Raw genomic sequence first — 144,179 nt, 5'->3', positions numbered from 1 at the left:
AGCATGGAGGAGGAGGTGTGATGGTGTGGGGGTGCTTTGCTGGTGACACTGTTGGGGATTTATTCAAAATTGAAGGCATACTGAACCAGCATGGCTACCATAGCCTCCTGCAGCGACATGCCATCCCATCTGGTTTGCATTGAGTTGGACCATCATTTATTTTTCAACAGGACAATGACCCCAAACACACCTCTAGGCTGTGTAAGAGCTGTTTGACCAAGAAGGAGAGTGATGGAGTGCTGCGCCAGATGACCTGGCCTCCACAGTCACCGGACCTGAACCCAATCGAGATGGTTTGGGGTGAGCTGGACCGCAGAGTGAAGGCAAAATGGCCAACAAGTGCTAAGCATCTCAAGGAACTCCTTCAAGACTGTTGGAAAACCATTTCAGGTGACTACCTCTTGAAGCTCATCAAGAGAATGCCAAGAGTGTGCAAAGCAGCTATCGGAGCAAAGGGTGGCTACTTTGAAGAAACTAGAATATAAGACTTGTTTTCGGTTATTTCACACTTTTTTGTTAAGTACATAATTCAACATGTGTTCATTCATAGTCTTGATGCCTTCAGTGAGAATCTACAATGTAAATAGTCATGAAAATAAAGGAAACGCATTGTATGAGAAGGTGTGTCCAAACCTTTGGCCTGTACTGTATATCAAAACGACCATACAAATTTCAAAGCATCATCTACATACCTCTTTTTATTTACAGTATATGCTTTGTTTTTCCCCACACTAAACAAACAATATTTCACCTTCACAAATCTTATACAGTTAGGTCTGGAAATATTTGGACACTAACATGTCTTCTTCTGTCACATCATCAATAAACACTAAAAACCCAGTGCCATTGGAAGCAATGCATGCCCATGCCATCATACTAACTCAGATGATGTGGTTTCAAACTTTCCAAGCTATTTCCATACTATTTTCTTCCCATCATTCTGGTACAGGTTTATCTTAGTTTAATCTGTCCAAAGAATGCTGTTCCAGAACAGAGCAGGCTTTTTAAGATGTTTTTATGTCTTATCTGGCATTTCTATTCTTGAGGCTTACGAATGGTTTGCACCTTGTGGTGAACCTCTGTATTTGCTCTCTTAAAGTCTTCTCATTGTGGTAGATTTGGATAATGATATGCCAACATCCTGGAGAGTGTTCTCAACTTGGTTGGATGTTGTGAAGGGGTTTTTCTTTACCATGGAAAGGATCCTACGATCATATACGATAATCTACGATGGTCTGTTTCACTTGCATTGAGAGCTCCTTTGACTGCACGTTGTGGATTCCCAGCAACAGCTTCCAAATGTGAATGCCACACCTGGAATCAACTCCAGATCTTTCACCTGCTTAATTGATGAATTAATAATGAAGGAATAGCCCACACATGTCCATGAAACAGCATTTGAGTCAATTGTCTAATTACTTTTGAAAAAGGGAAGGCTACATATTAAAGAGCTGTAATTCCTAAACCCTTCCTCCAGTTGGAATGTGAATACCCCCAAATTAAAGCTGAGAGACTGCACTTTAAGCCCATGTTCATTATTTAATTGTAACTCCAATATAATTTGGTTTACAGCCAAAATAACAAATCTTGTATCTGTGTCCAATTATTTCTGGACCTGGGTCTCCCAGTATAATGAAACACAGTACAAAACAAATACCATTGTGCGGGACAACTTCTTGTTATTTCACATTCTTAACCGTAATTAAGGAAAAAGGGTGCACCATTATTCAAATACAATTTCCACTGCAGTTTACAGTAATAGCATTGGTTCAAATGTTACTTTGTCAAAATTGTGCTATGTTGAAATGTGCTCTAAGACTATGTAAAAAATATCTAATTAGTTAAAATACAAATGTGTTTACATTGTAGTGCAATGAGTGCACTACTACCAGGTTAGCTAGTGCAATGAACTTGACCCCCAATGTAAAAAGCTATATTTCCTTTCTTTTAGCCAAGGAACAGCGAGTACAAATGTGTCTGTCTGCCTCTCTAATGTTTAAATTATTTACATAGTGGTCCCTGTGGAATAAGAACCATATAATTATGACAGGCAGCTTTTTTGAAATTGAAATAATCATGCATCAAAATGCTGTTTATGGATATACATACATTACCATACACTATCATATACTACCAGATAACATCTCAGGCTGTGTTCTCAAGGTCTGTGCTGACAAACTGGCTGATGTCTTTGCTGATATCTTCAACTTACTGCTACATTAGCTTCAAAAAGTCCATCATTGTTCCTGTGCCAAAAAGGTCCTCTGCATGAATGACTACCGCCCTGTAGCACTCACACCAATCATCATGAAGTGCTTTGAGCGGCTAGTTAAAAGACATATCACAGACTCCATGCCTGTAACACTTGACCCGCTACAGTTTGCCTACAGACAAAACAGATCCACAGAGGATGCCATCGCTCTGACCATCCACTCTGCATTCTCTCATCTGGACAAAAGGAACACATATGTGAGAATGCTGTTCATTGACTATAGCTCAGCCTTCCACACCATTGTGCCCTACAAGCTGGCGGTTAAGCTCAGGGATCTGGTTCTCAACCCCACTATGTGCAGATGGATCCTGAACTTCCGGAGGGGCAGACCCCAGGGGGTGCGGATGGGCAACGCCACCTCCTCCACACTGACTCTCAGTATGGGTTCCCCCCAGGGCTGTGTGCTGAGCGCGCTCCTGTACTCTCTCTTCACCCACGACTACCTGACAACTCACGTCTCCAACACCATCGTTAAGTTTGCTGACGACACCACCATCATAGCCCTGAGCTCTGACAACGATGAGTCAGCCTATAGAGACGAAGTAAGGTCACTGACTTCGTGGTGTCAGGATAACAACCTCCAGCTCAATATCAGCAAAGCGAAGGAGATGACTGTTGTTCACAGAAAGCAGCGGTGGGGAGACCACACCCCCATACACATCAATGGGTCTACAGTTGAGAAAGTTCACAACATCAGGTTCCTCAGGGTCAACTTCAGTGATTAATTGACCTGGTCTCATCACTCTAACATCGTAGTGAAGGAGGCCAGGAAATGGCTCTTCTTCCTATGCCGATTAAGGAGATTTGGCATGGATTCCAGGATACTCACAAACTCCAACAGATGCACTATTGAGAGTTTCCTGACTGGCTGTGTCATTGTCTGGTATGGCAGCTGCACCACCCTCGACCGCAAAGCACTTCAGAGGATAGTGTTTTTACTGATTGACTGTATCTTATTTTTTTAAATTATAATTACTGTTACTTTTTAACTTTTAACTGCACCGTTGGGAGTAGGAAAACCAAACATTTCATTGCCGTAACTTGTTATGGCAAATGACAAATAAACCTTTTGAACTATGAACTTGAAAGCTTTTGGGTTACTTAAAAACGTTCTTGTTTTTGATAGAAAAAAATACTTTAACCCTTAATGTTCCCATAAGTCACTCTGGATAAGAGAAACTGCTAACTGAAAACAAAATATAAATAGGCAGTGGAACACGGGGGAAATACCAAAATAAACCTGGTAGGACATTTGTCCAGACTAAAATATATTTTATAAAAATGTTTGCAAAACTGTGAATATAAACCTGGAAAAAAACATTACCATTTCAATAAAATAATCCAAAAGCCAAGTCAAAAGCTGACAATTTTTGCCAGACCACATAAGCGGAGCCAGCCAATAAGAAAGAATGTCTCTTACTGAGTGACTGAGTGAGGGAGTGAGTGATTGATTGACTACCCCTTGTTAAATAGCATAGTGGTTAAAGACTCAGACTCCCACGCAGTGGTGTTCGAGCCTTGCCGCAGTCAAAGCAAATTATGCATTAGGAATTGTTCAGGTTACACAAAAGCTTTGTTGGCCACAACCTTCAGAAGCTACATAATAGTAAGCCTAAAATAAAATAGTTTACAGTTATTTTCCAACTATTTCTGGTGGATTTTTGAAGTACGCATCCCGTTCCATTTGGGATGGAAGTAAACATAATAAGAAACATTAGTCAGTTTAACATAATGCTCAATGTTGTCTAGCAAAATGACCTAATGTCGGGATGCTATACCAACACTTGGCCTACGTATTGCTTGTTGGCGTAGTGATTAAAGACACAGCCTCAGAATCCAGCAAGGGCAACAACATTTATCCTTTCTAATCGCAGGCCGGTCATACTATTTTAGGTGTCCCAGTTCCTGATGATGCTGCCACCACAATGCTTCACAGTAGGAAAGATGTTCTTTGGGTGATGTGTTGTGTTTGGGTTGCAACAGACGAAAAGCTTTGCATTTAGTCGAAAAAGTTATATTTTATATTTGTCATATTTGCTATAGGGTTTAATTTGGCTGTGCAGTGGCAATGAATACTCTGTAGATACCTGCAACTCATCACCAGTGAGATAAATAAAGTATCACTTTATCTATCCTAATTATGTAGAATTCTCCAGAAGGCTGGCTGCTTTTGGAAGTGGTCAAGGAGATCAAATCCCAATCTAAATGTGTTGACAAGACCAGGATAAGAGATGCGTTCAGAATCAGGTATAAAGAGTAGGCTTGCAGACAGCTGGATCCTGATAATTTGTTATGAATTTATGTATGACTTTTTAGAACTAAATTCATATCGTCTCTGATTGTTTTATGAAATATTATAATAATAGAAGTTGTTTGCACATTTATGGAATCCATTATTACACTACATTCAAGAATTATATATCTCAAAAGAGTGTGATCATAATATACAATGCACCAGACAATTATGTTTTCAATCTTTAGAAACAAGGTTGTAGAATCAATTCCATTTAAATTCAAGTAAGGAAGTACAGTGACACTTACATTTCCACTCCAATTTCCGTGAATTTGTTGAAATAAGGAACATTTCGAATTGATATTTGGTAGATATTCTGATTTCCTGGGATATAAATGGAATAGATCCCCAACCTGATGGAAACTCTCTAATTCAAAAAACTGAAATTTGAATGCATCCGATCCCAACCCTGGACGAAACTTTTCAGTTCAAAAGACTATAAACCAAAAACTGTGAACGTGTCCCTATTGAAAGTACTACTCCAGAAATATGCACATTTTGGGTCTTGGAAACCGCCCAGAAGAGTAAATGCATTTTCACTTTAGTATGGTATGATTATGGTATCATTTTACTAAGTATTAGCAACTTCACTAAAAGTGGCCAAAAAACAAATGTTCTGAAATATGTAATTCACTGAATAAAAAAAGAATTTAGACCACAATAGGGAATAGGTTTGATGTAAATATACCCCAGAGTATAAGGCAGTATTAAACATTTGTAAATGCAGTCTTTGTTAGAAATGATAAAAGACAAAAGTTTTTTAAGAAGAGAAAATACTGACCTAATCTTGGGATATGTGCTCATAAACCTATAAAACCAGTGATCAGCAGGTGGAGAATAGTTTGTTATCCATCATTATCAGAAGACCATCCGGGTTGGCTCAAAGCTCACAACTAACTGGTTGTGTCTAAATAAAATGGAAAACAGCTTGAATGCAACAAAAAGCAGATGACATAGAGTAGCTACTTTGAAAGGTGCTGTTATTTGCATTACCTACATCTCCCTGTGTCACTAGGACTAATCAACATGGGGCCTCAGCCCTTTAACTTTCCATCCACATTTGGCTAACAAATCCAGCTTTCTCCTTCAAAGAGGTCAAACTACGTAAAGGGAAATGTTGTTTGGATGTCATTCCTATTAATTAAATTGAGTAATGACTGGTAAAGCATTGAGTGGTCCAATGTGTTTGTTTGGTTTATTTAAAATATCTACAAGCTAGGCAATTCAAAACACATATAGGCCTCTCTTTTCTCCTGATGAGACTTGATGGTATTTGAGCTACAATTCCTTAATTAAGATTGAAATGCTACATAACGAACATCAGCATGACAATATTATAATAAAAAAAAACATTTTGTCAAATGTCAACTTGTGTTCCTGTAACACTGGGATAAATCTTTGACAAGCACTCACTGTGCAAACACAATCACCATAGAAAATGCAAACTGTTACCTGCCACAAAAAATGAACAGAAATGAACCACATTGAACAATATCTTTTAGAACTCAGACTTAATTTTAAAGCCAAAATTAAATTAGCATCATAATATCATAACCTGGTTAACTGTATAAACTCGGAGTTTTACCCAGTCATCATCACTCAATTCAGGACAATCTATATATGTCTATTTACTCAAGAAAAGCTGCCAACAAGTAAAATATTTTATCCCTTGTGGGGTCATCTAATTTGAAAATGAGAAACTTACATCAGGGTTATACTACATATGTTTGTGAAAATGGCAGACCACGCTTTGCTTAAGACACCTGGAGGTTTTGCCAAAATATAGCTTGTGACATGGGAAGCTTAAAAAATAAATAACATTTGTTGTGTAGCATGTATTGAAACCCTTTTTCATCAAACTTTTGGCCGGATATGGGATGTCAGAGGTTTTAATAGTATTGTGACAGTGTGCATAATTGCCATCGGCAAGCAATGTGATATTTGTTTATGAATTCTATTGAAACAACAAAAAAACAAAAGAAAAACACTATAATATTTCTAGACAGGCTGGCTGGCTACTAAACACATTTAAACTCAATGCACCAGTAATTCAGGAGGATAATAAAGGGAACCATGTTCAGCTCTGTAAAGATCTCAAATCTCTTTATCAGGAATCTGTGGCAATGAGCAATGTCAGTCAGCAAATAGAGCAGAGCTGGTGAATTTGCATCGCCATGGTGCTTCCCAGCCAAAGGTATTATCCCTTTTGTTTCAGCAACAGTATTTGTGGCTTGTTATTAAGGAAGTTACGACTGGCACTGCAGGGATACAGCCCATAATACATCTAGTGGTTACTTTAGTAAGAATGTACTCGGTCAAAAAATCAAGGGAGAAATATTTTTTATTATTGAAAAACACCAGAGCAGAGTTGTCTAGATCTTACTTGTTCCATCGATCTATCTCAGCTATAATTCTAGTCACAACCCATTTTATAGACACAGCTTCCCAGAATTCCACACCACACTAACCTGACTTCCTGTGACGACTGCCTCTCCCCCCACTGCAGCAGGCAGGCTCCAGCGGACGACATCACAGGTCTTCTAACACCACTGCCCATCTCATTCATTCATTTCACCTGTTGTCTTGTTTAGCGCACCTGGTCCTCATTCTAATCATTCCCCCCAGTATATATATGTTCCCTCTGCTTCCCCTGTCTGGGTGTTATTGTCTCGCCTGCTAAGAGCATTGTTAAGCTACACCATTATTCTAACAATTAAAATACAGTTAACAAGTACGACTTCGTCTTCCTGCTCGAGCCTGACACTTCCTTTGAACGTATCATCTAAACACATTTAAATTATTACAAAGCGTACATTCATAATAATCTCAAAGTATTCAAATGTAATCCAACTATCAAGTGTATAAATCTTTTTTTAGGGAAATAAGGTCAAATATGTCAAGGTTAAAAAATCCCTTGCCAGGGGACTAGGGTAGTCCGTCTTAGCTCAGTAACAATGGTATGTTGCATTGGTTTATATGACTCGGGTCAATGTGATTAATATGCTGAAATATCCTTTTGTATCTAAAGAATGCTCCCTTCTGTCCTTGACCACCTGGTTGTCCACCTGGTTATACAGCTGATCAGGATTCTCCCTAAACACTCGGGACACAAATGCACTGATCGGCTGGTCATCTGAACAGGTAAACATCTTGCCCTAAAAAGATCATGTACACATATTATCTTCAGCTGGCAGAGCCAAAAGAGAATCCTTCCTTCCTACATTCCAAAATACATTTTATTGATTGATATTTATTGGTTAGATGGTTGAACCAAGACTTTTGTAATGGAGGTGAGTCAGGTGCAATGAGATTTTTTATTTATTTTTTATCTTTAGTAAAAGCCTCCACAACAGATAAACAAAAAAATATACATTTCATTTACACAACATAGGAAAATGCTATAGCAGCCATATAACATATTTAATAGATTTGGATATTGCTTTAGATATTGAATAACATGTGATGACCTTCAATAACATTCATCATTTAAAGTGCTATGTCTTGTTCGAGACAATCATGCAGAGCAGTTTCTAGACTCTGTTCTAAGCACCAAAATGAGAGAAGTAACTCAGACAACAACTATAGAATTGACAACATTAATCATTAATTAAGTAAATTTAACTTAACATAAATACTTTTTGTACTGAAAGCCAGATCAAAGGCTACTCTTCTTCTTCAGCAAAATAATACATTCTATTACCTTTGCCAAATCCGGAGTCATTTTAAAAGTAAAAAATTATAAAATGTTCATAAAATATTCTAAATGAGAATAACTTGGTTCTATACATGAGTTGTCTCTAGAAGGTCGGTTGCATTGAGTTAGGTATTGATGAAAGACTCAGTTACAGCATTGCTGCTGGAAGAATTTGCAGCTTCCGAAACATTGTAGGCATCTGACAAAGCAAGAAAGGTCAAATAGTTGGTTTAATCAGGGATGCGACTGTATATCACATGGCTAGATGAACATTCAACAAAACAAACAAAAACCTGGAACAATTTTGAAATGAGAAGAAACCTTATTCCTAATTACATAACAGATCTTGAGCTTACTCCTTCGTATTCTTCTTCGGAGAAGGTCCAATGCACTAGTGGATGACGATGATGTCGCTGCATCAGCACTAGTACTCTACAGTGGGGGAAAAACACATACATGTATATATACTTACTGAACAATAATAATAAGCTAAAACACTAGTAGTATTTTCAGAGAGAATTGAGACTGTAAGGAAGGCTAAAACCAGCCCAATAACCTCATTGTTGAACTTGAAACACACACAATGAACAACACTCAATGAATGTAGTATGTGTAAGTAGCATGAAACGTTAGAAGAAAAACGTAAAAATATGTTCTTACCCTTGTACGGTCAGAGCTTGAGGAAATGGAGGAAAATGTTGTTGCTAAAGCTGCTCGGATCTAAAACCCCAGGACAGTTATTTAAAAAACAACACACTTGCATACAAAGAGGATGTACCATTATTTTTGCCTTTTCAAACACATACCTTGCCATCCAAAAGTGTCCCAAACACCAAAATAAAGAAACCCTTTGAATAAATGAATAAAGATTCATATTTACTCAATGTTGCCTAAAATGATAAAAACTACACTAATATGTGTAAATGTTAACATCAAGGGCCAGTATCCACAAAACGTCTTCAAATGCAAAATGTGTCTAAAGTGCTAAGAACAGAGGTATTTTACCATTTAGCAGTATAACATTTTAAAAAATACAACCAGGATGGATGTTCCAGTAACTGATTCCTATGAAATTAACTCCCTAGGCTTTGTGGATACCATTACCCATGACCCATGAGATTTCAATTATATACAAAAAAAGGTTTCAGTGTAAGAAACTGATGTAGAAAATACATCTTTACATATATGCAGTTACCTGTAGTGAATTGAACAGGGCAAACACAATTTGGATTCCCTCATTTGTTGGATTAAACATGGTTCCTACTCCCAGTCCCCAGGTAAGGCCAAACAAGGGAGTGAGAATAGCCAGACACCTGGCGATGATCACTGCAGCATTTCGGTCATTTTGCTGTGAGGTGTCTCCCACACCTCTCCTCAGCATTTTATACAGAACCACAATCAGGATCAGAAAGTTGATGAACACTATAGCCAGTGCCGGTATTACAAAAGCAAGAAGGGCCTTTGTCTTGTCCCAGTTGAGCCAACAGGCTTTATTTCCATTTATATAACCACCACTTCCAGCTGTGGATGCTATGGTAACAACAGCTATGATTAACGGTGCACCGTAGCCCACAGAAAAGCCAATAGCAAGCATGGTGGATTTTGACATGTGTGAAAAAACCAGGATGGTCCGGTAGAAAAGAAGAAGTCCTGAAATCAGCATCCAGAAGAACAGAGCCAGGTAAAAGAAGTGAATGAAAAATGTTGCTGCAGTACACGCTGGTACATCTGTAGTGGTTTCATTTGGGTTTTGGAAATCGGCTTTTATTAGCGACGCACCAATGATAAACCAAATGTCGGCAATCAGGAGAGACACGGCGATGTTCACTATGGAGACGTGACGCATATAGGCGGTGTTGTTTCTGGTCATGGCCTTCCAAACACAAGCCTCAATGATGAGGCACACGACTAAGCTACCCATCGATATGCCAACACCAATATAAGTGATTAAATCCAAGGCGTATGCAATAGATTCTGGAATGGACGTTGACATCAAAATGGAGAAGGAGGTGAGGTGGTTACAAAAACATGAAACCTTGCCATTCATATCAGACTTAAATGAACAACCTTCATTATCCCACGCTCCACGGTTGTCAAAAAAACTGAAATTCCAGAAAACACATTGGGGATTGACTGTGAGGTTTTGTTCCAGCTTACTGAATGTCAATGAGACACTGTCAGTCCTTCCAGTGAACTTCACCAGCACTACCTTTCCATTGATGGTGGTGTCGTTCAAACTGTCATTTCTGGCATTCCTGGGAGGTAACACATTTTGGAGCGTGGAGAAGGTCATAGTGGTGATTATGTTGCCAGTGGAATTAGCTGTAATATTCATTTGCACACTTGAGTTCAAGAATGCGTTGAATGATGTGTTAACCAAGGTTATATTTAATTGGATAGTCTTTGTTGTCAAATTAAAGGACTCTGCTGGAAGAACTGACGCAAAGGTTTCCAAGGCGCCCAGTAAACTAGAGCTTGTATTTTGAGTAGTGTTGTCATTTAAATTTTTCCAAGCTCCTGATGCATCATCAGAAACTAAGATATCCACTGTTTGTAGAATGTTCTGGGGATTCAAGTACAAATAGTTATTAGTTTCAAACTTAATGTCAAAGGAGAATTTTACTTTTTTACTTTATGTTGGATTGATGCTCAATCTGAAAGAATGTGTATATGAGGCAGCTTTCTTTATTACAAACTTCAGGTAATATTACTTTAGCCACTGCTAGCTGAGAAATAATGAAAGTGTGAGAACATAACCTGAAGATGACTGGAACTTTATAAATAGAGTATAGATTTTTTGCTACAGTTACCTGAAGTTTTATGTTTAAAGAAAACATAACCATGGATTTCAGTTTAGAATCTAACATTAAAAATGAAGGTACTTTCTATATTCTAATGTCATAGCTTGTTTTCGGTTTAAAAAACACACATTTGTGATTATTTTACCACTATCTACTAACTTAAGTGTATATAACGTTCTATTAAATGTTCTAATATACCTGTACATTTATTTTAGTTTTCTGTTTATCAATTTAAATGATCTCTGTGGTTTGTCGGTGCTTGTCAGATTTCAACATACCTTTATGCTAGCTGCGCTGATATTCTTTGAAATTTCTGCAATGTTACTTAGAATGTTTACAATGCTGGCAATATTTATAGGTGATGAAGTGATGTTACTTTGTAGACTGCTTGAGGTGTCACTTAGAGCAGCAACAAATCCTGCAACTTGTGATGCAGGCAAATTCTGCAGAGGAAGAATATGATTAGACAAACAGGACACGTCAGAGTGAAGCTGTAAATTACATTTGGAGAATCAAATAAAAATATTGCTTTTAAAATTCTTAAAGGTCCAATACCTTGTGTTTGAATAATGTGATGTAAAAGTACACATTTCTGTGTGTTCTTTGTTAAACCACACTGTCTGTCATATCTGAGATGAAGGCCACTATAACTTGGTGTAAGCAGGTAATTCAAAAGGGTTCACAAACTTTCTTTTGCAGCTGTATATAATCATAGCTTGGCCCTCCCCACATTGATGGTAAAGGTACATTTTTCATTGTGCTTTGATGGAATGGGCCCTTCTCATTCCTTGTTCCGGTATTCAGGGAACCAGTGTTAGAGATTTTAATCATTATTTCCCTTTCAGTCGATGACTTTGGTATTACACATATGGGGTTATATAAACCGACCAGCCAGAACATTGAAGAGGCACATGGAAGACTACTCAAGGGGAACTGACTGGCACTGACAAGTGCTCCCTATAGGACGATGCGGAATATACAGGGTACCTAACCACCCCTGCTCCAGCCAACAGCACGCTGTGTGCCAGAATGGGAAATATGATAGGAAGGTAATAAAACACTCAACCCTTTGAAGTCCCAGGATATCATCACAACCTTAGTGGAGTTGCCAGACACCCTGTTCAGCAGTCCTTGCTTTTGCTGTCATTAGCCAAGGAGATCCAACAAAATATCAGCTTCCTAGATTATGGCATACATCTGTTAGTGTGTTTGTGGCTGAGTATTAGTAATGGGTTGATTGCGAACAAACGGCTCGTTTTGAACAACTCTTTTTGAAGAACGAATAGCACTGGTGAAAGGAGAAATTAATTTGACTCCTTAATTTCCTACATTTTCAAGCTCAAATAAGTTAAAAACATATTGACAAGATATTGTAAATGCACACTGCAGAATCAAGAAAAAGAGTTGTTTTACCAGTAGGGTAATGTAAAAGTGATGTCAGTTCTGCCGATGTGGAAGCCTTGTCCGTTCACAATGTCGGGCCTCACTACCTCTGATGGGTCCCACAATCAATAATCACCCCCTGATCAAAACATATTACCACACCCATGCTTATTTCATTACTTTGAGGTTATTTCAACCATTTTATACAAACCCAAATACGCCAGACAGAAGAGCTGGCTCACCAAAAAGACTAAGAATGCCCATCTCTACTGCATATGAGCCATTTTCTGTGACACGAGTTGTTTAAAATTAATATAAAGACTGGTCTACAGAAAATAAGCTCCCTGTCATGGTGCGGTGAGCAGCAGTGCCACCGTGCCATATATTCTCAAGTTCCCATATCACACGAACACATCCCGGACTGTCACATGTCTCCAATCTTTCACAGCAGGTCCCAATTGACATCATTTGTATGTGTTTAAATGTTTCCCCTCTGCTCCCCACATTGTGGATCATTGTTGCGGTTATGCCTGTTCGTGTGTCGGTGAGTGTTGTTGATGTAGTGTTTGAATGTTAGCTGTTAAGCCGCGTTGTCGCGCACTTTTGTTTTCATTCAGTAGATTAGTTATCGTTTTCCGTTTGTGTTTGGTTTGTTTGTTGTTTATTAAAACCTACGAGTGCGATATATGCCTGCGCCTGGTTCCTTGCCAACACTACACCACAAGAACATCGTTACACTCCCTCTCATTTCTTGCTACTAATCACTACTCACAGCATCCAGGGTGACGTTGCACGTGTTCCATGCTACCAGAAATCACCCAAATGGCCCTGATCAATAGTTTATATACCCTTGAAGGTTTGGCCTTGTTACAGACACACAAGATGACACACACACAGGTGAAAATGTCAATTAAAGGTGAATATCCCACATCTGTAGCTTTTTAAATTGCAATTAGTGTCTGTGTATAAAAAGTCAATGAGTTTGTTAGCTCTCACATGAATGCACTAAGCAGGCTAGATACTGAGCCATGGGGAGCAGAAAATAACTGTCAAAAGACCTGTGTAACAAGGTAATGGAACTTTATAAAGATGGAAAAGGATATAAAAAGAGATCCAAATCAGTACTGTTCAATCACTTATTAAGAAATGGAAAATTCTGAAGATCTCTTGATGCCAAGCCAAGGTCAGGTAGACCAAAAAAGATTTCAGCCAAAACTGCCAGAAGAATTTTTAGGGATACAAAGAAAAACCCACAAGTAACCTCAGGAGAAATACAGGCTGCTCTGGAAAAAGACGGTGTGGTGTTTCAAGGAGCACAATACGATGATACTTGAACAAAAATGAGCTGCATGATCGAGTTCCCCGAAAGAAGCCTGCTCTGCGTCAGTGCCACAAAATATCGCCTCACAGCTTCTGACCTTAAAATCATCAAGCCACAATGGGGAGATCACAAACGTGCGGTTCATGCAACACGACCAAAGACTTTCCATGACCTGGAGGCATTTTGCCAAGACGAATGGAGAGTTATACCACCTGCAAGAATTCGGGGCCTCATAGACAACTATTACAAAAGACTGCACAATATCATTGATGCTAAAGGGGGCAATATACAGTTTTATGAACTAAGGATATGCAGATGTTTGAACAGGGGTCAGTTCATTTTTTTCTTTGTTGCCAAGTTTTGTTTTATGATTGTGCCGTTCTGTTATGACCTACAGTTGAATGTGAATTCCATAAGAAATAAAAGACCTATGTTTTGCCTGCTCACTTGTGTTTTCGTTACAAATGGTACATATATAACCAATTCTCCAACAGAAAATATGAAAATTCGCTCTATTTAAGATGTTCTGCTGGCATACATACAGTGGTGAGAACAAGTATTTGATACACTGCCGATTTTGCAGGTTTTCCCACTTACAAAGCATGTAGAACACACGTTTTTATCATAGGTACTCTTCAACTGTGAGTGACGGAATCTAAAACAAAAAATCCAGAAAATTACATTGTATGATTTTTTTGTAATTATTTTGATACATCAGAAAAGCAGAACTTAATATTAGGTACAGAAACCTTTGTTTGCAATTACAGAGATCATATGTTTCCTGTAGTTCTTGACCAGGTTTGCACACACTGCAGCAGGGATTTTGGCCCACTACTCCAAACAGACCTTCTCCATATCCTTCAGGTTTCGGGGCTGTTGCTGGGCAATACGGACTTTAAGCTCCCTCCAAAGATTTTCTATTGGGTTCAGGTCTGGAGACTGGCTAGGCCACTCCAGGACCTTGAGATGCTTCTTACGGAGCCACTCCTTAGTTGCCCTAGCTGTGTGTTTCGGGTCGTTGTCATGCTGCAAGACCCAGCCACGACCCATCTTCAATGCACTTACTGAGGGAAGGAGGTTGTTGGCCAAGATCTTGCGATACATGGCCCCATCCATCCTCCCCTCAATACGGTGCAGTCGTCACATTTGCAGAAAAGCATCCCCAAAGAAAGATGTTTCCACCTCCATGCTTCACGGTTGGGATGGTGTTCTTGGGGTTGTACTCATCCTTCTTCTTCCTCCAAACACGGCAAGTGGAGTTTAGACCAAAAAGCTCTAATTTTGCCTATTGTCCTGCAGCCCATCCCAGCCTTGTGCAGGTCTACAATTTTCTACAATTCTATAATTATCCCTGATGTCCTTACAAAGCTCTTTGGGCTTGGCCATTGTGGAGAGGTTGGAGTCTGTTTGATTGAGTGTGTGGACAGTTGTCTTTTATACAGGTAACAAGTTCAAACAGGTGCAGTTAATACAGATAATGAGTGGAGAACAGAGGGGCTTCTTAAAGAAAAACTAACAGGTCTGTGAGAGCCGGAATTCTTACTAGTTGGTAGGTGATCAAATTCTTATTTAAAAATCATTTAATGTGATTTTCTGGATTTTTGTTTTGTGTACCTATGATAAAAAGTAGGAAAACCTGCAAAATCGGCTGTGTATCAAATACTTGTTCTCCCCACTGTATATGTTATACTGAAGTGACCAACTGAAATGGAACTGATTATCTCCACCATTAATCTCCAATGGAGAGGACAATGGAGGGCCAGATTTACTTTAAATTAATAATTTGATTCTTGTAATTCACCTTGTTAAAATCTTATGATTTTGGTCAGATTGATACATACACCAAAAGAATATCCAAGGTGTACATAGTTAGGTCAACACATGCTAGGGTCTACTAATTATAATATAACAATAATATTAAAAAAGAAAATATTACCACAGAATTTGTCAGTAGGTTGTTGATTTGAGGCAAGACACCTTTGAAAGAGATGAAAACATTCATGGTCAACAGTTTTTCACAGTGAAATCCAAAAGGATTTGGATAGTGACATATTCTTAGTTATTTTGGCAATCAAAGCACCCTGTACCATGCATTATGCTTAACATTTGGTTTTATGTTCTTAATATGGAATGCAGTGTTTGGTGTTTGCCAGACATTATGGGACCCATGTTGGACAAACACTTATACTTTTGACTTTTATGTTCAAGGTTTATGGATGTAAATACAATTTTAAAAACATTGTGCTGGAGTACTTTGTCAAAACAACCAAACCTGAGTCACTGTCCAAATATCTATGGACTGCATTTTATCTAGTTGACAGTGACATTCATTTATTATATTTGACTGACATGATGAGTTGCACCCTACAAGGGCATATAGATGCCTCCCACATTTTTCATAAACTGGATTCTGATTAAGGTGAACTGTATGAAACGACACCCATTTATATTTTATGTTCCATACATACACTTTTCAGATTCATGGGTTAAAAGTGGCCCTTACTTGACAGTAGGCTACCTGCACACATCCACTGCAGAAATAATTTAGATAAAAACAGTGCGCTGTGCACTCATGCAACATGCCTTTTCCCAGATTCCAAACCTTACTGTTTTTAGACAGTAACTCATTCGTTTTATTAAGTTGTTTTGCCATGCTTACTGGAGAAATCCATACAGCAGGATTGATATCCAATTATGTAGCCACCAGTATAAAACAACAAAATGTGGAAAAAAGTGAAGGCGTCTGAATATTTTCCCACATCATTCTGTATATAATCATTTATTGATTGTATATAAATATTTTAAACACATACCAACTGGTGGTTTTGGAGTTGTTGTTGGGGTTGTTGTTGTTGCCGTTGTTGTCATTGGGGTTGTTGTTGTTGGTGGAGTGGTTGATGTGTCTGTTGGCATTGATTCAACAGTTAGTAATTATACAAAAAATATATTTCTCTTGGTCATTATGACCGGCAATAATATTATTTAATAAGTGTATTCACAGACTCACCATTAGAAACAACAACAAAAGAGTTGAGAATAACTTGATAAGCAGCTGGAAGTGATGTTGCAAGTCCATTATTGGCGTTATTAATTTCAGTTTGGTTTGCACCTGTGGTCAGAACTGAAAAGCCGACTATAACACTTCCGGGTCTGTTAACAAGAAACAGAGAGAATACAAATATATGCATGTTGAATAGACATTACTTGAATAACAACAGTGGATCAGAAAACCTACCTAAAACCTGTCAGTGCTGCTGAAATAAACCCTGGAAGGTTACTCTGATACTGTGCCTGGATCTGTGTGAGACAATGATACTGACAATGTTATAATCTGATGCTGATACATCTAATACATATTTAGTTATTTAATGCATTATATCAACAGTAGATGGAGTCATATACTTACAACTGGTTGAATATCGTTTTTATACTTTAAATATTTGGAACTACTTTCATTCATTAAGTCAGCTGTGAAAATATCATTCAGTTTGAAGGATATGGTTAACAACGTAATTTCTGTAACAAAAAAGGAGAAAGAAAAACATGTTTGAATATAATGGATATGTTGCTATCTATACATGATATACTATTATTCATTGGAAATAGTTTTACACATACTAAGCGGTATTGCAGGTGTAGTTGTTGTTGTAGTTGTAGTCGTTGTTGTTGTTGTTGTTGTTGTTGCCGTTGTTGTCATTGGGGTTGTTGTTGTTGGTGGAGTGGTTGATGTGTCTGTTGGCATTGATTCAACAGTTAGTAATTATACATAAAATATATTTCTCTTGGTCATTATGACCGGCAATAATATTATTTAATACGTGCATTCACAGACTCACCATTAGAAACAACAACAAAAGAGTTGGGAATAACTTGATAAGCAGCTGGAAGTGATGTTGCAAGTCCATTATTGGCGTTATTAATTTCAGTTTGGTTTGCACCTGTGGTCAGAACTGAAAAGCCGACTATAACACTTCCGGGTCTGTTAACAAGAAACAGAGAGAATACAAATATATGCATGTTGAATAGACATTACTTGAATAACAACAGTGGATCAGAAAACCTACCCAAAACCTGTCAGTGCTGCTGAAATAAACCCTGGAAGGTTACTCTGATACTGTGCCTGGATCTGTGTGAGACAATGATACTGACAATGTTATAATCTGATGCTGATACATCTAATACATATTTAGTTATTTAATGCATTATATCAACAGTAGATGGAGTCATATACTTACAACTGGTTGAATATCGTTTTTATACTTTAAATATTTGGAACTACTTTCATTCATTAAGTCAGCTGTGAAAATATCATTCAGTTTGAAGGATATGGTTAACAACGTAATTTCTGTAACAAAAAAGGAGAAAGAAAAACATGTTTGAATATAATGGATATGTTGCTATCTATACATGATATACTATTATTCATTGGAAATAGTTTTACACATACTAAGCGGTATTGCAGGTGTAGTTGTTGTTGTAGTTGTAGTCGTTGTTGTAGTTGTTGCTGGGGTTGTTGTTGTTGTCGTTTTTGCTGGGATTGTTGTTGTTGGTGGAGTGGTTGATGTGTCTGTTGGTATTGATTCAACAGTTAGTAATTATACATAAAATATATTTCTCTTGGTCATTATGACCGGCAATAATATTATTTAATACGTGCATTCACAGACTTACCACTAGAAACAACAACAAAAGAGTTGGGAATAACACGATAAGCAGCTGGAAGTGATGTTGCAAGTCCATTATTGGCGTTATTAATGTCAGTTTGGTTTGCACCTGTGGTCAGAACTGAAAGGCTGACTACAACACTTCCGGGTCTGTTAACAAGAAACAGAGAGAATACAAATATATGCATGTTGAATGGACATTACTTGAATAACAACAGTGGATCAGAAAACCTACCCAAAACCTGTCAGTGCTGCTGAAATAAACCCTGGAAGGTTACTCTGATACTGTGCCTGGATCTGTGTGAGACAATGATACTGACAATGTTGTAATCTGATGCTGATACATCTAATACATATTTAGTTATTTAATGCATTATATCAACAGTAGATGGAGTCATATACTTACAACTGGTTGAATATCGTTTTTGTACTTTATATATTTGGAACTACTTTCATTCATTAAGTCAGCTGTGAAATTATCATTCAGTTTGAAGGATATGGTTAACAACGTAATTTCTGTAACAAAAAAGAAGAATGAAAAACATGTTTGAATATAATGGATATGTTGCTATCTATACATGATACACTATTATTCATTGGAAATAGTTTTACACATACTAAGCGGTATTGCAGTTGTAGTTGTAGTTGTTGTTGTAGTTGTTGCAGGTGTAGTTTGTGCTGGTGTTGGATCAGTAGTTGGGTAGAAACATCAATAAAGATGGTGATAATACATAATGTTAATGAAATGACATACTAAATGGAAAAGCTTTAATATGTAGGCAATAATATTCCACAACATAAAGAAACGAAATATTAAAATGCACTCAGAATGTAGAATGTAGAGATGAATTTGTCCTATTGTGTAAAATGTGCGGGTCAGTTATTGAATCCTGCTCTGCTTTGGGTTCAGGAGGAAATCCTTTGAGTGGTTGCCGTGTCACAGGAACCTGATTCCCAGGTCAAGTGCCCAAACCCTGCACCCTCTGCCCCATGATTGGAATGTATGGGTCTCGCTCAAGCGCCAATCTTTCAGAAAAAAAGCCTGCCTCTGAATGTCATTAGGACTCTTCTGGTGGCTAGAGCTTCCTCTAGGAGGGTGTTGTACACATACAGATAACAATAATCTTTGATTGGTACTGTAAGTACATAACTGTATCTGTTATTTATTATTGTTTATATGAATGAAATAGCGGGTAGAGGCAGGATACGCGTCTTTGTATTTTGTTTACTTTCCAAAACCTGGTTTAACACAGTTTGCAATATTTTGTCATTTTGTAACTAATGACTATTACTGGTTCCTGCGATCATTACATTTGTTGGTACAAGTGGAGAGAAGGCCAGTGAAAGGATGAGAGAGGAAAATAGGTATAGAAGTTACACCAAGTGCATTCACATCAATAAAACAAGGACTTCAGAAAGTATATTTTTTCCATTTATCTACAAAGAATGCCCTATAATGACAAAGCAAGTATTTAGAAATCTGTGCTAATTTACAGAAATATCTCACGTACAGAAGGTTTCAGACAATTTATTCCAGACTTTGTACAATAGGAGTGCTTTTGGCAACAGTTCAATCATTGTCATTCTTTCTGTAATGTTCTTGGTGTGATTAGTGTGTTAGATGTGGTCCTTGAGCAACTGATGGGAAATCAAGGCGTTATGAAGTTTTGAGGATTTCATCAAATCGGTCTGTAAAACTATTAATTCTCTCCAGGCTTTTGAACTTAGTGCACAGTGGTGACACCTGCTGGTTAGGAATAAATAATACACTATTGTTGAATTGTTTGTGGTCACATAGAAATGTCCTTGTTTTCCATGAAAACATACACTACCATTCAAAGGTTTGGGGTCACATAGAAATGTCCTTTCTTTTGCATGAAAAGCTGTTTTTCTGTCCATCAAAATAACATCAAATTAATCAGAAATATGGAGTAGAATATGTTAGTGTTATAAAGGACAATTGTAGCTGGTTTCAATGGAATATCAGCACAGGCTGGCAGAGGACTTCTCTCAACAACCATCACTCCTGTATTTCAATAGCACTTTGTGTTAGCTAATCCAAGTATATTATTTTAAAAGACATAATTATCATTAGAATGCCCTTTTGAAAAAATGTTAGTACCTTGGATAAATGTTGTGCTGATTAAAGAAGAAATAAAACTAGTCTTCTTTAGCCTAGTTCAGTATCTTCCATATTAGCATTTGTGTGTTCATTTGCAGACTCAAAATGACTTGAAACAAGAACTTTCTCCTGAAAGTCTTCTTTCTATAGTTTTTCTGAGGAATTAAGTCATTCCATGCAAGATATTGCCAAGAAACCAAAGATCTCGTAAAACAATGTGTAGGACTCCTGTCAACGAACAGCGCAAACTGGCTCTAATCAGAATAGAAAGAGGAGTGGAAGGTCCGTGTGCACAACTGAGCAAGAGGACAAATACATTGAAGTGTCAAGGTTGAGAAACAGACGCCTCACACGTCCTCAACTGGCATCTTCATTAAATAGTACCCAAACAGTACCTGCAAAACACCAGCCTCCATGTCAACAGTGAAAATGTGACTGCTGGCTTTCTAAGCAAAGTGCCTCCTCTGCCCAGTGTTTGTGTTATTTTGTTCATCATAATCTTTTCTTTATATAAGCCAGTCTGAAATGTGGATTCTCCTTTGTTACTGGTATGGGTCTGAAAACATTGTATATGCACTTCCTTTAAAGTTATTGTGGAAACTAAGGTTAATTACACTCATTTGGAACTGTGGTTAGTGCAAGTGTGGTTGATTGTACCGTGGAGAGAACAAAAGCAAAAAGATGAGAGAGAAAGAGAGGAAAAAATGATACCAAGTCTAATAATACTAAAAGAATGTCGACTTCTGTTAAAATAACAATGCCATTTATACAGATGTTGATTATATCAACTAGTAACCGTGATCAGTTGTGTTGTTGGGTCAAGGGTTATAGCATCTACAGTTAACAAAAGGCCAATAGTTTATGGACTTCGGATAAAATAACTCAGTGACTTTTCCAGATGTTGATAATACTTACTAGTTGCTGGGGTCAATTGTGTTGTTGGCTCAAATGGTGTTGTTGCATCTAATATGAAGAAAAGGACAGTTAATTATGAGAGAGGAAGAGAGGTACATAAAAGACTACATCCATAAGATCAATTGTTTATGGACTTCTGATAAAATAACTCAGTGACTTTTCCAGATGTTGATAATACTTACTAGTTGCTGGGGTCAATTGTGTTGTTGGCTCAAATGGTGTTGTTGCATCTAATATGAAGAAAAGGACAGTTAATTATGAGAGAGGAAGAGAGGTACATAAAAGACTACATCCATAAGATCAATTGTTTATGGACTTCTGATAAAATAACTCAGTGACTTTTCCAGATGTTGATAATACTTACTAGTTGCTGGGGTCAATTGTGTTGTTGGCTCAAATGTTGTTGCATCTAATATGAAGAAAAGGACAGTTAATTATGAGAGAGGAAGAGAGGTATAGACATTATTACATCCCTAAAGATCAATTGTTTATGGACTTCGGATAAAATATCTCAGTGACTTTCCAGATTTTGATAATACTTACTAGTTACTGTGGTCAATTGTGTTGTTGGCTCAAGTGTTGTTGCATCTAATATGAAGAAAAGGACAGTTAAATTATGAGAGAGGAAGAGAGGTATATAAAAGACTACATCCATAAGATCAATTGTTTATGGACTTCTGATAAAATAACTCCGTGACTTTTCCAGATGTTGATAATACTTACTAGTTGCTGGGGTCAATTGTGTTGTTGGCTCAAATGGTGTTGCATCTAATATGAAGAAAAGGACAGTTAATTATGAGAGAGGAAGAGAGGAATATAAAAGACTACATCCATAAGATCAATTGTTTAATGACTTCTGATAAAATAACTCAGTGACTTTTCCAGATGTTGATAATACTTACTAGTAGCTGGGGTCAATTGTGTTGTTGGCTCAAATGTTGTTGCATCTAATATGAAGAAAAGGACAGTTAATTATGAGAGAGGAAGAGAGGTATATAAAACACTACATCCATAAGATCAATTGTTTATGGACTTCTGATAAAATAACTCAGTGACTTTTCCAGATGTTGATAATACTTACTAGTTGCTGGGGTCAATTGTGTTGTTGGCTCAAATGGTGTTGTTGCATCTAATATGAAGAAAAGGACAGTTAATTATGAGAGAGGAAGAGAGGTATATAAAAGATTACATCCATAAGATCAATTGTTTATGGACTTCGGATAAAATAACTCAGTGACTTTTCCAGATGTTGATAATACTTACTAGTTGCTGGGGTCAATTGTGTTGTTGGCTGAAATGTATTTGCACCTAATATGAAGAAAAGGACAGTTAAATTATGAGAGAGGAAGAGAGGTATATAAAAGACTACATCCATAAGATCAATTGTTTATGGACTTCTGATAAAATAACTCAGTGACTTTTCCAGATGTTGATAATACTTACTAGTTGCTGGGGTCAATTGTGTTGTTGGCTCAAATGTATTTGCACCTAATATGAAGAAAAGGACAGTTAAATTATGAGAGAGGAAGAGAGGTATATAAAAGACTACATCCATAAGATCAATTGTTTATGGACTTCTGATAAAATAACTCAGTGACTTTTCCAGATGTTGATAATACTTACTAGTTGCTGGGGTCAATTGTGTTGTTGGCTCAAATGGTGTTGTTGCATCTAATATGAAGAAAAGGACAGTTAATTATGAGAGAGGAAGAGAGGTACATAAAAGACTACATCCATAAGATCAATTGTTTATGGACTTCTGATAAAATAACTCAGTGACTTTTCCAGATGTTGATAATACTTACTAGTTGCTGGGGTCAATTGTGTTGTTGGCTCAAATGTTTTTGCACCTAATATGAAGAAAAGGACAGTTAATTATGAGAGAGGAAGAGAGGTATATAAAAGACTACATCCATAAGATCAATTGTTTATGGACTTCTGATAAAATAACTCAGTGACTTTTCCAGATGTTGATAATACTTACTAGTTACTGGGGTCAATTGTGTTGTTGGCTCAAATGGTGTTGCATCTAATATGAAGAAAAGGACAGTTAATTATGAGAGAGGAAGAGAGGTATATAAAAGATTACATCCATAAGATCAATTGTTTATGGACTTCGGATAAAATAACTCAGTGACTTTTCCAGATGTTGATAATACTTACTAGTTGCTGGGGTCAATTGTGTTGTTGGCTGAAATGTATTTGCACCTAATATGAAGAAAAGGACAGTTAAATTATGAGAGAGGAAGAGAGGTATATAAAAGACTACATCCATAAGATCAATTGTTTATGGACTTCTGATAAAATAACTCAGTGACTTTTCCAGATGTTGATAATACTTACTAGTTGCTGGGGTCAATTGTGTTGTTGGCTCAAATGGTGTTGTTGCATCTAATATGAAGAAAAGGACAGTTAATTATGAGAGAGGAAGAGAGGTATATAAAACACTACATCCATAAGATCAATTGTTTATGGACTTCTGATAAAATAACTCAGTGACTTTTCCAGATGTTGATAATACTTACTAGTTGCTGGGGTCAATTGTGTTGTTGGCTCAAATGGTGTTGTTGCATCTAATATGAAGAAAAGGACAGTTAATTATGAGAGAGGAAGAGAGGTATATAAAAGACTACATCCATAAGATCAATTGTTTATGGACTTCGGATAAAATAACTCAGTGACTTTTCCAGATGTTGATAATACTTACTAGTTGCTGGGGTCAATTGTGTTGTTGGCTGAAATGTATTTGCATCCTAATATGAAGAAAAGGACAGTTAATTATGAGAGAGGAAGAGAGGTATATAAAAGACTACATCCATAAGATCAATTGTTTATGGACTTCTGATAAAATAACTCAGTGACTTTTCCAGATGTTGATAATACTTACTAGTTGCTGGGGTCAATTGTGTTGTTGGCTCAAATGGTGTTGTTGCATCTAATATGAAGAAAAGGACAGTTAATTATGAGAGAGGAAGAGAGGTATATAAAACACTACATCCATAAGATCAATTGTTTATGGACTTCTGATAAAATAACTCAGTGACTTTTCCAGATGTTGATAATACTTACTAGTTGCTGGGGTCAATTGTGTTGTTGGCTCAAATGGTGTTGTTGCATCTAATATGAAGAAAAGGACAGTTAATTATGAGAGAGGAAGAGAGGTATATAAAAGACTACATCCATAAGATCAATTGTTTATGGACTTCGGATAAAATAACTCAGTGACTTTTCCAGATGTTGATAATACTTACTAGTTGCTGGGGTCAATTGTGTTGTTGGCTGAAATGTATTTGCATCCTAATATGAAGAAAAGGACAGTTAAATTATGAGAGAGGAAGAGAGGTATATAAAAGACTACATCCATAAGATCAATTGTTTATGGACTTCTGATAAAATAACTCAGTGACTTTTCCAGATGTTGATAATACTTACTAGTTGCTGGGGTCAATTGTGTTGTTGGCTCAAATGGTGTTGTTGCATCTAATATGAAGAAAAGGACAGTTAATTATGAGAGAGGAAGAGAGGTATATAAAACACTACATCCATAAGATCAATTGTTTATGGACTTCTGATAAAATAACTCAGTGTCTTTTCCAGATGTTGATAATACTTACTAGTTGCTGGGGTCAATTGTGTTGTTGGCTCAAATGGTGTTGTTGCATCTAATATGAAGAAAAGGACAGTTAATTATGAGAGAGGAAGAGAGGTACATAAAAGACTACATCCATAAGATCAATTGTTTATGGACTTCTGATAAAATAACTCAGTGACTTTTCCAGATGTTGATAATACTTACTAGTTGCTGGGGTCAATTGTGTTGTTGGCTCAAATGTTTGTTGCATCTAATATGAAGAAAAGGACAGTTAATTATGAGAGAGGAAGAGAGGTATATAAAAGACTACATCCATAAGATCAATTGTTTATGGACTTCGGATAAAATAACTCAGTGACTTTTCCAGATGTTGATAATACTTACTAGTTGCTGGGGTCAATTGTGTTGTTGGCTCAAATGGTGTTGTTGCATCTAATATGAAGAAAAGGACAGTTAATTATGAGAGAGGAAGAGAGGTATATAAAACACTACATCCATAAGATCAATTGTTTATGGACTTCTGATAAAATAACTCAGTGACTTTTCCAGATGTTGATAATACTTACTAGTTGCTGGGGTCAATTGTGTTGTTGGCTCAAATGGTGTTGTTGCATCTAATATGAAGAAAAGGACAGTTAATTATGAGAGAGGAAGAGAGGTATATAAAAGACTACATCCATAAGATCAATTGTTTATGGACTTCTGATAAAATAACTCAGTGACTTTTCCAGATGTTGATAATACTTACTAGTTGCTGGGGTCAATTGTGTTGTTGGCTCAAATGGTGTTGTTGCATCTAATATGAAGAAAAGGACAGTTAATTATGAGAGAGGAAGAGAGGTACTATAAAAGACTACATCCATAAGATCAATTGTTTATGGACTTCGGATAAAATAACTCAGTGACTTTTCCAGATGTTGATAATACTTACTAGTTGCTGGGGTCAATTGTGTTGTTGGCTGAAATGTATTTGCACCTAATATGAAGAAAAGGACAGTTAAATTATGAGAGAGGAAGAGAGGTATATAAAAGACTACATCCATAAGATCAATTGTTTATGGACTTCTGATAAAATAACTCAGTGACTTTTCCAGATGTTGATAATACTTACTAGTTGCTGGGGTCAATTGTGTTGTTGGCTCAAATGGTGTTGTTGCATCTAATATGAAGAAAAGGACAGTTAATTATGAGAGAGGAAGAGAGGTATATAAACACTACATCCATAAGATCAATTGTTTATGGACTTCTGATAAATAACTCAGTGACTTTTCCAGATGTTGATAATACTTACTAGTTGCTGGGGTCAATTGTGTTGTTGGCTCAAATGGTGTTGTTGCATCTAATATGAAGAAAAGGACAGTTAATTATGAGAGAGGAAGAGAGGTACATAAAAGACTACATCCATAAGATCAATTGTTTATGGACTTCTGATAAAATAACTCAGTGACTTTTCCAGATGTTGATAATACTTACTAGTTGCTGGGGTCAATTGTGTTGTTGGCTCAAATGTTGTTGCATCTAATATGAAGAAAAGGACAGTTAATTATGAGAGAGGAAGAGAGGTATATAAAAGACTACATCCATAAGATCAATTGTTTATGGACTTCTGATAAAATAACTCAGTGACTTTTCCAGATGTTGATAATACTTACTAGTTGCTGGGGTCAATTGTGTTGTTGGCTCAAATGGTGTTGTTGCATCTAATATGAAGAAAAGGACAGTTAATTATGAGAGAGGAAGAGAGGTATATAAAACACTACATCCATAAGATCAATTGTTTATGGACTTCTGATAAAATAACTCAGTGACTTTTCCAGATGTTGATAATACTTACTAGTTGCTGGGGTCAATTGTGTTGTTGGCTCAAATGGTGTTGTTGCATCTAATATGAAGAAAAGGACAGTTAATTATGAGAGAGGAAGAGAGGTACATAAAAGACTACATCCATAAGATCAATTGTTTATGGACTTCTGATAAAATAACTCAGTGACTTTTCCAGATGTTGATAATACTTACTAGTTGCTGGGTCAATTGTGTTGTTGGCTCAAATGTTGTTGCATCTAATATGAAGAAAAGGACAGTTAATTATGAGAGAGGAAGAGAGGTATATAAAAGACTACATCCATAAGATCAATTGTTTATGGACTTCTGATAAAATAACTCAGTGACTTTTCCAGATGTTGATAATACTTACTAGTTGCTGGGGTCAATTGTGTTGTTGGCTCAAATGGTGTTGTTGCATCTAATATGAAGAAAAGGACAGTTAATTATGAGAGAGGAAGAGAGGTACATAAAAGACTACATCCATAAGATCAATTGTTTATGGACTTCTGATAAAATAACTCAGTGACTTTTCCAGATGTTGATAATACTTACTAGTTGCTGGGGTCAATTGTGTTGTTGGCTCAAATGTTGTTGCATCTAATATGAAGAAAAGGACAGTTAATTATGAGAGAGGAAGAGAGGTATATAAAAGACTACATCCATAAGATCAATTGTTTATGGACTTCGGATAAAATAACTCAGTGACTTTTCCAGATGTTGATAATACTTACTAGTTGCTGGGGTCAATTGTGTTGTTGGCTCAAATGGTGTTGTTGCATCTAATATGAAGAAAAGGACAGTTAATTATGAGAGAGGAAGAGAGGTACATAAAAGACTACATCCATAAGATCAATTGTTTATGGACTTCTGATAAAATAACTCAGTGACTTTTCCAGATGTTGATAATACTTACTAGTTGCTGGGGTCAATTGTGTTGTTGGCTCAAATGTTGTTGCATCTAATATAAAGAAAAGGACAGTTCAATTATGAGAGAGGAAGAGAGGTATAGAAAGGACTGCATCCCTAAGGATCAATATTATATGGACTTCTGTTTACATAACTGCGTCAAAGAGCAGTCTATGGATGGTCATGACCCCCCCAAAATTACAGTCAGGTCAATGTGACCCCCACTGGAAAAGCGTCAAAATTCTGAGATTCATTGACCCACAGACTACCAATACACAGTACAAACCTACACAGTTGACTTCTGATAAAATAACTCCCTCTTTTCTAGATGTTAATAATACTTACTTGTAACGGTGGTAAACTGTGTCGTTTGTTCGAGTGTTGTTGCATCTAAAGTAGAGAAAACCACAGCCATAGGATGAGTGAGGATGAGAGGAATAGAAGTACATAAAAAAGTGTTGTTAACATAGCATAGTGGAACCAGCCATGGAGTGACTGTTTTCATTTCATTACTGTATAGCTAGCCATCCACAGTATTCTCTTTCTAATTTAACACCTTGAATGTAGTTTAGTAACCCTTTTTTACCTGTTGTTGGTATGGATGTTAGCTCATGTAGGGAACTACATTTCGAGAACCGTGGAGTTTCGACTAATTGGTTTGAAATGCACAAGTATACTACACTACGTACACATATATCTTAGCGGCGCAGTGGTTAAAGGCACGGCCTGTCACATAAGTGTCTCTGTTTTGGAATCCAGCGAGGGCGAAAACATTCATCCCTTCTAATCACGGGGCCAGCCAAACTAAGCTTGCATGGTTCCTTTTCTTGTTTCTAGATTATCTTTTTGCAGGTTTGTGTGCAGTGCTGGCCAAGAATAGTGAATATCTCTGAGTGACTGACTGACTGAGTGATTGCCCATTGTTAAATAGCGTATTGGTTAGAGACACAATCTGCCATATAGAAGACCAGGTAGGGACAAATCAAATCTGTCCAGGGAAAAAATAAATTAGGATTAGTTGAATGGCAACAAGCTTCAGTAGCAAAAAATTGTGTGCTAAAAGTAAAAGAGTTCATGCTATTGTTGTGATGGATGAACTGCGACCAACATGTCTAACATCATAAAGTGTTGGACTCTTTGCCTTGAAACATGCTGCCCTCTCACCCAGGAAAACACATTGCTCACTCCCAACCAGTTTCAATACATCAGCGTTACCCAGATGTAAGTGCAATTGTTAGCACAGAGTACTGGATGTTTACCTTCTATTCTAAATGTTTTTTCCCAGTTTCATCTTAAGAAACAATTGGAGTTGTAAATATAAAAAACAACACCTCTGTTGGTGTCATTTTGAGGAAACTGAACCTGAAGATTCATTCAGGCCAGAAGAAGCCCAATAAGGGAACAAAATACTATTTTGAAGGGACTAAATACAATGTTGAGGAAATAAAGTACTATTTTGAGGCCTCAAAATACTGCAAAACAGAAGGGATACAGCTCACATCAGACTGACACACTCAATCTGGTCTTTTCAACTGTCATGGCTAGAAGGGATACAGGTCTTGTCAAAATGGCATTGCATTTGAGTTTGAAGCATATTTAGCTACTGTGCCCTCAACTAATATAATATTGGCACCCTTGGCGAATATGATTAAAACCGGCCATGAAATTATTTTTAAAATTGTTCACCCTTTTGATCTTTCTTTCAATAATTAACAAACTCTAACCTTTACATGCAGATAAAATAAATTCTTACTTTAAAACAAATATTTAGTTTTATATTTTGTTGGATTAAGGTTATCAAAAATCATGTGCTTTTTTTCTTTAAGTCAGGTTTTTCCATGTTACCTGTTGTTGGAGAGGCTGTAGTGGTTGGGCATGCTGTAAAGTCTATTGGTTAAAAGAGAGAGGGTATGTTTAATGAAAAAGTGTAATAACTCATGATTTTAATTAAAATTCCGGGATGTAGGTTCTTACTTTGCTGGAGAACCGACTGGCAGAACATTCCATCTGAAGGAACAGCATTGATACATCCACATGTGTCAGATGTAGTGTCATCACATCTTCCATAAGAGAGACACTGGTCACATGACCATTGATACTGGTTCTCACATCTGCACTGGAATCCAGTTCCATTAAGGGAGCAAACTGGTAAAATTACAGTAGATTTAAACATTTCAATTAAAATACTCAGTTGATCTTTGAAAAACACATACACAATAATTTGCACACCTAATTAAAATGTTACCTGTAGTGATGATAACACCAGTGATTTGTGTCAGGCTATTCATTGTAACAGGGTAACTTGCATTTCCCAGAGCAGCTCTTAGTGTATTTATTGCTGCAACATCAGTGATATTCAGCTCAATTTCAATCATGTACATGTAAATAGTTGGTGGTCCTGTTGAATCTGTAAAAGAACAGAACTCTTTCATTGTTGGTTATATATACAGTACATTACCGTCAATATTAAAGCAGTACTGTTATGGTTTACAGATCTTTGTTCATTATTTTCCAAAATCTACACAACTTTGTTTATTTTGTTTTTATTAACATATTACATTTACTGGTTTCTGTGGTCATTTGTGTTGTTGGCTCATTGTTTGGCATTTACAGTGGAGAGAAGGACAGGGAATAGATGAGAAGAGAGGTATAGACATTATGCCAATTGCTTTAAAATCAAATGTTTGTGGACATGTGTTATGGTAACTGTCTTTTTTCCAGATATTTATTATACTTACTGGTAACAGTGGTCAGTTGTGTTGTTTGCTCAAGGGTTGTAGCATCTAACAGTGGAGACAAAGACAATGAATGGATGAGAGAGGAAGAGAGGTACAGAAATGTCACCAATTCGTTTAACATCAAAAGTGTGTGGACATATGTTAGGGTTACTGTCTGTTTTCCAGAGGTTAAATATACTAACTGGTAACAGTGGTCAGTTGTGTTGTTGGCTCAAGGGTTGTAGCATCTAACAGTGGAGACAAAGACAATGAATGGATGAGAGAGGAAGAGAGGTATATAAATGTCACCAGTTGCTTTGACATCAAGAGTTCGTGAACTTACATTATGGTAACTGTACTTTTTTCAGATGCATATTATACTTACTGGTAACAGTGGTCAGTTGTGTTGTTTGCTCAAGGGTTGTAGCATCTAACAGTGGAGACAAAGACAATGAATGGATGAGAGAGGAAGAGAGGTAAAGAATGGTCACCAATTGCTTTAACATCAAGAGTTGTGAACTTACATTATGGTAACTATGTTTTCCAGATGTATATTAAAAGTGTGTGGACATATGTTAGGGTTACTGTCTGTTTTCCAGAGGTTAATTATACTAACTGGTAACAGTGGTCAGTTGTGTTGTTGGCTCAAGGGTTGGCATCAACTCTTGGCATCAAGAGTTAGTGAACTTACATTATGGTAACTGTAAGTTTTCCAGATGTATATTATACTTACTGGTAACAGTGGTCAGTTGTGTTGTTTGCTCAAGGGTTGTAGCATCTAACAGTGGAGACAAAGACAATGAATGGATGAGAGAGAGAGGAAGAGAGGTACAGAAATGTCACCAATTGCTTTAACATCAAGAGGTAGTGAACTTATCCATCCATCCATCCATCTTCTTCTGCTTATCCGGGGCCGGGTCGCGGGGGCAGCAGTCTAAGCAGGGATGCCCAGACTTCCCTCTCCCCAGACACTTCCTCTAGCTCTTCCGGGGGGACACTGAGGCGTTCCCAGGCCAGCTGGGAGACATAGTCCCTCCAGCGTGTCCTAGGACTTCCCCGGGGTCTCTTCCCGGTGGGACGGGACTGGAACACCTTCCCAGGAAGGCGTTCCGGAGGCATCCGAAAAAGATGCCCAAGCCAATCTCAGCTGACCCCTCTCGATGTGGAGGAGCAGCGGCTCTACTCTGAGCTCCTCCCGGGTGACCGAGCTTCTGACCCTAAGGGATCGCCCGGCCACCCTGCGGAGAAAGCTCATTTCGGCCGCCTGTATCCGGGATCTTGTCCTTTCGGTCATGACCCAAAGCTCATGACCATAGGTGAGAGTAGGAACGTAGATTGACTGGTAAATCGAGAGCTTCGCCTTGCGGCTCAGCTCTTTCTTCACCACGACAGACCGATACATCGACTTCATTACTGCAGAAGCTGCACCGATCCGTCTGTCAATCTCCCGTTCCATCCTTCCCTCACTCGTGAACAAGACCCCTAGATACTTAAACTCCTCCACTTGAGGCAGGCACTCTCCACCAACCTGAAGTGGGCAAGCCACCCTTTTCCGACTGAGGACCATGGCCTCGGATTTGGAGGTACTGATTTTCATCCCCACCGCTTCACACTCGGCTGCAAACCATCCCAGTGCATGCTGAAGGTCCTGGTTAGAAGGGGCCAACACGACAACATCATCTGCAAAGAGCAGAGACGAAATTGTGTGGTCCCCAAACCTGACACCCTCCGGCCCCTGGCTGCGCCTAGAAATTCTGTCCATAACAATTACGAACAGAACCAGTGACAAAGGGCAGCCCTGCCGGAGTCCAACATCGGTTGTACAGGGACCTGACAGCCCTTAGGAAAGGACCCAGGACCCCATATTCCCTAAGCACCCTCCACAAGATGCCGCGAGGGACACAGTCGAATGCCTTCTCCAAATCCACAAAACACATGTGGATTGGTTGGGCAAAGTCCCATGAACCCTCCAACTCCCTCCAACTCCCTCCAACCCTCCAACTCCCTCGCATAGAGGGTATAGAGCTGGTCCAGTGTTCCACGGCCTGGACGAAAACCACACTGTTCCTCCTGAATCCGAGGTTCTACTATCGGCCGTATTCTCCTCTCCAGAACCCTGGCATAGACTTTCCCGGGGAGGCTGAGAAGTGTGATCCCCCTATAGTTGGAACACACCCTCCGGTCCCCCTTCTTAAAAAGAGGGACCACCACCCCGGTCTGCCATCCCAGAGGCACTGTCCCCGACTGCCACGCGATGTTGCATAGGCGTGTCAACCAAGACAGCCCCACAACATCCAGAGACTTGAGGTACTCAGGACGGATCTCATCCACCCCCGGTGCCTTGCCACGGAGGAGTTTCTTGACCACCTCTGTGACTTCAGCCCGGGTGATGGACGAGTCCACCTCAGAGCCCTTATCCTCTTCTTCCTCAAAGGAAGACGTGACAGCGGGATTGAGGAGATCCTCGAAGTACTCCTTCCACCGCCCGACAACATCCTCAGTTGAGGTCAACAGCTGCCCACCTCTACTGTAAACAGCGTTGGTAGGGCACTGTTTCCCTCTCCTGAGGCGCCGGATGGTTTGCCAGAATCTCTTCGAGGCCAGCCGATAGTCCTTCTCCATGGCCTCACCGAACTCCTCCCAGGCCCGAGTTTTTGCCTCCACAACCACCCAGGCTGCAGCCCGCTTGGCCTGTCGGTACCAGTCAGCTGCGTCAGGAGTCCCACAAGCCAACCAGGCCTGATAGGACTCCTTCTTCAGCTTGACGGCATCCCTTACTTCCGGTGTCCACCACCGGGTTCGGGGATTGCCGCCTCGACAGGCACCGGAGACCTTACGGCCACAGCTCCGAGCGGCCGCTTCGACAATGGCGGTGGAGAACATGGTCCACTCGGACTCAATATCTCCAGCCTCCCTCGGGATCCAGTCAAAGCTCTGCCGGAGGTGGGAGTTAAAGATCTCTCTGACAGGAGACTCGGCCAGACGTTCCCAGCAGACCCTTACAGTACGCTTGTTCCTGCCGAGTCTGTCCAGCTTCCTCCCCCGCCATCGGATCCAACTCACCACCAGGTGGTGATCAGTTGACAGCTCCGCCCCTCTCTTCACCCGAGTGTCCAAGACATACAGCCGCAGGTCAGATGAGACGACAACAAAGTCGATCATCGACCTGCGGCCTAGGGTGTCCTGGTGCCACGTGCACTGATGGACACCCTTATGCTTGAACATGGTGTTCGTTATGGACAAACTGTGACTAGCACAGAAGTCCAATAACTGAACACCACTCGGGTTCAGATCGGGGGGCCGTTCCTCCCAATCACGCCCCTCCAGGTGTCACTGTCGTTGCCCACGTGGGCGTTGAAGTCCCCCAGTAGAACAATAGAGTCCCCAGTCGGAGCACTTTCCAGCACCCCTCCCAGAGACTCCAAGAAGGTCGGGTACTCTGCACTGCCGTTCGGCCCGTAGGCACAAACAACAGTGAGAGACCTATCCCCAACCCGTAGGCGCAGGGAAACGACCCTCTCGTTCACCGGGGTAAACTCCAAAACATGGTGGCAGAGCTGGGGAGCTATGAGCAAACCCACACCAGCCCGCCGCCTCTCACCATGGGCAGCTCCAGAGTGGTGAAGAGTCCATCCTCTCTCAAGGAGTGTGGTTCCAGCCGTGCGTAGAGGTGATCCCGACTACCTCTAATCGGAACCTCTCAACCTCACGCACTAACTCAGGCTCCTTCCCCGCCAGCGAGGTGACATTCCACGTCCCTAGAGCCAGTTTCCGTGTCCAGAGATCGGGTTGTCTAGGCCCCTGCCTTTGACTGCCGCCCGATCCTCTTCGCACCGGCCCCTTATGGTCCCTCCTGTGGGTGGTGAGCCCACGGGAGGGCGGCCCCACGTCACCCGTTCGGGCTGAGCCCGGCCGGGCCCCATGGGGGAAGGCCCGGCCACCAGGTGCTCGCATACGAGCCCCAACCCCGGGCCTGGCTCCAGGGTGGGGCCCCGACTGCGCCATACCGGGCGACGTCACGGCACTTAGTGAACTTAGATTATGGTAACTGTACGTTTTCCAGATGTATATTATACTTACTGGTAACAGTGGTCAGTTGTGTTGTTTGCTCAAGGGTTGTAGCATCTAACAGTGGAGACAAAGACAATAAATGGATGAGAGAGGAAGAGAGGTACAAAAATGTCACCAATTGCTTTAACATCAAGAGTTTGTGAACTTACATTATGGTAACTATGTTTTCCAGATGTATATTATACTTACTGGTAACAGTGGTCAGTTGTATTGTTGGCTCAAAAGTTGTAGCATCTACAGTGGAAAGAACAGTCAAAACATTTGAGAGAAAGAGAGGTATATAAATTACACCAAGTGCATTAACATCACTAACATTGAACTTCTGTGAAACGTACTGTGCCAGTTTTACAGATTTCAATTATACTCAGTAATAACCTTGGTTGTGTCACTGGCTCAAGGGTAGGGATGGAACGATAGACGATAGACCCCCCCCCACCCCCCCCCCAGAAGTCAGGTACCTGTAGCTCCGCCCATTCACAGCTGTATCCCACTAATCACCTTATGCCCACTATTTAGGTGTAACATGTTATTAATCGGGATAAAATCCTAAATCTGGATAATTTTGTCCAGGATAATTGTAGCATGAAATTCTCATACCGTCTCACCCCTACTGAAGGGTACCAGTATTGACAATGAAGAGAATGACAGTGAATGGATGAGAAAGGAAGAGAAGTATAGAAACGTATCCATAGTTCATTTACATCAGTAGTGTGTGCACATCTCTGACTGCTGCTGTTCTCCAGATGTTATTTCTACTTACTGGTAACAGTGATCACTTGGCTTGTTGGGAAAGCAGTATTATTCTGTTCTGTTGTGGCAGATGTTATGAGGTCTGTGGAACAAAAAACTTTGTTATATTTGTTTGCTGGATTGTATGAAAGGAGCATGAAAAATTATCATGGTGACTGTGCGCTCTATACTATAATATTAGCTGTAAAAGATTGACATTTATAATTGACTGAAGGTCATCCAAAATCATGTGAAATGCATAATTTAGATTTTTCTACGTTACCTGTTGTTGGAGAGACTGTAGTGGTTGGACATGCTGTAAAGTCTATTGGTTAAAAGAGAGAGGGTATTTTTTAATGAAGAACTGTAATAAATTATAATTTTAATTAAAATGCCGGTGTGTAGGTTCTTACTTTGCTGGAGAACCGACTGGCAGTACATTCCATCTGAAGGAATAGCATTGATACATCCACATGTGTCAGATGTAGTGTCATCACATCTTCCATAAGAGAGACACTGGTCACATGACCATTGATACTGGTTTTCACATCTGCACTGGAATCCAGTTCCATTAAGGGAGCAAACTGGTAAAATTACAGTAGATTCAAACATTTTAATTTAAATACTCAATGGACGTTTAAAAAAAACGTACAAAATAATTTGCACACCTAATTAAAGGATTACCTGTAGTGATGTCAGCACCAGTGATTTGTGTCAGCCTATTCATTATAACAGGGTAACTTGCATTTCCCAAACTGGTTCTCAGTGTATTTATTGCTGCCACATCTGTGAGATTCAGCTCAATTTCAATCATGTACATGTAAAGAGTTGGTGGTACTGTTGAATCTGTAAAATAAAGTGACTCTTTCAGTTGTGGTTTAATAGATGATCCTTTACTATCAATATGAAAGCAGTACTGTTATGGTTTTCGACATAATGGAGCAAGTACTTTAGTTTACAGTGAACATTAGATTATTACACATTTATTTAAAATACTTTCCGAAACCTAACCTACTTAGTGTTATAGTTTATATTCACTAATGACACTAACTGGTTTCTCTGGTTAGCACAGTTGTTGGTACAAGTGTTGTGTTGCATCTTCAGTGGAAAGAAGGACACAGGAAGGCGTTCCGGAGGCATCCGAAAAAGATGCCCAAGCCAATCTCAGCTGACCCCTCTTGATGTGGAGGAGCAGCGGCTCTACTCTGAGCTCCTCCCGGGTGACAGAGCTTCTGACCCTAAGGGATCGCCCGGCCACCCTGCGGAGAAAGCTCATTTCGGCCGCCTGTATCCGGGATTTTGTCCTTTCGGTCATGACCCAAAGCTCATGACCATAGGTGAGAGTAGGAACGTAGATTGACTGGTAAATCGAGAGCTTCGCCTTGCGGCTCAGCTCTTTCTTCACCACGACAGACCGATACATCGACTGCATTACTACAGAAGCTGCACCGATCCGTCTGTCAATCTCCCGTTCCATCCTTCCCTCACTCGTGAACAAGACCCCTAGATACTTAAACTCCTCCACTTGAGGCAGGCACTCTCCACCAACCTGAAGTGGGCAAGCCACCCTTTTCCGACTGAGGACCATGGCCTCGGATTTGGAGGTACTGATTTTCATCCCCACCGCTTCACACTCGGCTGCAAACCATCCCAGTGCATGCTGAAGGTCCTGGTTAGAAGGGGCCAACACGACAACATCATCTGCAAAGAGCAGAGACGAAATTGTGTGGTCCCCAAACCTGACACCCTCCGGCCCCTGGCTGCGCCTAGAAATTCTGTCCATAACAATTACGAACAGAACCAGTGACAAAGGGCAGCCCTGCCGGAGTCCAACATCGGTTGTACAGGGACCTGACAGCCCTTAGGAAAGGACCCAGGACCCCATATTCCCTAAGCACCCTCCACAAGATGCCGCGAGGGACACAGTCGAATGCCTTCTCCAAATCCACAAAACACATGTGGATTGGTTGGGCAAAGTCCCATGAACCCTCCAACTCCCTCCAACTCCCTCCAACCCTCCAACTCCCTCGCATAGAGGGTATAGAGCTGGTCCAGTGTTCCACGGCCTGGACGAAAACCACACTGTTCCTCCTGAATCCGAGGTTCTACTATCGGCCGTATTCTCCTCTCCAGAACCCTGGCATAGACTTTCCCGGGGAGGCTGAGAAGTGTGATCCCCCTATAGTTGGAACACACCCTCCGGTCCCCCTTCTTAAAAAGAGGGACCACCACCCCGGTCTGCCATCCCAGAGGCACTGTCCCCGACTGCCACGCGATGTTGCATAGGCGTGTCAACCAAGACAGCCCCACAACATCCAGAGACTTGAGGTACTCAGGACGGATCTCATCCACCCCCGGTGCCTTGCCACGGAGGAGTTTCTTGACCACCTCTGTGACTTCAGCCCGGGTGATGGACGAGTCCACCTCAGAGCCCTTATCCTCTTCTTCCTCAAAGGAAGACGTGACAGCGGGATTGAGGAGATCCTCGAAGTACTCCTTCCACCGCCCGACAACATCCTCAGTTGAGGTCAACAGCTGCCCACCTCTACTGTAAACAGCGTTGGTAGGGCACTGTTTCCCTCTCCTGAGGCGCCGGATGGTTTGCCAGAATCTCTTCGAGGCCAGCCGATAGTCCTTCTCCATGGCCTCACCGAACTCCTCCCAGGCCCGAGTTTTTGCCTCCACAACCACCCAGGCTGCAGCCCGCTTGGCCTGTCGGTACCAGTCAGCTGCGTCAGGAGTCCCACAAGCCAACCAGGCCTGATAGGACTCCTTCTTCAGCTTGACGGCATCCCTTACTTCCGGTGTCCACCACCGGGTTCGGGGATTGCCGCCTCGACAGGCACCGGAGACCTTACGGCCACAGCTCCGAGCGGCCGCTTCGACAATGGCGGTGGAGAACATGGTCCACTCGGACTCAATATCTCCAGCCTCCCTCGGGATCCAGTCAAAGCTCTGCCGGAGGTGGGAGTTAAAGATCTCTCTGACAGGAGACTCGGCCAGACGTTCCCAGCAGACCCTTACAGTACGCTTGTTCCTGCCGAGTCTGTCCAGCTTCCTCCCCCGCCATCGGATCCAACTCACCACCAGGTGGTGATCAGTTGACAGCTCCGCCCCTCTCTTCACCCGAGTGTCCAAGACATACAGCCGCAGGTCAGATGAGACGACAACAAAGTCGATCATCGACCTGCGGCCTAGGGTGTCCTGGTGCCACGTGCACTGATGGACACCCTTATGCTTGAACATGGTGTTCGTTATGGACAAACTGTGACTAGCACAGAAGTCCAATAACTGAACACCACTCGGGTTCAGATCGGGGGGCCGTTCCTCCCAATCACGCCCCTCCAGGTGTCACTGTCGTTGCCCACGTGGGCGTTGAAGTCCCCCAGTAGAACAATAGAGTCCCCAGTCGGAGCACTTTCCAGCACCCCTCCCAGAGACTCCAAGAAGGTCGGGTACTCTGCACTGCCGTTCGGCCCGTAGGCACAAACAACAGTGAGAGACCTATTCCCAACCCGTAGGCGCAGGGAAACGACCCTCTCATTCACCGGGGTAAACTCCAAAACATGGCGGCAGAGCTGGGGAGCTATGAGCAAACCCACACCAGCCCGCCGCCTCTCACCATGGGCAGCTCCAGAGTGGTGAAGAGTCCATCCTCTCTCAAGGAGTGTGGTTCCAGCCGTGCGTAGAGGTGATCCCGACTACCTCTAATCGGAACCTCTCAACCTCACGCACTAACTCAGGCTACTTCCCCGCCAGCGAGGTGACATTCCACGTCCCTAGAGCCAGTTTCTGTGTCCAGAGATCGGGTTGTCTAGGCCCCTGCCTTTGACTGCCGCCCGATCCTCTTCGCACCGGCCCCACGTCACCCGTTCGGGCTGAGCCCGGCCGGGCCCCATGGGGGAAGGCCCGGCCACCAGGCGCTCGCATACGAGCCCCAACCCCGGGCCTGGCTCCAGGGTGGGGCCCCGGCTGCGCCATACCGGGCGACGTCACGGTACTTAGTGAACTTACATTATGGTAACTGTACGTTTTCCAGATGTATATTATACTTACTGGTAACAGTGGTCAGTTGTGTTGTTTGCTCAAGGGTTGTAGCATCTAACAGTGGAGACAAAGACAATAAATGGATGAGAGAGGAAGAGAGGTACAAAAATGTCACCAATTGCTTTAACATCAAGAGTTTGTGAACTTACATTATGGTAACTATGTTTTCCAGATGTATATTATACTTACTGGTAACAGTGGTCAGTTGTATTGTTGGCTCAAAAGTTGTAGCATCTACAGTGGAAAGAACAGTCAAAACATTTGAGAGAAAGAGAGGTATATAAATTACACCAAGTGCATTAACATCACTAACATTGAACTTCTGTGAAACGTACTGTGCCAGTTTTACAGATTTCAATTATACTCAGTAATAACCTTGGTTGTGTCACTGGCTCAAGGGTAGGGATGGAACGATAGACGATAGACCCCCCCCCCCCCCCCCCCCCCCAGAAGTCAGGTACCTGTAGCTCCGCCCATTCACAGCTGTACCCACTAATCACCTTATGCCCACTATTTAGGTGTAACATGTTATTAATCGGGATAAAATCCTAAATCTGGATAATTTTGTCCAGGATAATTGTAGCATGAAATTCTCATACCGTCTCACCCCTACTGAAGGGTACCAGTATTGACAATGAAGAGAATGACAGTGAATGGATAAGAAAGGAAGAGAAGTATAGAAACGTATCCATAGTTCATTTACATCAGTAGTGTGTGCACATCTCTGACTGCTGCTGTTCGCCAGATGTTATTTCTACTTACTGGTAACAGTGATCACTTGGCTTGTTGGGAAAGCAGTATTATTCTGTTCTGTTGTGGCAGATGTTATGAGGTCTGTGGAACAAAAAACGTTGTTATATTTGTTTGCTGGATTGTATGAAAGGAGCATGAAAAATTATCATGGTGACTGTGCGCTCTATACTATAATATTAGCTGTAAAAGATTGACATTTATAATTGACTGAAGGTCATCCAAAATCATGTGAAAATGCATAATTTAGATTTTTCTACGTTACCTGTTGTTGGAGAGACTGTAGTGGTTGGACATGCTGTAAAGTCTATTGGTTAAAAGAGAGAGGGTATTTTTTAATGAAGAACTGTAATAAATTATAATTTTAATTAAAATGCCGGTGTGTAGGTTCTTACTTTGCTGGAGAACTGACTGGCAGTACATTCCATCTGAAGGAATAGCATTGATACATCCACATGTGTCAGATGTAGTGTCATCACATCTTCCATAAGAGAGACACTGGTCACATGACCATTGATACTGGTTTTCACATCTGCACTGGAATCCAGTTCCATTAAGGGAGCAAACTGGTAAAATTACAGTAGATTCAAACATTTTAATTTAAATACTCAATGGACGTTTAAAAAAAACGTACAAAATAATTTGCACACCTAATTAAAGGATTACCTGTAGTGATGTCAGCACCAGTGATTTGTGTCAGGCTATTCATTATAACAGGGTAACTTGCATTTCTCAAACTGGTTCTCAGTGTATTTATTGCTGCCACATCTGTGAGATTCAGCTCAATTTCAATCATGTACATGTAAAGAGTTGGTGGTACTGTTGAATCTGTAAAATAAAGTGACTCTTTCAGTTGTGGTTTAATAGATGATCCTTTACTATCAATATGAAAGCAGTACTGTTATGGTTTTCGACATAATGGAGCAAGTACTTTAGTTTACAGTGAACATTAGATTATTACACATTTATTTAAAATACTTTCCGAAACCTAACCTACTTAGTGTTATAGTTTATATTCACTAATGACACTAACTGGTTTCTCTGGTTAGCACAGTTGTTGGTACAAGTGTTGTGTTGCATCTTCAGTGGAAAGAAGGACAGTGAAAGGATGAGAGAGGAAGAGATGTATAGAAATTGCACCAAGTGCATTAACATCAATCGTTTGTGCACCTATGTGAATGTAACTGGGCCAGTTTTCCAGATGTTAATTATATTCAATAGTGACTTTGGTCAGTTGCCTTGTTGGTACAATTGTGCATGCAACTATAGTGCAGAGAAGAACAGTGAACAGATGAGAGATAAAGAGTGGTATAGAAATTGCACCAAGCGCATTAACATCATTATTATTTACTTTGGTTAAAATGCATTTGCCAGTCCCCAAGATCTTAATTACTCTTACTGGTAGCAATGGTTAGTGTTACATGAAAATGACGTTCCAAATGCTTGTCATTTTGGATCTGCCAGTTTATTGTTAACCAGTTTGTGACGTTTCTTTTGCCCAGTGCTTCAAATATACCTTTGTGTTTTTCTTACAATACAGTTTAATAGTACCTGTTGTTGGAGAGGCTGTAGTGATTGAACATGCTGTAAAATCTATTGGTTGAAAGAGAGAGGGTATTGTTTAATGAAGAACTGTAATAACTCATGATTTTTTTTTACAATTCTGGGGTGTAGGTTCTTACTTTGCTGGAGAACTGACTGGCAGTACATTCCATCTGAAGGAATCGCATTGATACATCCACATGTGTCAGATGTAGTGTCATCACATCTTCCATAAGTGAGACACTGATCACATGACCATTGATACTGGTTCTCACATCTGCACTGGAATCCAGTTCCATTAAGGGAGCAAACTGGTGAAATTATAGTAGATTTAAACATTTCAGTTAAAATACTTGCTTGATCTTTAAAAAAATACACAAAAACTTACGATAATAAAAACCCACCTTAATAAAGTATTACCTGTAGAGATGTTAACACCAGTGATTTGTGTCAGGCTATTTATTATAATAGGGTAACTTTCATTTAGCGCTGCAATATCTTTGGTGTTCAGCATTTTTACAAACTAATTCATGTTTTAGAAAGACAACAAGCTATTCTCCTGTTCGAAAAACCACCAAATGACAAATCAGTTACGTGGATGTATTTCACAAAATTGATAATACCTGAAAATGCTAAATGGCAGACCTTATTGGTTCTTTATGTGGGTTTGTGTCTCCTGAGGAGAGTGACCCATCCATCAAAATTGTAAATATAGGTGAGGTGAGTTGCGGTATGTGACAAATTTGGCTAACATGACCAAATGTTTTGACTAGTAAGTGTTATTTTGTAAATGCAGAGACTGTTCCCCATTCTTTTCCATGCCTAATTGTGGATGGACAATTAGAAAAGCAATGTTTAGCACTAGTAATGTCTAACAGCATAATTACCAGTGGTGATGTCAATTTCAGAGATTTCAGTGGTGTTGTTGATAACGTACGGAAGACTTGTTGAATTTACAGCTGACTTAATTTGTTGTATAGTTTCAATAGCTGACACATTGACTTCGATGTCAATAATGTAGGTCCATTGACTGACTGGTACTGTAAGGATTGAAACAAAAAGAGTGAATTATAATAAATAAGTTCCTAAGCAGTTGTCAAAGTCATGGTTTAAAAGGTATTGTATTTCCTGGATCATTTCAAGGTCATGCATTTCTTTGACTCACCTGCTCTTTTTCCTCTCAAATAATGCGGGTTCTCCTTTGTGTTGAATACCTTTACCAGGAGATTGACAGTCAGTATCTACCCTGATGTTTTAGAGATTTCAAATAGTTCCTTGTATTTTACACATAGTATATAATGTTGACAGGTTTTTGGTGTTTCATAAAATGTTACCATTTTAATCACAAGGCTCCTGAATAACCAGTTAGGGGTTATAAGTACATTACCATGTTTACTGAATCACTAGCATAAATACAGAGATGAACTGAAGACATCAGTTAACTTTTAAAGTTAATGTTTCAAAATAAATTAATCCAAATGGTTCAGAGTGCCTCAGATATTCCCAAGTAAATTTATTTTGCCGGACCATCTATCAGTTCTCATTGACTTGTAAACTCCTCATTCTTACACTCTCAGTACTTTCCCCCCACTTTAAAACACCCTAGACTACTTAATTATTTTCAGATTTCTTGCGTTACGTGAAGTGGAGGAGGAGACAAGTCATGTCATTGTTTAAATTCTGTCTTGTATACTTAGGATTATATACAGTGCATCTTCAAGCCGTCAAATTTGTAATCTCACTAACTGTAAACCAGGAAGCCAGGTAAAACCACAGGGAAAGTACCCCATACTTTGTAAATTCAGTCTTGTTTAGGTATATGGGTAGTGCTGTTTCCTCATATTTTGTATATGTATATGTATGATCTCTTGTAAAAACTGTTTTGTGTTGTGTACGATAAAAAATATTTGAAACAGTAAAACATTTTCTTTTTCATGATTGTTTGATTCTTGCTGATGACTTGTTTGGACAAAACTTTAATAGTCATCATTAGGGATCAGTCAAAGGATATTTAAGTTGCAACAACAGTAGTTGATTACATATAAACAAGGGAAGCCCTCGTTGGACCTGCCCATGCTAAAATGGCCTTTTGGTCACTAGAGGCCTCTATCTTTCTCTGAGGGTGAAAGATAGCATGCTGGAGGAATCAATCACTCATCTTTCAACTTAAGCCAGCTGGAAGTGCCAGATCACCCAGAGGAGCTGCTAGAGCCCCATGAGACATGGAAATCCCTGCATACTATCATTCCCCTGCTCAGGACAGTACTGGGACACCCTTATGGGACTCTTGGCCACAGCTGTCCATGTACTTGAGCCCATGAGGTAATAAAGAAACAGCACTATGATGCAGGATATAATGATAATCTTAACTTTTATTTCACACATTACCATTAGATAGGATGCTGTACTATAATATAATACCTGTGAAATTAGGCTTGAAATGTCAATTAATTCCTGTGTTTTCAAAATATAGCAGGCCATCAGGATGACAAAGACGCTCAGCTTGTTCTTTGATATTGCCATTCCTGTAATGGGGAAACAATGCAGAGGAGTTGAGTAGAAACAGGAAGAACTATAAAAAAAAGATGTGAAAATAGTGTTGAGAAACTTTTTGTCCCCTTTGTGATTTCTGATGTTTGCATATCTTTGTCTATAAATGTTTTCAGATTTTCAACCAAAAATGAATGGAACTTTAAAATTATTGGCGTGAACATAATACTATAATAATATTGGTTTACATATTCTGCTTACTGGTTGTGTGCAACTTCCCATGTACAATATGCGCCACTCTTCCACCGCTTTAATTCATAGACATTTACAGTTTTTATTAGCAAGAAGTCATTCCATGTCCTGCTACAAATTTTGATTTACCTCGGTCCATTGGCCAAAACTTTAAATATTGCTTTTCAGTCATTTTGACCTAGACTTGTCAATATGTTTTGGATTATTGTGTTGCTGCAGGTCTAAAGGGGATATTTTCAGATGACAGGCCCTTTTATTAAAAAACAACAACATTGCATTGCATTCCTCTTTATTAACACCATGTATGTGGTAATTTATAGTATTTTTAATGTGATGTTTTGGGGATGCTTTTTCTTTGTTTTGAGACTTAACTGAGATCTTGGTTGGTACTTGAAACATCAATGCATGTTTTTTTTCCACAGCAACACAAAAGACTGACAGGTACAGGATTTTTTTAATTGCTGTAATTGGGTTTCCCATCGTGTTTTCACAGAGGGCATTAGGTATTGAATAAAACGTAATAAAACTATAGAAGCATAACATGTTGTATTATTTTTTCATTCAACGTGTCCGTCCTTATTCAGTATAAGATTTTGATCTGAAAACATTAAGGACATATATGTAAAAATAAAGATAATCTGAAAGGCGACCAATATTTTTTCATGGCAAAGTAGCTATAGTGCTCATAATATACAATAATACCCCACAGGTCTTTTTCTAGTACATGCACAAATCATGCCCGTTTTGTTGAAACCTTTCTGTACACATTTTTTTATTTTCTTTTTTTAGATACACACACATATATATATATATATATATATATATATATATATATATATACACACACACACACACACACACACACACATACACACATATATATATATATATATATATATATATATATATATATATATATATATATATATATATATATATATATATATATATATATATATATATACATAATTTAGCAGATGCTCTTATCCAGTGGAGTGATTACACATTCATACCTTTTCAAACCCACTACGCTGGGTTTGCGACCAAAAGAGCTACTGTATATGGGTCCAGGGTTACGGTTTAGAGGTTGCTTGATGTAGTGAGCGTGGTCAAGTTGGTCTATGGTTACAGGATTTATCTTAACCTCATATGACATAAACATTTACACAATAATATAACTTTTAATATAACAACTTAAACACACTGTTTGTAAGGGGAATGCTGTAATCAAAGAAAAATGCTTAAAACCTTAAAGAAGAGTAATTCTTCCTCCCTGTCACAACAAATACATTTGAATTCCAAATGCAAATCCTAGAATCAAGACTAGACCTTGGCAGATCTTTTGTGCATGCCCTAGAAATGCAAACCAACACAAATGCCTGGAATTAAATAACTGTGGTCCCTAAAATGGAGCCCCTATGTACAAAGTATTGCCGTAATTTCTAAATGGTTAATTAAATATGGGTGATCAAGTATATTTTAATACCTTAAATAATGTGCTGGAATACAGAGCAAGAAAATAAAATAGATATGTCCAAATGCTTTTTGAATCTACTGTTTTGCTGGAATGGAGTACAATACCGTTAAATACTGTTGATTTTAATATAAATGCTCTAATAAAACACTCTGAATAAAAGCATCCAGAAGATCTAGAAAAACTCCACTTGACACCCGGCTGTCTCAGTGTAGTGAACATGCAGTGGCGTTTTTATATGTAAAAAATTGTTGGGGCACAAATCATTTCAAAATATAGGATACATACCAGTAAAACTCTACTGATGGGTTTATTTAACACATCGACTAACAGCGTGGCTCCACAAAACACTATTAATGATAGAGCGGCTTGCTTCTAACAGGTGTTGTAGTACACATACTGGAGAGACAGACCTTGTGTAATTGCTCTCCTTCTCTCTCACACACGTGTAAAATTACCACCGTCACATTTACAAACCTAAATTAGTAATGCAACCAAGCTCAGAACCAATGTGTCTACAGGGCCATACGCGAACAGCAATGAGCTCAACACCACTGTAGTGGTTCCACAACAAAGCGGAAAGGCAACTTTTTAGGGATACAGATCCATTCTATGACAACAACGTTAATAGATACGCATGGACACTGACACTCATCGCCATCGCTATAAATCGATCCAGCACAAAAATATGACCAATGTACGGACCAGCACCACAAAAGCAGGATGATAAAATATGCTTTCACTCACTAAGGCTGAGGGCTCACTTGAAGAGAAAAGTGGCACAGCGGTTCTTACTCTGAGCAAACTTTTTGATTACTTTGGGAATGAAGTAATGTAGCTGCTGAATCAGCTAGCTTTCGATGGACAACATGGCCAATGCGTTGAGTTGCGGCTGTCCCATGGTATTGCGAGCCAAGGTTTTTACCCTCTTTAAGGTGGAAAAGTTCCTCTCTGACTCGGATGTCGTCACAGGCGTTATTATGATAATTTTCAGCGGAGTTAAGGTCTCAGCCAAAGCCTCCTCAAGGTTGTTCTCATGGATGGATCTTAACAGACACATGGCCAATCTTACCATTGTGAAGCTCAGTGTAGCGGTACAGAGTGGTCAGCTCCCCAGTGAGAAATCGATAGCGTAGGAGGCTATAATGTCATACAGCCAGCAGGCCACCAGCTTTTGCTGCTTTTCTCCTGATCTCAATTTGCATACGCTTTTGGCCTCTCAGGCAGCTTTCCACCAGCGGCCCGACTACGTTACACCAGCGGTGTTACGGCTTGTGATACCTAGAGGTGGCGCCCTAGGTGCCGAAGCACTTTTGGTGAAGCTGTGAGGTCGTAAGTGCAGAAGATACCGAACCAACACAGTTCACGAGTACGTGTCAGGGGATTTTATTCGTTCCCGATGACAATGAGCAAATAATAAATGATAACAGAAACATAGCCTATAAACAAAAAAACACCAACCTGTCTCCAACCGACCCGCATGGGGAAAAAAGGGGAAAAGGGGTCCGACCGTAACCAAAACAAAGAACTAAGCAAAAGATGTAATCTTCCTGACTAACAAAAGGTTCCCTAACTGGCACTCTAATAAGGCGCCCTTTACAAAACATACAGTGGTTGGTTCGTTCGGTACTTCCTAGTGTGTTTAGACATACAGTTACCTACGGACAAGTATACCCGCGGGCAGCTCTGACTATACACCTTCCCCTCCTCCCCTACGGAGGGACAGGTGGTTAACACAAATTCCAAAATAAACCAAACACTTAAACTACAATTATAACTCGGTTCTTCATACCATACAAAAACAATTTCGCTCTCTCCTCCTCTCCACCATCTCAACCACTCCTTAAATCCTCCGTAAGTCCCGCATGACACGGTCAACGACTCGGCGCAACAGCTGCGGCAGATCACGGTTGATTACCCCGCGGAACATAAGTCAACAGGCGGAGTAAGAAAAAAAAGAAACACCTACAGCCGCCACACGTTCAACACGAAAAATAATATTATGAAACAAAAGAAGCTACTGGGACACGTAACAAGCGGCTAGCTGCAGAAGAGAGGGTCTGATTAGACTTCAACTTTTCCTTGTTTCCTAGAGGCCATAGTTTCACTGCATAGTCAAGCTCAGATGTAGGGAATGACAGGACAAAATGTGGGAAGAGCGAGCTGTCAACCAGCTTGGCAGCGATCAGGTGGTCACTTTGTGAAAACCTCTGCTCCATCTGGGAGATGACTGTGTCGTATGCCTCCTCCATCACCGGCCCTGTGTTAGTTACTCGTCGGCCTGGCATGGTCTGTTCCATCGTGAACGGTGGCAGCCCATTCATCAGTTTGCGTCCGTATATTCTGGACGTTCTCCTTGAAATGAGTGAGCACACTGCTAATCCTAGATGCATGGATGCTCAGTTTTTTCAGACTGCTGTATAAAACATTAACTTCTGGCATAAGGAAGAAAAAAAATTCCAGGAGCTGCAGAAAGGCTTGGTCCCGGAGTTTTTTTGACAGGCCATATGCCTCACTTATGCAAAGTTCCATCGTACTGCGGGTGGCCTTGGAATGCATCTCGGTGTTGCCTCAGCAAGTGCCACAACACGTTTTGGAGTGCCAGAGAAAAAGGTGACAAAAGCAGTTAAATCTGCAAAAAAAAACACCTTCAGGATGCTCATCCTTGCAGGTTCAGCTGGTGAGCACAGCAGTGAACAGACTGGGCATGTGGGTATGTCTCTTTCATTAGCGTCTGTACCCCTCGGACGTTTCCACTCATTACAGCTGCACCACCATAAGTCTGAGCGATCAGGTTTTGTCCCAGCTTCAGTGGTTCCAGCACAAACTTGATGCTATTAGAGAGGCCAAGTCCAGTTTTATCTTTGACTTCCACAAACTCTAAAAACCATTCTGTCACTGTGGTCAGGCAACATGTATCCCAACACAACCACCATTTGTGATTTACAGGAAACATCAGTTGTCTCATCTGCCTGTATGGCAACAAATGTCTCGTCCACTGTTTTGTACAGTGCTAGATGTCCCTTTGAAGATGGGCTGAGCATCATAGTGCCTCTGAAATCTCGAATTGCCCTCACACATAGTCTCGAAAATACATCTGAATATTCCAGGATTCAGGGAGTCCACCGACTTGTCGTGCCTCCGCAGTGCGGTTTCACATTTTCCACACAGTTTAATACATGTTATGATCCGACTGAGAACGTACCTGTTTTCCTCCACCTGTTTGTTATGCTGCTCAATGGAGCGCCTGTACGCACTGTCAACTTGTGCTGCGACATTGACCTTTCCAAGTAAGCCCAATTTCACAGCATTGTCCAGATGACTCCCGCTGTTCTCATGTTTTGCAATCCTCTCAGAAAGATGTTTCAAATCTTTGTAAACCATCCTCGATCAAGTACCATCTCCACCAAATAGCAGACATGGAAAACAGAAGAGTGCCTTCTTTTGTATGCTAACCGTTAGCCACTTTTTCTTCAAAAACCACTCCACGTTAAACTCGAGATTACTTTTACCAGCAGTTTGAGTGATGACAATATCCCGTGGCTGATGGGCACCAAGTCGCTTAACTTCAATGTTTTCCTCCAAATTAAGGGTTTCAAACCGTGTATAACCGAGTATAAAATCCACTTTATTCATTTTCTCAAGTTATCTAGCGTTTGTGAAGCTAATAGGCTAGCTAAGGCAATCTACCTTCCTCGCTCTTCTTGCCGACTAATGTTGGCGCCAGACAGACAGACAGCCAATCAGGTCTGAAATACGAAATTACACTGTAGTGGGGCTAGGCATTACATTTGTGTGATCTACATTAATCACAGTAACATTCTGAGCATGCGTATTAATATTTTCACACGTACAATGTACATTGCATTGTGAGAGAGGGGCTAGCCCCACATTCACGCTTAGCCTATGGACTACATACTGCGAAATCGAATTGGCAGATCGCAGTATGAAGCAGCAAGGCGCCGTGACCAATGAACATGAAATAAAATCCAAACACAATTTATATCAAATTTAGGAAGATGATATATTCAAAGATAATAAATTATAGGAAGTAATCTTTGAGAAATAAAAATAACATCATTTTGTTGCAGTTCTTTCTGTTGACAACAGGTGGGGCTATACCCCACCTGCCCATAATAACCAGTTGCCCCTGTGGACTCTACATTTTGTGTTGTGTATTTGTTACCATTACTATTTTTAAGAGTAAAAAACAAATTTCAGAGACTAACAACAGTGTGCTCACCATATCAAGACACCTCCAAAACTTTGACTGTTAATACCAGTACTGCCCTCAAATTCTGCTGATCCCGGCATCTATACTAGAACTCTATGTGAACATCAACTCTAAATATATATCAACTCTACTGTTCAAATGTTTGGGGTCACTTAGATCTTTTTTTCAAAAGACAAGCACATTTATATCGATTAAAATTACATTAAATTGATCATAAATAGTGTAGACATTTTTCACTTTGAAAATGAAGGATGACATTTTACAGATTTTACAGAGGCGTACAAAGGCCCATTAAAAGCAGCCATCTGTACTGTGTTCCTCATCTGGCAGCTTCATAAAAAGTACCCGCAAAACACCAGCCTCAACATCAATAATGAAGAGGCGTCTCCAGGCTGCTGGCCTTCTGGGCAGAGTTGCATAGAAAAAGCCATATCTCAGACTGGTCAATAAAAAGATTAAGATGGGCAGAAAAATTGCTTTTCTTTCAAAAACAAGGACATTTCTTAGTGACCCCAACGTTTTGAACAGTAGTGTATGTTTTCATGGAAAACAAGAACATTTCTAAGTGACCCCAAACGTTTGAAAGGTAGTGTAAATTGATAACGTTTTCAATATATCAACCACTCATACCTCATTATCTGATATGCTCACTATGTTGTGTATGTCACAGGTTTTGTGTGTTATGTCCCTATATGTATGTTGTCTAGCACAAGCAGCGCCATTTCACCAACTAAATGTTTGACTGGGTAAAACCTAGCAGTGCTACTATTCCCAGGACAACATGAAGAGTAAGGCTCAAGTCATGCACAGTGTAACAGGTTAAAAAGACTAACTTGATTATTTGTCCATGTGAAACACAATCACCAAGTGATAGATTATGACTGTAATAAAATAAATGTATGACTGTCATTAAACAACCCCCTTCAATGTTAAAAATCTAACCAATCGCAGAAGGATCGGTCACAACACAATGTGAAGACTCTCCCATGTAATCCATTTCTGCCTCTACAATCCTCTTAACATTGACTTCATTAATTAGTTCTTCACCTTCATCCTGTTGTATAATTTCACAAAAAACAGTCTTACCTTGCTTCTCTTTCCTATCTTGGTAAAAAAAAAAAACCCAGCTACAACCATTTACCCTACTGTCACTCCCTTCGCATGGACTGTAGTGAAAGAAAATTAAGCTGAAACTTCCTGAAATATGGTAAGGGACAGACGGTGACAAAGCCCCCACTCAGGTTTAACAGGTTTCATTCTTTCTTCATTCCCAGTGAGAATAGATACACTTGCGCAATCAGCATAGTCTATGTACCTGTATTAACAGTACAACACTGGTGAGTAAGTGACTATAAATTTAAATATACTGTATACACTGTAATGAGAAAATAAATACCAACTTTATGTTTCTGTTCAAAATACTTTTATTTCAAAGCAATTAATACACACAACTCCAATTCAACAGTGACTAATGAATGCACAGTAAAAATAATTCTGGAACTATGTACAGAAGTGGCCTCAACAACAGGAAATACATAGTCAATATTCCATAAATTTACACAACAGAAAAAACACTATAACAGCCTGATAAAACATTTTTATTTGACAAATTTTATTTTGATGAATACCATACATAATTTAAAGTGCTATATCTTGTTCAAGTAGAAAATAAGGTATCTAAGACAAAAACAATATAATTAAAATAATTATAGTAACTGTATACATTTTTTATATATTAGTTATACTAACTACTAATCGTGGACACTTGTGGCGACTGTGGTGGTGTTGTTGGTGTTGTATTGTCCACCATGGAAAGAACAACAGCTAAATTATGGTAGAAGGCACAGAAATTACACCAAGTGCAATAACATCAATGGTATGTGGACTTCTCTTAAAGTTACTGTACCAGTTTCAAGATGTTAATTGTACTCACTAGTAACAGTGGTCAGTTCCGTTGCTGGGTCAAGTGTTGTATCATCTACAGTGAAAGTGAAAGAGTAAATTATAGAAATTACAGCAAGTGCATTAACATCAGTGGTATGTGACCTTCTGTTAAAGTAACTGCACCCATTTTCAAGATGTTAATTTTACCGTGGACACTTGTGGCGACTGTGGTGGTGTTGTTGGTGTTGTATTGTCCACAATGGAAAGAACGACAGCGAAATGATGAGAGAGGGAGGCATAGAGGTTACACCAAGTGCATTAACTTCAATAGTATGAGGACTTCTGTTAAAGTAACTGTACCAATTTTCAAGATGTTAATTTTACTCACTAGTAATAATAAGCAATTGTGTTCTTGGCTCAAATGTTTTGTTACCTGCAGTGGAGAGAACAACAACAAAAGAATGAGATAGAAGGAGAAGTATAAAAATTAATCCAAGTTCATTCATATTAAGTGGGTCGACATCTGTTAAAGTAATTGCAACAGTTTTATAAATCTTAATTATACTAACTTGTAACTGTGGTCACTTGTGTTGTAACAGAAATGACAACAAGTGCATTATCATCATGTGGTATGTGGACCTGTTACAGTAACTGTGCCAGTTTTCCAGATGTTAGAGTCTTAATATAATTTATACAATAATATAAATGTGATTTTTCTGTTTTATATATATTTTTTATTAATTAGCAAATATTTCTAGAACCAGTTTTTGCTTTCTCATCCTAAGTTATTGTGGAGATTGATGTTGGCAAAATATTTGAAATCATTTCAGAATAAGCTTGAAAGGAAAGGAGTCTTATTACTTTTCGAAAGCACTGTATGTGCACTTCTGTTAAAGTAACTTTGACAGTTCATCAAAGTTAATCTCACTTCCTGGTAACATTGGTCAGTGTTGTTAGGTAGTCTGTTGTATGCCGTTCTGTCATGGCAGATGTTATAGTCCTTCGAAGTCCATAGAAGTCTAGCATAATTTCAAGCATAAATGACCATGAGATATCCGCAGTTATGTTAGGTTAAAAAAAGGTATACAAAATTGTGCAACAATGGTCCAAAAAAGAATGCACCACATTTGCATTGACTTAGTCTCCTCATACTTGCTTTAAACACTCACAGAACCAACAGAAACTGTATTTGTTTGTGTTGAGTTCCATAGAAATAGATTTGAAACAAAATATAATACCTGTAAAATGATGCTTGAAATGTTAATTGATTCCTGTGCTTCTAAAATATAGCAGGCCATTAGGATGACAAAGACGCTCAGCTTGTTCTTTGATATTGCCATTCTTGTTATGGGGAAACAATGCAGAGGAGTTAAGGAAGAACTATAAAAGGCTAAAGTACTGTGGAAAATTCCCTTGGATTTCCAAAGCTTGCACATTTTTGTTTCCAGATGTTTTCAGATGTTCAACCAAAAACTAACATTAAATATATGAAACTTGAGTGAACACCTAATATAATATTTGTGTACATGCTTAATTTACCCAACTGGTTGTGTGCAATGACTGCAAACAAATGCTTCCTGTATATGTCACATTTTGGGGTAAACAGGACACCAGGTACAGAGTTAATGGACAACAGAGATAGATTTAATAAGAAAAACTAGAGCAGGCGAGAAAACACCAAAACAGCAAGAATAAGGCAAGCAGACTAGAACACATACACAAAAAGACTCAGTGACTCAACAAAAGGCTGACAGAAACAAGCAAACTAAATAGGCTGCTAACGAGGGGTAACAACAAACAGGTGAAAACAATCAGAACAAAAAGGACAGGCTACATAACGAAAGAACAAAGGGGGGAAAAATGAGCAGAACAAGCTACATTCAAGAACAAAAGCAACATCCAAACTGAACAAAACAGAACCTCCCAATATGATTTTTAGTCTTTCAGATTGATATGTTTCAATCTTAAGTGCTTTAATTAATCAACATTTGCAGATTTTATTTGCATGAACTGGTCGTGTTAGGTCCTGCTACACCTTTACACCTTTATTCAACTAACAAATTACACATACCTGCAATTATTTCTTGTGAATTTGTGTTGTTACTGTTAAACAATATAAGCTACAGGAAAAAAAAAAGTATATATATATATATTCATAGTGTTAACATCTACAGTATATACGGAGATATACAATGGGTGGTGAACATATAAGATAATGGAATATGACCAATTAGTATATCCTATACAATCATCCATATCAGATATTTACTGTTCCAGTACGTGTCTACAGTGTCCAGAGGGATTAGACATTCATAAGTTGTATAGTGCACAAGTTAACATTTGCATAATTTAAGAGAGTCCTATCCAGTAAAGAGTAATTACATGTTTATACTTTTTCATACTTGCCTCCTGTGGAAAACAACCACAACCCCGGGTTTGCAACCATCTGAGCTATATGGGGCTAGGGTTACGGTATAGAGGTTGCTTGATGAGATGTACATACATTAAATGCAAATAAAAACAGAACGCAATGATATGCAAATAATTTATCCCTATATTTAAATGAAAATAGTACAAAGACAACATATCAAATGTTGAAACTGAGATTTTGGAAAAATACATGCTGTGATGCATCACCTCTTCTTTTAACAATACTCTGTAAGCGTTTGGGAACTGTGGAGAGAACCTGTTCCTCTCTTTTTTAGTCCAGAGGGTGCAGCATCCATGATTCCTAAAAAAAATATCATAAAGACCACAGGACAGTTTTGCACTTCGCCTCAGTCCATCAGAAATGAGCTCGGACCCAGAGAAGGCGGCGTTGGTCCTGGATCTTGTTTATATATGGCACAGGTGTCAAACCGGTTCCACGGAGGGCCGAGTGTCTGCAGGTTTTTGCTCTCTCCTTGTACTTGATTTGTTAATTAGGTCACTGATTGGTTACTTTCTACCCTCACCTGGTTGTGTAGGTATGAACTAGGAACCAATTTATAGGAAAAACCAAAAACCTGCAGACACTCAGCCCTCTGTGGAACCGGTTTGACACCCATGATATATGGTTTGTTCTTTGCATGGTGGAGATTTAACTGGCATTTGTAGATGCAGCGACGTATTGTGTTAACAGACAATGGTTTTCAGAAGTGTTCCTGAGCCCATGCACTGATTTCCGCTACAGAATCGTGATCATGGCCATTCAATATTGGTTTTGAACCTCGTCCCTTTGCATACAGAAATTACTCCAGATTCTCTGAATCTTTTAATGATATTATGTACCGTAGATGATGAGATCCCCAAACTAATTTACCCATGCAGTTTTTCACAGAGTGGTGAACCCCTCTCCATTTGTGTTGTGTCATGTGTTTGATAATGATACATTTTATTGTGACAAAAAAATTTAAATTATATATATATTAAATATTATAAACAATACCAGCTGTTTTTTTTTCTCCTTTGTCACACCACCCTTGTGGAGACTCTCCCATGTAATTAATTTCAGCCTCTACATTCCTCTTAACATTGACCTCATTAATTAGTTCATCACCATCCTAATGTATAATTTCACATGTCTGTCTTAATTTCTTCTTTTTGCTTTCCAGGTAAAAAGTGTGTAATTGAGACTGAAAACCCATATTCAAAACTATACATTTTACTGCCACTCTCTCCCCATGGACTACAGGAAGAAAGAACACAAAGTAAAGGGCAGATTTTGACAGAATACCTGCTCAACAGTTATAATACCTTCTTTCTTTTTGACAGAATACCTGCTGAACAGTTATAATACATTCTTTTTTCAGTTTCGGGTGACAAATAGATAGTACACATACTTGCGTGATCAGCATGAGAGATTCATGTCTCCTTTCACTTTTGATTTTCTTTTTTTATTGGGCTTTCAGGTAATTTGTTGGAGTGAGGAAATCCATAACTATATTGAAAATGTAATTTTACAATGATTTTACCATGGAACTGCAAGTTCTACTTTCAGGCAACAAAACACATTTAATAGTTGTGTAACGTCCAATTTCAGAATGAAGTATTAGCCTCACATGTATTTGCCAATCGTACTAATTTAGTCCTGAGTTTGTATCGATAACAGGATTGACTAAAATAAAAGTGTTGACAGGACAGTAAATGTAAATGTCAGTGATTCTTTTAATATTGTTTCTGTTTACTATTTAAATGTTGTCATTAAGATTTTTCTGCCATTAAGATTTTAAATAAGATCCAGATAAGATCCAGACCTGTTCAGGAGAGTCAGAACAGCCTAATCCCGTTTAATTTTACTGACATCTGGATTACATTATTTTATTTTGTTATGTCAACTTCAAAACCATCAAAAGCTAAATTTAAAATAATCAAGTTTCTAATTGACTTTTCCTACATGAGTGATATATTCACAATCCACCAGAACAGCTTCAATTCACCTTGCCATAGATTATATGAGTCTCTAAAACTCTGCTGGAGGGTTGGAACACTGTTCTTCTAAAAGATATTACCACAATCAGTGTTTTTCTTCCATCTGGTGTTTTTATGATGGTGGTGGATAGCACTGTCTAATACAGTAATTAATAAGATGATGAATCCTCTTTCAAAGTTACTTGGATCCTTTTCTCTCGCCATCTTGATCCAAATGTGTGATCAACAGGGCTCAGCATTTAACACATGCCACAGAGCATGATAGAATGCTGATTCCTGTACCATGCAGTACACCAATGTTGAAAATCTGTATTTGTTATTTTCCTCCACTCACTTATGAATATTTTTCCATTAATTTGTCATCTGTCTGTACATCCTAAACAAAGAATAAGAATGGACGGAAAAGCCCAGTTCCTGGAAGCCTACAATGCTGCATTCAATGACACAGCAGAGTACCCAACAACTCTATTGAAACCTCACTTTTTTAGGCAAGCTTAACAAACACTTTTTCGGCTTGGCTGAAACAACACTGAGCCTAGATGGAAAACGAATGCTGTTCCAGACGATCAAGTGATAATAGTTTATCCCAAGTCATATCTTTAGAATGTGTCAACCAGCTGATGGGCGTCTTTTTGGGCATAGTCAACTTCTACTTGTCAATCGTAGGCCTGATAACCAACAGTGAGACAGCCTACAGGGATGTAGACAAAGTAGCATTGTGGCGTCAGATACATCCTCAACCTCAGCAGAACAAAGGAGATGAAAAAGGCAAAGGATTAAGCCTCAATCCAGATGAACATGTCTTTAGTAGAGAGTCAGCAGTTTTATGCTCTTTAGCTTTCACATAAGCAAGGACATCAGTGCCAGCAGTGTTGTTGATAGGACAAGTAGTGTCTCTAGTCCCTTAGTCAACTATAGACATTTGGCATGTCACCAAATGTACCCAGTCCTTTCCGAATACTATCACTGCTACATCAACAGCATTCTAACCAGTTGCATCACAGTACGGTATGGAAACAACCCAACCTCAGGGCCCTTCAGTGTGTGAAGATATCCCAGCATCTCACTGTGTCTGTGCTCCCATCCAGGAAATCTATACAAAATGACTGCGGGACAGATGACCAGAAAGCATGAAGCATCATCATGGTGCTTTTTTTATTATTATTATTGCTGCTATTTTCGTTGCATTTTCTTTTGCATACAGTATACAGTTTGCAATGTGCAATTAATAATTTTAAATACCAGATCAGCAAGGTTATAATTAGGGATGCATCAATCAGGAAATTCATGGCTGATAATACCTAAAGCCAATATAAGACAGTCATCCAATATAAGACCTAAAGCCAGTATAAGACAGTTATCCAATATACAGTGGGGAGAACAAGTATTTGAGTCAGTGCCGATTTTGCAGGTTTTCCCACTTACAAAGCATTTAGAAGTCATAGGTTTATCATATAATATTTGGTATAGAAACCTTTGTTTGCAATTAGAGAGATCATATTTTTCCTGTAGTTCTTGACCAGGTTTGCACACACTGCAGCAGGGATTTTGGCCCATTCCTCCATACAGATCTTCTCCAGATCCTTCAGATTTTGGGGCTGTCGCTGGGCAAAACGGACTTTCAGCTCCCTCCAAAGATTTTCTATTGGGTTCATGTCTGGAGACTTGCTAGGCCACTCCAAGACTTTGAGATGCTTCTTACGGAGCCACTCCTTAGTTGCCCTGGCTGTGTGTTTCGGGTCGTTGTCATGCTGCAAGACCCAGCCACGACCCATCTTCAATGCTCTTACTGAGGGAAGGAGGTTGTTGGCCAAAATCCCGCGATACATGGCCCCATCCATCCTCCCCTCAATACGGTGCAGTTGTCCTATCCCCTTTGCAGAAAAGCATCCCCAAAGAATGATGTTTTCACCTCCATGCTTCATGGTTGGGATGGTGTTCTTGGGGTTGTACTCATCCTTCTTCTTCCTCCAAACACAGGGAGTGAAGTTTAGACCAAAAAGCTCTATTTTTGTCTCATCAGACCACATGACCTTCTCCCATTCCTCCTCTGGATCATCCAGATGGTCATTGGCAAACTTCAGATGGGCCTGGACATGCGCTGTCTTGAGCAGGGGGACCTTGTGTGCGCTGCAGGATTTTAATCCATGACGGCGTAATGTGTTACTAATGGTTTTCTTTGAGACTGTGGTCCCAGCTCTCTTCAGGTCATTGACCAGGTCCTGCCGTGTAGTTCTGGGCTGATCCCTCACCTTCCTCATGATCATTGATGCCCCACGAGGTGAGATCTTGCATGGAGCCCCAGACCGAGGGAGATTGACCGTCATCTTGAACTACTTCCATTTTCTAATAATTGCGCCAACAGTTGTTGCCTTCACACCAAGCTGCTTGCCTATTGCCCTGTAGCCCATCCCAGCCTTGTGCAGGTCTACAATTGTATCCCTGATGTCCTTACACAGCTCTCTGGTCTTGGCCATTGTGGAGCAGTTGGAGTCTGTTGGATTGAGTGTATGGAAAGGTGTCTTTTATACAGGTAACGAGTTCAAACAGGTGCAGTTAATACAGGTAATGAGTGGAGAACAGGAGGGCTTCTTAAAGAAAAACTAACAGGTCTGTGAGAACCAGAATTTGTACTGGTTGGTAGGTGATCAAATGTTTATGTCATGCAATAAAATGCAAATAAATTATTAACAAATCATACAATGTGATTATCTGGATTTTTTATTTAGATTCCATCTCTCACAGTTGAACTGTACCTATGATAAAAATTACAGAGGAAAACCTGCTCAATCGGCAGTGTATCAAATACTTGTTTTCCCCACTGTAAATGAACCACATTGAGCAATATCTTTTAGCACTCAGACTTTATTTTTAACTACAATTTAAATTACTGTATGTTTAAAATAATACAGTACACCCTACATAAGACTTTTGTTATGTAGTTGAGTCAGGTGCAATGAGAAACAAAAATGTTCGATTTTTAGTAAAAGCCGCCACAACAGATAAACAAAAAAATATACATTTCATTTACACAACATAGGAAAATGCTATAGCAGCCATATAACAGATTTAATAAATGTGGATATTGCTTTAGATTTTGAATATGATGGCCTTCAATCACATACATTATTTAAAGTGCTATGTTTTGTTCAAGATAATCATGCAGAGCAGTTGCTTGACTCTGTCCTAAGCACAAAAAAAGTATCTCAGACAATCCAGAAAATAATAAATTGTATTGCCTTTGCCAATTCCAGAGTCATATTCAAAGCAATTTTTTTTTTAATGTTTATAAAATGTTCTAAATGAGATTAACTTGGTTCTATACATGAGCCAATACTACTGCCTCTTAAATGTCGGTTGCATTCAGATCGATATTGATGAAAGACTCAGTTACATCATTGCTGCTGGAAGAATTTGCAGCTTCCGAAACATTGTAGGCCTCTGAAAAAGCAAGAGGGGTCAAATAGTTGGTTTAATCAGGGATGCGACTGTATATCACATGGCTAGATGAACAAAACAAACAAAAACCTGGAACAATTTTGAAATGAGAAGAAACCTTATTCCTAATTACATAACAGATCTTGAGCTTACTCCTTCGTATTCTTCTTCGGAGAAGGTCCAATGCACTAGTGGATGACGATGATGTCGCTGCATCAGCACTAGTACTCTACAGTGGGGGGAAAACACATACACGTATATAAACTTCCTGAACAATAATAATCAGCTAAAACACAAGTAATATTTTCAGAGAGAATTGAGACTATAAGGAAGGCTAAAACCAACCCAATAAACTCATTGTTGAACTTGAAATTTTTTTTATGACAACACACATAATGAACAACACTCATCAATGAATGTAGTATGTGTAAGTAGCATGAAACGTTAGAAGAAAAACGTAAAAATATGTTCTTACCCTTGTACGATCAGAGCTTGAGGCAATGGAGTAAAATGTTGCAGCTAAAGCTGCTCGTATCTAAAATCCAAGGACAGTTACTTAAAAAACAACACACTTACATTTGAAAAAGATGTACCATTTAATGTGCCTTTTCAAACACATACCTTGCCATCCAAAAGTGTCCCAAACATCAAAATAAAGAAACCCTTTGAATAAATAAATAAAGATATATATTCATTCAATGTTGCCTAACATGTTAACATCAAGGGCCTGTATCCACAAAACATCTTCAAATGCTAAATTTGTCTAAGTGCTAAAAACAGAGGTATTTTACCCTTTAGCAGTATATTCCAAATAGTGAATAGTGAATTTTCAAAATAAGAACCAGGATTGGTGTTCCAGTAACTGATTCCTATGACATTAACCCCCTAGGCTTTGTGGATACCACTACCCATGACTTAAAAGATTTCAATTCCATACAAAAAAAGGTTTCAGTGTAAGAAACTGATGTGGAAAATATATCTTTACATATATGCAGTTACCTGTAGTGAATTGAACAGGGCAAACACAATTTGGATTCCCTCATTTGTTGGATTAAACATGGTTCCTACTCCCAGTCCCCAGGTAAGGCCAAACAAGGGAGTGAGAATAGCCAGACACCTGGCGATGATCACTGCAGCATTTCGGTCATTTTGCTGTAAGGAGTCTCCCATACCTCTCCTCAGCATTTTGTACAGGACCACAATCAGGATCAGAAAGTTGATGAACACTATAGCCAGTGCCGGTATTACAAAAGCAAGAAGGGCCTTTGTCTTGCTCCAGTTGAGCCAACAGGCTTTATTTCCATTTATATAACCACCACTTCCAGCTGTGGATGCTATGGTAACAACAGCTATGATTAACGGTGCGCCGTAGCCCACAGAAAAGCCAATAGCCAGCATGGTGGATTTTGACAAGTGTGAAAAAACCAGGATGGTCCGGTAGAAAAGAAGAAGTCCTGAAATCAGCATCCAGAAGAACAGAGCCAGGTAAAAGAAGTGAATGAAAAATGTTGCTGCAGTACACGCTGGTACATCTGTAGTGGTTTCACTTGGGTTTTGGAAATCGGCTTTTATTAGCGACGCACCAATGATAAACCAAATGTCGGCAATCAGGAGAGACACGGCGATGTTCACTATGGAGACGTGACGCATATAGGCGGTGTTGTTTCTGGTCATGGCCTTCCAAACACAAGCCTCAATGATGAGGCACACGACTAAGCTACCCATCGATATGCCAACACCAATATAAGTGATTAAATCCAAGGCGTATGCAATAGATTCTGGAATGGACGTTGACATCAAAATGGAGAAGGAGGTCAGGTGGTTACAAAAACATGAAACCTTTCCATTCATATCAGACTTAAATGAACAACCTTCATTATCCCACGCTCCACGGTTGTCAAAAAAACTGAAATTCCAGAAAACACACTGGGGATTGACTGTGAGGTTATGTTCCAGCTTACTGAATGTCAATGAGACACTGTCAGTCCATCCAGTGAACTTCACCAGCACTACCTTTCCATTGATGGTGGTGTCGTTCAAACTGTCATTTCTGGCATTCCTGGGAGGTAACACATTTTGGAGCGTGGAGAAGGTCATAGTGGTGATTATGTTGCCAGTGGAATTAGCTTTAATATTCATTTGCACACTTGAGTTCAAGAATGCGTTGAATGATGTGTTGACCATGGTTATATTTAATTGGATATTCTTTGTTGTCATATTAAAGGACTCTGCTGGAAGAACTGACGCAAAGGTTTCCAAGGAGCGCAGTAAACTAGAGCTTGTATTTTGATTAGTGTTGTCATTTAAATTTCTCCAGGCTCCTGATGCATCATCAGATACTATGATATCCACTGTTTGTAGAATGTTCTGGGGATTCAAGTACAAATAGTTATTAGTTTCAAACTTAATGTCAAAGGAAAATTTAACTTTTTTACTTTATGTTGGATTGTTGTTCAATCTGAAAGAATGTGTATATGAGGCAGCTTTCTTTATTACAAACTTCAGGTAATATTACTTTAGCAACTGCTAGCTGAGAAATAATGAAAGTGTGAGAACATAACCTGAAGATGACTGGAACTTTATAAATAGAGTATAGATTTTTTGCTACAGTTACCTGAAGTTTTATGTTTAAAGAAAACATAACCATAGATTTCAGTTTTGAATTTAACATTTAAATGAAGGTACTTTCTATATTCTAATGTCATAGCTTGGTTTTGGTTTAAAAAACAAACATTTGTGATTATTTTACCACTATCTACTAACTTAAGTGTATCTAACGTTCTATTTAATGTACTAATATACCTGTACATTTATTTTTGTTAATTTTTTCTGTTTATTAATTGAATTGATCTCTGTGATTTTTCGGTGCTTGTCAGATTTCAACATACCTTCATGCTAACTGCGCTGATATTCTTTGAAATTTCTGCAATGTTACTTAGAATGTTTACAATGCTGACAATATTTATAGGTGATGAAGTGATGTTACTTTGTAGACTGCTTGAGTTTCCACTTAGATCAACAACAAAATCTTCAAATTTTGATTCAGACAAATTCTGCAGAGGAAGAATATGATTAGACAAGCAAGACACGTCAGAGTGACACTGTAAATTACATTTGTAGAATCAAATCAAAATATTGGTTTCAAAATTCTTAAAGGTCCAATACCTTGTGTTTGAATAATGTGATGTAAAAGTACACATTTATGTAAGTTATTTGTTAAACCACACTGTCCTTCTATTTTCATATCTGAGATGAAGGCCACTACAATTTGGCGCCATGTAAGCAGGTAATTCAAAAGGGTTCACAAACTTTCTTTTGCAGCTGTATAAAATCATAGCTTGGCCCTCCCCACATTGATGGTAAAGGTAAATTTTTCATTGTGCTCTGATGGAATGGGCCCTTCTCATTCCTTGTTCCGGTATTCAGGGAACCAGTGATTTTAAACCTTATTTCCCTTTCAGTCGATGATTTTGGTATTACACATATGGGGTTATATAAACCGACCAGCCAGAACATTGAAGAGGCACATGAAAGACTACTCAAGGGGAACTGACTGGCACTGACAAGTGCTCCCTATAGGACGATGCGGAATATACAGGGTACCTAACCACCCCTGCTCCAGCCAACAGCACGCTGTGTGCCAGAATGGGAAATATGATAGGAAGGTAATAAAACACTCAACCCTTTGAAGTCCCAGGATATCATCACAACCTTAGTGGAGTTGCCAGACCCCCGGTTCAGAAGTCCTTGCTTTTGCTGTCATTAGCCAAGGAGATCCAACAAAATATCAGCTTCCTAGATTATGGCATACATCTGTTGGTGTGTTTGTGGCTGAGTATTAGTAATGGGTTGATTGCGAACAAACGGCTCGTTTTGAACAACTCTTTTTGAAGAACAAATAGCACTGGTGAAAGGAGAAATTAATTTGACTCCTTAATTTCCTACATTTTCAAGCTCAAATAACAATTGCTTGCAGATAAGTTAAAAACATATTGACAAGATATTGTAAATGCACACTGCAGAATCAAGAAAAAGAGTTGTTTTACCAGTAGGGTAATGTAAAAGTGATGTCAGTTCTGCCGATGTGAAAGCCTTGTCCGTTCACAATGTCGGGCCTCACTACCTCTGATGGGTCCCACAATCAATAATCACCCCCTGATCAAAACATATTCCCACACCCATGCTTATTTCATTACTTTGAGGTTATTTCAACCATTTTATACGAAGACCTTTCAGAAGCCAAATACGCCGGACAGAAGAGCTGGCTCACCAAAAAGACTCAGAATGCCCATCTCTACTGCATATGAGCCATTTTCTGTGACACGAGTGGTTTAGAATTAATATTAGAGATTGGTCTACAGAAAATAAGCTCCCTCTCATTTTTCGCTACTAATCGCTACTCTCAGCATCCAGGGTGACATTGCGCGTGTGCCATGTGTCACAACGGAGCCCCTCCTCCCAAGTTGTTTATGACATGTCTTTCCCAGGCACTTCATTTTTGGCATTGATTTTGCAAATATGACTAATCAGGTGAATTTGTTTTTTTATTTATGATAGTGATCATATGAAGCCATTTATTATCACATAGTTGTTTGGCTCCTTTTTAAATCCTAATGGTAACAGAAATCACCCAAATGGCCCTGATCAATAGTTTACATACCCTTGAATGTTTGGCCTTGTTACAGACACACAAGGTGACACACACAGGTGAAAATGGCAGTTAAAGGTGAATTTCCTGTGGCTTTTTAAATTGCAATTAGTGTCTGTTTATAAAAAGTCAATGAGTTTCTTAGCTCTCACATGGATGCACTGAGCAGGCTAGATACTGAGCCATGGGGAGCAGAAAATGACTGTAAAAAGCCCTGCGTAACAAGGAAATAGAACTTTATAAAGATGGAAAATACCATCTTTATAAAGAATACCATCCCCACTGTGAAGCATGGTTTTGGTTCAATTGTATTTTGGGGGTGTGTGAGCTCTTAAGGCAGGGGGAATCTTGTGAAAATTGCGGGCAAGATGAATGCAGCATGTTATCAGAAAATACTGGCAGACAATTTGCATTCTTCTGCATGAAAGCTGCGCATCGGACTCTCTTCGAATTTCCGGCGCAACAATGACCCTAAATACAAGGCAAAGTTGACCATCCAGTGGTTACAGCAGAAAATGATTAAGTTTCTGGAGTGGCCATTAGTCTCCTGACCTTAATATAATCGAGCCACTCTGGGGAGATCTCAAACGTGCGGTTCATACAACACGACCAAAGACTTTCCATGACCTGGAGGCATTTTGCCAAGACGAATGGGGAGTTACACCACCTGCAAGAATTCGGGGCCTCAAAGACAACTATTACAAAAGACTGCACGCTGTCATTGATGCTACAGGGGGCAATACACAGTTTTATGAACTAAGGGTATTCAAACTTTTGAACAGGGTTCAGGTAATTTTTTTCTTTGTTGCCTTGTTTTGTTTTATGATTGTGCCTTTCTGTTATGACCAACAGTTCAATGTGAATCCCATCAGAAATAAAAGACATGTTTTGCCTGCTCACTTGTGTTTTCTTTACAAATGGTACATATATAACCAATTCTCCAAGAGAAAATATGAAAATGTAATTTGCTCTCTGTAACACGTTCTCTGGCTTACATATATGTTATACTGAAGTGACCAACTGAGATGGAACTGATTATCTCCACCATTAATCTCCAATGGAGAGGACAATGGAGGGCCAGATTTACTTTAAATTAATAATTTGATTCTTGTAATTCACCTTGTTGATTTTGGTCATCCTTCAGATTGATACATACACCAAAAGAATATCCGAGGTGTAAATAGTTAGGTCAACACATGCTAGGGTCTACTAATTATGCTATAACAATAATATTAAAAAAGAAATTATTACCACAGAACTTGTCAGTAGGTTGTTGATTTCAGGCAAGACACCTTTGAAAGAGATGAAAACATTCATGATCAATGATGAGTTGCACCCTACAAGGGCATATAGATGCCTCCCACATTTTCCCTAAACTGGATTCTGATTAAGGTGAACTGTATGAAATGACACCCATTTATAATTTATGTTCCATACATACACATTTCAGATTCATGCGTTAAAAGTGGCCCTTTTTTTCTTCCAGATGTTTTTGGATATTATGATCTGTCTCCACACTTCTCAATGGGCTATTTGTTTTATAGTTCACAATTTTTGTCAGTGTCGAAGTAGCCTGTCATTTTATTAATTGAGGATGGTAAAAATATTTTTGTAATATCTCATTCACTGGATGTCACACAACGAGTGAAAATAAAATGTTCTCATTCTCAAAAAAATTACTTAACAGTAGGCTACCTGCACACATCCACTGCAGAAATAATTTAGACATCTAAAAAAAACAGTGTGCGGTGCACTCATGCAACATGCCTTTTCCCAGATTCCAAAACTTACTGTTTTTACACAGTAACTCATTCATTTTATAAAGTTGTTTTGCCATGCTTACTGGAGGAATCCATACAGCAGGATTGATATCCAATTATGTAGCCACCAGAATAAAACAACAAAATGTGGAAAAAAGTGAAGGGGTCTGAATATTTTCCCACATAATTCTGTATCCCATTATAATATTTATTTAAACACATACCAACTGGTGGTTTTGCAGTTGTTGCTGGGGTTGTTGTTGTGTTTGGGGTTGTTGCTGGGGTTGTTGTTGTCATTGGGGTTGTTGTTGTTGTTGCTGGGGTTGTTGTTGTCATTGGGGTTGTTGTTGTTGTTGTCATTGGGGTTGTTGTTGTTGGGGTTGTCGTTGTTGCTGGGGTTGTTGCTGGGGTTGTTGTTGTCATTGGGGTTGTTGTTGTCGTTGTTGCTGGGGTTGTTGCTGGGGATGTTGTTGTCATTGGGGTTGTTGTTGTTGGGGTTGTCGTTGTTGCTGGGGTTGTTGTTGTCATTGGGGTTGTTGTTGTCGTTGTTGCTGGGGTTGTTGCTGGGGTTGTTGTTGTCATTGGGGTTGTTGTTGTTGTTGCTGGGGTTGTTGTTGTCATTGGGGTTGTTGTTGTTGGGGTTGTCGTTGTTGCTGGGGTTGTTGCTGGGGTTGTTGTTGTCATTGGGGTTGTTGTTGTTGGGGTTGTCGTTGTTGCTGGGGTTGTTGCTGGGGTTGTTGTTGTCATTGGGGTTGTTGTTGTTGTAGCTGGGGTTGTTGTTGTCATTGGGGTTGTTGTTGTTGTTGTTGCTGGGGTTGTTGTTGTCATTGGGGTTGTTGTTGTTGGGGTTGTCGTTGTTGCTGGGGTTGTTGCTGGGGTTGTTGTTGTCATTGGGGTTGTTGTTGATGATGTTGTCATTGGGGTTGTTGTTGTTGTTGTCGTTGTTGCTGGGGTTGTTGTTGTCATTGGGGTTGTTGTTGTTGCTGGGGTTGTTACTGGGGTTGTTGTTGTCATTGGGGTTGTTGTTGTTGTTGTTGCTGGGGTTGTTACTGGGGTTGTTGTTGTCATTGGGGTTGTTGTTGTTGGGGTTATTGTTGGTGGAGTGGTTGATGTGTCTGTTGGCATTGATTCAACAGTTAGTAATTATACAAAAAATATATTTCTCTTGGTCATTATGATCGGCAATAATATTATTTAATACGTGTATTCACAGACTTACCATTAGAAACAACAACAAAAGAGTTGGGAATAACACGATAAGCAGCTGGAAGTGATGTTGCAAGTCCATTATTGGCGTTATCAATTTCATTTTCTTTTGCACCTGTGGTCAGAACTGAAAAGTTGACTATAACACTTCCGGGTCTGTTAACAAGAAACAGAGAGAATACAAATATATGCATGTTGAATGGACATTACTTGAATAACAACAGTGGATCAGAAAACCTACCCAAAACCTGTCAGTGCTGCTGAAATAAACCCTGGAAGGTTACTCTGATACTGTGCCTGGATCTGTGTGAGACAATGATACTGACAATGTTATAAGCTGATGCTGATACATCTAATACATATTAAGTTATTTAATGCATTATATCAACAGTAGATGGAGTCATATACTTACAACTGGTTGAATATCGTTTTTGTACTTTAAATATTTGGAACTACTTTCATTCATTAAGTCAGCTGTGAAATTATCATTCAGTTTGAAGGATATGGTTAACAACGTAATTTCTGTAACAAAAAAGAAGAATGAAAAACATGTTTGAATATAATGGATATGTTGCTATCTATACCTGATACACTATTTCATTGGAAATAGTTTTACACATACTAAGCGGTATTGCAGTTGTAGTTGTTGTTGTAGTTGTTGTAGTTGTTGTTGTAGTTGTTGCAGGTGTAGTTTGTGCTGGTGTTGGATAAGTAGTTCGGTAGAAACATCAATAAAGATGGTGATAATACATAATGTTAATGAAAGGACATAATAAATGAAAAAGCTTTAATATGTAGGCAATTCAGACGCTTTTTTCCGGACTTTGTACAATAGGAGTGACTTTGGCAATAATTCTATCATTGTCATTCTTTCTCTATTGTTCTTAGTGTGATTAGTGTGTTACATGTGGTCCTTGAGCTACTGATGGGAAATCTAGGTGTTATGAAGTTTTGAGGATTTCATCAAATCGGGCTGTAAAACTATGAATTCTCTCCAGGCATTTGAACTGACACCTGCTGGTTAGGAATAAATAATACACTATTGTTGAAATGTTTGGGGACACTTAGAAATGTCCTTTCTCATTAAAATAACATCAAATTAATCAGGAATACAGAGTAGAACATGTTAATGTTATAAATGACAATTGTAGCTGGAATATCTGTAGTTTCAATGGAATATCAGCACAGGCTTGCAGAGGACAACCATCATTCCTGTGTTTCAATAGCACTTTGTGTTCGCTAATCCAAGTATATTATTTTAAAAGGCATAATTATCATTAGAATAACCTTTTGAAATTATGTTAGTACCTTGGATAAATGTTGTGCTGATTAAAGAAGAAATAAAACTAGTCTTCTTTAGCCTAGTTCAGTATCTTCCATATTAGCATTTGTAGGTTCAAAATTACCAGAAACAAAAAGAGGGGTGGAAGGTCCGTGTGCACAACTGAGCAAGAGGACAAATACAAGTGTCAAGGTTGAGAAACAGACGCCTCACACGTCCTCAACTGGCATCTTCATTAAATAGTACCCAAACAGTACCTGCAAACACCAGCCTCAATGTCAACAGTGAAGATGTGACTGCTGGCTTTCCAAGCAAAGTGCCTCCTCTGCCCATTGTTTGTGTTATTTTGTTCATCTTAATCTTTTCTTTATATTGGCCAGTCTGAAATGTGGATTCTTCTTTGTAACTGGTATGGGTCTGAAAACATTGTATCTGCACTTCCTTTAAAGTAATTGTGGAAACTGAGGTTAATTACACTCATTTGGAACTGTGGTTGGTGCAAATAAGGTAGAATCGTCCGTGGAGAGAAAAAAAGCAAAAAGATGAGAGAAAGAGAAGGAAAAAATGATACCAAGTCTAATAACACTAAAATAATGTCGACTTCTGTTAAAATAACAATGCCATTTATACAGATGTTGATTATATCAACTATTAACCGTGGTCAGTTGTGTTGTTGGGTCAAGGGTTATAGCATCTACAGTTAACAGAAGGCCAATAGTTTATGGACTTCTGATAAAATTACTAAACCACTTTTCCAGATGTTGATAAAACTTACTAGTTACTGTGGTGAACTGTGTTGTTGGCACAAGTGTTGTTGCATCTAAAATGAAGAGAAAAATTTTAATAATACTTACTTGTAACTGTGGTAAACTGTGTCGTTTGTTCAAGTGTTGTTGCATCTAAAGTGGAGAAAACAACAGCCATAGGATGAGTGAGGATGAGAGGAATAGAAATGACACCAAGCTCATTAACATCAATAGTATATGAACTTCTATTAAACTAACTGTGCCTGTTTTCCATATGTAATTCATACTAACCTGTAACTGTGGTCAGTTGTGTTGTTGACTCAAATGTTGTATCATCTACAGTGGAGAGAAGAACAACAAAAGAATGAGAGAGGAGGCGAAGTATATACCAAGCGTTGTTAACATAGCATAGTGGAACAAGCCATGGAGTGACTGTTTTAATTTCATTACTGTATAGCTAGCCATCCACAGTATTCTCTTTCTAATTTAACACCTTGAAAGTAGTTTAGTAACCCTGTTATACCTGTTGTTGGTATGGATGCTAGCTCATGTAGGGAACTACATTTCGAGAACCGTGGAGTTTCGACTAACTGGTATGAAATGCACAAGTATACCGACACTACGTACACATATATCTTAGTGGCGTTGTGGTTAAAGACACGGCCTGTCACATAAGTGTCCCTGTTTTGGAATCCAGTGAGGGCGAAAACATTCATCCCTTCTAATCACGGGCCAACCAAACTAAGCTTGCATGGTTCCTTTTCTTGGTTCTATATGATCTTTTTGCAGGTTTGTGTGCAGTGCTGGCCAAAAATAGTGAACATCTCTGAGCGACTGACTGACTGAGTTATTATCCATTGATAAATAGTGTATTGGTTAGAGACACATCCTGCCACACAATAGACCAGCTAGGTAGCTCAATAAGGGAACAAAATACTATTTTGAAGAAAAAATATGTATATTTTGAGGGAATGTTGAGGAAACAAAGTATTATTTTGAGGCTTCAAATTACTGCAAAACAGAAGGGATACAACTCACATCAAACTGACACACTCAATCTCGTCTTTTCAATTTTCATGGCTAGAAGGGATACAGGTCTTGTCAAAATGGCATTGCTCTTGGGTGAGTTTGAAGCATATCTAGCTACTGTGCCCTCAACTAATATAATATTGGCAACTAATATTGGCACCCTTGGCAAATATGATTAAAACGGACTGTGAATTTCTTTTTAAAATTGTTCATCTTTTTGATCTTTCTTTCAAAATTTTAACAAAATCTAACCTTCACATGCAGTAAAACACTTGAAAGATAAAATAAATTATTACAATAAAACCAATATTTACTTTTATCTTTTATTGGATTAAGTTTATATGTTTTTAAGTCAGGATTTCTATGTTACCTGTTGTTGGAGAGGCTGTAGTGGTTGGACATGCTGTAAAGTCTATTGATTAAAAGAGAGAGGGTATGTTTAATGAAGGAATGTACAAACCCGATTCCAAAAAAGTTGGGACACTGTACAATTGTGAATAAAAACAGAATGAAATTATGTGGAAATTAAAATTTTCAATATTTTATTCAGAATACAACATATATGACATATCAAATGTTTAAACTGAGAAAATGTATCACTTTAAGGGAAAAATAAGTTGATTTTAAATTTCATGGCATCAACACATCTCAAAAAAGTTGGGACAAGGCCATGTTTACCACTGTGTGGCATCCCCTCTTCTTTTTATAACAGACTGCAAATGTCTGGGAACTGAGGAGACAAGTTGCTCAAGTTTATGAATAGGAATGTTGTCCCATTCTTGTCTAATACAGGCTTCTAGTTGCTGTCTTAAGTCTTCTTTGTCGCACCTTCCTCTTTATGATGCGCCAAATGTTTTCTATGGGTGAAAGATCTGGACTGCAGGCTGGCCATTTCAGTACCCGGATCCTTTTTCTATGCAGCCATGACATTGTAATTGATGCAGTATGTGGTCTGGCATTGTTATGTTGGAAAATGAAAGGTCTTCCCTGAAAGAGACGATGTCTGGATGGGAGCAAATGTTGTTATAGAACTTGGATATAACTGTCAGTATTGATGGTGCCTTTCCAGATGTGTAGGCTGCCCATGCCACACGCACTCATGCAACCACATACCATCAGAGATGCAGGCTTTTGAACTGAGCGCTGATAACAACTTGGGTTGTCCTTGTCCTCATTAGTCCGGATGACATGGCGTCCCAGTTTTCCAAAATGAACTTCAAATTTTGATTCGTCTGACCACAGGACACTTTTCCACTTTGCCACAGTCCATTTTAAATGATCCTTGGCCCAGAGAAAACGCCTGCGCTTCTGGATCCTGTTTAGATAGGGCTTATTTTCTGATCTATAGAGTTTTAGCCAGCAACGGCGAATGGCACGGTGGATTGTGTTCACCGACAATGTTTTCTGGAAGTATTCCTGAGCCCATGTTGTGATTTCCATTACAGTATCATTCCTGTATGTGATGCAGTGCCGTCTGAGGGCCCGAGTATGGTTTTCCGGCCTTGACCCTTACGCGCAGAGATTATTCCAGATTCTCTGAATCTTTGGATGATATTATACAGTGTAGATGATGATAACTTCAAACTCTTTGCAATTATTCTCTGAGAAACTCCTTTCTGATATTGCTCCACTATTTTTCACTGCAGCATTGGGGGAATTGGTGATCCTCTGCCCATCTTGACTTCTGAGAGACACTGCCACTCTGAGAGGCTATTTTTATACCCAATCATGTTGCCAATTGACATAATAAGTTGCAAATTGGTCCTCCAGCTGTTCCTTATCTGTAAATTTAACTTTTCCGGCCTCTTATTGCTACCTGTCCCAACTTTTTTGGAATGTGTAGCTCTCATGAAATCCAAAATGAGCCAATATCTGGCATGACATTACAAAATGTCTCACTTTCAACATTCGATATGTTATCTATATTCTATTGTGAATTAAATATAAGTTCATGAGATTTGTAAATTATTCCATTCCTTTTTTACTCACAATTTGTACAGTGTCCCAACTTTTTTGGAATCGGGTTTGTAATAACTCATGATTTTAATGAACATTCCGGGGTGTAGGTTCTTACTTTGCTGGAAAACCGACTGGCAGAACATTCCATCTGAAGGAATAGCATTGATACATCCACATGTGTCAGATGTAGTGTCATCACATCTTCCATAAGAGAGACACTGGTCACATGACCATTGATACTGGTTCTCACATCTGCACTGGAATCCAGTTCCATTAAGGGAGCAAACTGGTAAAATTACAGTAAATTAAAACATTTCAATTAAAATATTCAGTTGATCTTTGAAAAACACATACACAATAATTTGCACACCTAAGTAAAGTTTTACCGGTAGAGATGTTAACACCAGTGATTTGTGTCAGGCTATTCATTGTAACAGGGTAACTTGCATTTCCCAGACCGGCTCTCATTGTATTTATTGCTGCAACATCTGTGATTTTCAGCTCAATTTCAATCATGTACATGTAAAGAGTTGGTGGTACTGTTGAATCTGTAACAGAACAGAACACTTTCATTGTTGTTTAAATATACAGTACTTTACCATCAATATTAAAGCAGTACTGTTATGGTTTATCATGTAATGGGGTAAGCACTTTAGTTCAGATTGAACACATATTTTTGTTCATTATTTTCCATACCTTGAACAGTTTTTATTAACAAACTACATTTACTGGTTTCTGTGGTAACTTGTGTTGTTGGCTCATTGTTTGGCATTTACAGTGGAGAGAAGGACAGGGAATAGATGAGAAGAGAGGTATAGAAATGCTGCCAATTGCTTTTACATCAAAAGTTTGTGGACATGTGTTAGGGTAACTGTCTTTTTTCCAGATATGTATTATACTTACAGGTAACAGTGGTCAGTTGTGTTGTTGGCTCAAGGGTTGTAGCATCTAACAGTGGAGACAAAGACAATGAATGGATGAGAGAGGAAGAGAGGTATAGAAATTACACCCAGCGCATTAACATCAGTAGTATTGAACTTCTGTGAAACGTACTGTGCCAGTTTTACAGATTTCAATTATACTCAGTAATAATTGGCTCAAGGGTAGGGAAGGGACGATAGACGATTTTAGTACTAATCGCGATGGAAAATACTCACTATTGTGAAATCGTGGAGAAATTCCATAATCGGGATAATCGTAAATCGGGATAATCCTCACTGTTATAACCTTAGATGGTTAAGAATGCACGCACACTTTGAACGGTTAACAGACTATACTTAACGTCTGCATCAGCCCACATACACAGGTAGGATCACTCTGGAGCAGCACATGTCAACCTGGCGGGGTAACCCTCTTATCGTCCCTGAGGGGGGGGGGGCACCTGGGTTAATTAATAAAGGTTCCGGGGTGCAGTACCCTTACACACAGCGACACAGTTTCAGTCTGTAAAACTCACGATTGGCTTGAAAAGGTTCTGCCAGTCGCTGACTGTTTTACTTTACAAGTGGAGCGCACATCTCATCTCATGTTGTACTACGCCACTAAACATCCTCTGCAATGTATGGTCAATGAAGCCAAATGGCTCTGCTAGTTTAAGTAGAAGAATATTGTCAATTACAATAAAAATCGAGATTTAATTCTTACATGTCATTATGAGTTGGGATTGTGTTGTAATTATATAAAGAATAAACTAGTTTTCCAATTCCTTTACAACAGTACTAACCACTACACTTAGTATTCTACAAAAAAGCTTCTGATCACATCTCCCCTTCCTGCTATATGCAAATAACTGTCCATTCCATTACCACGGAAAATAAGCAGTTGAAACAATGTTGAGCTCAAACAAACCAATGATATCTGTGATGGTTCAGTGGCCAATGCAGGGGAACATTCCGCTCTTGAACCACCCCCCCCAGAAGTCAGGTACCTGTAGCAACGTCCACCCATTCACAGCTGTACCCACTAATCACCTTGCGCCTTCTATTTAGGTGTGGCTGCTGGCAATTATGGGGATTTTTCATTTTGGGTGACATGCTGATACAGGAGGGAAACCCAAGGACACAAGTGCTGAGCAGGGCTTTCCTCGATTCATCAAGCGATTACAGGAAAACTCTAGAAGAGCCATCATTATTTGAATGTAAGTTCATGGGATTTCATTAACCGGCGGTGTGCTGGAAATGCATTAATATGTTTGTAATGGGCTGAAGAGAGAAAAGATAAGACCAAATACGGAAAATACACTGAGAACAAATCCCCTGAATTAGTCTCTGGTCTGATCATTTATTGCCACCCGCACCCTGGTATAGTGTCAGGAAGCCAAACCGTCTCATCTGGTGGACGATGTAGGCACGTTGAGGCACAGGCCCTAGACAAGACATCCCCCATGGGTGGCGCCGGGTTCAGACTCCCACAACAGAACCATCTACATGGAGCAACTTCTACAAAGACTGGCAGACTGCAACTTGGCCCAGAACAAGAATCTGGAATTGCTTCATGCCAAACTAGCGGCCAGTGCTAGTCAACAACCCAAGCATACTCCTATTGTCAGTGTCCTTGATCCCTAGGCTCTCAGACAGCGATGACATAGATGCCTATCTCTTGGCCTTCGAGAGGATGGCAACGAGGGAGGGGTGGCCCAAAGCTGAGTGGGCCGGTCTGCTAGCTCCTCTACTCACTGGCAAACCCCAGAAAGCTTACCTGGATGTGAAAGGGAAAGCGGCCTCAGATTATGTGCATCTGAAGAGAGAGGTGCGCTCTAGGTATCGCCTCATTCCCCGCGACCGGGCTGAGATGTTCCACGCCTGGAAATACCGGGATGAAAAAAGCCCAAGGGGCAAGCTCTTTCACCTCATCCGGCTAGTAAAAGTATGGCTCAACACCAGACGCTCTACCGCCGAGATCCTGGAGACGCTGGTGATTGATAAATGTTTACCGGAACTTCCTCCACCTATGCAGAGAGTAGTGGGACAGGTTCATCCGACTACAGTCAACCTGTTGGCACAGACCATTGAAAATGATGTTTCCACCAAAGGTCAAATCCTCCTAGGAAGATCGGAGCGGACTACCACCGGCGTCAGAACAGAGATTGACAGGAAGGGTGAGAAAGCTCAGGAATCCAGCAGTAGATCAGTGAAAGAACAGGCAACCATGGAGCCCCTGCAACCAGCCCCAATTCAGTGCTTCCGGTGTATAGCGTACGGCCATATCGCCAGACAATGCCTGACTATAGAAATGTCCATGCCTACGGAGATGTCTACAAACACTGCATAACAGGGGGCCACCCCAACACAGCTGTTGGCACCAGCTCGGAGTGTACCCATTCACTTATCAGGAAAGGATACAGAGGGCTTCCTGGACTCGGGGAGCATATGTGTCCCTGGTGCAACAGGACCTCCTAGGGGGTGCAGCACCCATGGGACCGGGGGCAGTGGTGCCCTGCATACATGGAGACACCAAGCACTATCAGACGACGTGCCTTTCCATCATGACCGTGGCGGGGAAGGTAGCCAAGACCTTTGGGGTGGTCGCTGCTCTAAAACCACCCCTGCTCTAGGCAGGGACTATCCCTTGTTTGACCAGTTGTGGAGATTTTGCAGGTCCTGTATAGTAATCCTCCGATTCCTCTCCCAATCATAGAGATGCCATTTGAAAGGATTGCCATGGACTTGATGGGACCCTTACCGAGGTCCTCGCATGGACACGTGTACATCCTGGTGGAAGTGGATTATTTTACCAATTACCCAGAGGCAATACCCCTGCGTTCAATGGCCACCAAGGGAATTGCCAAAGAACTGTTCCACATATTTTCCCGGGTAGGACTGCCAGCGACGATCCTAACAGACCACGGCACCCAGTTCATGTCTCGGGTAATGAAAGACCTATGTCAGCTGTACAAAGTAAAACAGATATGAACCAGTGTCTACCATCCTGAGACGGACGGTCTCTGCGAACGATTGAACCAGACGATCAAGGGGATGTTACGCAAGGTGGTAGAACGGGATGGCAAAAACTGGGATATGATGCTGCCCCATCTTATGTTCGCGTTCCGTGAGGACCCCAGGCTTCCACAGGATTTTCCCCATTTGAGTTGCTATTTGAAGCATTTTGGACCTGGCTAAGCAAGCTTGGGAGAACCAGCCATGGTCGTTAATAGAGCATGTGACCTTCATGAAGGACCGGATGGCTGCCATTTGGCCAATTGTAAGGGAACACATGGCAAAGGCCCAAAGGAGACATGCTCGCAATTATGACTGAACAGCCCAGCCACACCAATTCCATCCAGGAGAGAAGGTGCTTCTCCTGGTTCCAACCCCGGAACACACACAAGCTCCTGGCCTAATGGAAAGGAACTTATGAGGTGTTGGCTCAAGTCTCACCGGTGAATTACCGGGTGAGACAGCCGGGGACGAAGGTGCCCGGAGCAGGTCTATCACATTATTTTCCTGAAGGCTTATGTGGAAAGAAAAGCAGCCATGATGTGGGGAGAGGGGGGGAAGGGGCAGGGCCGGCCCCAGAGAAAGTGTCCTTCGGCAACACCCTAACCAGCCAGCAGGTCGGTGACTTGGAGAAGCTAGTGGACGCCAACGGAAGGACCTTTTCCTCCCTACCGAGGCAGACTAACCTACCGTGTCACCGCATTGCCACCGAACCGGGAAAGAGGGTGCACCTACGGCCTTACAGGTTGCTGGAGGCCCTTCTTTTTGCAGGACCATGTGCAGTCCTGGCCAAGAATAGTGAATATCTCTGAGTGACTGACTGACTGAGTGATTACCCATTGTTAAATAGCGTATTAGTTAGAGACACAACATCCCACACAGTAGACCAGGGAGAGAAATCAAATCTGTCCAGGGAAAAAATTAATTAGGATTAGTTGACTGGCAACAAGCTTCAATAGCTACAAATTGTGGGCTAAAAGTAAAAGAGTTCATGGAATTGTTGTGATGGATGAACTTCGACCAACATGTCTAACATCATAAAGTGTTGGACTATTTGCCTTGAAACATGCTGCCCTCTCACCCAGGAAAACATATTCCTCACTCCCAACCAGTTTCAATACATCAGCGTTACCCAGATGTAAGTGCAATTAACAGCACAGTACTGGATGTTTACCTTCTATTCTACATGTTTTTTTCCAGTTTCATCTTAAGAAACAATTGTAGTTGTAAATTAAAAAAACAACACCTCTGTTGGTGCCATTTTAAGGAAACTGAACTTGAAGATTAATTCAGGCCAGAAGAAGCTCAATAAGGGAACAAAATATTATTTTGAAGGAACAAAATAATTATTTTGAGGGAACTAAATACAATGTAGAGGAAACAAAGTACTATTTTGAGGCTTCAAAATACTGCATAACAGATAGAAAGGGTACAGCTCACATCAAACTGACACACCCAATCTGGTCTTTTCAATTTTCATGGCTAGAAGGGATACAGGTCTTGTCAAAATGGCATTGCATTTGAGTTTGAAGCATATCTAGCTACTGTGCCCTCAACTAATATAATATAGGCAACTAATATTGGCACCCTTGGCAAATATGATTAAAACGGCCGTGAATTTCTTTATAACATTTTTCATCCTTTTGATCTTTCTTTCAAAATATTCACAAAATCTAACCTTAACATGCAGTAAAACACAGATAAAATACATTCTTACTATAAAACCAATATTTAGTTTTATCTTTTATTGGATTAAGTTTATCCAACATCATGTGATTTTTTTTTTAAAGTCAGGTTTTCTATGTTACCTGTTGTTGGAGAGGCTGTAGTGGTCGGGCATGCTGTAAAGTCTATTGGTTAAAAGAGAGAGGGTATGTTTAATTAAGAAATGTAATAACTCATGATTTTAATGAACATTCCGGGGTGTAGGTTCTTACTTTGCTGGAGAACCGACTGGCAGTACATTCCATCTGAAGGAATAGCATTGATACATCCACATGTGTCAGATGTAGTGTCATCACATCTTCCATAAGAGAGACACTGGTCACATGACCATTGATACTGGTTCTCACATCTGCACTGGAATCCAGTTCCACTAAAGGAGCAAACTGGTAAAATTACAGTAGATTAAAACATTTCAATTAAAATACTCAGTTGATCATTAAAAAACACATACACAATAATTTGCACACCTAAGTAAAGTTTTACCTGTAGAGATGTTAACACCAGTGATTTGTGTCAGGCTATTCATTGTAACAGGGTAACTTGCATTTCCCAAACTGGTTCTCAGTGTATTTATTGCTGCAACATCTGTGATATTCAGCTCAATTTCAATCATGTACATGTAAAGAGTTGGTGGTACTGTTGAATCTGTAACAGAACAGAACTCTTTCATTGTTGTTTAAATATACAGTACTTAACCGTCAATATTAAAGCAGTACTGTTATGTTTATCATGTAATGGGGTAAACACTTTAGTTCAGATTGAACACAGATTTCTGTTCATTATTTTCCAAAACCTACACATGTTGAAAAAGTTTTTTAATTTTTTTATTAACAAATTACATTTACTGGTTTCTGTGGTAACTTGCGTTGCTGGCTCATTGTTTGGCATTTACAGTGGAGAGAAGGACAGGCAATAGATGAGAAGAGAGGTATAGAAATGTCACAATTTCGTTTAACATCAAAAGTCGACATGTGTTAGGGTTACTGTCTTTTTCCCAGAGGTTAATTATACTAACTGGTAACAGTGGTCAATTGTATTGTTTGCTCAAGGGTTGTTGCAATCCTCACGATTGGCTTGAAAAGGTCCTGCCAGTCGCTGAAGTTTCCCTGACTGCTTGTTTTACTTTACAAGTGGAGCGCACATCTCATCTCATGTTGTACTACGCCACTAAACATCCTCTGCAATGTATGGTCAATGAAACCAAATGGCTCTGCAAGTTTTAGTAGAAGAATATTGTCAATTGCAATAAAAATCGAGATTTAATTCTTACATGTCATTATGAGTTGGGATTGTGTTGTAATTATATAAAGAATAAACTAGTTTTCCAATTCCTTTACAACAGTACTAACCACTACACTTAGTAGTCTACAAAAAAGCTGCTGATCACATCTCCCCTTCCTGCTATATGCAAATAACTGTCCATTCCATTACCACGGAAAATAAGCAGTTGAAACAATGTTGAGCTCAAACAAACCAATGATATCTGTGACGGTTCAGTGACCAATGCAGGGGAACATTCCGCTCTTGAACCACCCCCCCCAGAAGTCAGGTACCTGTAGCAACGTCCACCCATTCACAGCTGTACCCACTAATCACCTTGCGCCTTCTATTTAGGTGTGGCTGCTGGCAATTATGGGGATTTTTCATTTTGGGTGACATGCTGATACAGGAGGGAAACCAAAGGACACAAGTGCTGAGCTGGGCTTTCCTCGATTCATCATGCGATTACAGGAAAACTCTAGAAGAGCCATCATTATTTGAATGTAAGTTCATGGGATTTCTTTAACCGGCGGTGTGCTGGAAATGTGTTAATATGTTCGTAATGGGCTGAAGAGAGAAAAGATAAGACCAAATACGGAAAATACACTGAGAACAAATCCCCTGAATTAGTCTCTGGTCTGATCATTTATTGCCACCCGCACCCTGGTATAGTGTCAGGAAGCCAAACCGTCTCATCTGGTGGACGATGCAGGCACGTTGAGGCACAGGCCCTAGACAAGACATCCCCCATGGGTGGCGCCGGGTTCAGACTCCCACAACAGAACCATCTACATGGAGCAACTTCCACAAAGACTGGCAGACTGCAACTTGGCCCAGAACAAGAATCTGGAATTGCTTCATGCCAAACTAGCGGCCAGTGCTAGTCAACAACCCAAGCATACTCCTATTGTCAGTGTCCTTGATCCCTAGGCTCTCAGACAGCGATGACATAGATGCCTATCTCTTGGCCTTCGAGAGGATGGCAACGAGGGAGGGGTGGCCCAAAGCTGAGTGGGCCGGTCTGCTAGCTCCTCTACTCACTGGCAAACCCCAGAAAGCTTACCTGGATGTGAAAGGGAAAGCGGCCTCAGATTATGTGCATCTGAAGAGAGAGGTGCGCTCTAGGTATCGCCTCATTCCCCGCGACCGGGCTGAGATGTTCCACGCCTGGAAATACCGGGATGAAAAAAGCCCAAGGGGCAAGCTCTTTCACCTCATCCGGCTAGTAAAAGTATGGCTCAACACCAGACGCTCTACCGCCGAGATCCTGGAGACGCTGGTGATTGATAAATGTTTACCGGAACTTCCTCCACCTATGCAGAGAGTAGTGGGACAGGTTCATCCGACTACAGTCAACCTGTTGGCACAGACCATTGAAAATGATGTTTCCACCAAAGGTCAAATCCTCCTAGGAAGATCGGAGCGGACTACCACCGGCGTCAGAACAGAGATTGACAGGAAGGGTGAGAAAGCTCAGGAATCCAGCAGTAGATCAGTGAAAGAACAGGCAACCATGGAGCCCCTGCAACCAGCCCCAATTCAGTGCTTCCGGTGTATAGCGTACGGCCATATCGCCAGACAATGCCTGACTATAGAAATGTCCATGCCTACGGAGATGTCTACAAACACTGCATAACAGGGGGCCACCCCAACACAGCTGTTGGCACCAGCTCGGAGTGTACCCATTCACTTATCAGGAAAGGATACAGAGGGCTTCCTGGACTCGGGGAGCATATGTGTCCCTGGTGCAACAGGACCTCCTAGGGGGTGCAGCACCCATGGGACCGGGGGCAGTGGTGCCCTGCATACATGGAGACACCAAGCACTATCAGACGACGTGCCTTTCCATCATGACCGTGGCGGGGAAGGTAGCCAAGACCTTTGGGGTGGTCGCTGCTCTAAAACCACCCCTGCTCTAGGCAGGGACTATCCCTTGTTTGACCAGTTGTGGAGATTTTGCAGGTCCTGTATAGTAATCCTCCGATTCCTCTCCCAATCATAGAGATGCCATTTGAAAGGATTGCCATGGACTTGATGGGACCCTTGCCGAGGTCCTCGCATGGACACGTGTACATCCTGGTGGAAGTGGATTATGTTACCAATTACCCAGAGGCAATACCCCTGCGTTCAATGGCCACCAAGGGAATTGCCAAAGAACTGTTCCACATATTTTCCCGAGTAGGACTGCCAGCGACGATCCTAACAGACCACGGCACCCAGTTCATGTCTCTGGTAATGAAAGACCTATGTCAGCTGTACAAAGTAAAACAGATATGAACCAGTGTCTACCATCCTGAGACGGACGGTCTCTGCGAACGATTGAACCAGACAATCAAGGGGATGTTACGCAAGGTGGTAGAACGGGATGGCAAAAACTGGGATATGATGCTGCCCCATCTTATGTTCGCGTTCCGTGAGGACCCCAGGCTTCCACAGGATTTTCCCCATTTGAGTTGCTATTTGCAGCATTTTGGACCTGGCTAAATAAGCTTGGGAGAACCAACCATGGTCGTTAATAGAGCATGTGACCTTCATGAAGGACCGGATGGCTGCCATTTGGCCAATTGTAAGGGAACACATGGCAAAGGCCCAAAGGAGACATGCTCGCAATTATGACTGAACAGCCCAGCCACACCAATTCCATCCAGGAGAGAAGGTGCTTCTCCTGGTTCCAACCCCGGAACACACACAAGCTCCTGGCCTAATGGAAAGGAACTTATGAGGTGTTGGCTCAAGTCTCACCGGTGAATTACCGGGTGAGACAGCCGGGGACGAAGGTGCCCGGAGCAGGTCTATCACATTATTTTCCTGAAGGCTTATGTGGAAAGAAAAGCAGCCATGATGTGGGGAGAGGGGGGGAAGGGGCAGGGCCGGCCCCAGAGAAAGTGTCCTTCGGCAACACCCTAACCAGCCAGCACTTGGAGAAGCTAGTGGACGCCAACGGAAGGACCTTTTCCTCCCTACCGAGGCAGACTAACCTACCGTGTCACCGCATTGCCACCGAACCGGGAAAGAGGGTGCACCTACGGCCCTACAGGTTGCTGGAGGCCCTTCTTTTTGCAGGACCATGTGCAGTGCTGGCCAAGAATAGTGAATATCTCTGAGTGACTGACTGACTGAGTGATTACCCATTGTTAAATAGCGTATTAGTTAGAGACACAACGTGCCACACAGTAGACCAGGGAGAGAAATCAAATCTGTCCAGGGAAAAAATTAATTAGGATTAGTTGACTGGCAACAAGCTTCAATAGGTACAAATTGTGTGCTAAAAGTAAAAGAGTTCATGGAATTGTTGTGATGGATGAACTTCGACCAACATGTCTAACATCATAAAGTGTTGGACTCTTTGCCTTGAAACATGCTGCCCTCTCACCCAGGAAAACATATTGCTCACTCCCAACCAGTTTCAATACATCAGCGTTACCCAGATGTAAGTGCAATTAATAGCACAGTACTGGATGTTTACCTTCTATTCTACATGTTTTTTTTCCAGTTTCATCTTAAGAAACAATTGTAGTTGTAAATTAAAAAACAACACCTCTGTTGGTGCCATTTTAAGGAAACTGAACTTGAAGATTAATTCAGGCCAGAAGAAGCTCAATAAGGGAACAAAATATTATTTTGAAGGAACAAAATAATTATTTTGAGGGAACTAAATACAATGTAGAGGAAACAAAGTACTATTTTGAGGCTTCAAAATACTGCATAACAGATAGAAAGGGTACAGCTCACATCAAACTGACACACTCAATCTGGTCTTTTCAATTTTCATGGCTAGAAGGGATACAGGTCTTGTCAAAATGGCATTGCATTTGAGTTTGAAGCATATCTAGCTACTGTGCCCTCAACTAATATAATATAGGCAACTAATATTGGCACCCTTGGCAAATATGATTAAAACGGCCGTGAATTTCTTTATAACATTTTTCATCCTTTTGATCTTTCTTTCAAAATATTCACAAAATCTAACCTTAACAAGCAGTAAAACACAGATAAAATACATTCTTACAATAAAACCAATATTTAGTTTTATCTTTTATTGGATTAAGTTTATCCAACATCATGTGATTTTTTTTTAAAGTCAGGTTTTCTATGTTACCTGTTGTTGGAGAGGCTGTAGTGGTCGGGCATGCTGTAAAGTCTATTGGTTAAAAGAGAGAGGGTATGTTTAATTAAGAAATGTAAATACTCATGATTTTAATGAACATTCCGGGGTGTAGGTTCTTACTTTGCTGGAGAACCGACTGGCAGTACATTCCATCTGAAGGAATAGCATTGATACATCCACATGTGTCAGATGTAGTGTCATCACATCTTCCATAAGAGAGACACTGGTCACATGACCATTGATACTGGTTCTCACATCTGCACTGGAATCCAGTTCCACTAAAGGAGCAAACTGGTAAAATTACAGTAGATTAAAACATTTCAATTAAAATACTCAGTTGATCATTAAAAAACACATACACAATAATTTGCACACCTAAGTAAATGTTTACCTGTAGAGATGTTAACACCAGTGATTTGTGTCAGGCTATTCATTGTAACAGGGTAACTTGCATTTCCCAAACTGGTTCTCAGTGTATTTATTGCTGCAACATCTGTGATATTCAGCTCAATTTCAATCATGTACATGTAAAGAGTTGGTGGTACTGTTGAATCTGTAACAGAACAGAACTCTTTCATTGTTGTTTAAATATACAGTACTTTACCGTCAATATTAATGCAGTACTGTTATGTTTATCATGTAATGGGGTAAGCACTTCAGTTCAGATTGAACACAGATTTTTGTTCATTATTTTCCAAAACCTACACAAGTTGAAAACGTTTTTAAATTTTTTTATTAACAAATTACATTTACTGGTTTCTGTGGTAACTTGCGTTGTTGGCTCATTGTTTGCCATTTACAGTGGAGAGAAGGACAGGGAATAGATGAGAAGAGAGGTATAGAAATGTCACCATTTCGTTTAACATCAAAAGTCTGTGGACATGTGTTAGGGTTACTGTCTTTTTCCCAGAGGTTAATTATACTAACTGGTAAGAGTGGTCAGTTGTATTGTTTGCTCAAGGGTTGTTGCAATCCTCACGATTGGCTTGAAAAGGTTCTGCCAGTCGCTGAAGTTTCCCTGACTGCTTGTTTTACTTTACAAGTGGAGCGCACATCTCATCTCATGTTGTACTACGTCACTAAACATCCTCTGCAATGTATGGTCAATGAAGCCAAATGGCTCTGCTAGTTTAAGTAGAAGAATATTGTCAATATCAATAAAAATGGAGATTTAATTCTTAAATGTCATTATGAGTTGGGATTGTATTGTAATTATATAAAGAATAAACTAGTTTTCCAATTCCTTTACAACAGTACTAACCACTACACTTAGTAGTCTACAAAAAAGCTGCTGATCACATCTCCCCTTCCTGCTATATGCAAATAACTGTCCATTCCATTACCACGGAAAATAAGCAGTTGAAACAATGTTGAGCTCAAACAAACCAATGATATCTGTGACGGTTCAGTGACCAATGCAGGGGAACATTCCGCGCTTGAACCCCCCCTCCCAGAAGTCAGGTACCTGTAGCAACGTCCACCCATTCACAGCTGTACCCACTAATCACCTTGCGCCTTCTATGTAGGTGTGGCTGCTGGCGATTATGGGGATTTTTCATTTTTGGTGACATGCTGATACAGGAGGGAAACCCAAGGAGGTGCTGGGCTTCCCTCGATTCATCATGCGAGTACAGGAAAACTCTGGAAGAGCCATCATTATTTGAATGTATGTTCATTAGATTTTTTTAACCGGCGGTGTGCTGGAAATGCGTTAATATGTTTGTAATGGGCTGAAGAGAGAAAAGATAAGACCAAATACGGAAAATACACTGAGAACAAATCCCCTGAATTCATCTCTGCTCTGACCTTTTATTGTCACCCGCACTCTGAGTTAGTGACAGGAAGCCAAACCGTCACATATCCTAGAAGACATGCAGCTACAATGAGAAACTTAACAAACTGCATAATGTAGAAAATGAATAGGATAGAAATTACACATATCAAGGGTCAAAATAACATTGATCTATACGATCTGCACAATACATGATGCGCACAACATAACCGGGAGCTGTTATAATTAATTATAAAGTTATTATGAAGAATCGACACAATAGGCCTTCTAGCTGATAAGGCACATAAAATATGCACGGAAGTTCATGTCAGTACCGGTAAGAAATTAAATCTATTTTAATCCAAATCCGCAGAGGAGTGACTTGAAAAAGCTCTTGCTAGTCACCGAAGTGTTCCTGACAGCTTGTTTTATTTAAGAGGTGGAGCGCATATCTCACAAATTTTATTGTATAGATTTTACAAAAAAAAAAAACGTTCTCTAAACTCACCATTGCAAGAATGCAATCTTAAATTAGGAAACGACCCATTATTTCCATCAGCCTATTATCGGTCTCTTCCCTGAGGATGCACAAGAATAAACGTTTTAGAACCACATCTTCTGCAATGTTTGTCAATGAATCTGGCAACCATATACAGCTCCGGAAGAAATTAAGAGACGTACTGCACGTTTTTATTTCCTTTCCACAAACGTTGAAAAGGAAAGTTTTGAGTGAGGAACAGAAGAGTTCAATTTGCAGTTTTAACACTTCTGTTCCTCACTCAAAACCTTCCTTTTAAAAATTTTTGGAAAGGAAAGGAAAAGGTGCAGTGGTCTCCAAATGTTTTCCTGAGCTGTACATTAAGAGATTAACATGTTATTATAGTATTAATTATGAAAAACCTTTGATATTTTATTGTAATGGATTTTTAAATGCACAAGAACAATATTTATGTATTGGAAGAATATCCAATCAGCCGTTTTGAGCTAGAAACCAGAGTTGTTATTGGGATTGTTATTAATCAGGATAAAATCGTAAATCTGGATAATTTTGGCCAGGATAATCGTGGCATGAAATTCTCATACCGTCTCACCCCTACTGAAGGGTACCAGTATTGACAATGAAGAGAATGATAGTGAATGGATGAGAAAGGAAGAGAAGTACAGAAACATATCCAAAGTGCATTAACATCAATAGTGTGCACATCTCTGACTGCTGCTGTTCTCCAGATGTTATTTCTACTTACCGGTAACAGTGATCACTTGGCTTGTTGGGAAAGCAATATTATTCTGTTCTGTTGTGGCAGATGTTGTAAGGTCTGTGGAACAATTTTTTTTGTTATTTTTGTTTGCTGGATTGTATGAAAGGAGCATGAAAACATATCATGGTGACTGTGCGCTCTATACTATAATATTAGCTGTAAAATATTGACATTTATAATTGACTGAAGGTAATCCAAAATCATGTGAAAATGCATAATGGAGATTTTTCTACACTCACCTAAAGGATTATTAAGAACACCATACTAATACTGTGTTTGACCCCCTTTTGCCTTCAGAACTGCCTTAATTCTACGTGGCATTGATTCAACAAGGTGCTGAGAGCATTCTTTAGAAATGTTGGCCCATATTGATAGTATAGCATCTTGCAGTTGATGGAGATTTGTGGGATGCACATACAGGGCACGAAGCTCCCATTCCACCACATCCCAAAGATGCTCTATTGGGTTGAGATCTGGTGACTGTGGGGGCCATTTCAGTACAGTGAACTCATTGTCATGTTCAAGAAACCAATTAGAAATGATTTGAGCTTTGTGACATGGTGCATTATCCTGCTGGAAGTAGTCATCAGAGGATGGGTACATGGTGGTCATAAAGGGATGGACATGGTCAGAAACAATGCTCAGGTAGGCCGTGGCATTTAAACGATGCCCAATTGGCACTAAGGGACCTAAAGTGTGCCAAGAAAACATCCCCCACACCATTACACCACCACCACCAGCCTGCACAGTGGTAACAAGACATGATGGATCCATGTTCTCATTCTGTTTACGCCAAATTCTGACTCTTCCATCGGAATGTCTCAACAGAAATCGAGACTCATCAGACCAGGCAACTTTCTTCCAGTCTTCAACTGTCCAATTTTGGTGAGCTCGTGCAAATTGTAGCCTCTTTTTCCTATTTGTAGTGGAGATGAGTGGAACCCGGTGGGGTCTTCTGCTGTTGTAGCCAATCTGCCTCAAGGTTGTGCGTATTGTGGCTTCACAAATGCTTTGCTGCATACCTCGGTTGTAATGAGTGGTTATTTCAGTCAAAGTTGCTCTTCTATCAGCTTGAATCAGTCGGCCCATTCTCCTCTGACCTCTAGCATCAACAAGGCATTTTCGCCCACAGGACTGCCGCATACTGGATGTTTTTCCCTTTTCACACCATTCTTTGTAAACCCTAGAAATGGTTGTGCATGAAAATCACAGTAACTGAGCAGATTGTGAAATACTCAGACCGGCCCGTCTGGCACCAACAACCATGCCACGCTCAAAATTGTTTAAATCACCTTTCTTTCCCATTCTGACATTCAGTTTGGAGTTCAGGAGATTGTCTTGACCAGGACCACACCCCTAAATGCATTGAAGCAACTGCCATGTGATTGGTTGATTAGATAATTGCATTAATGAGAAATTGAACAGGTGTTCCTAATAATCCTTTAGGTGAGTGTACGTTACCTGTTGTTGGAGAGGCTGTAGTGGTTGGACATGCTGTAAAGTCTATTTGTTGAAAGAGAGAGGGTATTGTTTAATGAAGAACTGTAATAAATCATGATTTTAACAAAGATTCTTGGATGTAGGTTCTTACTTTTCTGGAAAAACGACTGGCAGTATATTCCATCTGAAGGAATAGCATTGATACATCCACATGTGTCAGATGTAGTGTCATCACATCTTCCATAAGAGAGACACTGGTCACATGACCATTGATACTGGTTCTCACATCTGCACTGGAATCCAGTTCCATTAAGGGAGCAAACTGGTAAAATTACAGCAGATTTAAAATTTCAATTAAAATACTTGGTTGGTCTTAAAAAAACTACACAATAATTTGCCCACCTAATAAAGTTTTACCTGTAGAGATGTTAACACCAGTGATTTGTGTCAGGCTATTTATTATAACAGGGTCACTTTCATTCATCACTGCAATATCTTTGGTGTTCAGCATTTTTACAAACTAATTCATGTTTTAGAAAGACAAAAAGCTATTCTCCTGTTCGAGCAAAATGCAAAATGGCAGACCTTATACATTCTTTATGTGGGTTTGTGTCTCGTGAGGAGAGTGACCCATCCATCAAATATAGATGAGAAGTGTTGCGGGACGTGACGAATTTGCCTAACATGACCAAATGTTTTGGCTAGTAAGTGTTATTTTGTAAATGCAGAGACTGTTCCCCATTCTTTTCCATGCCTAATTGTGGAGGGACAATTAGAAAAGCAATGTTTACCACTAGGAACGCCTAACAGCATAATTACCTGTGGTGATGTCAATTTCAGAGATTTTAGTGGTGTTGTTGATAACGTACGGAAGACTTGTTGAATTTACAGCTGTCTTAATTTGTTGTATAGTTTCAATAGCTGACACATTGACTTCGATGTCAATAATGTAGGTCCAATGATTGACTGGTACTGTAGGGATTGAAACAAGAGGAAAGAGTGAAGCATAATAAATAAGTTCCTAAGCAGTTGTCAAAGTCATGGTTTAAAAAGTATTGTATTTCCTGGATCATTTCAAGGTCATGCATTTCTTTGACTCACCTGCTCTTTTTCCTCTCAAATAATGCGGGTTCTCCTTTGTGTTGAATACCTTTACCAGGAGATTGACAGTCAGTATCTACATTGATGTTTTAGAGATTTCAAATAGTTCTTTGTATTTTACACATAGTATATCATGTTGACAGGTTTTTGGTGTTTTATAAAATGTTATCATTTTAATCACAAGGCTCCTGAATAACCAGTTAGGGGTTAATAAGTACATTACCATGTTTACTGAATCACTAGCATAAATACAGAGATGAACGTTTTAAGTTAATGTTAAAAAAAAATAATGGTTCAGAGTGCCTCAGATATTCCCAAGTTCAACTTTTTTGCCGGACAATCTATCAGTTCTCATTGACTTGTAAACTCCTCATTCTTACACTCTCAGTACTTTCCCCCCACTTTAAACCACCCTAGACTAGTTAATTATTTTCTGATTTCTTGCGTTAAGTGAAGTGGAGGAGGAGACAAGTCATGTCATTGTTTAAATTCTGTCTTGTATACTTAGGATTATATACAGTGCATCTTCAAGCCGTCAAATTTGTAATCTCACTAATTGTCAACCAGGAAGCCCGGTAAAACCACAGGGAAAGCATCCCATACTGTGCAAATTCAGTCTTGTATGTTTGTACAACCCTTTCTCCTCTGTATAAATTTTTTTTTACAATCAGGTTGAATAATGAAAAAACATATCCACTATTTGCTTTGGAAAATCTCTTGTAAAAACAGTTTTGTGTTGTGTACGATAAAAAAGATTTGAAACAGTAAAACATTTTCTTTTTCATGATTGGTTGATTCTTGCTGATGACTTGTTTGGACATAACTTTAATAGTCATCATTAGGGATCAGTCAAAGGATATTAAAGTTGCAACAACAGTAGTTGATTACATATAAACAAGGGAAGCCCTCGTTGGACCTGCCCATGCTAAAATGGCCTTTTGGTCACTAGAGGCCTCTATCTTTCTCTGAGGGTGAAAGATAGCATGCTGGAGGAATCGATCACTCATCTTTCAACTTAAACCAGCTGGAAGTGCCTGATCACCCAGAGGAGCTGCTAGAGCCCCTTGAGACATGGAAATCCCTGCAGGCTATCACTCCCCTGCTCAGGACAGTACTGGGACACTGCCCTTATGGGACTCTTGGCCACAGCTGTCCATGACATAGCCTGCACTTGAGCCCATGAGGTAATAAAGAAACAGCACTATGATGCAGGATATAATGATAATCGTAACTTTTATTTCACACATTTCCATTGGATAGGATGGTGTACTATAATATAATACCTGTGAAATTAGGCTTGAAATGTCAATTAATTCCTGTGTTTCCAAAATATAGCAGGCCATCAGGATGACAAAGACACTCAGCTTGTTCTTTGATATTGCCATTCCTGTAATGGGGAAACAATGCAGAGGAGTTAAGAAGAAACAAGAAGACCTATCAAAAAAGGTGTAAAACTAGTGTCAGGAGACTTTTTGTCCCCTTTGTGATTTCTGATGTTTGCCCCCCTTTGTGATTTCTATAAATGTTTTTAGATTTTCAACCAAAAATGTATGGAACCTTAAAATTAATGGAGTGAACATAATACAATATTGGTGTACATATTCTGCTTACTGGTTGTGTGCAACTTCCCATATACAATATGTGCCACTCTTCCACCGCTTTAAGTACAAGGAGAGAGCAAAGACCTGCAGACACTCGTCCCTCCGTGGAACTGTTTGGACACCTCTGGTTTAAAGGTTGCTTGATGTAGTTGGTCTATGTCAAGGTCAAGGATACTTTATTGTCCCCAAGGGGCAATTATTTGTACAGCCAGCAGAAAAAAACACAAAAACACAACACACATACACCATAGTGTAGAAGCACACATAATCTCTAAGCCTCTAAAACACACTATTTAGAAAACAATACAATAATAAACATCTTAAAACAGTTCTGACAATTTGTTTAAAATCGAGATAGAAGTCGGGATAAGAGAGTTTCTAAATCTATTTGACCTGCATCTGGGCATGGAGTGTAGAAGTTGTGTAGAAGTTGTGTAGAAGATGTGTAGAAGTTGGTCTATGGTTACGGGATTTATCTTAACCTCATATGACATAAACATTTATACAATAATATAACTTTTCATATAACTTAAACACATTGTTTGTAAGGGGAATGCTGTAATAAAAGAAAAATAGTTAAACCCTTAAAGAAGAGTACTTCTTCCTCTCTGCCACAACAAATACATTTGAATTCCAAATGCAAATCCTAGAATCAAGACTAGACCTTGGCGGATCTTTTGTGCATGCCCTAGAAATGCAAACCAACACAAATGCCTGGAATTAAATAACTGTGGTCCCTAAAATGGGGCCACTATGTACAAAGTATGCTGTAATTTCTAAATGGTTAGTCAAATATATTTTAATACCTTAATTAATGTACTGGAATACAGAGCAAGAAAACGAATTACATATGTCCAAATGCTTTTTGAATCAACTGTTTTGCTGGAGTGGACTGTGACGGTGAGGTGACGGACAGCTCCGTCATCTCTCGCTTTCCCATGGTTCATGAACTCACCCCGGACTCCTTCATTTGTCTTGTCTCCACTTGTCACTCACACCAGGTCCCAATTAAGTCATCAGTATGTGTTTGAATGTTCCTCCTCTGCACCCCTCTTTTGTCGGCCATTGTTCCCTGTATGTTTCATGTCAGTGGGGAGTGTTTCAGTTTGTTTAAGCCTATGGTTTCGATTAGTTTGCTTTATGTGCTCGGTGTTGTTTTCATTAAAAATATCACATCGACTGCCACTCTGCCTGCGCCTGGTTTCTCCTCTCCACCACTACGCCATTGTGACATGGACTATAATACCGTTAAATACTGTTGATTTTAATATAAATGCCCTAATAATACACTCTGAATCAGAGCAGCCAGAAGATCTAGAAAAATCGGGCAGTCTCCGTGTAGTGGACTCGGCATGTTATGTGGTTTATTTGTTACTAATACTATTTTAACAGTAAAAACCACATTTCTTTCACTTGAATTAAGATACATAATATTATAAACCTCAGAGACTACGAACAGTGTGCTCACCATATCAAGACACCTCCAAACTGTTGACTGTTAATATCAGTACTGCGCTCAAAATTCTGCATCTACACAAGAACTGTATGTGAACATCAACTCTAAATATATACACTAATGTTCAAATGTTTGGGGTCACTTAGATCTTGTTTTCAATAGACAAGCCCATTTTTGTCCATTAAAATAACATTCAGTTGATTATAAGTCAATACATTTTCAATCAAATGTATTTATAAAGCCCTTTATACATCAGCAGTTGTCACAAAGTGCTTTTACAAAAAACCTGGCCTTAAACCCCAAGGAGCAAACAACAGTTGTGGCTAGGAAAAACTCCCTAAGAATGCCAAAATTTAGGAAGAAACCTATAGAGGACCCAGGCTCAGAGGGGTGACCAGTCCTCTTCTGGCTGTGTCGGGTCAACATATTAAGATTACAATTGTAATAATTAATAAATGCATGTGGGCACAGTGGCAGCTGAAATTGTCAGGAATCGTCTTGATCTGCAACACAACCAAGAGGACTTTGGACAGGGACAGCAACAGGTCTTACAAGCCAGGTACTCCGCAGGTGTGCACCAGGACCTCAAGTCCACATAAGTTCAGAATGGAAGGAGACCCTACTAGCCATATCTCAGACTGGTCAATGAAAAGATTAAGATGGGCAGAAGAACACAGACACTGGACCGAGGAAGAGTGTAGGTAAAGTGGTTCCGTTTCCAGCTACAAAAGTATTTACAAAATATGACTTCCCTGTATTTTTTATCAATTTAATGTTATTTTAATGGACAAAAATTGCTTTTCTTTATGAAACAAGGACATTTCTTAGTGACCCCAACCTTTTGAACAGTAGTGTATGTTTTCATGGAAAACAAGAACATTTCTAAGTGACCCCAAACGTTTGAATGGTAGTGTAAATTGTTAAAGTTTACAATATATCAACCACTCATATCTCATTATCTGATATGCTCACTATGTTGTGTATGTCACAGGTTTTGTGTGTTATGTCCCTATATGTATGTTGTCTAGCACGAGCAGCGCCATTTCACCAACTAAATGTTTGACTGGGTAAAACCTAGCAGTGCTACTATTCCCAGGAAAACATGAAGAGTAAGGCACAAGTCATGCACAGTGTAACAGGTTAAAAAGACTAACTTGATTATTTGTCCGTGCGAAACACAATCACCAAGTGATAGATTATGACTGTAATAAAATAAATGTATGACTGTCATTAAACAACCCCCTTCAAAAACGGTCTTACCTTGCTTCTCTTTACTATCTAGTTTAAAAAAAAAACAGCTACAACCATTTACCCTACTGTCCCTCCCTCCACGTAAATTATAGGGAAAGAAAATTAAGCTAAAACTTCCTGAAATATGGTAAAGGACAGACTGTGACAAAGCACCTGGTCAGATTTAATAGTTTTCATTCTTTCTTCCTTCTCAGTTAGTTAATAAGTGTTGAAGAGTAGAGCACAGATACACTTGAGCGATCAGCAAAGTTTATGTACCTGTATTAACACCACAACACTGGTGAGTCAGTGAATATAACTTAAAATTTACTGTATACACTCTCATGAGACATGAAATACCCACATGTTTCTGGTCAAAAGACCTTGACCAGAAAATAAATACACACAACTTCAATTCAACAGTGACAAATGAATGCATAGTAAAAGAAAATCTGGCACTATGTACAGAAGAGGCCTCAACAACAGGAAATACATAGTCAATATTCCATACATTTACCCAACAGAAAAAACACTATAACAGCCTGATAAAATATTTTATTTTGATAAAACCAAATAGAAAATGATCAATACCACATGTGATGCCCACTAGAGTGGGATCCCATTTGTATGCCTGTAAGAACTAGGTTTTAGGTGGTACATGATTTGAGGTTGTATCTGTTTTCTTTTTCCTTAAAAAAATAAACAATTCTTAAGTAATGAGCACGTTAGCTAAACCTGCCGTTTGTACAAGTGATGAGCGTGTTGAAGTAGGTGTTATTTTGGGCCACACGTCTCTGCTAATTTGGCCTGAAATAATATAGGCCGACAGGTTGGCTCCATATACTGTTATAAATTGTGTTGTGCTGGAAAAGTTTTTAAACTACACGTTTGTATAGGTTTGCACATGTTTAGCGGTTAATATAGGTTTACTGTCAACGGGTCAGTCATATTTCATGGCGTTTGTGTATCAGCGTATATTACAATGCAGTAACAGCCAAATCATATTTGGACGGTTTATGTAAATGTGTATATGAATATTTATGGTAACTGTGGTGACAGTGCTGTGCAGAAAACACCAATCAACGAGGACAGAGACTGAATAGAGATCCTGGACTGTGTGACCCAGTGTGAGGAATAGGGGTGCAGCCATGGCGGACGTCGAGAGGAAAAGCTTGATTTTGGGCCATCAAGAAAGATTTGCTCTCTCTCCCCTCAGCCGAACTGTTCCAGATTGCCACGTCGATCGTTCCAGTGTCTTGTCTTGTTTCAAGTTGGGGGATGAGGAGAGCTGTTTTGAGTATATCAGCAATTTTATCTATAGTAAGCCCTTATTAGAGTCTGAGGATACAGGTATGGCACACTTATTAGAGTTGAAATATGTAGTTGATATGGTCATTCAGAGTCAACCTTCTGATTCACAAATGCATGCAGTAGGTGGTGTTTCAATTGATTTGTTTTCAAACCCTCACGTTGATGATAATAGTGTTAAAGTAAGTCAGGCTAATGTTGTTGCTAGCCCAGCTGTGACTAGTGATAGTGAGTACTGGAGTTGCTACAGCTAGTGCAACTCCCACCACAGCCACTAGAGCCATGGTTACACATGACCCAGACCTGCAAAACATTCTTGCTAGTTATGAGGAGCTCAGTAAGAAAATAATGCAATACATATCCACACCCACTACGCAGGGACAACCTGGGACAACACGTCCATGTCAAAGAATAGAGATGTATCAGGCACAAGAGGCAAGTACATACCTGATATCACCATTAGGCCGCTGAGCCTGTCAATAACTGTCCCTTTTCTTGTCAGCAGTCTCGTTTTGGAGAGGCCACTGCTAGGTTTTAACGTGCTGGAAGGGATGATGCAAGAACAACCTGAAAAGCTGATTCCCACCCCTCTGCTCAGTAGCGCCATGTAGATACCAGCAGAAACAGCAGAGCTCCTGGAGAATTTCATCCAGACCAACAAACCCACTGTGCAGTGTGGACACCTACGGACAGACAGACAAGATACCCTCATTCCAGCAGGTCAGGTAGCATGAGTCAGGTGCCAGGTCTCACCCAACATGGACTTTTCTGATTCAACAACGATCACCCTCAAGGATGAAATTCCTGGACAGAGAACTTACTCATCTGTCCCAAAACCGCTGTTTAAGGAGGTGAAGGAGTACATACAGGAATAATTGTTGAAAGGATGGACAGTCAAATCCAAGTCCCCATATGCCGCTCCAGTTGTCTGTGTCAGGAAGAAAGATGGCAGTCTGCGCCTGTACGTCGAATACCGCCTCCTCAATGAGAAGTCTGTTCCTGATCGAGAGACCTGACAGACACCCTGGGTTGCTATGCTTTGTTTAGTATCCTGGACCAAAGGAAAGCCTACCACCGGGACTTTGTCGCTGAGTGGTCGCGCCAGTTCACTGCCTTCATTACTCCATGGGGTCTTTACGAATGGGTGCGTATCCCATTAGGACTCTCAAATGCCCCTGCAGCATTCCAGCAAAGCATGGAAGAGATGCTAGGCCCCCTCAGAGATGAATGCTGCATCCCATATCTTGATGACGTGCTCTGTTACGCAAAGACAATTGAAGAACCTGTTGAGACCCTCCGTAAAGTTCTCCAGGGCCTCCAGCGCCATGGGGTAAAACTGAGACCTGAGAAATGTGAACTTTTCAGACAACAAGTCAGGTACGCGGGTCAGCTGAAGGAGTCAAGATAGATCCACGCGACCTTGAAGCTGTATGAACCCTGACAAACAAGACATCACAGACAGTTGGTGAAGTGAGGAAACTGACTAGGTTCCTAGGCTATTATTGATCATACATCCAGGATTTTTCCCGGATTGCAAAACCAATCTATGAGCTTCTCCAGACTAAACCCGGGGAAAGTCCAGGTTCCAACATATGGCAAAAACACCAAGCGCCCGCAGTTGCCATCACGAGACCCTGTTAACTGGACCACTGTGCATCAGGGAGCCATTGAACAACTGGTCACCTCACATAACCACCTGTTTTGTGGTACCCGGACTTCAACCTGCCTTTCACGCTACATACTGACGCATCAGACCAGGGCCTAGGGGCTGTACTTTATCAGCACCAGAATGGGACACTGAGAGGCATTGGGTATGGTTTCTCGAATTGAAATGGGCAGTGTATGAGAAGTTCTGCGATTACCTGTACTACGCTTCGCACTTCACAGTTTACACTGACAACAACCCATTGACCTATGTCATGAGTACCGCCAAGCTCAACGCTGTTGGCCATCGGTGGGCTGGGGAACTCTCAGATGTCCGGTTCGACATCAAATACAGGCCTGGGAAGTCAAATGTGGACGCAGACACATTGTCCCGCCTGCCCTTGGACATGGAGACATATGAGGTAGCTTTTACAGAGGAGCTCCCAGATGAGGCAGTTCGCACTACATGGGATGGGAGTCAGGCAGCGGAACGGAAAGATGTTGCCTGGGTTGCTGCGCTTAACATCGCTTCCCCGCACTCCCACCTGCAGTCTCATTCTCACCTGCCATCCATCAGCCATGATGATCTTGTAAGAGCTAAGAGGGAGGATCAGGACATAGGCAAGATAATTGAGTTGAAGGAGTGGGACACAAAACTGACAGACGAAATGCGCAAAACTTTAGGTGGAGCCACTCGGAAAATGCTGCATGAGTGGAGCAAGTTACACCTGGAAGATGGCCTCCTGTACAGACGGACAAAGGGACGAAGGCAGTTAGTCCTCCCCATAAAATACAGGACACTAGCTCTGAGACATGTACACAATGAGATGGGCCATGTTGGCACAGAAAGGGTGCTCCACCTTGCTAGGGAGAGATTCTACTGGCCCATCATGACCAAAGAAATTGAGGGCTATGTCACACGAGTGTTCATACATTATGTTTAAGAAGGCTGTGACACACGTTCAAGCTCCCATGGGCAGTATCACATCTCATTTCCCTTTAGAGCTTGTGTGCATTGATTCTTTGCATTTGGAAACCAGCTGTGCAGGGTATGAATACATTCTAGTGGTGGTTGATTTTCTCAGGCATATCCTACCAAGAATAAGAGTGGAAAAACTGCTGCTGAGCGCATTTTCTGTGACTGTATACCCTGATTTGGATATCTATCCAAACTACATCAAGATCAGGGCCGTGAATTTGAAAATGAGCTATTTCAAACGTTGCAACAACTGTCTGGAGTTGGACACTCAAGAACGTCACTGTACCATCCCCAAGGCAACCCGGCCGAGAGGTTGAATCGCACCATACTCCAGATGTTGAGGACACTGACTGAAAGTGAGAAGCTGCGGTGGAAGGATGTGCACGCGTACAGCTGTACACGACGTGAGTCCACTGGTCACTCACCCTTCTTCCTCCTCTATGGCCAGCACCCACACGGCCCAGGCGACCTGCTGTTTGTGTTAGGTGGAGAAAAGGAGTCACACTCACCCAGGGGATTTGGGGAGAAATGGGCTGAGAGGATGTCAGAAGCCTACCGGATCACAAGTGAAAATAGAAAATAGAAAGTAACATATGACAAGAAAGCCAAAAAGACAGTTACAACCAAGCGACAGAGTTCTGGTCAGGAACCTCTGTGAACATGGGGGACCAGGCAAAATAAGATCCATTTTGGGAAAAAAAATTTTTACATAGTGATTAAACAGTTCACTATATAATAAACAGAGAGTCCAGTGTATATAGTCTGTCCAGAGACTGGAGACGAGCAGAAAACAAGGACACTGCACTGCAACCTCATATTACTGGTGAACGACTTACCTGTTTCATACGGTTACGCAGTTCCATACCAGACCTTTCCCTAAAGGAATGCCAAAACCGGTTTCTGTACCAAATATTAAGTTCTGCTTTTCTGATGTATCAATGGGTAGGATGTATCAATGTACAATGTGATTTTCTGGATTTTTGTTTTAAATTCCGTCACTCACAGTTTAAGAGTACCTATGATAAAAATTACAGACTTCTACATGCTTTGTAAGTGGGAAAACCTGAAAAATTGTCAGTGTATCAAATACTTGATCTCCCCACTGTACATGCCACAAGGTTACCATGTGCCAACTACATACATTCCACCCACAACGCTTGACTGTTAACTGGAGATGTGAAGACTAGAGAAATTCATGGCTGATAATACCTAAAGCCAATATAAAACCTAAAGCCAATATAAGACAGTCATCCAATATAAGACCTAATCATCCAATGTCGATACTGATACCAGTGTTTCATCTTTTCTTTTCCTGTGTACTCTGACATAAATAAATTAATAACATTTTGATTTTGATTCTAATGTCAACAAATAAAAATTAAAGTATACAAACATTATCTTTATATTTTTAGAACAAAAGATAATCCTGATGATGATTGATTAATGGGTAAAAATTAAATATATATATATTATCTGATAATCCATGCACATTCTCTTTTTGCAATGGTAGAGTATACAATGCCTGGATATAAATTTAGTATTAGACTTCATCTACAAAACTGCAACTGTGAAAACATGATAATAAAACAATTGGACACATGACTTAATAAAAAAAGAATTACAAAAATAACTGAAGCATTTTTAAAGCCTTCGGACGAAAACAAACACAACTCAGACTAAGATCAAAAATACAGCTCCGGAAAAAATTAAGAGTCCACTGCACCTTTTTCTTTCCATTCCAAAAAAGTCAAAAAGGAAGGGTTAGGGTTAGGGTTATGGTTCAATTTGCAGTGGTCTCTTAATTTTAACCCTTCTGTTCCTCACTCAAAACCTTCCTTTTCAAATCTTTTGGAAAGGAAAGAAAAAGGTGCAGTGGTCTCTTAATTTTTTCCATAGCTGTATATTTAAAAAAAAGTACATATACAGAATATGTAAATAATAATATATATGATTTAACAAAAAGTTATTTTCGTGGCATCAAAAAAATATGATGTGATAAAAGAACAGGTGGACAACACTATGAACAGTTTCTGATGAAACATTTAAAAGGGTTGTTACTGAATGTTCTTTGCTTCTAAAAAAGTTATTTGGTGTTAGCACAAAAACACCTACAGGATCAAATAAACAGCAATATTTTGTATTTTCTGTAACACACTAGTGACTGGGTCGAGAATAACACAAGAATAGCATTCAGCATCTCACCTTGAATGAGTATTGTAATAGCCCTATTGAAGATGAAAAACATTTCACTATAATATCACAAATAAAAATAGTGACCAAGCCTTCCACCTCCACATAGTATATCGTTCAATATAATCAGTTTTATTTTCCAGGGATTGCTCTGGATAATGTACTATTATAAAAAAATGGAAATAACTATAATAAATTATTGCTGTGAGAAACATCAGATATAATGTAATGGAAGCAGGGCAGGCAGGAGCCTTTTGGGGGCCCAAGGAAAGATTTGACGGAAGTACAACACACAAGCATATACAAACTCTTGAACTTTAATTGGTTGATTTAAGAGGTTACATAATAGTAAACTTAGTGGTTACATGTGATAAGTTTTAAAACAGCCACCAGAGTACATGTTTTTAAATCTTCAACATTTCAGACATGTACTATATGCTCTATAAGCTCACACTGTTACGCAACAGAGACGTGGGCTTCTCAAACAGCACTTTTGTATTTATTCCCGAAGCAGCTTCTCCTTACTCTGCAGGCTCTTCTTCACCCATCACATCTTCAGAATACTTTAGTAGCCACTGACCTAGTCCCCTATGTTGTGCCGGTTTTACACACAAACAATTAAGTTCAAGTCTAGCACCAGAGTAGCTTGATATGACTGGCTTGGCTGCATTCCTTCCATAGTATCTGTCAGTTGGATAATGACACTTCACAGCAAAATGTTTTTGGTGGTGCTTTTTGAAGATGTGGAATTCAGATGGAATTATTATAGGTTTATCTTCATTCTTTTTCAGTGTGTTACCACAGTCCAGAAGGTGACAGTCAGATTCAAGTAGAATATGTAGCAACTATGCATATCTTACTTCCAGTAAGATGGTCTTATCACACCTAGCGGGGAAACATCAGAATGCCCGTAAAATCCTGACAAACATAGTTGCTTTGAAATCAAGACGCTAAAATGCTACAAATGACAATGATGAAAATAAATGCGGAAACAATATATGATATTAAACAGCATTTCAAAGAGACGATTGAAGCACATGTGGCAGAATGAATACAGATTAAATGGTTTTGTTACTCAAAGAACAAGAATTTAGTGCATTACTTCTAGGAATATTAATAATGTTAGATACTGAGCATCATGAGCGTGCGTCGTAATATGACTTTGTTAGATGAGTCTGAGTGGCTTTGCTTCTATGAATGAGTCAATATTGGTTTATAGCACTGACTGATACACCCACAAAAGCTCCATAATGTGAAGATAACACTATTTCAAAGCTACATTGACACAAGGGCAATAGCAGTGGTTTAATGAGCATAGTGGTGATGTTGGTTGTGTTGAGGTGCCTGTCCCCTCTGTCTTGCCCTTCCCCCAGGCAGACTGGCTTTGGGTGTGGGAAGGATAGCTGAGAACAGCAGGGACATAGAGAGGGAAAGAGGCTTCCTACCCATCGAAGCAGTTGGAGACTCAGTCCGACTGCTAGAATGAAGGACAGCCAAGAGGAACCCATTGGAGGTCATGACAGCGAGTAGGCAATCTCCCTATCTTACCTCATAGTATCTGGGGGGGTGGGGGGGGGGGTAGAAATAATTCCACACCCAGAAAGCCAAACTAGGCTGGAATGGGTTTGCAGCAGAAAAGAGTGGGGTGTCCCCTGACCACAGTAGAGGTCTGTAGCACCACAGCTGGGGAACTACAGGAGGTCAGGCAGATGGCTGTAGACAGAGTCCAGCAGGGTCTGGCTGGCCTCCTGGCTCTTGACCCCTGCAATCTCGAAGAGGCGGTCCAGTTTGTCCTCAGCCATGGGAATCTCCTCGATGACGTGCAGCTCGTCAGGGTTCAGGATGTGCAGCATGTCGTCAAAGATGGGCTGCAGGTCGCACGAGTCCAGCCGGACCTGACGCAGTACCGTGTCTTTCTTCTCTGGAAGTTACAGAGGCAAAAGAAAGTTCTTAATGAATTCGGAGGAGGCTCAACTGCAGCATAAGGATGTAAGCTACAGCTTTCACAGCTGACGGTTAGCCGTGTTGCAGAATGGAATCAGGTGCACTTTGCATCCAGAAGGGGGCAGTAAGTGCAAGTACATCTGCAACAGGCCGTTGACTGACACAACTGCCGAAACCGGACGGTGCTCACCTTTGGTAATGAAGGAGCCGGTCCTGCTGAGGGCAGAGTCTTTGCTGGAGGTCGAGTCACAGCGGAGCAGCGGCTCTGACTCGTCGGGGAAGAAACCCTTAGTCCGGTCCACAGGAGACTGCTCCACCACCACCCCAGAGGACTCGGAAGGCTTGTGCACAGGACCGTGGCTTGGGGATACATTCACAGCCGTCATCAGATGGTACAGATCAAACTGCGGAAAGACAGGGAGGGAGATGGAGATTAAAGACTGAGGTGGAAGGGGGGAGTGAATGCAAGAGGGGTTCAGGGTAAGTGTCGGGTCATCGATGGCTGAGAAAGCAGTGTTCTGGGTCACGGAGGCGTCGAGGGGACAAGGACAGGACATGGAGCTCCTGTGCGCCCTGCCCCGTGTGTTCTGTATCAGGCCAATCTCCTAGTCCACCCACACACCTACAAGTGCCTCTGTGCCCCTTTCCATTAAAGGAAAGGGGCGGGAATGTACTGTACTGCCCACATACCACATGGGACCAGTCACACACAACCAGGCATAGTACATCACTGTGTTTCCCCCGAGGACCCAAGGAAAAAAAGAAATAACAGTCTTTGGTATGGTAATAGGGTGAACTGGTAGTGACTAGATGAGCTCAATAGAGAATGACATTTTGTCTTGGGCACTGTAGAAAACATTTCTCTGTTGTGTGATGCGAGGCACAGAGGGCATGGTAGAGGGCATTCCATACTGGCAATGGAAATGCGTCAGAAAACCTTCTGAAAAATCCAATAAAACACGATTCACTTCAGAGGAACACATTGAGGCAGTGGACGTGCAATGGAGAACGCCTGGTGCTGACCTAAAATCGGACATAAAGCAGCTCGATGTGGCAATTCTACAGACCTCATTTCCATGTGCGTGTGTATATGACCCACATATTGCTGCCTCTGCAAGTCAATAACAGGTCCCTCTGTCCACTAGGTCCGGGAGGCACACATTTAGTACGATAAGAGAGCTTTGCCCTTCAGCCTCCCACAGTGTAACAGATGTGGCCAAGCGATGTCAAAGACACGCTACAGAACGTACCAGCTAACCCCGCATCTCTGAACACTGCAGAGAACGGCCCGCAGCTCAGATTCCCTCGGATCACTAGTGGGGAATTAAGAGAAAACAGTGGGAACGGTTCCAGAAGCTCTTCGGAGTCGTCACTCAGTAGTCAGTGCCGGAGTCATTAGAGGAGACAGAGTGATCCGGCTGAGTCACTGACAGTCTGTCAACACACGCAACACATTTCAGCCCTGATAAGACCCCAGGGTAGGCACAAGGAGACTCGTCACACCCACACAAACACACGCACAAAACAGACATGCAAAAGAGGACAGGCCCTGTGTAGGGAGGAACTATTGAAGCATCAGAGATAGAGAATATCCACATTTTAATTAGATAAAAATGAAACTATGATACGTAAGTGAATCTGCTCAATAATTATTCCCTGCAGAGTAGCTGCGATTAATTAATGTAGTTGCTTTATTTAAGCTTAGGAGAAATGTTCACTCAAACACTGTTTAGGACCTGGAATACAGTGAGTCATTGAAAGCTACAATATCAAATAACAGTGTGGGTCAAGAGCGCTTTTAAACCATTTAAGTGTGTCCTTATGATGTTCATTTAATTATTTTGCTGATTGAAGGAAGTTACTCTTTAAATATTTCCAGCATACTCTTAAGTTAATTCTGTTTAATCTCTGCCTCCATCCGTCACAGACAGTTGCCTTGTGACGGTGTGGGGAAGTGATGTTACAGGATACCTAATTCTACTCCTTCTCTCCCCAGATAATGCATGTGCTTGTTCCTGGAAGCAATGGACAAACTGATGCCACTGAGAGGAACCCCACTGTCTTTCCAATGTTTAGAATACACATTTATACACTCAAATCCCACTAAAGGTCCATCAATCCATTCAGAGGCCCAGAGGCCCAGAAGCATTCCCCTAGTCTGTATAGTAAGATGTACACAAATATAAAAAACAATCTCGGGAAAACACTGCTTGTCCCTCCCCGGAAAAGCAGTGAATGATTTGAAGGCCCAATGTAGAGCGTGCGCCCTCATCCACTCTGCTCCTTCCGCCACTTTAAATGAGAATTGTTTTGGAAAAGAGCCTGTTAGCATTTTACTGTTAGTCAACACCTCTTGTTAATGAAGAAAATGGCAAAAGACATTTGATTGGATGATCATGTCAGAACCTGAATTCTGTAAGAATCGTGGTGTCTGGAGGGGAGGCTGGAAGGGGAAGTGACCTTGTGTGGATGGAAAACCTCCTACTGGAGTAGACGTGTGTAGTGAGAGCAGAGAAACAGAAAGGGACAGCTTGCTAGGATGTTTGGGACAAGGTGTCATCCCAAGCGGAATCAACTAATGAGCCACTGAAGACAGAATCTTCATTCAGTTCAGGAGTTTGTTTTCGGGAAGTTTGACTTCAGCTCTAACATGCCACTGAGAGCCGATGTACAGATATTTATTCTCTGCCTCTAAATGCATCATTCATATGAGCTGTGTGTTCTGTCTGTCTGTGGTCCTGAGATGTGAGAGAGGTTGCCCCAGAAACACCTTTACAATATTTTTCAGCTGAGATCAAACAATCTCAGTGTCCTAGTGTGCCAAGGCCCTTCAGCATGAGTGGTCTATGGCCTCATTAACAGTGACAGTGACTCCATCAGTCAGACCACAATCGGCTGAGGGTTGGAGGAGAGACATACTCATTCTGTAGCTATTGGAGGGTAGGTAATGAGGCTATCTTCCAGGAATTAAACCGGTTTAGCATGGATGTACAACCCTGTTTGCGAAAAAGTTTGGACGCTGCGTAAAATGCTAATAAAAACAGAATGCAAAGATGTGCAAATCATTCATCCCTGTATTTAATTGAAAATAGTACAAAGATAACATATCCAATGTTGAAACAGAGAAATGTTATTGTTTTTGGAAAAATGTCCATTTTGAATTTGATGCCAGCAACGTTAGGACAGGGGTATGTTTTCCACTGTGTTGCATCACCTCTTCTTTGAACAATACTCAGTAAGTGTTTGGGAACTGAGGAAACCAATTGCTGTAGTTTTGAAAGTGAAATATTTTTCCATTCTTGCTTGATAAAGGATTTCAGGGTCATCTTAGTAATATTTTTTATTTAGTAATGTGCCAAATGTCTCCCGGGTCTGGACTGCAGAGCCATGCTGTTGTAATAAGTGCAGAATATGGTTTGGCGTTGTCTTGCTGAAAAAAACCACATTGTCTGGATGGCAACATACACTCACCTAAAGGATTATTAGGAACACCATACTGATACTGTGTTTGACCCCCTTTCGCCTTCAGAACTGCCTTAATTCTACGTGGCATTGATTCAACAAAGTGCTGAAAGCATTCTTTAGAAATGTTGGCCCATATTGATTGGATAGCATCTTGCAGTTGATGGAGATTTGTGGGATGCACATCCAAGGCATGAAGCTCCCGTTCCACCACATCCCAAAGATGCTCTATTGGGTTGAGATCTGGTGACTGTGGGGGCCATTTCAGTACAGTCAACTCATTGTCATGTTCAAGAAACCAATTTGAAATGATTCGAGCTTTGTGACATGGTGCATTATCCTGCTGGAAGTAGCCATCAGAGGATGGGTACATGGTGTTCATAAAGGGATGGACATGGTCAGAAACAATGCTCAGGTAGGCCGTGGCATTTAAACGATGCCCAATTGGCACTAAGGGGCCTAAAGTGTGCCAAGAAAACATCCCCCACACCATTACACCACCACCAGCAGCCTGCACAGTGGTAACAAGGCATGATGGATCCATGTTCTCATTCTGTTTTTCCTATTTGTAGTGGAGATGAGTGGTACCCGGTGGGGTCTTCTGCTGTTGTAGCCCTTGACCAGGACCACACCCCTAAATGCATTGAAGCAACTGCCATGTGATTGGTTAATTAGATAATTGCATTAATGTGAAATTGAACAGGTGTTCCTAATAATCCTTTAGGTGAGTGTATGTTGCTCCAAAACCTGTATATATTGTTCAGCATTTATGCTGCCTTCATAGAAGTGCAAATAACCCACGCCATGTGCATTAATGCTCCCTCATACCATCACGGATGCTGGCTTTTGCACAGTCTGCTGATAACAAGCCAGAGGGTACCTCTCCCCCAAAGCATCCATGATTCCCAAAAACAATCTCAAATGTTGGCTTTTCTTTTAAAAATAAAAACATTTCTAAGTGACCCCAAACTTTTAAAGGGCGGTGTGTATGTGTATATATAACAATGGTCAGCCCTTTTGACAGAATAAACCTAATGTGCTAAAGTTATTTGGTGGTTAACTCTACTGACACCACATAATGTAGACATGCTAACTTAGTGAAACAAGGACAAAATCTGTTGAAACAGACAAAAGTGCATTGTGAGATAATGGGAGCGGCAGTCTTAAACATTGCTTTTGCTTCCCATTCCCCTGCAAGCAACAAATAATTTATTACCTGCTATCTCTTTTATCATCAATTGAGAAAAAAAAAAAAAACACTAGATATTACCACAATCCCAGGATTATGAAGTGGTGATGACAAACAGAAGAGCAGTAGGCAGCTAGCGCAATATATTGCTGGGTCTCAATAACTATTCTAAAAGGACTATAACAACCCCTTAACTGTTAGAACCTAACCTTGACCCGTCAAGGACACTAGGCAGGGGGATAATATGAAAACGATGGAAATGAGGAAGGCGGAAAGGAGGAGAAAAGTGGTGGCCGATGAGTGATCCACTGTTATTGTGGCCTTATTTTTGACCTCTGTACTGTGCAGAACCTCTGTAAGGCCAAGCCAAATCAGTCACAAGGGCAATTAAGGCAGAAGGGCTGGCCAGCACTCTTGAGACATCTTTTCACTAATGTTGTTAAACCACATGTAATTTCTCTGAGTGATTCTGCACACTGGGAAATAAAATAGCATATGAAGACTGAATAAGAGAAGAGTGATGTTAACCCAAAGATCTCGCTAGATATTGAAGACTGGAGAGTACACAGGAAGACAGTTGAACACTTAACACCAGAGACGGAAGGTTCTGAAGTAGTGCTTACCTGAGGATTGTCTTCCATGATGCCCCGTACCTTCTCAACCACGTCGATGCGTCTGTGACGATGCAAGGCGTTGATGAGCTTGGCCAGGTTGGCATCTCCGTCACGGATGGTCCAGTGTTGCAGGGCTGCATATGCCCGCTCATGGTCCGACTGGTAGCCATTGGAGAAGGCTGCTACCTCGCGCTCCGTAGCATTGGCTAGGGACTGGTACATGTCAATCCACTGGCTGCCAATCTGAGCTGCCACCAACTTTAGGATGTCCACACCTGAACAAAGAAAGAAGATGAGAGGACACATTAGTGTTAGGCCATGTCTCGAATTAACTAAGATTTCTAAAAGGTTTCTCATATGAATCTTTTGTTGATTATAAGTTCTAATTAGCTTTTTTGTCTTTTGTTTTTTATTTTATAATAATTATAGAAAGGTCTGGAAATATTTGGACACTGACACAATTTTAATAATTTTGGCTCTGTATGCCACCACAATAGATTTAAAATGAAACAACAGAGATGCAATTCAAGTGCAGACTTTCAGCTTTAATTCAAGGGGTTGAACAAAAATATTTTATGAAATGTTTAGGAATTGCAACCATTTTCATACACAGTCCCCTTATTTCAGGGGCTCAAATGTAATTGGACAAATTAACACAATCATAAAATAAAATGTTCATTTTAACCACTTGGTCAAGAATCCTTTGCAGGCAATGACTGTTTAAAGTCTGGAACACATGGACATCACCAAATGCTGGGTATCCTCCTTTGTGATGCTTTGCCAGGCGTTTACTGCAGCTGTCCTCAGTTGTTGTTTGTTTGTGGGTCTTTCTGCCTTAAGTTTTGTCTTCAGCAAGTGAAATGCATGCTGGATCGGGTTGAGATCAGGTGATTGACTCGGCCATTGCAGAATATTCCGCTTCTTTGCCATAAAAACCCATGGGCTGCTTTTGCAGTATGTTTTGAGTCATTGTCCATATGTGAAGTGACGCGCCATCCAATCAACTTTGCTGAATATGGCTGAATCTGAGCAGACAATATATCCCTATACACTTCAGAATTTATCCGGCTGCTTCTGTCACATCATCAGTAAACACTAGTGACCCAGCGCCATTGAAAGCCATGCATACCCATGCCATCACACTGCCTCCACCATGTTTTAGATTATGTGGTATGCCTCGGATCATGACCTGTTCAAGCCTTCTCCATACTTTTTTCTTCTCATCATTCTGGTATAGGTTGAACTTAGTTTCATATGTCCAAAAATGCTGTTCCTGAACTGGGCAGGCTTTTTTAGATGTTTTTTGGCAAAATCTGGCCTTTCTATTCTTGAGTATTATGGTTTGCACCTTGTGGTGAACCCTCTGCATTTGCTCTTGTGAAATCTTCTCTTTATGGTAGACTTAGATATGCCTACTGTACATCCTGGAGAGTGTTCTTCACTTGGCTGGATGTTGTGAAGGGGTTTCTCTTTATCATGGAAAGGATCCGACGATAATCCACCACTGTTGTCTTCCATGGACGTCCAGGCCTTTTTGTGTTGCAGAGCTCACCAGTGCCTTTTTTCCTCAGAATGTACCAAACTGTTGATTTGGCCACTCCTAATGTTCCTGATATCTCTCTGATGGAGGTTTTTTGCAGCCTAAGGATGGCCTGTTTCACTTGCATTGAGAGCTCATTTGACCACATGTTGTGGGTTCACAGCAACAGCTTCAAAATGCGAATGCCACACCTGGAATCAACTCCATAACGTTTGCCTGCTTAAATGATGAAGACTCAACAAAGGAATAGCCCACACCTGTCCATGAAACAGCTTTTGAGTCAATTGTCCAATTACTTTTGTCCCTTGAAAAAGAGGGGGCTACATATATGTATACCCTCAAATTAAAGCTGAGAGACTGCACTTTAAGCCCATATTCATTATTAACTTGAATATATTTTGGTAAATAGCCAAAATAACAAAACTTGTGTCAGCATCCAATTATTTCTGGACCAAACTGTTTGTACATAGCCTATTGAAGTGAATTTTAAAAGGTAAATGTATATTTTTTTGTAACGATTTAAACAGTGTTTGTAGCACGTGTGAACGTACAGGCTTGGGGGGTTGTGAACATAAGGGGTTGTGTACTTTCAGTTACCCTAAGCCTATGATCTGTAGTAAACAAAACAGTTTTAGCCGGACTACACATTCCTGATTGGTCCTCAAGGAATGCCCTGTCATGAGCTAGTAGATCACCAGGAATTTGAAAGTGATCTCTCACCAAGCATTGCCTGAAATGCTTCTGAAGTTCACCACTAATCTTCTCCTATCTGCACCCCAGACTTGTCAGTCTGTTATGACTCAGCATGCCTCTGTCTCAAGATACTGACAGCTAATAAAGTTGTTCTCAACCATATGGAGATAGTGTTCCTTGTATGTTCTGTATGTTGTTTCACACTGTCTGTGTTCTCTCAGACAGGGCCATCACCCGGGTGTACACTGCCATAACTCAGCGATAGTGCCCAGATTTATTTTCCTGTTGACTGACTGAAATAAACACAGTATAATTAGGGAATACTCCAGGGCTTGATGTTTTAGACCTGGAGGTCTAAAAACTACTGTATTCACATAGATAATTTTGGTTAGGTAATACTGTTGTGTAACTGTAAGTAGAAAATATATATATATACTGTAGCACTTTGGATCATCTCATGCCCTGACATGTGCTTGCTTAAGGTTCATGTAATGAGATGGCATGGCAAACTCCGCTGTTCATTTCAGCTGGATGACATCCAATACATATATCAATCATAACCGGCACCTTTGGTATTTCATGCCAGAAGTTCCTTGCTTTAGTCATGATCTTTAGGCTGTTGACACATTTTGCAATTTTACATTTTGCAATGTGAGAGATATAAGAAAAAGCTGACTTGTGGGTTTTAATTTAAAAATACTACTAAGCAGCCTCAACTTGTTGTATACAAGATGACGCAAGCGGAAAAAAGAGGACAGGGGGTTCTCCTTGTCACTACACCACAGCCTTTCTGAAGCCAACGATCTTATCTGAAGGATGTCCCACACCGCACCCTGACTGGCTGGCAGCAGTCACATTTCTGTGACATAACAGAACATGTTTACTTGCATATACAAGCCAAGTGGCAGAAATGTGTCTAGGGGAACAGACATCAGGAAATACCTGACTGGAATAGCCTAACTAATTTATATCCAGTCTGCCAGGCAGACATACAGTACAACATTCCCACTTCACGTCTGCAAAACAATCCAGTTTTCTAGGCATAACAATATGAAAAGATAAGGTTATGAGAAATGAGCCCTGTTCATAACTGATCATTTCTAATTGAGCTGAGGAAGGTGGAATGAAATCGTGCACCACAGACTAGAACATTATGGAGACTGACCTATAAGGCCTGAATGCCAATCTTTGTGCCTGGGGAACACAAGGTAACACTCATCTCCTGGCTAATACCATCCCTGCATTGAAGCACGGTGGTGTGAGCACTATGCTATGGGGAGGTTTTTCAGCAGCAGGGACAGGGAGACTAGTTAGGACTGAGGAAATGTCCTTAAAGCAAACCTGATTGGGAGGAAGATGGATCTCTTTGCATAACAACGACCTGGAGAATACAGCCAACACAACACTGGTGTGCCTTCGGGACAAGCCTGTGAATGTCCTTGAACTTTTTATAATGATTCAGAAATCCAGTCTATAACACAGCAATGTGTTTTTGTTTGTTATCTCTGCATTCCAGCACTTTCGAGTTAAAATTATGAACTGACTATGTCCATATTGGGTAAACCATTACTAACACAGCATATTTTGTAGATAGTTTAGGGGAAGTATTTGGACAGATTCATGTTATGTACAATAAAGGAGTGGTGTTATTATGTGGTTGCTTATCCTTTGGATGCAATTATTGCCCGAAGTATGTGACCCGTAGACATTACCCCGATGCTTGGTTTCTTCCCTGGTGATGCTCTGCTAGGCTTGTACTGCAACCATCTCCACTTTCCGCTTATTTCTGGGCCTTTTTCAAGTGTTCATAAAACTGCAATATCAGTTCAATCTAATAGAATTAGCAGAACAATTATAGGCAAAGGGCTTGAAATGTGGTGAGAAAATGTGGCATGTGTTCAGCTCTTATCCATTACCACAGACCCCAATGGGAAGTGGTTGTACTCTAATATGTTCATTGGAAAACTCAATTGAGACAGCAAACCAGCCAAAGCAGGTCTGAACTGAGAAGTATGTATGACAAAGAGACCACAAACAGCCTACAATGGCAGCCATGCCGTCTTCCCTCTCCAGTCATCTGACCTGAGCCTCTCTGAGAATTGTCGCTGCTTACAAAGCTAGTCATTGTTATGGACGAGACAAAGTGGTCCCAAGATCTGTTTGCTAGTCAATTCTTTTTATTGTTTCAATCTCTATGACTGTCTAGGTTCGTGACGTCTTCATCTGTTGAAGACGCATCAATGTTTAAAACAACACACACACATGCACACAAAAAAATCCACAAAATGTATGTAAAGCATCATGATCAAGTCAGTCTGCATAGAAAACTTAGTAATACAAAACCCTTTCCAGATCCAGGGAGGGAATTATACTGCACATCAGGTCGCAAAGAACGCAACGACAGGGAAAATATTTAAAACGTCCCTACATGAAATTTCCACGATTACCGAGGTACGTGAACACAACAGAGGTCACACAGCAGGCAACACTGATTCAACACCACCCGGCCAAAGCATCAGCCGTAGTCCTGGTCCCTTTCCCGGTGCTGTTCCCCGCGGCCTGGCCCACCCCGGAGATGAGCCGCACGGCCTCCTGGGAGCCTCCCCGCCTATTGGGTGTCGTAAACAGCAGGCTCCCAGGGGGGATTCTTTTCATCTGCACTACATTCGCCCTGTTCGCTCATTCTGGACACGTATGAAAGTACTCGCTTTCTTCTTTATATGTGTTTCCCATTCCACTGTTTATTATGCCTTTAACTACTCTAGTAAATAGACATTATTATAAAGCCTCCAGGGTAGCCAATTACGCACCTTGGACGAATTAAGAAACTGGTTTGTTTTGTGCTCGAGAAAGAGTAAATAGCTGTGTAATCACACACGCACACACAAACACACACAGACACACACAAACACACATACACAAACACACATGCACACACACACATGCACACAGACAAACATAGGCCGTTTGAATGTAAAACTCACCATCTACTTGATAAACATTCTGTAATTCCTTTTAAAGAACATGCCATAAATGTACTTGCTGTTTGAAGTTTAAAACGCAATTAAATTCTTTTTGGGGGAAATTTTATGTTGATAAACAACGTAGTAAACATTGCAGATTATATGTGTATCTGGATATGTTTATGAAAATATTACAACTCTACAATTTTGAGACACCAGCAAAGAAAAAGTTCAGTACACTTCATTTCTGGAGTGCCACTCCAAACATACCAGCCTGAATGTGAATATGTACAGTGGATATAAAAAGTCTACACACCCCTGTTAAAATGCCAGGTTCTTGTGATGTAAAAGAATGAGACAAAGATAAATAATTTCAGAACCTACTCCACCTTTAATGTGACATATAATATGAACAATTCAATTGAAAAACAAACTGAAATCTTTGAGGGGGAAAAATAAAAAACCATAACCTGGTTGCATAACTGTGCACACCCCTTAAACTAATACTTTGTTGAAGCCCCTTTTGATTTTATTACAGCACTCAGTCTTTTTGGGAAAGAATCTATTAGCATGGCACATCTTGACATGGCAATATTTGCCCACTCTTCTTCCAAATCTGTCAGATTGCGAGGACATCTCCTGTGCACAGCCCTCTTCAAATCACCACACAGATGTTCAATAGGATTCATGTCTGGGCTCTGACTGGGCCATTCCAAAACGTTAATCTTCTTCTGCTGAAGCTATGTTTTTGTGGATTTGGATGTGTGTTTGGGTCGTTGTCGTGCTGAAAGGTGAACTTCCTTTTCATCTTCAGCTTTCTAACGGACGCCTGAAGGTTTTGTGCCAAAATTGCCTGGTATTTAGAACTGTTCTTAATTCCCTCCACCCTGACTAAGGCCCTGGTTCCAGATGAAGAAAAAACTGCCCCAAAGCATGATGCTGCCACCACCATGCTTCACCGTGGGTATTGTGTTCTTTGGGTGATGTGCAGTGTTGTTTTTGCACCAAACATACCTTTTGGAATTAAGGCCAAAAAGTTCAACTTTGGTTTCAACAGACCATAACACATTTTCCCATGTGCTTTTGGGGGACTTGATTTTTGCAAACTTCAACTGGGCTTGGATGTTTATCTTTGTAAGAAAAGGCACACAGCCAGAAATTCCTGCAGTTCCTTTAATGTTGCTGTAGGTCTCTTGGAAGCCTCCCTGACCAGTGTTCTTCTCGTATTTTCATAAATTTTGTAGGGGCATCCAGTTCTTGGTAATGTCTCTGATGTGCCATATTTTCTCCACTTGATGATGACTGTCTTCACTGTGTTCCATGGTATATCTCATGCTTTGGAATTTATTTTGTACTCATCTCCGGACTGATATCAATGAGATCCCTCTGATGTTTTGGAAGCTCATGGCTTTTGCTCTGAGATGCAACTAAGAAAATGTCAGGAAAATCCTACTAGAACTGCTGACATGTATTTGTGATGAATCAGAGTCACTTTAAATGATGGCAGGTGTGTAATGACTTCTATTTAACATGAGTTTGAATGTGATTGGTTAATTCTGAACACAGCCACATCCCCAGTTATAAAAGGGTGTCCACACTTATGCAATCAGGTTATTATAAGGTTTTTATTTTTCATTTTTCCCCCTCAAAGATTTCAGGTTGTTTTTCAATTGAATTGTTCACATTATAGGTCACATTAAAAGTGGAAAAAGTGCTGACATGATTTATCTTTGTCTCATTATTTTACATCACACAAACCTGGCATTTTCACAGGGGTGTGTAGACTTTTTACATCCACTGTAAGTAGTTTTTCACTGAAGACGCAATTGTTGATTGAAAAAAAAAAAGAACCCACTGTCCTTCTAAATACATCTAAAGCATATTTAAATGAGTAACAAGAAAGGGAAAAGTTGAAATAAACAATTGTACGTGATCAGGATGTGAAGATTAGATTACTAGATTATTGGCCATGTTTCAGGTGTCCCTGACTATCGACACAATGCCCTCACAGAAACATTCCTAGACCCTTCTCACGTGATGTGAGCAGACAGGTATACCATGCTAAACTCTTCACTTCCCACAGTGGGATTTCCCGGCGCCCTCGTTGACACATAACTTTGAAAGCCGAGGCCCACCCAGTCACCCTAGCCTTGCCCCCACCCTTTCCCCGGGGAGCATGTGTCTGTGCAACGATCAAGTCGAGCTTTTTTCCGACCACAGAGAACTAGAATAATCTGGTTTGAACTGAACTGCGCTGGGTTGGAGCTTTCCCTCCCTTACGAGCGGATGGATATCTGAGGCTGACACCAGGCTGTGGTGAGTGGCGCTCTTCCTCCTGCCTGCCTGCCCTCCTGCTGCAGTAATGGGGTTTCACTACTGTAACCTAGCAGCCCCATTAATTTGCCCTAAGTCCCAAGCCTACAGACATCCAGGCACATCAGAAAAATCTGAAAGACAGAGGGCGAGAGATAGAGGGAGAAATAAAGGAACATGGATGGACAGAGTGATAGACAGAGAAAATGGAAAAAAGGAAGAGGTGCACAGAGGGGTATAAAGGGTGTTGAGGACGGGTAAAAAGAGAAGTAAGAAAGCCAAAGGAGGAAGGGAGAGATAGTGGAAGAAGTTAGAGTCTGCTGCAGGCCCTGCTTGTCTGCCATACTGTCCTGCTGTGCCTTGTTCCCTGGGGCAGAATCGATTGGATTTAGATGTTGCTTCTATAACCGATTAACAGATGGTGAGAGTCCAGCCCAAAACTATGTAAGCTTTTTCAGTGCGTAGCGCCATACGCATTTCTTTCGACCGACCTTTCAGCGGTTAAACAAAGCATTTACATTTACCCTGTCCATTGGAGTAGTAGATCCACTTCTCCTTAGTCTGGGTCGGGGGGCAGGTCTTCTTCTGGATGGCTTTCTCGATGATGCTGCTGGGGTCCTGGACGGGCCCCTTCTTCAGCACCCTGGAGCTCCTCTTCACGCTGCACACCACGATCACCACCAGCACCAGTAGCAGCAGCAGGACGATCATCCAGGGCAGGTGCTCGTTGATGTCAAAGTGCCTGTGAGTGCTGGGCCTGGGGGAGCCCCTCCGTATGGGCCTGTAACCTGAGCCCTGCGCACCTCGGCCCACGTCGGACGCATCTTCCATGCCGTCCGTGGCCTGCTTCTTGGCAGCTGAGGGCACGGGCTGGCTCTCGTTGGGCACGGAGCGCTCGCTGTGTGGTAATGTGTGTGACTGAGCTCCAGGCGTGGCGGCAAGGTTCAGGACACCTCCGTCGTCTTCGGGGCCGGCCTCGGAGTAGCCCGCTGCAATTGGGTCCTGGCCGCGGCTGGGTAGAGTCCCGGCGATACTCAGTAAGAGCTCTAGGTCCTCAGCACCTGCTGTTCGGATAAAAGTGTCTAACCAACAGAGGTACAGAACAACAAATAGAAACATAAAAAAGGGAAGTGGGAGGAGATAGAGGGTGACATATGAGCTTATACCAGAGAACAACAACACCAAATGGAGAAACATCTAATCACACAGGCAATCCGCTGGACAGCCGAAGGAGGGCAGGTCTTCGCCAGGCGACATCCCAGCTGTTCTCTCCATCCAACAGGAGAAGCTCCTGCCACAGCCACCAGGCTAACTTTACCAAAGCTGAAGTAAATGTCATTCCAGCTCAGCAGGGGATGAGTAAGCCATTGAATTTGAGTAAAAAACAGGTTTAAAAGGATATGGCTGAACACGTTACTGTTGGTCAACTGAGACTTAACTATATTCAATTGAAATTGACCTTGACACATAACATTTGCCCCACAACATGCAGTCTTAAACTTCAAAGCTACACTACCTTTGTCCATTACCTTCCAGTTAGACATCTTATAGCAACTCTATGAACTGCCATGATTGTGTACAGCCCGGGTGTGAAGGAGAGCAATGGCAGACTACAATGTCATATGCCTCTTAACACTGCATGTGTAATCTAGAATTAAAATTACAGAGGGAAAAAAAGTGTCTTGAACTGTACTTCATCTTTAAATAAACTGCACGGCTTTAAGCTCCTCATTGCATGGGGCCACACTGTCCTGTCTTGGCCCAGTCCCCTCCCCTACATATGGATACAATGGCATGGGGTCTCTGTGAATAGGTGTCATTGTGAAATACAACTTAGTGGGTCTGAACTGTGGAAAAATCACCAGCGGAAGAAAAAAATGAAAGAAAAACTGTCCTGTGTCACTTTACCTAGGAATCCATGAGAGATAAATAGTCTTTGGGAATTGTGTTACTATGTAATCCAATCAGGAGGTAAATATTTTTGGAATGTGTAGTATCTTCACAGAAAAATTGCTAAAAATAGAACAATCTCAATTTCCTGGCAAAGGGCTTCATATTTGGTTGGAATAAAAAACACTTTTGTTTTGAATACTTTTATCTTTCTGATGAACATCCTTTTAAATTAAAATATTAAAATATGACCTGTTACAAAACACTGGTGTTGGAGATTAACAGTTGAGATAAAAAAAGAACTGTGACTAAATAGGAAGTGGTGTCTCTCTTGAATTTGTGGCTTCCCATTACCCAGCTTATTTCCCACTCCCCTCTTTAAGCTAAAAGACAAAATGTAGAGACAATACCGTTGAAGGCTAGTGTGAGAACACACAAGCAAGTAGTCAGGGATGGAATGGAAACATCTGGGATGGAACGGAAACACTTTGTGACAAAACAGGCACTTCATCACTATATTTTACCTGATGGCTGTGGCCAATGATTTATGTGTTATACTTAACATGTGTGTCACCCAGGCTGAGCAGTGGTCTAAGGCACTCTGTCAAAGCATCAAGCTGACTTGGTGAAAAGAGTGGCTGGAATGACCCATTGGCGATACAAATTGAACAACATCCCCCAGGATGCAGCAAGGCATCGTCAACAGGGATTTGCTGGTATTATCGCACTCTACACACTTCCTCAGCAGGCATGGGGTCTCAACTAGCATTGTGATGTGAGCGTCCCCAAATCCTCCTTGACACGTGGGACGTCTTTATTAGATTTTATCTACGTTTAAAATGAGCTTCAAGCCCTGTAATCTCCATTAACTACAGAGTTTCAGCAACATAAATGTGTACAGGTTGAAAACCCTATTTAGAACACAAGATTCTTCTACAATCTGAAATTCACAGGAAGTGAAGTCCAGGGTAACACTTAATTGAAACACATATGACAGGAGCCTGGGTGGGGGGCAACAGACAGACACTAGTTGAGGAAACTGGGAAATGGCATTACCTTGCTGAGCTGGGCCCGGTGAAGAGGAAGTGGAATTCACCAGGATGCTAGGGGAGGGGGGAGAAGCAGGTCCACAGACGTTGTCCTTCTCTCTGGTGCCTGGCGTCTGTATGTTCAGACTCTGGGCCTGGCAGTCGGTGTGTGCCCTGCACCTCAACACACTGGAGGCCATGTCTGAGAAGCTCCCTCGGGCACAGACCTTACAGCGCACATCCTCCACCTCGCTGCCTCTTTTCTTCACCCCGGAGCCAATCGGACACAGGGAGTGGGGTGTACAGGTGTCCGCTCGGGCAAAGTGGTCCGGGGGACAGACGCAGACCCGGTCCGAGGTGGCCGTGCAGGGGACCTTCTCGATGAAGGAGGCGTGGCATGGCCTCCTGCACCGGTGGCACTGCAGGACACCGTTCTCGCCCCGCGTGAATGTGCCCTCATTGCAGCGGCTGCACTCCCTCACATTCGTCTGGGTGCAGTGTCTGGACACGAAGGTGCCCGCGGGGCACTTGTCACAGACCAGCTGACTGCCCGTGCTGGGGTCTATGTGGTAGTAGTGGCGGGCGGATAGGGCGTCTGTCTCAGTGTCAGAGATGTTGGGTATCAGAGGCTGGCTGGAGACCTGCCTAACCACACTGTACAATAGCTGAGGACAGGAAGGAATAACAACAGAGACAGTGTTGGGCTTAGACAATGTACTGCACAAAAGACAACACCACACTGAGTAGCAGTTAGAGACCCAGGCCTCAGCTCATTTATCAAATGAGCTTGGGAAGAGCCACGCCTAAAAATCCCCAAACTGGCTGTAGTTAGAGCATTATGAGTAACAAACATTTGCAGTGAATCAGGATTACTGGAACTCTCACATACTGTAATAGGACGGAAGCTAGATCATGTGCTTAGGGACATGAGTCATAGATCTAACAGTGACATCACCATGGAACAAATAAAATAGAGTAGACTTCTGTTTTTAATGTAATCAATCTATATTATTCGATTGTTACACTTTTTCTTTTGTCAATGCACTTTGTGGTTTTGCTAGAAAATGTAATAGATTAAACAAACAACTTGAAATAATTTATTTAAAGTCTATTTTGTAGACAATATATATTTTGTAATGTTACATATATTTCTTTTTTTATTTACAATGCTTTGAAAAGGATTTATCCCGGTCAGATATTCTGTTGCACATTGAATTTGGAAAGATCTATTTGTGGATTGCAGTAATACAGAGAAGGGATCTGACAAAAAAAATGACAGCAGAACTTGGAACCTGTTTTATTTGTTTGGTGTGCTAGATAATTTAACCAAATGAAAGGGATTATTAGGGTCAGGTGTTTGAATAACTTAAACGATCAGTCTTGATTTGGGTGAGCCCTGCCTTATTTAAATCATACAACCCCGTTTCCCAAAAAGTTGGGACCCGGCATAAAATAGAATGCAATGATGTGCAAATCATTTAAACCCTATATTCAACAGAAAATAGTACAAAGACAACATATCAAATGTTGCAACTGAGAAATGTTATTGTTTCTTGAAACATATAAGCCCACTTTGAATTTGAGGCCAGCAACACATTACAGAAAAGCTGGGACAGAGGCAACAAAAGACTGGAAAGGTTATGTAATACTAAAAGAAAATCTGGTGGAACACCTCACGACTAATTAGGTTAATTGGCAACAGGTTAGTAACATGATTGGGTATAAAAAGAGCATCCCTTAGAGTAGAGGTGTCAAACCAATTCCATGGAGGGTTTAGTGTCAGCAGGTTTATACTTTCACCTTGTACTTGATTAATTAAGTAACTAATTGTTTAGTTTTCTACCCTCACCTGGTTGTTTAGGTCTGAACTGGGAACCAATTTAAAGGAAAAAGCAAAAACCTGCAGACACACAGCCCTCCGTGGATCAGGTTTGACACCCCAGGTTTAGAGGATGAGTCTTTCAGAGGCAAAGATGGGGAGGGGTTCACCACTCTGTGAAAGACTGTGCAGGAAAATTGTGATACAAATTTAGGAATAATGTTTCCTAGGGTAAAATTGCTAAGAAATTGAGGATCTCATCATCTAGGTTACATAAAATAATTAAAAGATTGAGAAAATACGAAGAAATCTCTGTATACAAAGGATAAGGTCGAAAACCAATACCGGATGGCCGTGATCTTCAGGCCTTTAGGCAGCACAGCATTAAAAACAGACAAGATTCTGTAGTGGACATCACTGCATGGGCTCAGGAAAACTTTTGAAAACCATTGTCTGTGAACACAGTATGTCGCTTAATCCACAAATGCAAGTTAAAACTCTACCAAGCAAAGAAGACACCATAGGCAGTTACGTCCAAAAGTATTTGAACACTGACACAATTGTCATAATTTTGGCTGTGTACGCCACCACAATGGATTTAAAATAAAACAACTGAGTTGCAATTGAAGGGCAGACGTTTAGCTTTCCTCCTTTGTGATACTTTGCCAGGCCTTTAATGTAGCGGTCCTCAGTTGTTGTTGGTTCGTGGGTCTTTCTGCCTTAAGTTTTGTCTTCAGCAAGTGAAATGCATGCTCGATTGGGTTGAGATCAGGTGATTGACTCAGCCATTGCAGAATATTCCACTTCTTTGCCTTAAAAAACTCCTGGGATGCTTTCACGGTATGTTCTGAGTCCTAGTCCATTTGTGAAGTGAAGTGCTGTCCAATCAACTTCGCTGAATTTGGCTGAATCTGAGCAGACAATACATCCCTATATACTTCAGAATTAATCCGTCAGCTTCTGTCTTCTGTCACATCATCAGTAAACACTAGTGACCCAGTGCCATTGGAAGCCATGCATGTCCATGCCATCACACTGCCTCCATCGTGTTTTACAGATAAGGTGGTATGCTTTCAGATCATGAGCCATTCCAAGCCTTCTCCATATTTCTTTCTTCTCATCATTCTGGGACAGGTTGATCTTAGTTTAATCTGTCCCAAAGAATGCTGTTCCAGAACTGGGCAGGCTTTTTAGGCCAGATTTTGCCAAAAAATATCTTTCTATTCTTGAGGCTTATGAATGGTTTGCACCTTGTGGTGAACCCTCTGCATTTGCTCTCATGAAGTCTTCTCTTTATGGTAGACTTGGATGATGATATGTTTTTTTTTCTTTACCATGGAAAGGATCCTACGATCATCCTCAACTGTTGTCTTCCGTGGACGTCGAGGCCTTTTTGTGTTGCAGAGCTCACCAGTGCGTCCTCTTTTTTTCTCCGAATGTACCAAATAGTTGATTTGGCCAATAATGATCTCTCTGATGTTTTTAAAATAATTTTTGCAGCCTAAGGATAGCCTGTTTCCCTTGCATTGAATGCCACACCTGGACTAAACTCCAGACATTTTACCTGCTTAATTGATAAAGAAATAACAAAGAAATGGCCCACACGTGTCCATGAAACAGCTTTTGAGTCAATGATCCAATTACTTTTGGTCCAATCAAAAAGAGAGGGCTACATATTAAAAGGGCTGTAATTCCTAAACCCTTGCTCCATTTTGGATGTGATGTGCACATCTGTGAAGGAACCACTAATGTTGAAGAATATATACAAGTTTTGGAGCAACACATGCTGCCATCCAGACTACGTCTTTTACAGGGAAGGCCTTTCTTATATCAGCAAGACAATGCCAAACCACATTCTGCATGTTTTACAACAGCATGGCTCTGTAGTAAAAGAGTCAGGGTGCTAAACTGCCTGCAGTCCAGACGTGTCACCCATAGAAAACATTTGGTGCTTTATGAAATGAAAAATATGACAAAGGCGACACCAAACTGTTGAGTAGCTGAAATCATTATATCAAGCAAAAATTGGAAAACATACAGTGGATATAAAAAGTCTACACACTCCTGCCAGGTCTGTGATGTAAAAGAATGAGATCAAGATAAATCAAGTCAGAAAGTTTTCCATTGTTAATGTGACCTATAATGTGAACGATTCAATTGAAAAACAAACAGAAATCTTCGAGGGGGAAAATAGAAAAATAAAAACCTTACAATAACCTGGTCGCATAAGTGTGGACACCCTCTTATAATTGGGGATGTGGCTGTGTTCAGAATTAACCAATCACATTCAAACTCATGTTTAATAGATGTAATTACACACCTGCCATCATTTAAAGTGACTCTGAATAATCCAAAATAAAGTTCAGCTGTTCTAGTTGGATTTTCCTGACATTTCCTTAGTTGCATCTAAGAGCAAAAGCCATGGTCCGCAGAGAGCTTCCAAAGCATCAGAGGGATCTCATTGTTGAAAGATATCAGTCAGGAGAAGGGTACAAAATAATTTCCAAAGCATTAGATATACAATGGAACACAGTGAAGACAGTCATCATCAAGTGGAGAAAATATGGCACAACAGAGACATTACCAAGATCTGGACGTCCCTCCAAAATTGATGAAAAGACGGAAAAAAACACTGGTCAGGGAGGCTTCCAAGAGGCCTACAGCAACATTAAAGGAACTGCAGGACTTTCTGGCTGTGACAACAATCTCCCGTATTCTTCATAAGAATGGGAAATGTGGTAGGGTGGCAAGACGGAAGCCTTTTCTTACAAAGAAAAACATCAAAGCCCGGCTGAAGTTTGCAAAAACAAACATCAAGTCCCCCAAAAGCATGTGGGAAAATGTGTTATGGTCTGACGAAACCAAGGTTGAAGTTTTTGGCCATAATTCCAAAAAGGTATGTTTGGCTCAAAAACAATCACCCAAAGAACACCATACTTACAGTGAAGCATGGTGGTGGCAGCATTATGTTTTGGGGCTGTTTTTCTTCAGCTGGACCCGGGGCCTTAGTCAGGGTGGAGGGAATACCAGGCAATTTTGGCACAAAACCTTTTTGGCACAAAACCTTCAGGTGTCTATTAGACAGCTGAAGATGAAGAGGAAGTTCATCTTTCAGCACGACAACGACCCAAAGCACACATCCAAATCCACAAAAGCATGGCTTCACCAGAAGAAGATTAACATTTTGGAATGGCCCAGCCAGAGCCCAGACCTGAATCCAATTGAACATCTGTGGGGTGATCTGAAGAGGGCTGTGCACAGGAGATTTCCTTGCCATCTGACAGATTTGGAGTTCTGTTGCAAAGAAGAGTGGGCAAATATTGCCATGTCAAGATGTGCCATGCTAATAGACTCCTACCCAAAAAGAATGCTGTAATAAAATCAAAAGGTGCTTCAACAAAGTATTAGTTTAAGGGGTGTTTATACTTTTACATGCATCCCGTTCAAAACTACACCAACTTGTCTCCTCAGTTCACAAACACTTACTTATTGTTAAAAGAAGAGGTGATGCAACACAGTGGTAAACATGTGTCCCAACTTCTTTGAAATGTTGCTGGTATCAAATTCAAAATTGGCATGCATTTTTCCAAAAACAATAACATTTCTTTGTACTATTTTCAATTAAATATAGGGATAAATAATTTACACATTATTACATTTTACGCAGCATCCCAAAATTTTTGGAAACAGGGTTGTACTTTGGACCTTGCCATCTGATTGAAGTTGTCAGCACACTGTTTCCAAAGCCACAATAAAAAGAAATTCCTGAACACCTCCGGAAAGGGCTACAAAGCCATTTCCAAAGCTCGGGGGCTCCACCAAACCAATGCCAGAGACATAATGTCTAAATGGAGAGTAGGACTGAGTTTTCCCAAGAGCAAGGCGTCAAATCACCCAGGACCCCTAGAACAACAGCAGGATGCTCAAAGAACATGAATGATTGTCTAAAGTTTCCAGAAAGAGTTCTGGAACAATATTTTATCAACAGATCAAAATATGAAAATATTGTGAAATAGGCTCCTATATGTCTGATGAAAATCAAACACTGCATTTCTCATTCAGAAACTTAAACCAACAGTCAAGCATGGTGGTGGCAGGGGGATTGTTTCATGGTGCTTTGATGCATCATGACATAAACAACTCAAAACGATTGAAGGAAATGTGAATTCTGCTTTGTTTAAGAGAATTACAGAACTACGGAGAACATCAGGCCATTTGTCTATGAGCTGAAGCAGAAGAGCAGCTGGGTACAAGCCAGTCCAGAAAACGTACAAGCCAGTCCACATCAGAATGGTTGAACAACAAGAAATGTAAAGTTTTGGAATGGCCTAGTCAAAATCTGAATGGTCACAGAATAAAAGCAATTCTGCAAGCAGTCGCCTAAGTTCCTCCACAGCACTGTGAGAGACTGAGCATAACTATAGGAACTGTTTGGTCACAGTCATTGCCGCTACAGGTGGCATAACCAGTTCTTCCAGTTTAAGGGGGCAATTACTTTTTCACACAGTGGCATTGGAGTTGCGTCATTTTCTTTAATAAAAGTATGAAATAAATATAAAAATGTTTTGTTGTTTGTTCACTCAGGTCCCCATGAATAGAATATTTGTTTTGTTGAAGATTTAACAACATTTCAATGATAAAAATGGCAAAAACGCTAAATATATGACAGGGCAAACACACAGCACTGTAGTTATTTTATGAATAGTTTCATGGTAAAGACTTCCATCACGGGACATAAACATATTTCAACTTCTCAGTATAAGTTCTTGGAAATGTCTGATACCACAACTTGGCTGATGTTCCAAACAGCACAATGAAAAATGTAATCAAGATGAATTTTGTTTAAAACACACAGTAGCCAATGTTTTGTTGATGTGTGATGACCTTCTGTTTGACATTCGCTGACAGACATTCTTTCAGCACCAGTAAATGCTGCCATTCTGAAGTGATTATGGCTTGAATGTGTTCCATGGCACCAAAATGCCATCTGCATTCACAACAGTCCTGCTCCATTCTTTCGACTGCATTTACATCCAGTCTAGCCCTAATGCAGATCCCAAAAAATCCCTCTAATAGCAGCCTGCATGTTTTATTCCTCTCTTAAAAGTGGAACTGGCTGGGAAGTGGTTATTTTTAATAATTTTCTTACCAGGGTACCAATTCAGCAGAGAAAATGTATGTTGGAGGCAACAACCACAGATATGCAGGCGAGAGCAAAGCAAGCTGCATCATCACTTTCTGTATATGCAGGGCATTGTTAAAAGGCAAAGCAAATTCTATATATGATTTGTTTAGCCATCATTGGAGGTAAAATATCCAGGCCTTTTGTAAGATCACCTTCTCAAAGTAACACACCCATGGCAATCTGGTACCTGACAGCACAGTTGATCACATGACATGAAACCACTAGTTGGTGCATGCAATGTCTGAGCAGGGGAATGCAACCATAAGTTGTAATTGCGTTGGAAAAGCAATGCCATGCATGCAGATTTAGGAGTTGGGAAATAAAATGTGGTAAGCCTGGAAAGCTGGGATTGCCCTATTTTTTACATATAGCCATCAAAACCGCTTCAAACAAAAAACAAATGAAGATTTTGGCTAAAGACAGGATTGATATTAATTAATCTTTAGAGGACCAAATTGAGTTTTACTTGGCTTATCTTTTCACGTCTCCCCTGACATTCTTTGGCGCCCCCCTGGGGAGGTGCGACAAAAACCTTTTAAAACATCTGCCCTTATTGATCTCAAAGTTGGACACAACAGTATTTGCTTAACATTAATATTCTGTGAGCATCTCATCAGGAGCACAACGATAAAATGCCAGCCTTCTTCTGCTGACACTCTCGGTTTGGCTCTGTTGCACGTGTTGTTCTTCATGATGTGATGGCTGGGGACCGGGACGGGACCATTTCAGAATTTTGAGGGGAGGGGGAGTGAGACCAAACTCTGCTGAACATGAATAGAGATTAGCAGTTTTCCCACAAGCCTGATGCCCCAAACTGAGCCCCAGCAAAACAGACTGGAGCACTGAATAAACATAGTTTTGAAGTCAGGCACTGGAGGGGACAGCAGTTCTGCTGTTGAATGACTCGACTAGTCTCTTCTACAGGCCAGGAGCCCTAAGTGGTTACACCACTTCTAATGACTCATTACTAAGCAGTACCTCCTTTTTTTTCTCATTTGGTTACACTATGTAAAATCCTCATGTGCAAAGTGAGCCCTTTAGAATGAAAGCATACTGAAGATAAGGAAGGTACAAAGTGGACAACTGAATAATTCCACATGGTCCATCTGAGCATCTGTGTATGTGAGAAATTACATTAATGCTGGCCATTATTTAGCAGTAGGTGGCCAAGACTAAAATGAAGCATTTCAGTCAATCCCATTTTATGCCTTTTTACAAAGTGGAGCTTGATTTCTCCTCAGCTGTCCGACTGTGTAAGTTATAATTAATAGATTTTAAGGAACCAATACAGACCATATGCTAATAGTTTTTTGGCATGTTTAACATCTTGTAAAGATAGGGGAGTGACTGCAAAAGATTAAGTAACATCCATGTTTTAACTTAACATAAGCATTGTGATATCCTTAACATCTGTACAATTTGTGGTTGTGATGGATAATAATGTAGAATATAACAGTTTCAGCTTGTGCATTCACAACATTTGCCATGTCTTTTTTTGATTTTTACAGAGACAATTGTTGATATCTTGAAAATCTGTCCTATTTAAGATTATTTTTGACTTTTTTTAAATATAAAAGGTGAAAAGAATGTTTATCAACTATACATAGGCCTATGTAAAATCACTTCTTATTCGTATAATTTCTTCAACATGACAGTTTTAATACATGGATCAATACACTAAATATAAAAACAGGAATACCTATGCAATCCACAATATTTAAAGATGAATTCACTATTTGTAAGTTACTCATCATAAGAGCATCTAATAAACTAAAAAACAGGAACAGGGAGCTATAGAAACACATATCGAAGATTAATTTAAATTATATTCGACATCAAAGCAGAGATTTTGCATACAAATGTAAAATCAATAACACTGGATTCGTCCAACATCATTACTCAAAGATCCTTTTCAGCAGCTCAGTCAGGTCAGGTTTCCCCAATAAAAACGAGGGTGTGCAGCTGGCAACATTCAACATGTGATACTCTGTTGTGATACAAGGACATGTAGTTTGAACAAGACAGACAATGGCGGTTTGTGGGGCAGATTCATGTGCACGTGTGCTTGTTTGAGAATGAGCAACGAGAGAGAGAGAGAGCATTGGGGAAGAGAGGGAATATCCCTCCCTTCCAGCTCAGATAAGAGAGCAGGCTCATGTCACTGTATCTCCTGTTTGAAAAAAAACGCACTGTTGGCATCCTGACAGGAGACTGCTGCCGTCTGAGAGACTGCCCACCAACACCACAACACAGTCTATGAGTGGCCCTGAATGTAACAACCGCCCTATTTTTTTAAATCTACTTTAACCTTCTTTAGCATGACATAACTGCCATTCAAGACACAAAACAGGTGGAAATGTGTTCTAGTCTAATCTTTTCTGTATACAGTGCAGTATCTTCTAAATCTAGTTGACACATGATTAATGCATATAAATATACATACTGTTAATAGGAACTTAAATACCAATGAGAAACATTTAAGCCATTGCAGTGCTAATGATATGACTCATGTGTTTGGAGCTGAGCCCCAGGTGGCTTGTGCTTGTGATTTCAGGAGGCTCCCTTCTCTGGCTAGAGGGCGGAGGGAGATGAGGAGTAGACAGGCCATGTATGCCGTGCCACTGCAGTGCTGCTGTTAGTTGCAGGGCTGGTTCCTGGAGAGGCGGCCAGACTCAGCAAAATCTACACTGCCCTGCCTGTAATTCAAGCTCCAGTAACAACACACACACACAGTCTATCTGTACAAGGGCCCTTTGTATATCATGCACCCGACGGTAACACAAAGGAAACAGTTTGGCATTGGGCTATGGTTTTCATTTGGCACGGTTCAGTGACAAAGCAGAAAATGATTTTGGTTTCCACCCTTTCTCGTCTTTGTTTTCACTGAGAGCACGGTGACCTGTCCTCACCTTTTCTGCATGAAACGTGCGACGAAGGTGCGAACAGTTCAGTAATGTCAGTAGTTTCTAAGGTCTACTGGTCAAGTGCACATGACGACCATCTTTTTAGGCCAGTGTATGTGCGTGTATGTGCCTGTGTTAGTGTGTGAATGCGTGCATGTCCAAGTGTTAGACAACACCTCAAACCTATGCATTGTGAATAGGCAAGCAGATCTCTGAGCAACACACAAAGGGCAAGTGAAACCATAGACCAGAAATCGGATATGTGAAATAGACTGACACACTGCCATTTGGCAGGTGTATTTTTACTTTGCCTATCATTATCTTAAAATACATGTGCCGCATTGTGCCGCATCATTACACTGTTTCTGGCTGATCGGTTATCATCCAAAATATCCACCGTATAACCTAGGCAGTGGGACAACATGATCCTCTCCAAACGCCATTACAGATCACAAAACCAAAGAAACACCTGTTGCAGCATGTCATCATGCCTCTAGACAGAGAGGGGGCCAACAGTGACCACCAGTGAGACTGTTTGGATGCAGTCGTGCCTCATTCATCACTGACAAAAGCTGGTAGAGCCTCCTCCATCCTGGGCCAATGAAGAATATTATTCGCTAATGTCAGAATGGACTGCCAACCATACAAACATACACAAGCAGTGGGCCCCATCTCAGAAGAGACCCAGCGAGGAGCCTGGCCACAGAACTGACTGACCTACACTTAGCCTACATTTCAGAATGTTAACATTCTGAAACATTAACATTCTGAAATAAGATCATGGTGATCCTGGAAGATAAGGATGCTTCCTTTGTTTTACTACTGAATATTAATAACTGATTCAAGTGGGTAATGGACTGCTCTTTCTGTGAGGTTGATTTGAAACCACATGGTATCAGGATTTTTCAAAATACTAAATTATTAGAATAAACATAAATTGTTAAAAACCAACATGCATAGATTTCTAGATGTTATGTTCTAAATACCTGATCAGATGGTACATAACTTATATAAATATTCCCCTGCAAAAGGATGTTCGGAACAGTCCCCTTTTGAAGTGCCAATAAGACAAAAATACACGGATCAGTGTATAAATGAACATCACTGAAATAGAAGTGGTATATTGGATAGGGTGGGTCAACAAAGCATTCGAAACAAAGTCTATGTTTTCAGCATGGAGAAGCGAAAGTCGGAAAGACTGTTAGTGTGCTTTCAGTCGTCTTATGGGGATTTCAGTGTGACCTCACAATCCTTCCATGCTGTTCTGCCCAGTATGTTTTATAATAAAATGAATACATAGAGAAGCCGGTATTGTCACCGGTACATTTTATGAATTATAGTAATGGAATGTATCTATAGTATATAATAAATAGGTAAACAATATAAGTATTAACTTAGTTAATTGTAGTTAAGTCTTAATCGGGACAAATAGAAAAATAGGCACTGCGTCTTTAAATGAAGTACCTGCCCGGGAGTAGCTACTATAAAAATGAAATAATTGATTTAAGTGCCTGATAGGCCTACTTACCACCACAAATATATAAAACACTGACATATTCCGGAGCATTTTCCCCAAATCAGTCAGGACAGCATAGTAAATGCCCATCTCCAATTCTGAGCAAACATTAGGCTACTTCTCATCGCACAAGGTGGTACATCATCCCTGCATCAGCATCAAGAAATAATCTACTGCTGGTGTTCCTTCAACCGGCAGTTTTTTATAGTCTGTGTCTCGAAGTGGACTGGCTTCAGATAGTATGGGATGAGAGCTTGGTTCTGAAAGAATGGTTTAATTCCCATAGCGATGATGGATCAAAAATTGAAATTCCGCCACGTTTGGTCCAGGTTCCTGTGTGCGATCTATGCAGCAGGGAGATGACTGAATGGGGCGGTTACCCGACAGACGTCACCAACGAAACTCCGCACTAGAGCTCTGCTCACCCATAACATAAAGATAGATAGAGGTCATCAACACGCATTCAACGAATTTTTGCGTGGTCATGGCCGTTAAGAGGGTATCTTATAATGATCGACGTAATTGTTCATTGCCCAGCAATGGTCGCTTCGAATTTGAATAAAGTAAAGCAGAACTTAACTTTTTTGAAATTATGCCCTGCACCAAAAACGCCTGTGTAGAACTCTTAGTTTTTCAAGTCAATACAAGTCTCAAAATCCTTGCAAAACTGGATTATCTCAAGACTTGTAAAGAAGAGGATGTAGAGGAGGAACCGAGAGCTGTTAACAATACTTAATGGAGAGTGACAAAACTGACTGCCAAGTATCTAGTCTGGGACCCGCCCCTCACACTTTTAGCAAGGTTCCCACAACAACCTCTGCAGACATTTGTTATAGTTCGGTACATATGACACTCACACATATTTTTTTTTTAGAGATTGTTTGTATGGGATCCCAAGCTCTGATATAAAACCAAAAGCATCTATTAATACTATGGTAATTTCTTTGAGATTAATAGCACATATTGCAAGATTTGATTAGCTAAAAAAAATTTCCAATCCCATTTTAGCAAGAATGACTTTACAATACTTGTACTTGTATAAACAGAGGTTTATGGATGTGACGCAAACAGATTGCTTCGCAAATTTTTTATCATACTCTCCTCAAATGATTGAATATCAGTCTGCCTGCCCCTCAGAATCTCATCAATATCTCATTGTGATCAGCTCTGTACATTGCAGCATCTGCCAGTAGGAAATGTATGAAAACTAATGTTAGCTAACCAGGGAGCGACTGGTCATTAGGGGCATTCTTTATGTTGACAACACAGCCCCACCTGTTGTCAACATAAAGAACTGCAACAAAATCATGTTATTTTTATTTCTCTAAGAATACTTTTTATAATTTATTATATTCGAATATAGCATCTTCCTAAAGTGCATATCATTTGTGTTAGGATTTAATTTCATGTTCATTGGTCCCTGCCTTGCTGCTTCAGACTGCGTTCTGACAATTCAAGTTCACAGTAGTAGGCCATAGGCTAAGCCTGAATATGGGGCTAGCCCCTCTCTCACAATGCAATGTACATTGTACGTGTGAAAATATTAATATGCATGCTCAGAATGTTACTGTGATTAATGTAGATCAAACAAATTTGATGCCAGGTGGGGCTGACAGCTGGTAGCCCCACTACAGCGTCATTTCGTATTTAAGACCTGATTGGCTGTCTGTCTGTCTGGCGCCAACATTAGTCGGCAAGAAGAGCGAGGAGGGTAGATTGTCTTAGCTAGCTGGTTAGCTTCACGATCGCCAGATAACTTGAGAAAATTAATAAAGTGGATTTCATACTCAAGCACCGGTTTGAAACCCTTAATTTGGAGGAGAAACTTGAAATAAAGCGACTTGGTGCCCATCAGCCACGGGATATTGTCATCACATTGTCACCATCAACTGCTGGTAAAAGTAACCATGGGTTTAACATGGAGTGGTTTTTGAAGAAAAAGTGGCTAACGGTTAGCATACAAAAGAAAGCACTCTTCTGTTTTCCATGTCTGCTATTTGGTGGAGATGGTACTTGATCGAGGACGGGTTACAAAGATTTGAAACATCTTTCTGAGAGGATTGCAAAACATGAGAGCAGCGGGAGTCATCTGGACAATGCTGTGAAATTGGGCTTACTTGGAAGGGTAAATGTCGCAGCCCAAGTTGACAGTGCATACAGGCGCTCCATTGAGCAGCATAACAAACAGGTGGAGGAAAACAGGTACGTTCTCAGTCGGATCATAACATGTAATAAACTGTGTGGAAAATGTGAAACCGCACTGCGGAGGCACAACGAGTCGTTGGACTCCCTGAATTTTTGAATAATCAGAAGCGTTTTCGAGACTATTTGTGAGGGTGATACGAGACTTCAGAGGCACTATGACGCTCAGCCCGTCTTCAAAGGGACATCTAGTACTGTACAAAACAAACTGTTAGACTGCATGTATGAAGTGGACAGGGAGGAGATAGCCAAGCAAGTGGACGAGACATCATTTGTTGCCATACAGGCAGATGAGACAACTGATGTCTCCTGTAAATCACAAATGGTGGTTGTGTTGGGATACATGTTGCTTGACAATACAGTGACAGAGAAGTTTTTGGAGTTTGTGGAAGTGAAAGATTAAACTGGACTCAGCCTCTCTAATAGCATCAAGAGTGTGTTGGAACCACTGAAGCTGGGAGAAAACCTGATCGCTCAGACTTATGATGGTGCAGCTGTAATAGGTGGAAACGTCTGAGGGCTACAGACACTAATGAAAGAGACATACCCACATGCCCAGTTTGTTCACTGCTGTGCTCACCAGCTGAACCTGACCTTGCAGCAACTTTGTTCAGCAAGGATGAGCATCCTGCAGGTGTTTTTTGCAGATTTAACTGCTTTTGCCACATTTTTCTCTGGTGCTCCAAAACGTGTTGCAGCACTTGTTGAGGCAACACAGAGACGCATTCCAAGGCCACCCGCTGTACGATGGAACTTTAAAAGCAGAACTGTCAATGCAGTTTGGGAAAACCGCGCTGCGCTGCTCCTGTGTATGGAGGACAGACGCACACAACCAGGATGGGATGAGGCCACCATAAGTGAGGCATATGGCCCGTCAAAAAAACTTTTCTGCAGCTGCTGGATTTCTTTTTCATCCTTATGCCAGAAGTTGATGTTTTATACAACTCTCTGCAAAAACTGGGATTAGCAGTGAGCTCACCCGTTTCAAGGAGAATGTCCAGAATATGCGGAAGTAAACTAATGAATGGGCTGCCACCGTTCATGATGGAACAGATGAGCCAGACCGACGAGTAACCAACCCAGCGCCGGTGATGGAAGCATGCGACACAGGCATCTCCCAGATGGAGCAGAGGTTTTCTCAAAGTGACCACCTGATTGCTGCCAAGCTGGTTGACAGCTCACTCTTCCCATAATTTTTTCCCGTCATTCCCTAAATCTGAGCTTGACTGTGCAGTAACACTATGGCCTCTAGGAAACAAGGAAAACTTGAAGTCTGAGCTGACCACTCTGTACCGCCACACTGAGCTTCACCCTGGTAAGACGGCCCTGTCTCTGTTAAGATCCATCCATGAGACCAACCTAGAGGAGGCTTTAGCTGAGACCATCACAAAGTTTCACTGCTGAAAATTATCATAACAACACCTATGACGACATCTGAGTCAGAGAGAAACTTTTCCACCTTGAAGAGGGTAAGAAACTTGGTAAAAACTACAATACCATGGGACAGCTCAACTCATTGGCCATGTAGTCTATCGAAAGCCAGCTGATTCAGCAGCTACGTGACTTCATTCCCAAAGTCACCGAAAAGTTTGCCCAGAGGAAGAACTGCCGTGCCACCTTTCTCTTCAAGTGAGCCCTCAGTCTAGGTGAGTGAAAGCATATTTTATCATCCTGCCTTTGTGGTGCTGGTCCATGCGTTGGTCATATTTTTGTGCTGGATTGATTGATATAGATGGTGACGAGTGTTAGTGTGTCCATGCTTATCTATAAACGTTGTTGTTATAGAATGGATCTGCATTCCTAATTTAGGTTTGTAAATGTGACAGTGGTAATTTTACATGTGTGTGACAGAGAAGGAGAGCAATTACACAAGAAGGAATATTTAGGTGCACAGGTGTATTTTAGTCACATGAGTGGTGACGTTGGATGTTGAGGCAAAATAATTCAAAAGACTCTTCTTGAGTTTGATGTTAGTGATGTAGGTGAACCAATTAGATATGGAACACTATTTTGGTCTCTGAGTGTGACTTAAATAACACAATGTGACACATCAAATGAACTTTTTGATCGATCAGGAGTTGTATTGGAATCCAAGTTACTTCATAATTGACATGTAATGTACATTCATTTTTTTATCTAATGGTTGTGCTATTAGTTGTAATTATTTGGCACAGGGATTCAACGGATTCACTGTGAATGCTGTGATGTTGGTACTGTTCTGTCTTACGGCCCTGCCCCTGCTGTCATGTCATCAGTTCAATACTCCCAATTAATAAGACTGTTTTCATTGCTGGTCATGTTGAAGCAAGTTAGTTGCTTTTAGATAGCTTTTACTTTTTCCATAGAACACCAAGTAACCGTCTCATGGACTACTAAATATGATACATTCTAAGAATATTGAATATCCCAGTTTTGGTAATTGTTTTTTAGTTTGGTCGCATTGGCACCATCCAGGTATTTGCTGACTTTGATTCCAAAGCAGAAGAACTCCCAAAATGAGTGGCCTTTTTCTTCTCAATGCAGGGCAACTGGGTTGTTTGACTAGACATGCCAGATGGCAACCTTGTGGTCTCTCCTACATAAAATTAGCCATGTGGGTAGCAATCACGTAAATCTGATCTAGGACAGAAGACGCTTCTCATGTTTAGTGTGCTGGCTTTGGATACAGTTGCGACACTCAAACTGGGCTGGATGGGAAAGAAGCTGGTCTTATTTGATTTGGCTGGCGTCAGACATTAATGTGTTGGACAACCCTTTTATGTTGTTATCTCTACTGTAAACAGACATGGGAGGATGCTGAAATGGGTTTCCTTAGGCTTGTTCTGAGAGTATTGAGGCTTGTGGTTTTGTTCTATAACATTATTATGTATACATTCAGCATGGTTTAATGATGTCGTATCATAACCTTTTTCTTTAAATCAGCCTTCCTTTCATCGAGTGCATTTCACTGAAATACATCCGGCAGACCCTAAGAATGTGACTCGTTTTGTGACATAGGAAAATATTCGGACTCTTCAAATTATACACATTACACACATGTGGTGTTCTAAATCTAATTTAGAACTGATTCAAAATATGTGATGACATCTACATACAGTACCCCATACACAAAGCATAGACAGAGACCTAACTGTTTTTATAATGTAAAATGGGCGACAAATTCAGTCGTGGCATGTCACCTTCAGAGTTAAGATAGGACAGGGTCTAAAGATGTCCTACTCCATGTGTATTGCAGTAGAATGAGTGTTGTAGGAAGTCTGGTTCTTCAGCTCCATATATGAACAGAATAAAAATAAATGTGTGGTTGGGAAGCAACTAAAAACATCTCTCACTGAATAGAACACTGTATTTACATATTGTGCAGTCAAAATAGGCTCCAACCCCTGAAGTCCAAGGAATTCAATCGGAGACCTCAGAGAATTATATCAACGCATACATTTGTCGATGGAAAACAACTTGCTAAAGCATTGAAAGATCTCAGGATCCCATGCACATTTGGCCAAACTAAATAACCTAGCACAAAGAGTCTCAGTTAGCTGATTGAGAACCCAACTGTCACTACCAGAGCTTCAGAGTTTCTCTGCAGAAATGGGAGAAACAACCAGAAAGACAACCATCTCTGTGGCACACCATCAAAGAGGCCTTTATTGTAGAGTGGCCAGACAGAAGTCACTCCTGAGTTAAAGGCATAAGACGTTTTATGCTACACATACAGCAAAGACACTAGTGATAATCAAACACAATATGCTTATAGAATTGTTCTATTGTTATTGGTCTTGCACATCCATAGAATTGTTCTGTGGACATTTATTGCAATGATAATCACAGGTTGCAGGGGATGTAACAATGATGCACTCTGGGTTTATTGCCAGTAGCATGCTGTGATTGTTTAATTTTGCCGTTGTTTGATGTGGTTGTTTGATGTTGGTTATGAACTCTCCACCTCCTCTTCAATTCAAACCACAGGTAATCAATGCAATTAGAATCTTGAGGCTAATGGCCATTGCAAAATGTTTTGATTTTGTTGTCAACTAACATTTTTTTTTTTTGGCTATGTACACATGCTTAGGTTCAAACTTTGTGCTTGGCATCCAATGTGCGATCTCCTACCACTATGTCAATTGTCTATTAAAAAGCTGAAGGAGCAGTTAAATGCATATGTGTTAGTGAAACAGCAATATAGGATGTGATGTACTTTAACATGCTTAGGATTTAGGACAGTGACTCCAAAAAAGCGAGCTGATAGAGGAGAACCACATACCATCTGGTGTGCACATGGAGAGGGAGATAAAGGGATGAAACAGGAAAAAGCCCTCGCGTGCCACTTTGATTTCTGCTAGAGGGGATTCATCCTAAGTGGGTTAGTGACTCAGCGTAAACCTAGAGATAGAGTTAGAGCCAGAGCCAGTCTGTGGATTCGCTGTCTGGCCAACATTGCTGTGCACTCAAGCTGAGATGTGACATTTAACATGGATAGCCTTCCATTTGCCTTTAGGACATCTCTGTTTCCCTAAGATTAGAGTTACTAGATTGCCTTAAATAGAACCATACTGTATGTAGGAAGGGTATGCGTTTCTCCAAGTTCTCAAATGGAGACAGATTCTGTAAAAAACGATTTAATTATACGATTATTCTGTGTTGAAAGATATATTCTATAATATAGCATAAAGTGCCTTCTAAAAGTATTCAGACCCCTTCAACCTTCTTTATATTTTGTTGTTTTAGGCTGAATTTATAATTGATTGATCTACACACAAAACCCCATAATAACCAAATGATGTCAGAGCAAAAACCAGAAGCACTTCACATTTTACAAAGATATGTGTTACTTTGCAAACACAACAGTTGTCAAATTCCCTATATGACCAAAAGTATGTGGACACCTGACCATAACACCTACATGAGCATTTTGACATCCCATTCCAAAACCAAGGGCATCAATATGGAGTCCCCCCAACGCAGCTAAAAAAGCCACCGCTCTTCAGGCAAGGCTTTCTACAAGATTTTGGAGTGACTCTGTGGGAATTTGTTCCCATTCAGCCAAATGAGTATTTGTGAGGTCAGGCACTGATGTTGGACGAGAAGGCCTGGCTCACAATCGCTGTTCCAATTCATCCCAAAGGTGTTCAATGGGGTTGAGATCAGCCACACCAACCCCGTCCACACCAACCCCGTCGAACCAAATCTTGATTGACCCCACTTTGTGCACTGGTGCAAAGTCATGCAGGAACAGGAAAGGGCCTTCCCTAAACTTATGTCACGAAGTTGGAAGCCCCCAGTTGTCTAAAATGCCTTTGTATCATGCAGCATTTAGAGGACCCTTCACTGGAACTAAGGGGCCTAACCCATGCCCTGAAACACAGCCCCAGACCACTATCCCTCCTCCACCAATCTTTACAGTAGGCACTATGCATTTCAGTAGGTAGCATTCTCCTGGCAACTGCCACACCCAGATTCATCGATCTGACTGCATGATAGTGAATCACAATTAATCACTCCAGAGAACACTTTTCCACTGCTCCGGAGTCCAGTGGCAACCTGCTTTACACCACTCCAACTCAACCAAGGAAACACATTTTGTAAATCTCCCAATGCACAGTTCTTGTTCTGGTGTTGCTTCCAGAGGCAGTTTGGAACTATGTGATGAGTGATGCACCAGATGATAACTGTAGGTCATTTTTATGCACTACATACTTCAGCACTCTATGTATGTTTATGTGATTTGTTTTGGTCAATGACTAGCTTGGGGCCAATGGTTCCCCAAAATAATTAATGTTGTAATGTTATTTTCTGGGGGCACAAGGATTCGATGCTTGGATGGGAGAGGAGGCCAAGTGTGGTAGGTTTGACTATAAATGGACCTGCTGGGAGCATAATATAATCGATGGCCACAAATCTCAGGTTCAGGACTCAAAATATATCCTTTCTAGACCTTGTAAACTGTTGAGATTGGCCCCCAACTAATCTAAATTGTAAAAAAATAAAATAATGTAATCTGTTAAATATTGGCACTTGAGCCTAATTGCTAAAATTTGCTCTAGATAAAAGCATCTGCTAAATGTAAAATTCAGGACTTTTGAAGAATGGTTATCAAATAGATTTTTCACCAACATTTACAGCCGAACTCTGTACTCAAACTCAAAAATTCAATGTGGTGTTGCAGTCTAAGAAATACTACAATATTGATGCTGAAGCATGTTTAGATAGCATATAATCGTAATCTAATACTGACATGAAAGTGTCTTGCACAACTTCATTGTTATGCTGAGATAAAAATTTAAAAAACTGTAACTTCAGCAATGTGTGTTTTAAAAGGTAGCTTGTCATCTAAATGTCAAGATATTTGTAGAAGGAAGACATTCTATAACAGAACTGTCCAAGGTGGTAATTTTGAGATCATCCAAACCTAGATATGTGAACCAGAGTATTGCATATACCTTGTTAAATTTGCATAGATCACCAACCAAAGATCCAAAAGTGATGTTTTGGGGGGAATTGGAAGTCAGACTGCAGGTGTGCAAATGCTTGTGCAAGAGATAGCAAACCCTTGTGCAAGAGATACTGTAGTAAATGGTTGTGCAAGAGATAGCAAACACTTGTGCAAGCATCTTCAACTTATTTTTCCATGAACTGGCTCAGTGAAAAATGCTGGCAATTAACACTGTTGTTAATAGTCAACATTATTCACTGAGCCTTTGTATATACTCACTGCTGTCAGTAGCTCTGGCAAAGGATGACAGCTCAATTACCCAAATATAATTAGTGGGGATGAACCTCCATTTCTCCGTGTCTGTAAAATGTATAAATATCTTAAAGAATAGGCCTTAACTGTAAAAAAAGATTTAGCCATGTATATTGCTTTTTATAGAATCCCATATTCTGTCCTACAAACAAAGTGTTTTAATCAAGTAGAAAACTATTTTGTGGGGACAGTTCACTGTCCAGTTCCATTGAAATTACTGTAGAATTAGAAATGATTAAGCATCATTGCCTACTCCCCTTAGCCAACCTAATGTTGGGCAAAAACCCAGCAAAAAAGGCTAATTTAAAGGCTTCAGCATTCACTCATCACTAATCTGGGATAAAATCATGTTTGACATTCACTGTGTTTAGGCTACACTAGAAGGGCGTTGAATGTTTATGCACAGTAAATTCTCTACATACACTGAGTTACTTAACAATTTCAGTGTCAGTGTGGGTCTACAATTCCAACATTAAATTAACATGTCGTAAAGTATTACTATTTTCTTGTTTGCCTTTTTTTAATGAATAGTAGTTCCATAAAGCGTTTGGTTAAATTCAGCATTTTTTCAGGACCTTGATAACGTTACTGTAAAAGTAAAAAGTTCACATCATACTTGCCTGCAATGAACACTGCTTTTACACAGGCAGCCTTGTTCTGATATTTTGCCCAATTGTTGCAGAGAGCTGATCTAATCATCCAAATGTGAAATTAGTGGGGTAAAAATCTGAATTGAGCAGCTGGTGTAAACACAGCTGGCACACAAAGTAATGTGTAGTTATTATTGAGTGAGGATATCCAAAATGTTGAATTTGTTATTCACTTGAATCCTGCTTTGTAAATGGATGGGAATATTAAATTAAGAAGGTGTCTAGACCATCTGAATAGGAACAATTTCATTAATGGGTGCAAACGGATTGGTTTGGTTGAGAAAAATATGTAAATGTGGGTTTCAGTAGTATTATTTGAATTATTAAATCATAAAGATTTGCATGAAAAATATATCTACCTGCAATAGAGCATGCTGGGAAATATGTCATATGGTTTCTCTCCATTAAAGAAGTATATTAGAGAATCTGTAATCTGTGATACATTTTGGTTCAACACTGCCGACTCCAAAACTCTAGGATCACAAACAAGTACTTGCCACCAACAAGTACACAAACAAGTACTTGGCACCAAATGAGGGAAATGTGGGCTTGATTTTCCTTTCAGAACAAAATTAATAAAGGACTATATGCTACTAATTTAATAGGAAATATACCTCAAATCAGTTTTCACAATGTTACATGAATAAACATGGATTACACAGAGAATGATTTTTGATGACAGAGAAGTTACAGTAGCCTAAACTGAATTACACAAAGTGGTCAGAAAACCCCTCTGGTTGTAACAGACCAAGATGACCAGCAGAGGTCACACTTAATGTTGCTATTGCAGCAGTTAATGAAGGAAACCCTGTAAAAGAAACAGACCCAATCTGAAAGTGGGATAGACCTATGCAGAATAGAACTTTCTTCAAAATGAGTATCTATATTGCCTAATTTTCTTAAAATTAGTAAAGCATTACAAAACGTTTTGTTGTTTTGTATCTAGTGGACAAATACTACAATGTGTAAAATGTATTATAATAATAACAATATCAACAGGGTTGATAAAATAAATATCCCATTTTCAGTGTATTTCGCATATTCATGATGACCTTTGATAATCCAATCTGACCTTTACTTAATCAGATACTGTAGATTGTTTAGCGTTTTTTCAAACATCATAGCATCAATCCAGAAAATCTGGATTAGCTTCCGCACTCCCCACCAAATCCAAAACATTTGGTGCTTTTTTTTACTATAAGGCCTATTACAAGGTTTAGATAACTGGTTGGCTTACTCTACCTACATAGAAATAATTAAGAAACTGCTGACATGGGTTAGTTTGGTAACTGTGTAGTGATAAATCTCAGATTATTATTCAGGCACTAAGCAGGTATTTACAAACACAGACATTAGCAGTGTGGGTCAAACTGAAGAATACTTTGGGGATCCTGAGAGAGCAGCCAGAGGGAGGGGGTCCTGAAAAAAAATTAGAGTGGGAAATTATGTGTTGTGACATTCTGTTAGTTGGATGCATTCACATGCTTGAACACTGACTGGCTAATTGGGTAGTCACAACAGCTAATTATAGTTATTTTAAGCAGAATGGGTCGTGGTAAACACCCACTGCCCTGACAATGAATAGCAAACACGCAGAGAAATGTTAACACAGTTAACTATAAGTTCCGTTCACACACACCCGCATATAGCAGACATATTGTAGAGCTGTGCACCCGCGTATTTTTTCTGTATATGAGAAAAAAAAATTTTTTCTCATATACAGTATTTATTAATATACAATATATATTCAGTAAACATTAGAGGCAGGATTCTACACTGTGCCCCTTTAAAAATTTTTAAAGAAGATTTAAAAGATTCATTCTGCAGTATGTAAAGCATTAATGATAATGTGTGTAAATACTGCAAGGGTGTGAATATGCATGGTGGCCGCTCTATCTAGGCCCAGGTTGAACTGGCTCTGGTGTCTCTCCATACTTAGCATTTTTGTGGTTGCATGCATTTGCATAGAATTTGTGTTTATACCCCTTTCACTTGGATTCTAAAGTGTACTCAATCAAGCGTATCTGCATACTGTACTTCCTTATAACGTGCATACTGCATGTAGACGGGCCAAACCTGGGTGTTTCTGTTAAGAGGGATAGGAACAACCGGTAGTAGTTACTGGACCAACTGGGCTAGGAATTTTTAACACAAGCTGACCCATCGAAACATAATTAATATTGTAATTAATACTATCTGCTATACTATAGTCCCTAAACGTTTCTCTCATCAGATCATGTGGTCGGGTAGTTCTAACAGTTTTTCAGGCTACAAAGTGAAATAGTGAGTTTACGAGCTTAAATAATATTGTCAAAATATATTTTTGAAAATAACAGAACTGCACTTAGTATGTTTCCAGGACACTGAGGAATCTGCTCCCCTGCACCGTAGATGATGCAAAAAATATTGTGAATATATCAATATAATCTTGTCTCTACAGCTGGGCAGAATGACACCCTTAAAATATTTGATATGTAGAACCATATACTGTATGCTTTTTTGGTTTGTCCCCATTGGGGAAGAATATTTGGCGCTAGGTAGAACATGTTGGAGAGGGTTTTACATTGTCTATAGGTTTCTTAAAATTATTATATGTGCAGGATTACATTGCTATCTAGAATCCTTCCAGAGGAATTCTGCCTAGAACCATTTATGAAGGTTATGCCAATAATCATATAGGTTTTATGAAATCATCTAATAAGGGTAATACCAGAAACTAATCTTCAGGAATAATTTCAAGAGGATTCTTCAAGAGGAACCTTTCCTCATCATACATTATTGGGCATCTCCTTATGCTGGATTGCAAAGATGTGTATGTTTGGTGGAAGTCTAACCAGAGTTAGGACATTTGTTTAGACCACGTTTATTTGCACTGACAGTGATTCATTACATAGAACATAGAACAAACACTCTCTTTCAAATGTAGATACTTTTTTTAGAGAAACTAACTCTGTTTTTTTTTTATATTTCAAGTTCGTCTGCAAATTGGCCACTAATATAATATCAGAATGAACCTCAAGGACATGCAAATGATTTAACCAATTTAAGAAATGTTCCAGAGCACTAAGAAAGGACTTGATTGACTGCTTGGTTTATGTTTTTCTCAAATTAAAAGAAGAGTTCATGAAGGTGGCTGTCAGTGACTCAGAAGAGCAAGAAATCGCAATAGTGGACATAGTTCAGGAGAACAATATAATTTGCCTTCAGGAGGTATTAGGTATGGTATATTAGGTATGGTACTATTTTAAGATATTTTGAAGACAGTATAGGTTTTTGTTGAATGTATTCAATGTTCTCGTCTCTCATCTCACCTTCATCCGCTTATCCGGTATCGGGTCGTGGGAACAGCAGCTCCAGCAGGGGACCCCAAACTTCCCTTTCCCGAGTCACATTTGTGAGCTCTGACTGGGGGATCCCGAGGCGTTCCCAGGCCAGTGTCGAAATATAATCTCTCCACCTAGTCCTGGGCCTACCCTGAGGTCTCCTCCCAGCTGGACGTGCCTGGAACACCTCCCTAGCGAGACGTCCTGGGGCATCCTTACCAGATGCCCGAACCACCTCAACTGGCTCCTTTCGATGCAAAGGAGCAGCGGCTCTACTCTGAGTTCCTCATGGATGACTGAGCTTCTCACCCTATAAGGGAGAAGCCAGCCACCCTTCTGAGAAAACCCATTTCAGCCGCTTGCACTCGCAATCTAGTTCTTTCGGTCATGACCCAGCCTTCATGACCGTAGGTGAGGGTAGGAAGGAAAATTGACCGGTATATCGAGAGCTTTGCCTTCCTGCTCAGCTCTCTTTTCATCACAAAGGTGCGGTAAAGCAAATGCAATACCGCCCCCGCTGCCCTGATTCTCCGGCTAATCTCCGGCTCCATTGTCCCCTCACTCGCGAACAAGACCCCGAGATACTTTAACTTCTTTACATGGGGTAACGCCTCATTCCCTACCCGGAGGAGGCACTCCATCGGTTTCCTGCTGAGAACCATGGCCTCATATTTAGAGGTGCTGATCCTCATCCCAACCCCTTCACACTCGGCTGCGAACCGGTCCAGTGAGTGCTGAAGGTCACAGACCGATGATACCATCAGGACCACATCATCCGCCGAACTGCAACCCCTCCCCACCCTGACTACGCCTCGATATCCTGTCCATGAATGTTACAAACTGGATTGGTGACAAAGCGCAGCCCTGGCGGAGGCCAACCCCCACCTGGAACGAGTCCGACTTATTACCGAGAACCCGAACACAGCTCTCACTTTGGACGTACAGGGATTGGATAGCCCTCAGAAGAGACCTCCTCACCCCATACTCCCGCAGCACCTCCCACAGTATCTCCCGGGGGACCCGGTCATACGCCTTCTCCAGATCCACAAAACACATGTAGACTGGATCCACAAAACACTGTTTTGTTCACAAGTATGCGATTGAGGAAAAACTGTAAAGACCTGTCATAAAGTTGGAAATCACTTCATGGTCTTGCATTTGTCAGGAGGTTAATTGCAGTCTGGCTGTCATAACACTTTGTTGGTAATGGGCACATATCCTGTTTTCTTCTGAAAGCTGTATCTCACTTTGGTTACAACTCAAAATTGCAAGGCTGTGCTCAATATGTTTATGTACAGTCAGAGAGTGACTAAAGAAGATCCTTCTTTCTCCAGACTAAAGATCCCAAAGTCTCTGTGCATATTCTGTACATACAATCTCTGTCGTACTCTTAAAGAAGAGAATACTCTAGCAAATGGTTATTGTTGAGATCAAAGCGGAATTAATATCTGCCAGATTACATAATTATATTCTACCTAACATATCTGAATGTAATAGAATTGTTGCCTATTTCGTTATTACAGGACAACTAAACCATCACATTATTCTCCCATGGACAAACTCAACAGTGCCACTAAGTACACCCAGAGGAAAGTTTCCCCCCCTATCCTTAGACATATGGATATGTAATCTTCAGTTAAACACTAATTGATGGGTAAAGGTAAGCTTATTTAACACATTACCCTGAAATATTATTTGTTGGAATCATCAATTCATCAGAAATCAACAGAAATGCATTTTCACAGTGCAGAAAAATTGTGTGCACCCCTAGCTTCAAAGGTTTTTGTTGCTCCCTCAGGCTGCAATAACTTAATGTAGCCGTTTCTTGTAACAGTCAGTCTGTTATCAACTGGGAATAATTGTGCCCCCTGTTCTTTATAGTACTGCTTCAACTGTTCCATATTCAATGGCTTTTTTGCATGTCTGGGTACTTCTTGCATGTGGGTTCCACCACAGTATTTTGATAGGATTCAGATCTCGGCTGAACTCGACCATTCCATAATTCTCCATCTCTTCTTTATGAACCATTCTTTTCAATTTGCATCATTCACTTTGACATTATAGAACATTTATTTGCTATCATTCACAAACAACACATTCAAATTAAGGTTAATTCCATATTGTAAAATGACAAAGATAAATCCCCCAAAATTGTTGCTGAGAATCTTGATTGCTGTGGTATATGAAATCGTATATGTGTATGACATCACATCCCTTTTTACTGCTCTAATTCCACTGGTAAATGGTTTATTAGAGCAGTAAGACATCTCAGGGGTTTGTGGTGTACTACCAATAAACCAGGACTACACGCTATGTCCAGGTACTCTGTGATGCATTCTGTCTGATTGATTCATTATATCTGCTTTTTAGGCAGACACATTTAATAGGGCTTAGTCATTAATATAGAGCCCCAAATATTCAGTGAAACAAACATGTTTGCCCCGAGATTATTGGGAAACAAATGTAAAATCTGCAATATTAATATTATATATGGGTGGACAAATTAATTTATTCATTGAATGAATGAAGTTAAGCAACATTTATGGTTTGCCCTAATGTGAAATAGTGGTAGCCCCATTCACTCAGACCTGGTTGTGACACCTTTAGCTGTATGACTACTTTTTTATCAGCTTTTTTCTCTTTCTCCTATTGAGTCAGATGGGCTTCTTTCTCTGCCATCTATGGTCCTATGCTTCTGCTACTTCCAGATAATACACAGTTTTACAGGTTATCAATCACTG

The 144,179-nt window shown here is 40.4% G+C and overlaps 3 protein-coding genes and 2 long non-coding RNA genes across 6 annotated transcripts; all 5 read right to left on the bottom strand.

Moving 5' to 3' along the window:
- Positions 1-7,910: 7,910 nt before the first annotated feature.
- Positions 7,911-51,249, bottom strand: LOC105017626 (mucin-3A). Its single transcript, XM_034287964.1, has 50 exons — positions 51,180-51,249; positions 44,065-44,168; positions 42,809-42,857; positions 42,531-42,683; positions 41,784-41,954; positions 41,653-41,694; positions 40,768-40,929; positions 40,497-40,667; positions 40,367-40,408; positions 40,114-40,185; positions 39,541-39,585; positions 39,361-39,405; positions 35,989-36,150; positions 35,718-35,888; positions 35,588-35,629; positions 35,336-35,407; positions 34,765-34,809; positions 34,611-34,629; positions 31,121-31,146; positions 30,033-30,194; positions 29,762-29,932; positions 29,633-29,674; positions 28,133-28,177; positions 27,795-27,839; positions 27,613-27,660; positions 27,434-27,478; positions 27,252-27,299; positions 26,892-26,939; positions 26,710-26,757; positions 26,531-26,575; positions 26,349-26,396; positions 26,169-26,216; positions 25,989-26,033; positions 25,806-25,853; positions 25,624-25,671; positions 25,442-25,489; positions 25,080-25,127; positions 24,894-24,945; positions 17,383-17,414; positions 17,171-17,280; positions 17,000-17,061; positions 16,772-16,914; positions 16,578-16,667; positions 15,701-15,741; positions 11,339-11,503; positions 9,455-10,822; positions 9,066-9,107; positions 8,920-8,979; positions 8,616-8,691; positions 7,911-8,458 (listed from the first exon to the last, which is right to left on the bottom strand). Exons 2-50 carry the CDS (start codon positions 44,164-44,166, stop codon positions 8,385-8,387), a joined length of 4,986 nt encoding a protein of 1,661 aa, XP_034143855.1. The 5' UTR covers positions 44,167-44,168; positions 51,180-51,249; the 3' UTR covers positions 7,911-8,384.
- LOC117593304 lies at positions 17,652-18,249 on the bottom strand. The gene is made up of 4 exons (XR_004574749.1): positions 18,212-18,249; positions 18,000-18,109; positions 17,829-17,890; positions 17,652-17,743 (listed from the first exon to the last, which is right to left on the bottom strand). It is a non-coding gene; the product is annotated as an uncharacterized LOC117593304 (long non-coding RNA).
- LOC117593303 lies at positions 24,348-24,760 on the bottom strand. Its single transcript, XR_004574748.1, has 3 exons — positions 24,717-24,760; positions 24,535-24,582; positions 24,348-24,400 (listed from the first exon to the last, which is right to left on the bottom strand). It is a non-coding gene; the product is annotated as an uncharacterized LOC117593303 (long non-coding RNA).
- An 8,197-nt stretch (positions 51,250-59,446) lies between the features above and the next one.
- LOC117593311 (adhesion G-protein coupled receptor F1-like) lies at positions 59,447-90,957 on the bottom strand. Its single transcript, XM_034287962.1, has 31 exons — positions 90,666-90,957; positions 90,338-90,441; positions 89,055-89,103; positions 88,773-88,925; positions 88,105-88,275; positions 87,975-88,016; positions 86,499-86,570; positions 83,875-84,036; positions 83,604-83,774; positions 83,475-83,516; positions 78,599-78,760; positions 78,328-78,498; positions 78,199-78,240; positions 73,359-73,403; positions 72,842-73,003; positions 72,571-72,741; positions 70,867-70,908; positions 69,759-69,803; positions 69,576-69,620; positions 67,852-67,961; positions 67,681-67,742; positions 67,453-67,595; positions 67,284-67,348; positions 66,458-66,500; positions 65,725-65,765; positions 62,714-62,878; positions 60,825-62,192; positions 60,447-60,488; positions 60,301-60,360; positions 59,979-60,054; positions 59,447-59,828 (listed from the first exon to the last, which is right to left on the bottom strand). Exons 2-31 carry the CDS (start codon positions 90,437-90,439, stop codon positions 59,734-59,736), a joined length of 4,119 nt encoding a protein of 1,372 aa, XP_034143853.1. The 5' UTR covers positions 90,440-90,441; positions 90,666-90,957; the 3' UTR covers positions 59,447-59,733.
- An 8,806-nt stretch (positions 90,958-99,763) lies between these two features.
- Positions 99,764-129,139, bottom strand: tnfrsf21 (tumor necrosis factor receptor superfamily, member 21). 2 transcript variants are annotated; one of them, XM_010882674.5, is made up of 6 exons: positions 128,534-129,139; positions 117,127-117,763; positions 114,705-115,244; positions 106,681-106,946; positions 101,597-101,810; positions 99,764-101,383 (listed from the first exon to the last, which is right to left on the bottom strand). In XM_010882674.5, exons 1-6 carry the CDS (start codon positions 128,609-128,611, stop codon positions 101,154-101,156), a joined length of 1,965 nt encoding a protein of 654 aa, XP_010880976.1. In that variant the 5' UTR covers positions 128,612-129,139; the 3' UTR covers positions 99,764-101,153. The 2 variants fall into 2 exon arrangements, with proteins under 2 accessions (XP_010880976.1, XP_010880975.1); XM_010882673.5 differs by having other exon boundaries at positions 114,705-115,262; positions 128,534-129,125.
- Between the last annotated feature and the right edge of the window lie 15,040 nt (positions 129,140-144,179).

Source organism: Esox lucius, chromosome 18 (genome assembly GCF_011004845.1).
Source record: "Esox lucius isolate fEsoLuc1 chromosome 18, fEsoLuc1.pri, whole genome shotgun sequence".
In the NCBI taxonomy this organism is placed as follows: Eukaryota; Metazoa; Chordata; class Actinopteri; order Esociformes; family Esocidae; genus Esox; species Esox lucius.
The sequence above is the reverse complement of the archived record's forward strand: the minus strand, read 5'-3'. Positions and strand labels throughout refer to the sequence as shown.

Excerpts from the sequence above, each read along its gene's own strand:
- LOC105017626 (XM_034287964.1), bottom strand. The coding sequence starts at position 44,166 with ATGGCAATATCAAAGAACAAGCTGAGCGTCTTTGTCATCCTGATGGCC. Across the intron at positions 26,034-26,168 it reads ACAATTGACCCCAGCAACTA|GTGCAAATACATTTCAGCCA; the intron begins GTAAGTATTATC and ends TCTTCATATTAG. Across the intron at positions 25,854-25,988 it reads ACAATTGACCCCAGCAACTA|ATGCAACAACACCATTTGAG; the intron begins GTAAGTATTATC and ends TCTTCATATTAG.
- LOC117593311 (XM_034287962.1), bottom strand. The coding sequence starts at position 90,439 with ATGGCAATATCAAAGAACAAGCTGAGTGTCTTTGTCATCCTGATGGCC. Across the intron at positions 88,926-89,054 it reads TTTGAGAGGAAAAAGAGCAG|TACCAGTCAATCATTGGACC; the intron begins GTGAGTCAAAGA and ends CAATCCCTACAG. Across the intron at positions 60,055-60,300 it reads CAAGCTCTGATCGTACAAGG|AGTACTAGTGCTGATGCAGC; the intron begins GTAAGAACATAT and ends CCCCCACTGTAG.
- tnfrsf21 (XM_010882673.5), bottom strand. The coding sequence starts at position 128,611 with ATGGGCATTTACTATGCTGTCCTGACTGATTTGGGGAAAATGCTCCGG. Across the intron at positions 115,263-117,126 it reads ACCGGGCCCAGCTCAGCAAG|ACACTTTTATCCGAACAGCA; the intron begins GTAATGCCATTT and ends TCTGTTGGTTAG. Across the intron at positions 101,384-101,596 it reads CGGCTCCTTCATTACCAAAG|AGAAGAAAGACACGGTACTG; the intron begins GTGAGCACCGTC and ends TGTAACTTCCAG.